Raw genomic sequence first — 144,179 nt, 5'->3', positions numbered from 1 at the left:
GTCACCAGGATAATCGCTATTGAAGTAAGCTCATAGCCTAATAGCATGTAGTACCTTATTTCTAGATGTGCCTTTGTTCCAGCAATAGATGTTTTCTATCTTCTGAAAATCCAGTTTATTTGGTATGCAAATGAGGCAGTAAGGTGACCAGAGGGGCGTCAGTCTTGCAGGAAGGAGCCCAGGCACGCCTCCTGCCACAATATGTCCACGCACCCCTCATACATCACATTCAAGCCATAACTCTGCCCCCCTTTTCCCTGCTCCCAGCATGAGGGCGGGCTTGGGCTCTAGCAGGAGGCGTGCCTGGGCTCCTTCCTGCAAGACTGACGCCCCTCTGGACACCTTACTGGCTCATTTGCATACCAAATAAACTGGATTTTCAGAACATAGCAAACATCTATTGCTGGAACAAAGGCACATCTAGAAATAAGGTACTAAGTGCTATTAGGCTATGGCTTTACTTCAATAGCGATTATCCTGGTGACAGATTTCCTTTATAGTAAAAATCATATACAGATACCCCCTGCTCCAGGGTACTGCACAGGCAAAGCATTGTGGACAAGCCCTCCAGCAAGTGCCCATCCCAGGGTCATGTGATCCTCCACCATAAAAGTTCATATTTTTTTTTTGCCAGTGGTCTTTACTACAACACATAATGAAAGGTACGTTTGATCTTTTATCATACCAAAATATAATTTAGTATATTAACCACTTCAACCCCGCTAGCTAAAACCCCCTTCATGACCAGGCCACTTTTTACACTTCTGCACTACACTACTTTCACCGTTTATCGCTCGGTCATGCAACTTACCACCCAAATGAATTTAACCTCCTTTTCTTCTCACTAATAGAGCTTTCATTTGGTGGTATTTTATTGCTGCTGACATTTTTACTTTTTTTGTTATTAATCAAAATTGAACGATTTGTTTGCAAAAAAATGACATTTTTCACTTTCAGCGTTAAAATTTAGCAAAAAAACGACATCCATATATAAATTTTTCGCTAAATTTATAGTTCTACATGTCTTTGATAAAAAAAAAATGTTTGGGCAAAAAAAAATGGTTTGGGTAAAAGTTATAGTGTTTACAAACTATGGTACAAAAATGTGAATTTCCGCTTTTTGAAGCAGCTCTGACTTTCTGAGCACCTGTCATGTTTCCTGAGGTTCTACAATGCCCAAACAGTAGAAAACCCCCACAAATGACCCCATTTCGGAAAGTAGGCACCCTAAGGTATTCGCCGATGGGCATAGTGAGTTCATAGAACTTTTTATTTTTTGTCACAAGTTAGCGGAAAATGATGATTTTTTTTATTTTTATTTTTTTTCTTACAAAGTCTCATATTCCACTAACTTGCGACAAAAAATAAAAAATTCTAGGAACTCGCCATGCCCCTCACGGAATACCTTGGGGTGTCTTCTTTCCAAAATGGGGTCACTTGTGGCGTAGTTATACTGCCCTGGCAATTTAGGGGCCCAAATGTGTGAGAAGTACTTTGCAATCAAAATGTGTAAAAAATGGCTTGCGAAATCCGAAAGGTGCACTTTGGAATGTGGGTCCCTTTGCCCACCTTGGCTGCAAAAAAGTGTCACACATCTGGTATCGCCGTACTCAGGAGAAGTTGGGGAATGTGTTTTGGGGTGGTATTTTACATATACCAATGCTGGGTGAGAGAAATATCTTGGCAAAAGATAACTTTTCCCTTTTTTTTTTATACAAAGTTGGCATTTGACCAAGATATTTTTCTCACCCAGCATGGGTATATGTAAAATGACACCCCAAAACACATTCCCCAACTTCTCCTGAGTACGGCGATACCAGATGTGTGACACTTTTTTGCAGCCTAGATGCGCAAAGGTGCCCAAATTCCTTTTAGGAGGGCATTTTTAGACATTTGGATCCCAGACTTCTTCTCACGCTTTAGGGCCCCTAAAATGCCAGGGCAGTATAAATACCCCACATGTGACCCCACTTTGGAAAGAAGACACCCCAAGGTATTCAATGAGGGGCCTGGCGAGTTCATAGAATTTTTTATTTTATTTTTGCATAAGTTAGCGGAAATTGATTTTTTTTATTTTTTTCTCACAAAGTCTCACTTTCCGCTAACTTAGGACAAAAATGTAAATCTTTCATGGACTCAATATGCCCCTCACGGAATACCTTGGGGTGTCTTCTTTCCGAAATAGGGTCACATGAGGGGTATTTATACTGCCCTGGCTTTTTAGGGGCCCTAAAGCGTGAGAAGAAGTCTGGAATATAAATGTCTAAAAATGTTTACGCATTTGGATTCCGTGAGGGGTATGGTGAGTTCATGTGAGATTTTATTTTTTGACACAAGTTAGTGGAATATGAGACTTTGTAAGAAAAAACAAACAAACAAAAAAATATATATTTCCGCTAACTTGGGCCAAAAAAAATGTCTGAATGGAGCCTTACAGGGAGGGTGATCAATGACAGGGGGGTGATCACCCATATAGACTCCCTGATCACCCCCCTGTCATTGATAACTCCCCTTGTAAGGCCACCAGAGGACACAGGTAGGTCAGTAAAGTCGTACTAAACACTACACTACACCCCCCCGTCACTTATTAACCCCTTATGAACCCATGATCACCCCATATAAACTCCCTGATCACCCCCCTGTCAGGCTCCGTTCAGACGTCCGTATGATTTTTACGGATCCATGGATACATGGATCGGATCCGCAAAACACATGCGGACGTCTGAATGGAGCCTTACAGGGGGGTGATCAATGACAGGGGGTGATCAGGGAGTGTATATGGGTGATCACCCCCTGTCATTGATCACCCCCCTGTAAGGCTCCATTCAGACGTCCGTATGATTTTTATGGATACATGGATCGGATCCGCAAAACACATGCGGACGTCTGATTGGAGCCTTACAGGGGGGTGATCAATGACAGGGGGGTGATCAGGGAATCTATATGGGTGATCACCCGCCTGTCATTGATCACCCCCCTGTAAGGCTCCATTCAGACGTCCGTATGTGTTTTGCGGATCCGATCCATGTATCTGTAAAAATCATACGGACGTCTGAACGGAGCCTGACAGGGGGGGTGATCAATGACAGGGGGGTGATCAGGGAGTTTATATGGGGTGATCATGGGTTGATAAGGGGTTAATAAGTGACAGGGGGGGTGTAGTGTAGTGTTTGGTGCGACTTTACTGACCTACCTGTGTCCTCTGGTGGTCGATCCTAACAAAAGGGACCACCAGAGGACCAGGTAGCAGGTATATTAGACGCTGTTATCAAAACAGCGTCTAATATACCTGTTAGGGGTTAAAAAAATCAGATCTCCAGCCTGCCAGCGAGCGATCGCCGCTGGCAGGCTGGAGATCCACTCGCTTACCTTCTGTTCCTGTGAGCGCGCGCGCCTGTGTGCGCGCGTTCACAGGAAATCTCGGCCCTCGCGAGATGACGCGTATATGCGTCACTGTGCGCAGGGCTGCCGCCTCCGGACCGCACATCTGCGTTAGGCGGTCCGGAGGCGGTTAAGTATAGCTAAAATTCCATATTCAGCTCTTATGGCAGTTTGGAGTAGTTTTTGATGAAGTCATTTAAACAAAGCTAGGATTGAATTAAAAATAAAAATAAATTATACATGAAGGACTGATATGTTCCCCTTTCTGCTGGATTCAGTTTACATTCCTTAAAAAGAACTGCAACTAAAGCTACTTCATCAAAAACTGCACGTGGTTACTGACAACACTGTTAAAAGTTAACGACAACCCCTAAAATTAAGAGTATTTGTTTTCTATATGTCACACACAGAATACTTAGCTGGTCCCCAACACCTGTGTTCTTCCGGATCCCTTCACGGCTGTCACTGGATCTCTCTATTATTCAGATCACAACATCTCGAAATGAGGGGGGGGGCAATTGCAGGCTGCACCGTTGACCTGCTCCCCTTGCAAACCTCCCCCCTCCCCATCGCCAGATGTTGCGATCGGCACGATGGGAAAAAGCAGCAATGGCCGTGGAGTGAAGTAGTCGGACACGGATGTCAGGGACCATGTACGGGCATTGTGGGGAGGAAAACGTAGGAAATACGTTGTAAAGGAAATATTGTTTAATTCAATTTTTTATGTCAAAATATAGATTTTTAAGAATTTATGGTGGTTTTAAATTTTGCATGTAGCCATCTATATTTAAAAAAAAAAAAATCTAAAATCTTGCAGTTTACCCACTGGACACTAAGCCTAATAATATATTGAGATTTCCTGTTTGTACAGATCACTTTCAGCTGCCATCTCATTATAATCCCAGGCAGGAATACAATGATAGTTATCATCTGTATCTAGAAAATAGAGGATCCACTATTCACATTAGGTGTCATAGCTTATCTACTCCTTCCTTGTACAGTGACCTCTGCACAGGTCACAGACCAGTAGCTCAGGCAAGATGGCAGCTCACATAATCATTTATAGAAACTTGAAAAAAATTACATCTATAATGAAAAATAAAGCATACTATTTGGGTTTCATTGGCAGTAAACAAATGATAGGTGACACATTCTCTTTCAGTAAATAAAAGTTATTTTTGTTTTTGCACTATTGCAACCCTGACTTTACTATGGGACTTTTGGAAGCAGTGCAGGTGTACCTCTGTGTAACTTTGCTTTTCAGTAGCACAGCACATTCAAACAACAGTATGAGTTTCATTTTCGTGGTTTAACTTTTCTTTAATTGCAGCGCTACTTTTTTCATGCGTGACTGTTGTGTAATTCAGAATTCCTAGGCAGGAGTATATTTTAATTGACCATTACATAAGCACCGTATGTAGCCCTTCGCAGGAACTTTGGCTTGAATTATCTGGGTACTGTAGATAAATATCTAATATTATGTGGCCAATTTGGCTGTTTGATAAAGTATATGCACCAACGCAGGCACTCTTATAGCCCATGGTTGATATTGTGTGGTTTTTCTGATAATCTGCATTATGACTATATTTTTCATGCACTACAGCTGGTCCTATTATATAGCAATTGTTACAGTTATTATTATTATTATTATATGTGGACTATGGCTCACATGCCTACATAAATTATTTGACTGTATTATACAAAACTTAAATAAATTATAGTAATTAAATTATTTTACTAATACTGTAGAAATGAGAAATCATAATCTATGGACACCATAGCTAGTAGTATTATTTGGAATTAATATAATGTATCTACTAATGTGACTGACACTATTTGCTACCTCTTTAACAGATGGCACTGCCTATGAAATAAAATCTGTAATACTGTATAATTCGGGACCTATAGGGAGGTTTTATATGGATGCTATGCTGCACAATTTGTATGTAGTATTATAAAAGAAGCGTTCCAAAGAGAAAGTTTTAGAAAATTGCTAACCCATTCTGTTAACTAAAGCAGATCTCAAACATCCATCTAAATTTATAGGATGGAATTGCTCATCCAAAGATGCATATCAAACATGAATAACCATGACCAGTTTAAACATGCAATTTTCATAGTTGTTAATGTACCAGTCATGGTTAGACTTCCTTCCTCCAGCCCATACATAAGGGAGTTCTCTTCCTGCTGGGATAGTACTAAATATTCATGAAGAGCTATCTGCCCAGAACTGTAAAAGTGGCCTGATAAAATATATCTGTATTTAGCAGACTTACACCAATGATATTAAAATTGGACTGAATCTCATGTTGTTCTGCAGCATGCTCTTCTAACAGGTGCTGAGAATTTCATCTGTTGAACAGCTGATTTCAACATCTTATAAAATATCCACATATTCATTTTACTTTAGAAGCAAAAAAAAGGCATAAAAGCACAATTAATTTCATATACACGTGGACAAAACTGTTGGTACCCTACTGTTAAAGAAAAATCACTAAAATAAAGTGGCCTTAATGGGAGGAAATGCTCAAAAACCCCAAACACTGTAGCGTGTTTATAACCAGGGGAGCAATTCCCTCTGCATGTGATCCGTTGCTAGCGGCATTCCACAGCAAAAAATGCATACAATAGAGGATGTCGGCAGCGGACCAACATGCACCACAAAGGCATCCTACATAAAGTTGTAAAAAAATAGAAAAAAAAAAGAAAAAGAGAAACAGACATATTTGAAATCTACATATCCATAATGACTGGCTTTAAAAAAATATCACATAATTTTTTTTATAAAAACTGCCAAAAGAAGCCATTTTTGGGTCACCTTACATCACAAAAAGTATAATACCAAGTGATCAAAAAGTTGCATATACCCCAAAATAGTGTACATCAAACCTTCATTTCATCTTGCAAAAAAAAAGCCCCTACATAAGACAATCACCCAAAAATACAGGTTTCAGAAAAAGGAGACACAAAACCATGATTTTTGTCATTCGAAAATGCTTTTATTGTGTAAAAAGTAGACATATTAGGTATCACAACATCTGTAACGACCTGCTATATAAAACAATCAAATGACCTTCTCCCTCAGGTGAATGCTGTAAAAAAATAAAATAAAAAACTGTGCCAAAAAAGCTATTTTTGTCACCTTGAATCAAAAAAGTGTAATACCAAGTGATCAAAAAGCCGTATGTACCCCAAAATAGTACCATCCAAACTGTCATCTCATCCTGCAAAATATTATCCCTTACATAAGACAATCACCTGAAATTTTTTTTAAAAAAATTGGCTTTCACAACATGGAGACACAAAAATATGATTTTTTTTTCTCTCAAAAATGCTTTTATTGTGTAAAACTGAAATACATTTTAAAAAGTTAAAATATTAGGTATTGCCACATCGCCACCTGTTCTATAAAAATATCACACGATCTACCCCTTAAGGTGAATGGCGTAAAAAAATAAATAAAAAAACTGTTACAAAACAATTCATTTTTGGGGCAACTTTTCCCATAAAGTGTAATATTGAATGATCAAAAAATCATATTTACCCAAAAACGGTACCAATAAGAACATCAACTATTCCTGCAAAAAACAACTTTCAGAAAATGGAGACACAAAAACATGATATTTTTTGTTTCAAAAATGCTTTATTATGTAAAACTGAAACAAAAAATAAAAGTATTTGATATTGTCGAGTCCGTAACAACTTGCTCCATAAATATACCACATGATCTAACCTGTCAAGTCAACACTGTAGAAAAAAAAATGTACCTGAACAGCAATTTTTCCGTTACCTTGCCTCACAAAAAGCGTGATATTGAGTGATCAAAAATCATATGCACCCCAAAACTGTCACCTTATCCTGTACTTTCCAAAATAGGGCCACTGTTTGGGAGTTTCTCCTGTAGGGGTGCATCAGGGGGGATTCAAATGGGACATGGTGTCTAAAAACCAGTCCAGCAAAATTCGCCCTCTAAAAACCATATGGCGCTCCTTTCCTTTTGAACCTTGCTGTGTGTCTATACAGCAGTTTACTACATCATATGGAGTGTTTCTTTAAACAGCAGAATCGGGCTAATAGATATTGGGCCAGATTTATCATTACTCTGACAGCTCACTCCACTTTTACATATGGCTAAAGTCAGTTTTAGCGAAGTCAGATTTATGATCGTGCACACGACCGTTTTTTTTTAAGGTCCGCAAAAATGGGGTCCGTAGGTCCGTGATCCGTGACCGTTTTTTCGTCCGTGGGTCTTCCTTGTTTTTTGGAGGATCCACGGACATGAAAAATGAAAAAAAAATCTAAGTCAAGTTTGCCATTGAAATGATAGGAAAAAACGTACACGGATCACGGAAACGGATCACGGACACGGATGTAAATCTTGTGTGCATCCGTGATTTTTCACGGACCCATTGACTTGAATGGGTCCGTGAACCGTTGGCCGTGAAAAAAATAGGACAGGTCATATTTTTTTCACGGCCAGGAAACACGGATCACGGATGCGCACAACGGTCGTGTGCATGAGGCCTAAGACTGTGGTTTGACGATAGCAGTTTATCTGTCAGTAAGCGGCTTTAAAAAATATTGCACGTCTTTACAAAAAAGTTGCATGTTCTTTTAAAAAGCCGCATAAGATAAACATGGTCCACAGGGAGAGATTTTGCGAATTTTTTCCTGACTTTTTAGCGAATTTTTAAATAGTTGCAATAGTAAATCTGTCTAGAGATTCATTTACATAAGAAAACACGCCCACTTTCAGAAAACTGGCGAGCATAGTGCAGAGCCAATAAAAGTCGCAAATTTATGCGCAGTTTAAGCGATTGCGCAAAATTTGCGACTTTTTCACTCCATTATTCTGACTTGAGCTAATGATAAATCTGGCACATTGAGTTTTGTTTGGCTGTTAACCCTTGATGTGTTACAGGAAAACATGGATTAAAATGGAAAATTTGCCAATAAAAGGGAAATTTTGACATTTTATCTTCATTTTCCTTTAATTCTTGTGGAATACATAAAGGGTTGACAAAATTTGTAAAAGTTTTAAAAAACTTGAGGGGTGTAGTTTATAAAACAAGGTCATTTATTGGTCGTTTCTATTATGTAAGCACCAACAAAGTGACTTCACAACTGAACTTTCTAATGTCTAAAAATAAATAAAATGATACTTACAAAATTATGCCAACATAAAGTTGACATATGGGAAATTTAAAGTAATAACTATAGAATTTTGCTAATATTTAAGAATTTGGGGCAAATTTGGGATTTTTTTTATACAGAAAGGTGAAATTTACCAATATCATGTACATCAAGTACAATGTGCCAGGAGAGAACAATCTCAGAATGGCTTGGATAAGTAAAAGCATTCCAAAGCTATTACCACTTAAAGTGAAACATGTCAGATTTGCAAAAAAAAATGGCCTGGTTCTTAAGGTGCAAAATGCCTGCATCCTCAAGGGGTTAAACAGTAGGTCATTTTCTGATGACACAATTTGCACAACCCCTTTAAATCTGCCTTGGAGATAAGAGGTGTCTATAGTAGCAACTTACTCTCCTTTTCTCCTCTGAGGACGCATGCAAGAATCAGTGGTATCAAAAAATTAATGAATATGGAATTCCCCTAAAAAAACTAGCTTTACTTTTGATGGAGTGACGCTTTATTTCAGCATTCTCCAGCTGGTGGCTAAGAAAATACTTGAATAGATAGATAGACAGACAACAGATAGACAACATATAGATTGACAGCACTAACAGCATTTATGGTCAGGGCTAGGACAACGCCGGCGCACGCAGAGAAACCTGCCCTGAACATAGTGGCTGAATTGTGCCGGGAGCCACGGGCGCGGGTACACCAGTGAAAAAGGGGGCATACCTGAAGGGAGCTTTGAGAAAAAGGGCGGGAGGGAGGGGCGTGAGGCTCTGGGCGCCTGGCTGAGCGGCAGGTAGGGGGATAAATAGCCAGACACCCCTCCCACAAATGCAGGCTGTTAACAGCCTTACTATTTATGGTCAGGGCTAGGACAACGCCGGCGCACGCAGAGAAACCTGCCCTGAACATAGTGGCTGAATTGTGCCGGGAGCCACGGGCGCGGGTACACCAGTGAAAAAAGGGGGCAAAAAACATCAGTTAGGTACAACACTTAATTGCAAACTACAAAGCCAGTGATCGAAAGGCACGAGATATCTCTACTTGAGGATTGGGTATATCCCTAGTAAAGCAGGAGGACCGCCACCGCCCCATGGACCGGATGACATGAGCTGGCACCTGATGCCGAGAAGCAGCGGAGGCTGCCCCTAGCGACATGAGTGGCCCGAAATTACCTTGGGGTCATAGCCTAGACCCTGGGCGAGGGCACGGATGAAAGATATAAACTGAGGGTGCTGAGGCTTGCCTGCGTGTGGCAGGAGCGGGCTATCTGGTGATGAACCTTGGTTGAGGGCTAGCAGTTGATGCAGCACCTGAACTGGGCACCAATCATTCAACGTGGGATAGAATTTAACCTCGGAAGGGGGTCCCGTCTGAATGGTTTTGGTGGAAGGTAGCAGGGGAGTGTAATGGCCCTGGCCCCATAACTGATGCTGCTTCAGAGGATGGTTATGGCGATTTGGACCCGCCAGAACCTCACCAGGCCGGAGGAATCCATAAAAGGTGAGATACATGGCCGCTTTCAAAATCAGGCTAGTGAAGGGCCCAAAAGGATTACCATCCAATGACGAAGAAAGATCCCTGAACAATTTACCGGACACAGGTTGCCTATGGCTCACGGATCCCTTCCCCTCCTTTTGAATACCCCGAAGGGTGGCTTTAGAAAACGAAGACAGAACCTGGGCGATCCAGGGACGCTGACCACCTGGGCGATCCGGGGACGCTGACCACCTGGGCGATCCGGGGACGCTGACCACCTGGGCGATCCGGGGACGCTGACCACCTGGGCGATCCGGGGACGCTGACCACCTGGGCGATCCGGGGACGCTGACCACCTGGGCGATCCAGGGACGCTGACCACCTGGGCGATCCAGGGACGCTGACCACCTGGGCGATCCAGGGACGCTGACCACCTGGGCGATCCAGGGACCCTGACAACCTGGGCGATCCAGGGACCCTGACAACCTGGGCGATCCAGGGACCCTGACAACCTGGGCGATCCAGGGACCCTGACAACCTGGGCGATCCAGGGACCCTGACAACCTGGGCGATCCAGGGACCCTGACAACCTGGGCGATCCAGGGACCCTGACAACCTGGGCGATCCAGGGACCCTGACAACCTGGGCGATCCAGGGACCCTGACAACCTGGGCGATCCAGGGACCCTGACAACCTGGGCGATCCAGGGACACTGACAACCTGGGCGATCCAGGGACACTGACAACCTGGGCGATCCAGGGACACTGACAACCTGGGCGATCCAGGGACACTGACAACGTGGGCGATCCAGGGACACTGACAACCTGGGCGATCCAGGGACACTGACAACCTGGGCGATCCAGGGACACTGACAACCTGGGCGATCCAGGAACATTGACAACCTGGGTGATCCAGGGACCCAGAAAAACGGAAAGACCAGGAGACAGAAGCAAATTGAGACAGAAAACGAAAACCCGCTGTCTTAAAACAGTAAAGTGAAATCATCCCCTGCACCTAAACCGCAAATTTTGGTATTATGATGCTGTAAAACTTTAATTCTGGTATATATATATATATTTTTTTTTTTTTAACAGCCTATGTATAGCTGCTCTGGGTATAAACGGGCACCTGCATTGAGGGCCGGTGTTTCTAGCCCGCAGGTAATCTGCTGGAGGGGTTGGGGAGCACAATGAAGCTGCGCCCCCCCCTAAAAAACAGGAGTATTACCTGCATCATAAAACCAGAATTGCCCACACCTCCTGTGCTGGAAGCCCTAGGAGCATAATTGGTTTCCAGATTGATTTAGGAATCGGTGGCAGTATAACTAAATGAGCATTTAAATCATTCCTTGACACACATCCTGAGCCGGCATGTGACCGGTAGGACATGAAGCTAGGATGCCGCTCCCCCAACCCAGCCGCCTGTGATTCCGTGGGCGGAACATACTGGGGGAGAGCGGCATCTCCACCCGGCACTCCAGGGGCTAGAGACCCGGCCGGGCGTGAGACACAGCTGGAGCGGGGCCAGCTGAGCCCCGACTACCTGGCAGGCTGGCATGTGGCGATGCGGACGTCGGCGGCACGTGATCACAGTATACCGGAAGTAGAGACACTGGTCGGAAGAGGGAGCGCGATACTGCAGTAATGCGTGAGGCTCGGGCGCCTGGCTGAGCGGCAGGTAGGGGGATAAATAGCCAGACGCCCCTCCCACAAATGCAGGCTGTTAACAGCCTTACTATTAAATGCACAAATCTCAGCTCATGTTGTGTCCTCCTCTGAAAAACACTTATCTCATTATTTTAATTGTCTTTCTGTTTTACAGTGTTGACACATGATGCTTATTTCAACATAGATGAAAGCATTGACATGTTCATGCAAAATGTTTTTTGTATAAGGAACATTATTTCATCATTTTAAGCACCAGGCACTGAGTAATAGAAAATTACTTGATCGCCTATTAATAAGGTTTGAACATTGCTAATAAACAAAATGAACACATGGGACAAAAGGCTTGGCATGGTATATCATACTGACTTACAGTTTAGATTTTTTTTGTCTCCATCAGACCAATAGATACTGACCCATTTGCCTTATGCACTGGAAGTATGTCCCGACACAGCACATTACCAACTCAGGGCTCATGCACACGAACGTAAGGGCTTATATTGCAGACCCTAAACGGTGGGTCCACAATACGTGTACTGGCTGTGTGCACTTTGTGCTGCGAATGCGGACCTATTGACTTGAATGGGTCTGCAATCAGCAAAATACGACCAAAGATAGGACTTTTGTGGAGTGGAAGAATGGATTCATAGTTAATCTGTTGCATTACTGACACAGTTACTTTACACTATGGCTAACAAACAGTTGCCTGGGCCCTCCAAAGGAATGGGCAGTGGCTAAAATGTTGTTGTAGCGGGAACAAGTAACAACAGAAGAAGGGGGTGGTAGAAGCAGCCGCAGCCACAAACCAGAGCTGCAAATGTCATCCAGCGGTCGTGTTTTGACCAACAATCCAACTGTACTGGGATGGTTGACTTGCTCTTCAACATTATCGCAAGTGAAAACAGATACACAATTTCTTCTTGTGGCACTCTGGCACTTTCTGCTTTCTATGACCATGTTATTTTGTTATTTTGTCTGTACATGCATGCCTGGAGGTGTGGCAACTCCAGGTTTGAATGTGCCTTGATTTAATGGTAACATTCAGGTGCATCTATGTGGCCTGCATCACATGAACCGGTGATAAGTGGGACTCACAGCCTCATCCCTCTTCCCATTATATGAGATTTCACACTGGAGGCAACTGGGAGTTGTTGGCTGTGTGTCAGACTCTATGCCCCTATCCGGTTCGGGTTCGGTGTTCGGTGCTTTCTTGGCGCTTTTTGAAAGGCTGCAGAGCAGCCGATCAACAAGCGGTTAACTGTCTGACCTTAGAAGCCATCACAGCCATGCCTACTAATGGCATGGCTGTGATTGGCCAGTGTAGCATGTGACCCAGCCTCTATATAAGCTGGAGTCACGTAGCGCTGCACGTCACTCTGCTGTTACAAGTGTAGGGAGAGGATGCTGCTGGTGATTTAAGGGAGAGAATAGGAAAGAATCTTTGCTCAGAATGTGACTCTAACTCAGAGATCTACATACACTGTGTTGTGTGGGTGCAGGGCCCAATTTTTTTTATCCTGCCCTGAGCCCAGTGACCAAAAAAATAATAATTTTAAAAGTCAGTTAGATGGGCGGCTGCGGCCATTTTATGCAAGCTCAGTGCACCAGCACTGCATCTGTGCTTTTGGGGCATTGAAATCCAAGCTTTAAAAACAGCACAAATAATCTGTTTGTAAAAAATCACAATTTTTTGGGCAATTTACAACATCTTTTGCATTTTCAGGCTTAGTGAGTGTGCAATTTAAGCTAGAAATACAGCCATAATTTTCTGGGTTTTAAAAAACACACTTTTTTTGCCAACAAACACTATTTTCCAGATCTGCAAGTGTTAAATTCAAGTTTAATATATGCAGCTTTCATATTCTGTTACCAAAAAAACCCCCACTTTTTGGGCAATATACAACATCTGGATTAGTGAGTGTGCAATTTAAGCTAGAAATACAGCCATCATTTTCTGGGTTTTTAAAAACACACTTTTTTGCCCCAAAAAACTATTTTCCAGATCTGCAAGTGTTAAATTCAAGTTTAATATATACAGCTTTCATATTTTTTTTACCAAAAAAACACTTTTTTGGCAATATACAACATCTGGATTAGTGAGTGTGCAATTTAAGCTAGAAATACAGCCATCATTTTCTTGATTTTTAAAAACATACTTTTTTGCCAGATTCCACAATTTTTCTGGCCTTGCAGCATCAGCACGTGTGAAATTCTAGAGTTATATACTGCTGTCAAATTCAGTTATTAAACAAACACCCGTTTTGGCAAAAAAAAAATTGTTGGCAGCCTTTGCTGCAGATGTCATTGTGAGATACCGCCTTTACATACTGTCTTTCTATTAAGTTATTTGAAATAAAGCCATTTTGGGCACAATTCTTTGATAGCGTCCTAGTTTGGATCAGGGCGTGTGAGATACACCCTGTATATACAGGGGTTCTATTCAGGTATTTGAAATACAGCCATTTTGGGCGAACAAAATTAAAATAAGGCCTAGTCTGGTTCAGGGCGTGTGAGATACACCCTTTAAATACAGGGGTTTGATTATTTTATTAATAAAACACCTTTTTTGTGCAAAATACACAATTTTTCAGGCCTTGCAGCATCAGAACGTTTGAAATTCCAAGGTTATATACTGCTGTCATATTCAGTTAATAAACAAACACCCGTTTGGGGGAAAAAAAGTTTATTTTGCAGCCTTTAGTCATTGTGAGATACAGCCTTTACATAGTCTGTTCAGGTATTCTATTACATAGTGTGTTCAGGTAGTCTATTCAGGTATTTGAAATCCCGCCATTTGGTGCACAAATCTTTAATTGATGCCTAGTATGGGTCAGGCCGTGTGAGATACATCCTGTATATATTTAAAATACTGTCATTTGGTGGACAAATCTTTAATTGAGGCCTAGTGTGGGTCAGGCCGTGTGAGATACACCTTGTATATACAGGGCTTATATTCTTCTATTAATAAAACACCCTTTTTGGGGCAAAATACGCAATTTTCAGGCCTTGCAGCATCAGCACGTTTGAAATTCCAGGGTTATATACTGCTGTGATATTCAGTTATTAAACTAACACCCGTTTGGGGAAAAAAAAGTTTATTTTGCAGCCTTTGCTGCATATGTCATTGTGAGATTCAGCCTTTACATGGTATTTCAAATACCTGAATAGAACCACACTATGTAAATACTGTATCTCACAATGACATATGCAGCAAAAGCTGCAAAATAACCTTTTTTTCCCCCCAAACGGGTGTTAGTTTAATAACTGAATATGACAGCAGTATATAACCCTGGAATTTCAAACGTGCTGATGCTGCAAGGCCTGAAAAATTGTGTATTTTGCCCCAAAAAGGATGTTTTATTAATAGAAAAATATAAGCCCTGTATATACAGGGTGTATCTCACACAGCCTGACCCACACTAGGCCTCAATTAAAGATTTGTGCACCAAAGGCGGTATTTCAAATACCTGAATAGAACCATACTGCCATTTGGTGCACAAATCTTTAATTGAGGCCTAGTGTGGGTCAGGCCGTATGAGATACACTCTGTATATACAGGGCTTATATTCTTCTATTAATAAAACACCCTTTTTGGGGCAAAATACACAATTGTTGCGCCCTTACATCATCAAGATGTTTGAAATTCCCTTTAAATTCAGTGATTTTATTCAGGTATTTGAAATACAGCCATTTTTGGCAAACAAATTTAATTGAGGCCTAGTCTGGTTCAGGGCCTGTGAGATACACCCTGTACATACTGTCGTTCTATTCTACTATTAATTAAACACCCATTTAGGGCAAGATCCTAAATTAAATATGAGGAGAGCGTCAAATAAGGGACGTGGCCCAGGTCGTGGTGCTGCTGGTGGAGCTCCTGTTGCAGGGAGAGGACGTGGTCGATCTGTGCCAGCTACACGCACAAGTGAAACCCCTTCCTTAGGTGCGAGTAGGCGACAGAACCTGCAGCGGTATTTGGTCTGGCCTAATGCGGCTCTACGAATGGTGAGGCCTGAACAAGTACAGGCGATAGTAGATTGGGTTGCAGACAGTGGCTCCAGTTCCTTCACATTGTCTCCCACCCAGTCTCATGCTGAAAGACCACAATTGGCACCTGCAGCCGATGTCCATCAGTCTTTCACCTCACCCCCTTGCAAATCAGCCAAGCAGTCTGAGCTCCAAGTCATGCAGCAGTCTCTTCTGCTTTTTGATGACTCTGTTAGCAGGGTTTGCCAGGGCCATACACCTATCCCTGCCCCAGAAGTGGAAGAGATTGAGTGCACCGATGCCCAACCACTTATGTTTCAGGATGAGTACATAGGAGGACTATCGCAGCATGTCTCGGATGATGACGAAACACAGGTACCAACTGCTGCAGCTTTCGAAAGTGTGCAGACTGACAAGGAGGGCAGGGGTGAAGACTGGGTGGAAGATGATGTGGAGGACGATGAGGTCCTCGATCCCACATGGAATCAAGATCATGCGAGTGACCTATGTATTTGGGAGGAAGAGGCAGTGGTCGCACAGAGCCACCAGCACAGCAGAAGAGGGAGCAGGGTGAAAAAGTGGAGCGGCCGTCCTCTAGACAGTACGCCTGCTACTGCCCACCGCAGAAAGGGACCGAGCACACCAAAGCCAGCTCCAAGGAGTTCCCTGGCGTGGCAGTTCTTCAGACAATGCGCTGACGACAAGACACGAGTGGTTTGCACGCTGTGCAATCAGAGCCTGAAGCGAGGCATAAACGTTCTCAACCTGAGCACAACATGCATGACCAGGCATTTAAGTGCAAAGCACGAGCTGCAGTGGAGTAGACACCTCAAAAACCAAGAAAGGTCTCTGGCTCCTCTTGCTTCCTCTTCTGCTGCAGTCTCTGCCTCTTCATCCACCTCTGGAGTGATAGTGACACCTGCCACCCTGCAAACAGAGGATCCTTTAGCAACACCACCACCTAGGTCACCAAGCATCTCCACAATGTTCCACGGAAGCGTTCAGCTCTCCATCTCCCAAACGCTGGAGAGGAAGAGGAAGTACCCCCCTACCTACCCGCAATCACTAGCGTTGAATGCCAGCATTTCGAAATTACTGGCCTTTGAAATGCTAAATGCTATCATTTCGTCTGCTGGAGACGGATAGTTTTAAAGGTCTTATGGCGGTGGCTGTCCCACAGTACGTCGTACCCAGCCGCCACTACTTTTCCAGGCGAGCCATCCCTTTCCTGCACAACCAAGTAGGGGACAAAATCAGGTGTGCACTGCGCAACGCCATCTGTGGCAAGGTGCACCTCACTACGGATACGTGGACCAGTAAGCACGGTCAGGGACGTTATATCTCCATAACAGCACACTGGGTAAATGCAGTGGCGGCTGGGCCTGAGGCGGATAGAAGTTTGGCGCATGACCTTCCACCACCGAGAATTGCAAGGCGTTTCAGTTTGCCTCCTGTTGCTTCCTCCTCCTACTCTGCTTCCTCATCCTCTACTAGCTCCTCATCCAGTCAGCGTAACACCTTCACCACCAACTTCAGCACAGCCAGAGGTAAATGACATCAGGCAGTTTTAAAACTTATCTGTTTGGGGGACAAACCCCATACCGTGCAGGAGCTGTGGACGGGCCTTGAACAACAGACCGATGAGTGGTTGGTGCCAGTGAGCCTCAAGCCCGGCCTGGTAGTGTGCGATAATGGGCAAAATCTCGTAGCAGCTCTCGGACTAGCCGGTTTGACGGCACATCCATTGCCTGGCGCATGTGCTGAATTTGGTGGTGCAGAAATTTCCCCGATATGTCAGAGCTGCTGCATAAAGTGCGGGCCGTCTGTGCGCACTTTCTGCGTTTTCACCCTGCTGCTGCTCGCCTGTCAGTGCTGCAGCGTAACTTCAGCCTTCCCGCTCACTGCCTCATATGCGACGTGCCCACAAGGTGGAACTCCACCTTGCACATGCTGGCCAGACTGTGCGAGCAGCAGCAGGCGATAGTGGAGTTTCAGCTGCAGCACGCACGGGTGAGTCGCTCGGCGGAACAGCACCACTTCACCACCAATGACTGGGCCTCCATGCGAGACCTGTGTTCTTTGTTGCGCTGTTTTGAGTACTCCACCAACATGGCCAGTGCCGAGAACGCTGTTCTCAGCGTAACTATTCGACTTCTATGCCTCCTTGAAAAAACGCTGCTGGCGATGATGGAAGAGGGTGTGGCACAGGAGGAGGGGGAGGAAGAGGGATCAGCCAGTCATTCCCAAGTGGCTCCGAGGGTGGGTTCCTGCACCCACAAACGCGAGGTACACAATTGTCCAGCCAGGGCACAGTTCTGGAGGATGACGAGGTAGAGGATGAGGAGGAGATTGAGGAGGAGGAGGAACCATGTTCACAGCAGGGTGGCACCCAGACCAGCTCATGGCCATCACTGGTGCGTGGCTGGGGGGATACAGAGGACAGAGACGATACACCTCCCACAGAGGACAGCTTTTCGTTGCCTATGGGCAGCCTGGCACATCACTGGAGCGTGATTGTAAGATGCGCAAGTACAAGCGCACACTGGTAAACGCGCTACTGGTGGCATTTCCACCTGACAGCGGGGGCACAGTGGAAGCACAAGGCGAAGGCAGAGGACGAGGAAGAGGTCGCCAACGCAGCTGCGGCACCGCCAGCACCTCAGAAGGCAGGGTTAGCATGGCCGAAATGTGGAAAAGCTTTGTCAGCATGCCACACAACCAGCACCACCAGCTGATATGGAACATCTTAGCAGGAGGCAGTATTTCACCAACATGGTGGAGCAGTATGTGTGCACACGCCTACCTTTACTGAATAATGGGTCTGCCCCCTTTAACTTCTGGGTCTCCAAATTGGGCACATGGCCTGAGCTTGCCCTTTACGCCTTGGAGGTGCTGGCCTGCCCTGCAGCCAGTGTATTATATGAATGTGTGTCTAGCACGGCAGGGGGCGTCATCACAGACAAGCGCAGCCATCTGTCCACAGCCAATGTGGACAAGCTCACGTTCGTTAAAATGAACCAGGAATGGATCCCACAGGACATGTCCGTACCTTGTGCAGAATAGACATGTATACCGCCACTGACCAGCCATTGTTATACTGCAGCACAATTGCTCATTGTTGTATTTTTGATACTTCACACTCTTTTGGAGTGTACCCTAATTTAAAAAAATAAAATTAAAACCAAAAACCTGTGTTGGCTACCACGTCCTCAACCACCGCTTCCACCTACACCGCTACATCCACCGCCTCCTCAAACTCCTACTCCATATGGAACTCCACCTCATAAATCAATTTTTTTTTTATTTGTATGTATTTTATTTTATGTCATTTCACTATTTCACTAGTTTGTCAGTTACATTTTCGGGTGAAATTCACCAATTTGTGTATGTCATTTACCACTGCGATACCTAGTAGACAGGTAAAAAAAAAAATTTGTCTGTTACATTTTTTGGTGCAATTCACCAATTTTTGGGTGTAATATACCCCTCCTCTACCTAGTTGACAGCTTAAAAAAATTTAAATAATTTTTCTTTAAAATTTTCAGGTGACAATAAACAATTTTTGTTCTGTCATAGACCCCTGCTCTACCAAGTAGACAGGTTAATAAATTTCACAAATTTTTCTGTTACATTCTTGGGTTGACATTATGCAATTTTAGATGTGAATAAACCCCTGCTCTGCATAGGTGACAGGGAATACAATTTCAGAAATTCTTCTTTAATTGATGCGCACCAGCTCCTTTGATTCAATGCTTAAACTTTAACAAGTTGTACCACATTTGCGCTTCAATAATTTGTCCCACATTTCCGCTTTACTCTTTTGGCCAACATTTGCGCTTCAATACTTTGTTCCACATTTCCGCTTTACTCTTTTGGCCCACATTTGGGCTTCTGTAATTTGTACCACATTTGTGCTTTAACAGCCTTTGCCACATTTCCACTTTACTCTTTAGGCCCACATTGGGCTTCTGTAATTTGTACCAAATTTGCTCTTTAGCAGCTTTTCCCACATTTCCGCTTTGCTCTTTTGGTCCACATTTGGGCTTCTGTAATTCGTCCCAAATTTTCGCCTCAATAATTTTTCCCATAATTCCGCTTTAGTCTTCTGGCCACCATTTGGGCTTCTGTAATTTGTCCAAAATTTTCGCCTCAATAATTTTTCCCATAATTCGCTTTACTCTTCTGGCTCACATTTGGGTTTCTGTAATTTGTCCAAAATTTTCACCTCAATAATTTTTCCCATAATTCCGCTTTACTCTTCTGGCCCACATTTGGGCTTCTGTAATTTGTCCCACATTTTCAATTTAACAGCTTTTACCACATTTCCGCTCGATCCCAATTTTTTTTTATAAATTTATCTCACTTAAATTTGGTCTCTTTTTTCTCACTCTCCCTCTCCGGTGTGGAACCCTGATTCACCAATAACCGTGATCAACATGGTAGGCTCAGAAGAGAACATCGAAAGTTGATAGAGATGATATCCAAATGGATGGTGAATGTCACTGGGCACCTCTACATAGGTGACAGGAACATAAATTAAAAAAAATCATCAATTACATTGTCAGGTGACATTTTTGCCATATAGAAACCCCTGCTCTGCATAGTTGACAGGGAATAAAGTTTAATAAATTCTTCAGTATTTAATGCGCGCCACATACTGTCATTCAATGCTTAAACTTTTAAAAGTTGTCACACTTATATGCTTCAATAATTTGTCCCAAAATTCAACTCTATAATTTTAAATTTGAAAAAATTAATCCTCCCTTGGATGTGGTCTCTCTTTCTCACGCGCCCTCTCCGGCGTGGAACATTTATTTGCAGAGCACTTGCCATGCTCTTAACCACATGTTGATGCCATTTGAAGCCCTCTAGCGCTTTTCATGACATTTTCATAGCCATTTTAGTGCTCAAAATTTCGGGTCCCCATTTGACTTCAATGGGGTTCAGTTTCAGGGTCAACTTTTTTCTGAAGTTCAGCCGAACCCGTCCACAACCCGAGCATCCAGGTGTCCGCTCAACTCTAGTAGCAAGCTCTTGAAGCTTCTGTAGAGACTGCAGTAAAGGTTGATAGGCTGGTAGAAGAATGTTTGCTTACTTATTGTTATAATTTGAGCAAATGTTGGATCAGTCTTGCAGAAGACAAATAAGCCTGGCGTAAAATTAATCTCGCTTTCTCCTTCCACAAAGTTCACAAATCAGTAAATAAAATGTATAGGGATTCAAACTGAGTAATCTTGAAAAAAATAAAAGCTATGGCTTAATATAGCTCCTATCAGTTCCCCCCCTTGTGCAAAGCTCCTTTTCCAGGCAGTTTTACTTTGTAATCTTGTTCTCTGGCACTATGTAGATAAATTATCATAAACACTGGCAAAACAATTCCTGCAGATTTAGGAGCCACGATTGTTAAATGGTTTAAGTAATTGATTGGCATGATTCCTGGACAAATGATAGCACAGGGTTATTTGTAAGATATGTAAGATTAAATCTGATGATTTAAAATTTTTATTTATTTATCTTTTTATTTTTAGTTATTTATTTATTTATCTATCCAAATATTTATTATTTTTTTCAGTTTTTTTTCCACAACAGACATGTCAGGATTGGGGGCACTGGAGACGGTAGGCGGTTAGAGTGATATTGTTTCTTCTCTAATCATTTGTAACAGTTTTTTGGCCTGTAAGATTCAATGTTTATTTATTTTTTGTTTTATATATTTTTGTCTTTCACAAACCTTGACAAAAGAGACCGGTTTCTTCTGGCTACCTGCCTCAGCTACCATTTTGATGCTGCCACCCACCTGATGCCACACATCTTATGCCAAGTGCTCCTTCTTATACCCACCATCGTCAGCGGGAACTGTTATTACCACCCAACTCCCCACTCTGACACCGGGTCACTTTGTTGTCTCCTGATGCTGCAGCCACCTCACCTCTCAGGTCTCCTCATGCTGCTGCCGCCACCTCCACGATCTGTCATTGTGCCACTCTGTGGCCTCCTCATGCTGCTGCTGCCACGTCCACACTATGTCACCTTGCTACTCTGTGGCCTCCTCATGCTGCTGCTAACTCAACACTATGTCACTAGGCTGCTCTGTGTCCTCCTCATGCTGCTGCTGCCACCTCCATACTATGTCATCTTGCCACTCAGTGGACTCCTTGTGCTGCTGCTAAATCATCACTATGTTAATGGGCCAATCTGTGACCTCCTTATGCTGCTGCTAAATCAACACTATGTCACTTGGCCACTCTGTAGCCTCCTCATGCTGTTGCTAACTCAACACTATGTCACTGGGCCACTCTGTGGTCTCCTCATGCTGCTACTGCCACCTCCACACTATGTCACCTTGCCAGTCTATGGCCTCCTCATGCTGATGCTAACTCAACACTTTGTCACTAGGCCACTCTGTGGCTTACTTATGCTGCTGACACCTCAACACTATGTAAATTCTCAAGCTGTTCTCCCACCCTCCCCACTCCATGACCGGGCCACTATTTTGCCTTTGTGGCCTTGTGGCCATCATAATTTATTTGACCCTTCTTCTGATCTGTCAGAAGGAAAAATTAGTCGCACAACAGATCCTGTCTGTGTAGCAGCTGTAAGGACTGTATGGTCCCCTCCAAATTGGCTTATGATTTGGTAGCCAAATGCAGGAGTGGGTACAAAACACAGAGACATGCAAATATTCCATTCACATGTCATCTCTGTTTTGGATCCACTCCTGTTTTTTTTGGGCTTTAGCGATACTGATGGATTACTGACCAAATGCTGACCGAGTGAAGGCGGATGCCTAAGAGACAGGATCCATTTTTTGGGGGGTTATTGTACTGACGGATCAGAGGAAGGGCAAAATAATCAGTGATGTCAACACAAACGTATTGCTGACACCCTCTCCACTCTGTCAGGGGGGCTCTACTTGTATAAGTGTTTAATAGAACAGGTTCTGTAGACATCTATGTGGAATTAGCTGACGACAATGTAAAAGGAGTGCACTCTTTCACGCAACAGTAGTATCTTGGGCCTCTGCACGGTTCTTTATACCTGGCGCTAACATCGACCTGTAAGGCTGAGTTCACACTTGAGTCTTTGGCCAGTTTTGGCCCCGTGGCTGCCCAAATAGGTGAAGTGTGCAGTGATTCTAAGAGCAATGCCTGTCATGTGCGTGTCATACTGACTCACAGTATTGTTTGACTACCACAGCAGACTCACTATGCGTGTTACTGCAAGGCACAGTATTCTACCATTCAGGCTCAATGCAGCCAGGAAATAGGTGTTTTTTAATGCAATTCAGCGAGAATAAATTAGGATCGAACCGGCCGAATTGAATTGTTGAGAAATTCGCTCACCTCTAGTGATGACACATTCCCTTTTAGGCAGAAAAAATGAGTGTCTGTTAAAGGTAGTAAGAAACTCCAGCTTAGGTGCTTTTTGGACAGATTACATGTCCTTAGTAATAACTGACATACTTGTTATGACTAAGGACGTATAATTTGTCTCAAACATAGTGCCGCGTGCTGTCTCCCCATATGTGTGTAATTGTATTGGTGTGAGTATTAAATAAAGATATATCTGGATTTTCATTTCAATACGTTTTTGGTCTATTGCAATGCGATTTGTGGTTACTAGTGTTGGGCGAGCATGCGTGTGCTCGAGCGCGATGCTCGAGTCTCCTCCCCGCAGTGCCCGCGCGATTTTTGGCTGCTACGGACTCAATAAACGTGCAGGTAAGTATTGCCATTCACTGCAATGCCGTAGCCTAAAAATATCTGTGACATAAAGTGTACTTTTTCCGTAGACGGTGTCCGCTGCGGACAGTTACATTACCTGCGCTTCATCTTCTGTATAACGTTTGCGTATCCGAAATATCAGTGACATTCAGTCAAATTTTTTTGCTGCTGGTGGCAGCGACATTACCTGCGCTACATGTCCAGTATAACATTAGCACATCCGAAATATCAGTGACATTCAGTGTCATTTTTTCGCCGCTAGTGATGGCAAAATTGTCTGCGCTACATCTCTTGTGTAATGTGTGTGCAGCCTAAAATTATCTGTGACACCCAGTGCACTTTTTCTGTAGATGGTGTCCGCTGAGGAAAGTTACATTACCTGCGCTACATCTCCTGTATGACGTTTGCGTATCTGAAATATCAGTTACATTTAGTCAAATTTTTTTTGCTGCTGGTGGCAGCGACATTACCTGCGCTACATCTTCTGTATAATGTTAGCGCATCCAAAATATCAGTGACATTCATTCAGTGTAATTTTTTATTAGGCGGTGGTGACAGCAACATTACTTGCGCTATACCTCCTGTTTAACGTGTGTGCATCCTAAATATCAGTGACATTCATTCAGTGTAATTTTTTATTACACGGTGGTGGTAGCGACATTACTTGCGTTATACCTCGTGTTTAATGTGTGCGCATCCTAAATATCAGTGACATTCATTCAGTGTAATTTTTTATTAGGCGGTGGTGACAGCGACATTACTTGCGCTATACAGTACCTCATTTTTAACATGTGCGCATCCTAAAAATATCTGTGACATTCTATGTACTTTATTTGCGCATGCACTTACAAAACCTGTGCTACTGTACGTGTGACATACTTGCAAGCATATGTACCATGTAATATGCGCAAGGCGAGCAATAAGGGACGGGGAAGTGGCCGTGCTGCTGATGGTGCACGCAGAGGCCGTGGCCCTGGGCATGGTGAAACTGTGCCTGCGGCCAGAGCACAATAAACACACTCATCCACGATACCTAGCTTCATGTCCCAGTTTGCAGGGTGGCACAGAACACCACTCTCGAAGTCAGACTAGTGCGACCAGGTTGTAGGTTGGATTGCAGCAGATAATGCTTCCAGTTGGTTAAGCACCACCCTGTCTTCCACAAAGTCCTGTCTCAGTAGCCAAGAGACTGGTCAACAGAATCCTCACCCTGATACTCTTTCCACCCACCATGGAGAGTCTTGGCAAACAAGTGATCCCACACTGTTTTCATCACCATTCCTTAAGTTGGGCCTCTCACCACAGTCAGAAGAAGATGACAGTGGGGAACAGCAATTAGTGTTTCACGAGGTGGATGATGATGATGAGAAACAGTTGCCAATAAGTCAACCGCAATTAGTGTCTCAAGAGGTTCATGATGTGGATAAGACACAGTTGTTAATAACTGAGGTTGTTGTTAGGTCAGCAATTCAGGGGGATGACCAGAGTTAGTAAGTGGAAAAGGAGGTGCTGGACAATGAAGTCACTGACCCAATCTAGGAAGGTCACAAGCAAAAGGGAGAAGGCGGACTACACCAAACAGACCCACAACTGTTCCCTGGAGCACCTGGGTAGGTGATGCGCAGTTTGGCGCTTTTTTTAGGAAAGTGCGGACAATAAAAGAATTGTCATTTGCAACCTGTGCGGTACCAAAATGAGCGGGGGCGAGAACACTAGAAAAACTTACCACCACCAGCCTGATCTGCCACATGGCATCAAAACACCCTAATAGGTGGGCCAAACGCCTGGGTCCTCAACCAGTGTCAGCGGGTCACACCACTGCCTCCTCTTCTCCCATGTTACGTGCTGGCCAATCACCTGTCCAATAGTGATGAGCGGAAGGTGCCATATTTGATTTCGCGATATTTCACAAATGTTCTATTGAATATTCTTCTTATATTCGTCAAAATCGAATATTCGTCATTATTCTATTTATCGCAAATAAAATACGATTTAATTATTCGCGTATTGCGATTTTTCTTTTGACAGTATAAGGCAACGCTCCTATGACTATGTCTAGGCTAATATGTGTACTTTACGATTCTTTATATAGCTATAACTTTGTCTTTTAGAATATTTGTAATATTCTAAAAGACAAAGTTAGAGCAATATTGTGAATATTCGTAAAATACACATATAGACTGTAATTTGGCTAATATAGTGCTATAATCTTTTTTTTTTTGTCAAATTTTTTTCCTCTTCTAAACTTCAGTTTTGGAAAATATGTACACTATTAAAAAAATACTATAGCACTAAATTAGCTAAATTGCAGTCTATATGTGTATTTTACGAATATTCGTAATATTGCTCTAACTTCGTCTTTTAGAATAGTAAGAATATTCTAAAAGACGAAGTTAGAGCAATATTACGAATATTCGTAAAATACACATATAGGCCCCATGCACACGGCCGTGTTTCACGGCCGTGTGCGGGCCGTGGAACCGCAGCCTGGATCCCTCCTGAGAGCAGGAGCGCACGGCGTCACTGGTTGCCATGATGCCGTGCGCTCCCTTCTGCCGCCGCAATACAGTGATACACTGGTATGATCTATACCAGTGTATTACTGTACTGTGCCGGCAGCAGGGAGCGCACGGCGTCATAGCAACCAGTGACGCCGTGTGCTCCTGCTCTCAGGAGGGATCCAGGCCGCGGTTCCACGGCCCGCACACGGCCGTGAAACACGGCCGTGTGCATGGGGCCATAGACTGTAATTTAGCTAATATAGTGCTATAATCTTTTTTTATTTTTTGTCAAATTTTTTTTGCCTCTTCTGAACTTCAGTTTTGGAAAATATACAGGTCCTTCTCAAAAAATTAGCATATTGTGATAAAGTTCATTATTTTCTGTAATGTACTGATAAACATTAAACTTTCATATATTTTAGATTCATTACACACAACTGAAGTAGTTCAAGCCTTTTATTGTTTTAATATTGATGATTTTGGCATACAGCTCATGAAAACCCAAAATTCCTATCTAAAAAAATTAGCATATCATGAAAAGGTTCTCTAAACGAGCTATTAACATAATCATCTGAATTAACTAATTAACTCTAAACACCTGCAAAAGATTCCTGAGGCTTTTAAAAACTCCCAGCCTGGTTCATTACTCAAAACCGCAATCATGGGTAAGACTGCCGACCTGACTGCTGTCCAGAAGGCCATCATTGACACCCTCAAGCAAGAGGGTAAGACACAGAATGAAATTTCTGAACGAATAGGCTGTTCCCAGAGTGCTGTATCAAGGCACCTCAGTCGGAAGTCTGTGGGAAGGAAAAAGTGTGGCAGAAAACGCTGCACAACGAGAAGAGGTGACCGGACCCTGAGGAAGATTGTGGAGAAGGACCGATTCCAGACCTTGGGGGACCTGCGGATGCAGTGGACTGAGTCTGGAGTAGAAACATCCAGAGCCACCGTGTACAGGTGCCGCATTCCCCAGGTCAAGCCACTTTTGAACCAGAAACAGCGGCAGAAGCACCTGACCTGGGCTACAGAGAAGCAGCACTGGACTGTTGCTCAGTGGTCCAAAGTACTTTTTTCGGATGAAAGCAAATTTTGCATGTCATTCGGAAATCAAGGTGTCAGAGTCTGGAGGAAGACTGGGGAGAGGGAAATGCCAAAATGCCTGAAGTCCAGTGTCAAGTACCCACAGTCAGTGATGGTCTGGGGTGCCATGTCAGCTGCTGGTGTTGGTCCACTGTGTTTTATCAAGGGCAGGGTCAATGCAGCTAGCTAACAGGAGATTTTGGAGCACTTCATGCTTCCATCTGCTGAAAAGCTTTATGGAGATGAAGATTTCATTTTTCAGCACGACCTGGCACCTGCTCACAGTGCCAAAACCACTGGTAAATGGTTTACTGACCATGGTATTACTGTGCTCAATTGGCCTGCCAACTCTCCTGACCTGAACCCCATAGAGAATCTGTGGGATATTGGGAAGAGAAAGTTGAGAGACGCAAGACCCAACACTCTGGATGAGCTTAAGGCTGCTATCGAAGCATCCTGGGCCTCCATAACACCTCAGCAGTGCCACAGGCTGATTGCCTCCATGCCACGCCGCATTGAAGCAGTCATTTCTGCAAAAGGATTCCCGACCAAGTATTGAGTGCATAACTGAACATAATTATTTGAAGGTTGACTTTTTTTGTATTAAAAAAATATTTCTTTTATTGGTCGGATGAAATATGCTAATTTTTTTAGATAGGAATTTTGGGTTTTCATGAGCTGTATGCCAAAATCATCAATATTAAAACAATAAAAGGCTTGAACTACTTCAGTTGTGTGTAATGAATCTAAAATATATGAAAGTCTAATGTTTATCAGTACATTACAGAAAATAATGAACTTTATCACAATATGCTAATTTTTTTTGAAGGACCTGTATACACTATTAAAGAAATTACTATAGCACTATATTAGCTAAAGTGCAGTCTATATGTGTATTTTATGTATATTCGCTATATTGCTATAACTTTGTTATTTAGAATATTTGTAGTATTCTAAAAGACGAAGTTATAGCAATAGAGCGAATAAATTCGTTATTTAGAATATTCGTCTTTTTTTCCCCCAATGTGTACTGTTATTCCACTTTGGCATACTGCTCCCCGACAAGCGTCCCCGTCACCATGGGAATGCCTGTGGGTTAGAATATACCATCGGATCTGAGTTTTCACGAAAACTCAGATGCAATGGTATTTTCTAACCCACAGGCGTTCCCATGGTGACGGGGACGCTTGTCGGGGAGGAGTATGCAAACAACTGTACAGATAGGAAAAAAATAATGCCAAAATTCTAAATAACTAATATATTCACTATATTGCTATGTATTCTTTTTTTTAGAATATTGGTCATTTTATTTTCCATATGAAAACATGATTCCCCCCTGCTTAAGTTGCTTGTGGGCCAATGGCTTATTGACCCACAAGTAAGAAGCAGGGAGGAATCATGTTTTCAGATGTAAAAAAATGACGAATATTCGATATAACGAATATACAGTATAGCACTATATTCGAAATATTAGCAAATTTACGAAGTTACGATATTCGCGATTAATATTCGCTATTCGAATATTCGAGCTCAACTCTACTGTCAAAGATGCAGGCCCGGATGCCTCCCGCCATGCACTTGGACCTTCGCAAGCACCATTAGCTAGCACATCCACTTCTGTGTTACAGCGCAGTGTACAGATGTCTATACACCAGGCCTTTGAATGAAAGGGCAAATATCCAGCCACCCACCCACAGACCATAGCTGTCATGACCGGCGTGCCGATCACATACGTGACACAAAGGGAGGGAAAAGGGAAGGCCCTGTCCAAGGGAGAGGGAAAGGTGGTGACCCCTAACTCACCTTGAGGCTGGCACCTGACTGCCCTGACGTCCCTAGACGGGTTCCTCACCCATAAGCCGATCACGTGCCTAAAACCCTGGTTTTCCCTAAGATGAGCCATAGGTAGTGAATAGGGTGGTGGGAGCACTAGTCCGCACCACTAACACTAAAGGAAAACACCAAGGAGAGGACAGACAATACAGACAAAACATATAATCCCAGGTGGGCGACCACAGTGGACAACAAAAGCCCAACAGGGATCCGGAGGGTAACACTCAGGAACAACAACCAGTGATCACAGCTCCAGTGGGTCAGTATAGAAGTCCAGGCAGGAAGCTCTATATCTGGCAACCAGAGAAGTGGGAGAGGAGAATATAAGGAGGTTGGGAGTGACAGACAAGAAACAGCTGAGGAGAAGAAGCTACGGATCTCTGAGTGAGACAAAAAGGATTGCAAGGCAAACACAGAAAACTATCATTAAGAAACAGCATGATCTTTAGACATAGAGCGCACAGCCACCCGCTGCGACTTCCTGACCCCGGGCTCTTGACATCCTCGTGACAATAGCACAAAATGCTGGCCCTGGAAATGTTGCTATTTAAGCTTGTGGACACTGATGGCAGCGGCTGTCCTGCGGTACTCTGTCCCCAGCCTCCAATATTTGGTTTCTCAAAACCTACCCCAATTTACCTGAGCTACTGGCGAAGGTGCGCTGCGCTTGTTCCCATTTCCGCAAGTCATCGACAGTTTCCGCCGGAACTCCACATTCCACATGTTGGGCAGGCTTTGTGAGCAGCAGAGGGCAGTAGTGAAATACCAGCTGCAACATGGTCATTGCCTTTCCAGTCAGCTTCCGCTTTTTACAAGCGACAAGTGGACATGGATGTCTGACCTCTGTGAGGTTTTACGCAACTTTGAGGATTCAACACAGATGGTGAGGGGCGATGCCGCTATTATCAGCGTAACCATTCCACTTCTGCGTCTACTGAAACCCTCACTGCTCACAATTAAGGTGGATGCTTTGCATGTGGAAGAGGTGGAAATGGGAGAAGACATTATACAGGGCATATTGGATAATGAGGAGGAGGAGGAGCAGGAGACGGTTGCCTCCGCTACATAGGGTAGTACCCATGGAAGTTTTATTCCATCTGTTCAGCATGTATGGGTAGAAGAGGATGAGAAGATTAAGAGTAGCAAAATCTTGTCTGTTGTGACTCTGGCACACATGGCTGACTTTATGTTAGGCTGCATTTCCCACGACCCTTGCGTTGTTCCTTTTTTTGGCCAACACCGATTACTAGTTGTTTACCCGTCTCAAACCACGCTACAAAGAGAACTTCTCATCTCTTATTCCTGTGGTGGAGAGGACGAGCAAAATGGTGCAATACCAAAAGGACCTTGTGGAAAAATTGCTCCAAAAATTTCCAACTGACAACGCTGGCTGCAGAGTACATTGTTTCTTGGCCAACCGAGGAGGGGAGATGAGGGTAACACACAGCAGTTCCAACAGAGGCAGAGCAACACTCTCCAAGGCCTGGGACAGTTTTATGATACCTCGCCAGCACCCTCAACCTGATGCGTGGCCTAGTGTCACAAGGAGGGAAACATTTTGTAAGATGGGGAAGGAGTACGTAGCAGATCGTGTCAGCATCCTCAGTGATCCCTCTGTGCCTTACAACTATTGGGTGTCAAAGCTGGACACGTGGCACAAACTGGCAATCCACGCTTTGGAGGTGCTGGCCTGCCCAGCCGCCAGCATTTTGTCAGAGCATGTATTTAGAGCAGCCGGGGACATAATAACTGATAAGCACATCCGCCTGTTAACTGAAAATGCTGACCGGTTGACTCTTATAAAAATGAACAAGGCCGGGATTGCCACTGACTTCTCTACTCCACCAGAGGAAAGCGGCTGAACATAAAGGCACTCTAAATGTGGCTTTTATGGTGTATTTAATGCACTGTATTCCCATGCACCCCTTCCATAGTGTTGAGCACGAATATTCGAATAGCGAATATTAATAACGAATATCGCAATTTCGCTAATTCGCAAATTTTACAAATATAGTGCTATATATTTGCTATATCAAATATTCGTCATTTTTTAACATCTGAAAACATAATTCCTCCCTGCTTCTTTTTTATCGGTCAATAAGAAATTGGCCCACAAGCAACTTAAGCAGGAAGGAATCATGTTTTCATATGGAAAAATAAATTACGAATATTCTAAAAAACAAATATATAGCAATCTAGGGAATATATATTTTTATTTTTTTTCCAATTTGTACAGTTGTTCACATACTCCTCTCCGACAAGCATCCCTGTCACCATGGGAATGCTTGTGGGTTAGAAAATACCATCGGATCTGAGTTTTCCCTGAGATCGTGAAAACTCCGATCCGATGGTATATTCTAACCCACAGGCGATCCCATGGTGACAGGGACGCATGTCGGGAAGGAGTATGCCAAAGTGGAATAACAGTACAGATTGAAAAAATAAGACGAATATTCTAAATAACGAATATATTTGGCTATATTGCTATAACTTTTTTTTAGAATATTCGTCATATTAAAAAAATCTATATATAGTGAATATTTGTAAAATACACATATAGACTGCAATTTAGCTAATATAGTGCTATAGTATTTTTTTAATAGTGTAATTTTTTTCCAAATCTGAAGTTCAGATAAGAAAAAAAAAATTGACTTAAAAAAAAAAAAAGATTATAGCACTATATTAGCTAAATTACAGTCTATATGTGTATTTAACGAATATTCGCTATATTGCTATAACTTTGTTTTTTTAGAATATTTAAGTTTCACCTATACATACCATTAGTGTTGAGCACAAATATCCGAATAGCAAATTTTTATCACGAATATCGCCACTTCGAGAATTCGCGAATATTTAGAATATAGTGCTATATATTCGTTATATTGAATATTCAGCTTTTTTTTTTCATCTGAACACCTGATTCCTCTCTGCTTCTTGCTTGTGGGCCAATGAGAAGGAAGCAATGTCAAGTTCACAACAATACTTAGTGCACCAATCAGTAATCTGTAGTGAGACCTGCTAAAATGCAAAGTAGTGCGAAAAAATATTCTAATCACTGCCGATTAGCGCAATCGCGAATATATTGGAGCACTAGACTCTATCTGCATATATAGCTATTCTAATGTTCTGCCGTGCCAACCATTTTCTCCAGTGTCAGGGAACTTATACCAGCTTGAAAAATTTTGCCAAAGTGACACACGCCTGTATGTCACGTTACAAATTCGCTTTACGCAATTATTACATTGCCGATTTTTCACATTCAATAAAATAATCTCAAATTCTCAAAATTCGCGAATATATGACAAATATTCTACAAAATATTTGTGAAATATGGCGAATTTGAATATAACCCCTGCCGCTCATCACTACATACCATACAGATAGCTCATGCATCTCCTATGATAGCTATAGAGAGAGGGGCCCCAGCCCATTCTTCTTAACCCCTTAGGGACGCATGGCATACCGGTACAGCATGTTTACTGAGTCCTTAAGGACCCATGACGTACCGGTATGTCATGAGTTTAAAACAGGATTGCTGAAATGCGGGGGTTAATCGGAACAGGATGCCCCCTGAAATCATTCAGCGGGCATCCTGTCACAACGCCGGGGAAGGTCATATGACCCCCAGTATCGGCGATCGCAGCAAACCGCAGGTCAATTCAGACCTGCGGTTTGCAGTGCTTTCTGCAGTTTCTGATCCCCGCGGTTCCTGACCGCGGGGATCAGAAACTTTAAAATGCACCCCTGAATGAATTTATGCTGCTGGGTGCTGCGGGGGGGGTTGCAGGCGGTGCGGGCGGTGTGGGAGGTGGGCGGTGCGGCAGGCGGGATTGTGATCCCCCGTCCGCCTCCTCTTGAAATATTCATTGTTGTCTAGTGGGTATACCAGAGTGTCAGCACATTGCTGACACTCTGGTATAAACGGCTGACATCTGTGCTGTGATGTCAGCCGTTTAACCCTTTCCATACCGCAGTCTGCATGGACCGCTGTATGGAGAGGGTTAACAGTCAGGGAGCTCCCTCTCCCATCGGGGGGCTGCTGTGCCTTTGCAGCCCCCAGACAGGATGGGGGCTGCCTTACCCTTCCCCATCTGCTCAGCTGTGGCAGACAGGGAAGGTTCCCATGGCAACAGGACGCCTTCTCATGTTATAGATCTGTATAGGCATAGATCTGTTCAGACAACGTGTAAGTAAAATACAGTACAATACACTATATAGTGTACTGTACTGTATTATACAGACATCAGACCCACTGGATCTTCGAGAACCAATTGGGTCTGGGTAAAAAAAAAGTGAAAAAAGTAAAGATAAAAAACAAACCACATTTATCACTGAATAAAAATAAATAAAATAAAATAAAATACACTACACATATTAGGTATTGCCGCGTCCGCAACAACCTGATCTATAAAACGGTCATGTTACTTTCCCCTCACGGTGAACGCCATGAAAATATTAAAATTAAAACTATGAGGAAATTGAAATTTTGCCCACCTTACTCCCCCAAAAAGGTAATAAAAGTGATCAAAAAAGTTGCATGTACGCCAAAATAGTACCAATCAAACCGTCATCTTATCCCGCAAAAATCATACCCTACCCAAGATAATCGCAAAAAAAATTAAAAAACTATGGCTCTTAGACTATGGAAATACTAAAAACATGATTTTTTTTGTTTAAAAAATGAAATCATTGTGTAAAAATCACATGACCTAACCCCTCAGGTGAACACCGTAAAAATATTAAAAAAAAAACGGTGTAAAAAAAGCAATTTTTGTTATCTTACGTCACAAAAAGTGTACTAGCAAGCGATCAAAAAGTCATATGCACCCCAAAATAGTGCCAATCAAACCATCATCTCATTGCACAAAAAATGAGACCCTACCTAAGATAATCGCCCAAAAACTGAAAAAACTATGGCTCTCAGACTATGGAGACACTAAAACATGATTTTTTTTGTTTCAAAAATTAAATCATTGTGTAAAACTTACATAAATAAAAAAATTGTATACATATTAGGTATCGCCGCGTCCGTGACAACCTGCTCTATAAAAAATACCACATGATCTAACCTGTCAGATGAATGTTGTAAATAACACAAAAAGCTATTTCTTGTTACCTTGCCTCACAAAAAGTGTAATATAGAGCAACCAAAAATCATATGTACCCTAAACTAGTACCAACAAAACTTCCACCCTATCCCATAGTTTCTAAAATGGGGTCACTTTTTTGGAGTTTCTACTCTAGGTAGGGGTGCATCAGGGGGGCTTCAAATGGGACATGGTGTCCAAAAAAACAGTCTAGCAAAATCTGTCTTCCAGAAACCGTATGGCATTCCTTTCCTTCTGCGCCCTGCCGTGTGCCCGTACAGCAGTTTACGACCACATATGGGGTGTTTCTGTAAACTACAGAATCAGGTCCATAAATATTGAGTTTTGTTTGGCTGTTAACCCTTGCTTTGTAACTGGAAAAAAAATATTAAAATGGAAAATTTGCCAAAAAAGTGAAATTTTGAAATTGTATCTCTATTTTCCATTAAATCTTGTGCAACACCTAAAGGATTAACAAAGTTTGTAAAATCAGTTTTGAATACCTTCAGGGGTGTAGTTTCTTAGATGGGGTCACTTTTATGGAGTTTCTACTCTAGGGGTGCATCAGGGGTGCTTTAAATGGGACATGGTGTAAAAAAAAAAACAGTCCAACAAAATCTGCCTTCCAAAAACCATATGGCGCACCTTTCCCTCTACGCCCTGCTGTGTGCCCGAACAGTAGTTTATGGCCACATATGGAGTGTTTCTGCAAACTACAGAATCGGGGCAATAAATATAGCATTTTGTTTGGCTGTTAACCCTTGCTTTGTTACCGGAAAAAATTTATTAAAATGGAAAATTTGGCAAAAAATCTAAATTCTGAAATTTTATCACCATTTGCCAATTAACTCTTGTGGAACACCTAAAGGGTAAACAACGTTTGCAAAATCAGTTTTTAATACCTTGAGCAGTGTAGTTACTAGAATTGGGTCATTTTTGGGTGGTTTCTATTATATTAGCCTCACAAAGTGACTTCAGACCTGAACTGGTCCCTAAAAAGTGGGTTTTTGAAAATTTCTGAAAAATTTCAAGATTTTCTTCTAAACTTCTAAGCCTTGTAACATCCCCCAAAATAAAATATCATTCCCAAATTGATCAAAACATGAAGTAGACATATGGGGAATGTAAAGTAATAACTATTTTTGTAGTTATTACTATGTATTATAGAAGTAGAGAAATTGAAACTTGGGAATTTGCAATTTTTTTACAAATCTTTGGTAAATTTGGTATTTTTATATAAATTAAAATGATTTTTTTTACTTCATTTTACCAGTGCCATGAAGTACAATATGTGACGAAAAAACAATCTTAGAATAGCCTGGGTAAGTCAAAGCGGTTTAAAGTTATCAGCACTTAAAGTGACACTGGTCAGATTTGCAAAAAATGGCCAAGTCCTTAAGGTGAAATAGGGCCGAGCCCTTAAAGGGGTTAAGGTGCTTATACACATAAAGGTCCCTTTACACAGGGCAATTCAGCAGGTGATTGTCGGGAGGGAAGCGTTCCAAGAGCCTGCTCATTAGTGGAGAAGACCACTGCATTTACATCCTCCGTATTATGGAAAGGAGTGATCGCCAATGCCATTGCTTGTCTTCATACAAAGGCTGTTTAGAAGGCACAATCTGCTGACAGCAAAAGATGATTTTGTTGTCCATATGAAAGATGAGATTACCTTGTTAGCATTATCAGGCTGAGAATCTGCCAGTGTAAAGTGGTCTTAAAGGGGTTCTCCAGGAATTAAAAAAATGAAAATACTTAAATATTACTTTATAATAAATATATTCCCAAATATCTTTTATTAGTTACAGTGGCTAGTTTTGTCTACGGAGCAATCACTAGGAGAAATAAAATGGCCGCCGTCCTACCAGTACACCCAAAACTTAATCACACAGGAGGACAAGTTACTTCACAACACTGAGCTTAAGAGCTGCCTCATCCTCCTCTCTGCTCTGTGGGAATGGAAGGATGAGGAGACATTAAGTACAGAGAGGAGTGTGGGAGTAATGAGCAGCAGCACTTGTATGCAGCCTCCATTACCACAGTCCCACATCACCACAGTCTGTCCTGTCCGTCCTCTCTGTACTTCATGTCTTCTCTGAACTAAATTCCCCAGAGATTCAGCTAAAGTTCTTATGAGCTGTATTCAGGATCATAACCCCTGACAAGCAGAGCAGAAAGGAGGATGAGGTGGCTCTTTACCTCAGTGCTGTGAAGTAAGTTGTCCTCCTGTGTGATTAGGACAGGTTCTGTATGTACTGGCAGGACAGCAGCCAATTTGTTTCCTCTGATGATTGCTCCTCTGACAAAACGAGACATAATATATCATGAAAGGTATTTAGAAATATATTTATTATAAAGTAACATTTAAGTATTTTTATTTTCTTAATTCCCGGAGAACCCCTTTAAAGGAAACCTGTCACCTCTACTATGCTACCCTCACTGAGAGTTTCTAAATGTTAATTGTGTTACCCTGAACATATAAATGACACTTTTAATTTCATTTGCAGACAAATTCAATAAGTATTATGCATTTTTGTACTTCCCGCCTTTTATGCAAATTAACATAAAAGAGTCAGATCTTACTTGTGTGAGCAGAGAAGAGTCATATTTTCAAGCTCTGACTCATCTCAGGTTAATTTCGCATAGGTTACACAATAAAAGCACACAGAGCTATGGGGTCTGGGTATTGCGGATGTGCTAGCGGTCATCTAGCAACCCAATCAGATTTATTGTGATTTTATGATGTATTAAATATCCATGTTAAATAGATAAGATTTGGGTCATGAGCAGAGCACAGATATGCACTAGATGGAAACCTAAATAATATATATTTATGCAGGGGCGGACTGACCATAGACCGTAAAGGGAAATTTCCTGGTGGGCCAATGCCCTGGGGGCCACCGGATACCTTCTTACTGCTGCTGGCCGGGTACATAATGATCTAACGCTCTTTGTGTTAATTAATGCTGAGAGCATCAGGTACTTATGTACCTGGCTGCTGTGTGCTCTACTGAATTAACTTTTATCTCTGTCTTCAGTATTTTGATGTAATTAAATACTGCAGTGGGGCTCCCTGCTGTTCACCCTTATAGGGCACAGGCCACTATATGATGCAGTGTGCAATGGCACAAGGGCATAGGCATCTCAGGTTGCAGGCTCAAAGAGGCCTGTGGCCTACACTGGAGATGGCGACTTGAAATGGCATTTATGTATTTTATCTTTCCTTGGCTGAAGGTAGGGCTAGCTTGGTGCTTTGGCCCACATCTCACCTCCTACGCCCACTGCTCCATATCTTAATTAGAGACAGTTGGGGGAAGAGTACAGAACAAATGTCAGCTATTGATGGCCAACATAGAAAGGCAGCTCTCGGTGAGGAATTTCGTGCTGCACTGCGGAATTTTGTTCTGATGGAAATTGTAATGATATTTTGTGCTCCACTATGGTATTGCTGACCTCATCTACTTGTGTTGACCTGCCTTCTGTCAATTTGGACCCACCGACAACATGGGGGCCTCTTTTAGCTTTTTTGTTCCAGGGTCACGTTAAAATTCCCAATCCGCCCCTCTACTTATGAAAATGGTTAATTGTTAAATTCAATACCGGATCTCAGCACTGCCAAAAGTTCAGGTCTGTGTGACATAGTACATTTTTTCAAGCATGAAATGTGTTGTCTTCTTCATCCATTTGTCCTTTATTAGGTTTGAAACACTGGCAGCTCTGAGATTTTTTGAACTCACCAATTGTGCATTGATGCCATACGCCTTACACTTATGGGTGTTGTGCCTGAAAAAGTGGGTTTGATTGCAATATTTGTTCACTTTATCTCTCTTCAGCAATCCTACTGATTAAGTGCTGTCGGTTCTTTTTTTTACAGTAAGGGTCCAATCAAACGTCAGTATTTTTCTATATCCCGAATTTTGGTCCGTTTTTATGCGGATCCATTGTTCCTGAAAATGTTTCCGTATGTCATCCGTTTTTTTCGGATCCATTGACTTTGTATTGTACCAGGAACCGATAATAATAGGACAAGTTTTATATTTTATCGGACACGTGGAATGGAACAACGGAAACGGACAGCACGCATTGTGCTGTCTGATTTTTTTCAGGACCCATTGAAAATGAATGGGTATGCAACTGGTCCGCATCCGTTCCGCAAAAAACGGAACGGATCCGGAAAGAAACAACGGACGTGTGAATGGACCCTAATACTTATGGAAATAACAGGGGTTAGGTATTGCTATGAGCTTGGGGGCCGTTCACATCAGTGTATACTACTGCTTTATATAGCTAGAGTAATTAACAAGGTCATGAAATGCTCTAAACAAAAATTAAATCTACAGAAAACGGATATAATATTTGAAGTCATATTTTTATGTAGCAGCAGAACTGTAAAATATTATGATGCCCCTTTTAATACGTGGTGCACATACCAGGTAGCAAAGCCAAACCTAGTTAGTGACCATAAATAATAACTGTGTTATTCCCTTTGTCTTGCCCTTTGCACACACTAATCTGCTCTGACAGCTAGCTTTGCTCTTTTATTAGCTCCACATCAGCTGTGATCACTGATGGTGAAGTCAGGCAGCAACATTTACAAGTGCCACCCCTTACCAGCACCTTTTCAAATGATGCTGTCTTAATTCTCTGAAGGAGAAGGAACTAGGTGTTTGGTTTGGTGCTTATTTTCTCTGATTTACACAAACAATGCTCAGATTTCGGAAATTATTTCACCTACATCTGACGTCCATTCATTGCACAAATTATTTAGTAGAAATCATATACTTTGATTACTGTATATAAGCTTATGCAGATAGTACTGTAGCTTTTCTACTATAAATTTTAAAAACTCATTATTTCCAACATTTCAAAAACCTATATGAAATTACATATACAGCCACCTCTGTTACTTGTGGTCATACTGTAGGAGGCTCTATTCACCTTTGTCCTCCAGGAGGGATCTGCAAGTACTACATTTAGAACATGAACTACAGCAGTCTCATGAGAGGTTCCCTTCAAAGGGTGTGTATATTTGGATACCACTCCCAGCACTCCTAGCAAAATGGTGATTTAGTCATTGTGATATTGGTCTGGCTTGACAATGTCATGGCCATACTGTATGTAGGATCACATGGCGACCATTCAGTTGCCAAACTTTACTGTACTCCAAATCAGCATTCTGTTCTGGCTCATAGATAAGGGGTCCTCAGTGGGGGACCCTCTGCCTCATGTCATCCATTTGCCCTAGTAGGTCATATAGAAAGGAGTTATGTCCATGAGATTGTTCATGACAAAACTTCCTTGATTATGACCGCCCTATTTCAAAAACAAATATTGAAACCAAGTGAGCATCATAAAAAGATGACAGTGTAGATGGACAGATATATTGACGTGTCCCTAGTAAATTCAGTAAACATATACACAACACATACAAGTATATATTTTTTCAGCCTTACATCCTTAACTACGCAAAGTCATCTTTCAGATCCAATAATTCTCCTTGAAATGTACAATGCAGGGCATGCTCATCATTAGCATTTTGTCTCTTAAAACAGAAATCCTAGAAGTTAATGGAACATGAGGTGGATAATACGTGGAATTATATTTGGACATAAAGTGATAATGTATTCTAATACTCACACCATTTAAAAATTTTTTTGCTTGACACTTAATTCTGTTCATGAGAATTGAACAGTTCCATCAACAGAACCTGTCATGGTATTCTAATTAAAACCCTGGGCTTACCTACTATTTTTTAGACAACAGAAAGGAACAGCTCTGATGTTATGCTGATTCGTTGTGAGATTGCATTAGCATAAATTGTAATAAAACTGTTTCCAATCTATTAGCACTTGTCTAGGGTAATTAACTGAACTTTGTGGAAAGCTGATATTTTTTTCCCCCTATATTTCCCATTGATTCTTTCTTTGTATATGCTGTAACTTTGGATTATTTACATGGTATATATAGATCATGATCTATCTATCTATCTATCTATCTATGTCCATATGTGCTATAGTCTAGCGTCCAAATTTGTATACAGATTACCACTAATGGTTGGAGTGCACTTGTACGTACTTCTCATTGATTTGAAGAGCATCTATCAGCATCACTAACCCTATTAAACCAGGCATACAGCCTGGTTGGGTTGCTCATACTGATAAAAACGATACCCGTATCATGACTCTCCATGGCCCCATTACTGAGAAAACGTCATTTTTATTTATATGCAAATTACCTAACTGGTGCACTGAGGGGTTGGCTAGAGTCCACGGTGCACCAGTTCGTTACGCCCCCTTCAGCTTAGAGCACAGCAGGAGAAACACTGAGCAAGTGCCGAGACTTGAAGCTACCATGCAGGCAGTAAAATACAGGTCTTTTGGTGGTCTCAGCTCTACTCTGAGATTTTAAGTGTCATGTCCCAGTATGAAGCTGAAGGCAAGTATTGAGATTTCTGGGAAATTTATACCTCAGTTGAGTCTGGTTTGCTTCAGGACCTTTAAAGCGACCCCTTTCCATAAAAATGTTCCATATATGGTGGCTCAGTGGTTAGCAACAAGTTGCAATAGGTTGGCCCACCCTGAAAAAGAGAAGGCAAAGGCATGCCAGGAATGTATCAAGTCCTTAAAATTGGAAATTAATAGAATTAAGTTTGTTTGGGTTGTTAGGAAGGAGAAAACCTATGTATTTAATGGAGGCATGAGACCATTTGATGGCGATATATAATGGGCCCAGGACGAAGGGGTAGGACCTCTAAAAAGTAAAGCTTCTGATTTGTTTAGATTAATTGTAAATCTTTAGTTATCAGCTGTAATGTGGGGCGTAGTGTTTGGCGGGGGTTAGAGAGGAACAGCAGGACATTGTCGGTGAATGCCGATACTCGTAGCTCCTGAGGGTCTACCTGGATTCCCTGAACACTTCAGTCCAAGTGTATGAGACACAGGAGCAGGTTAAACAATAGGGGAGATAATGGGCAACCCTGCCTGGCTACGAGATATAGATTAATTATCAGAGAATTCAAGGCATTAATGGAATTCAAAGTCTCTGTATGCATCTGGATAAATTATAGGAAGTTAGTAAACGTAGGGCCAAATTTGCGATGTGCAAGGGAGGTGTTTAAGAATGTCCATGATACCAGGTCGAGTGCTGAGGAGTATTGAAGGGAGCTAGTTTGTGATTGAGCTGCCACCATAGCAGCTATTGCTTATCTGATGCCTTTGTGGTGGTTTTCTAGGAATCCTAATTGAGATGAGGTAAGGATAGTAGGAAAAAGGGTCTGCAATTGATTGGCTAGTATCTTATTAAGGATTTTGTAATCTTGGTCAAGTAGCTAAATATTCTCCCTGTAGTCCATTTGGCCCTGGTGATTCGTGATTGGGTAAATAAGAGATAACCTGTTCAATTTCCTCACCAGAGATAGGCAGAGAAAGTTGGGTCTGCTGTGTCTCGGAAAGTTTTAGTAATGTATTGATATTGAGTAAGCTCCATGTCTGCTGAGCATCGTGAGCAGGAGCTTCAAAGAGTGTGCTATAAAAGTGATACATTCTTGCCAAATCAGCAAAGAGTTTGTAGTATAATCCCAAGTCGCAGCTAACTTTTAGAATCCACAGGTCCTTTTGATGATTTGATCAAGGAGGCCAGCAATTTGCAGTGCTGGTTGCCCCAGCGACATTGATTCTTAGTTGAGTTATGGGCCCATTGTGCTTGATCCAGGAGGAACGTATCTAAAAATTTCTGGCCCTTCAGGTAATGTCACCATTGGGGCTAGGATATGTTGGGTTCGTGCATCCATTAGGGCGCAATAGTGATAGTTATACTTAATTGGAGTCGGGAAGGAATTTTTTATTCCCCTAAAGTGAGGAAAATTAGCTTCTACCTCACAGTTTTTTTTTTTTTTGCCTTCCTCTGGATCAACTTGCAGGATGAGAGGTTGAACTGGATGGAAAAATGTATTTTTTCGGCCTTATGTACTATGTTACTATACTTGGAGGATCATGTGCAGTTTCTACAGTAAGGTCCATAAATATTGGGACATCGACACAATTGTAACATTTTTGGCTCTATACACCACCACAATGGATTTAAAATGAAACAAACAAAATGTGCTTTGGCCAGGTGTGTGTTATTCCCTTATTATCCCAATTACAATAAGCAGATAAAAGGTCCAGAGTTCATTTCAAGTGTGCTATTTGCATTTGGAATTTGTTGCTGTCAACTCTCAAGATGACATCCAAAGAGCTGTCACTATCAGTGAAGCAAGCCATCATTAGGCTGAAAAACAAAACAAACGCATCAGAGAGCTAGCAAAAACATTATGCGTGGCCAAAACAACTTTTTGGAACATTCTTAAAAAGTAGGAACGCACCGGTGAGCTCAGCAACACCAAAAGACCCGGAAGACCACGGAAAACAACTGTGGTGGATGATCGAAGAATTATTTCCCTGGTGAAGAAAGCACCCTTCACAGCAGTTGGCCAGATCAAGCACTCTCCAGGAGGTAGGTGTGTGTGTGTTAAAGTCAACAATCAAGAGAAGACTTCAACAGAGTGAATACAGAGTGTTCACCACAAGATGTAAACCATTGGTGAGCTTCAAAAACAGGAAGGCCAGATTAGAGTTTGCCAAACGACATCTAAAAAGCCTTCACAGTTCTGGTACAGCATCTTTTGGACATATGAGACCAAGATCAACTTGTATCAGAGTGATGGGAAGAGAAGAGTATGGAGAAGGAAAGGAACTGCTCATGATCCTAAGCATACCACCTCATCAGTGAAGCATGGTGGTGGTAGTGTCATGGTGTGGGCATGTATGGCGGCCAATGGAACTGGTTCTCTTGTATTTATTGATGATGTGACTGCTGATAAAAGCAGCAGGATGAATTCTGAAGTGTTTAGGGCAATATTATCTTCTCATATTCAGCCAAATGCTTCAGAACTCATTGGACGGCGCTTCACAGTGCAGAGGAAAAATAACACAAAGCATACTGCAAAGGCAACCAAAGAGTTTTTTAAGGGAAAGAAGTGGAATGTTATGCAATGACCAAGTCAATCACCTGACCTGAATCCGATTGAGCATGCATTTCACTTGCTGAAGACAAAACTAAAGGGAAAATGCCCCAATAACAAGCAGGAACTAACGACAGTTGCAGTAAAGGCCTGGCAGAGCATCGCCAGGGATAAAAACCAGTGTCTGGTGATGTCTATGCTTTCCAGACTTCAGGCTGTAATTGACTGCAAATGATTTGCAACCAAGTATTAAAAAGTGAAAGTTTGAGAAAGTTTTCTTGAGACCAAGAAATTGTCTATCCTTGAGAAGGAATCATAAACTTTAGAATAAAAGGTGTAATCCCATGTGGTTGGATTCAGCAAATGCCATGGGTCGCAGAGCTATTTATCAGTCATTATCGAGGCACTAATCTGTGAGGGGATCGATCTGTCCAAAGATGGGTCGATGGTGGCATGATTATCACCCCCCCCCAAAAAAAAATTATTATGTGTAGAGTAGTGTTGGTCGAGCACCCGAGCACAATGGAAATCGATTAGAGAACTTGAGCATTAAACCAGGCACCTCCTGCTCCGAAGAGGGGAGGGTGTCTGGTTCATAGTAAAAGGACAGAAATTTATGGAAACACCACTGAAATGGTTCAGGAACAGCATGGGGAGGATGTCTGGATGCATCTAGGACTCTCATGTCGCTGCTGGGAACGATGTTGTTCGAGTAGCACGCAACTTTTACAGACTGACAATACTACACACCAAACCGAAGATAAAATCGATTTTAGAGAAAAATTGTTAGGAAACATTCTTACCTGTATATTTACTTGTATATAAAGTGCAAGTGCTGTCAAAAATTACAAGGAACAGGCACTCCGATACAACCTGTATATCACATAAAGGAGGGCCTCATTCACATTGTGGTACAATTGTTCAGGTAGTGGGAGTCCTATACTCATAAAACCTATGCACTAAGAGAAAGGGCTGCCAAAAATTACAAGGAACCGGCACTCCAATACACCGTTTATTACACATAAAGGAGGGCATCATACACACTCTTGAAAAATTATGATTGCTGGCGTGCTGATGACCCTCAAAATCATTAGGAGCAAGGGCCTGCTGCTGATCTGACCATCTAAAACATTAGGGGTAAGGGCCTGCTGCCGAGCTGACCATCTAAAAAAATCTTGTGGGCAGGGCCTTCTGCCAAGCTGACCATCTAAAAAAGTTTTGTAGGCGATTGCCTGCAGCCGAGCTGACCATCTAAACAGTTTTGAGGGCGAGGGCCTGCTGCCGAGCTGGCCATCTAAAAAATGTTGTGGACGAGGGCTTGCTGCTGAGCTGACCATCTAAAAATTTAGGGGTGAGGGTCTGCTGCTGAGCTGACCCTCTAAAATATTATGGTTGAGGGCCTGCTGGTGACCCTCAAACTAAGCATGTTGATATGATGGAGGAGGAGGATGTGAAAAGGGAGATGCATGGGGACATGAAGGGGTGCATGGGAATACAGTGCATTAAATACACAATAAAAGCCACATTTAGAGTGCCTTCATGTTTAGCCGCTTTCCTCTGGTGGAGTAGAGAAGTCAGGGGCAATCCAGGCTTTGTTCATTTTTATAAGAGTAAACCGGTCAGCATTTTCAGTTGACAGGCGGATGCACTTATCAGTTATTATTCTCCAGCAGCACTAAATACACCCTCTGACAAAACTCTGGCGACGGGGCAGGCCAGCCCCTCCAAGGTGTAGCGCGCCAGGTCATGCCACGTGTCCATCTTGGACACCCAATAGTTGTAAGGCACAGAGGGATCACTGAGGATGCTGACACGGTCTGCTACGTACTCCTTCACCATCTTCCAAAATTTTTCCCTCTTTGTGACACTAGGCCACGAATCAGGTTGAGGGTGCTGGCGGGGTGTCATTAAACTGTCCCAGGCCTTGGAGAGTGTTGCCCTGCCTCTGTTGGAACTGCTGTGTGTTACCCTCGTCTCTCCTCCCCGGTTGGCCAAGGAACTATGTACTCTGCAGCGTTGTCAGCTGGAAATTTTTGGAGCAATTTTTCCACAAGGATCTTCTGGTATTGCACCATTTTACTGGTCCTCTCCACCACAGGAATGAGAGATGAGAAGTTCTCTTTGTAGTGGGAATCGAGAAGGGTGAACAACCAATAATCGGTGTTGGCCAAAATGCGTACAGCGCGAGGGTCATGGGAAAGGCAGCCTAACATAAAGTCAGCCATGTGTGCCAGAGTCCCAACAGACAAAACTTTGCTCTTCTCATTAAGAGGATGACTCTCAATCTCCTCATCCTCTCCCTCCTCTTCCTCCCATCCATGCTGAACAGATGGAATAAAACTTCCATGGGTACTACCCTCTGTAGTGGAGGCAACCGTCTCCTGCTCCTCCTACTCCTCATCATCATCCAATTTGCGCTGAGAAGACGAATTGAGGCTGGTCTGGCTATCACCCTGTCTACTTTCTTTCCTTATTTCCACCTCTTCCACAAGCAATGCGTCCGCCTTAATTGTGAGCAGCGAGTGTTTGAGTAGACACAGAAGTAGGATGGTTACTCTGATAATAGCTTTCATTCCTCAAAGTTGCATAAAACCTCACAGAGGTCAGACATCAATGCCTACTTGCCGCTTGTGAAGAGCGGAAGCTGACTGGAAAGGCAACTACCATGTTGCAGCTGGTATTCCACTACTGCCCTCTGCTGCTCACAAAGCCTGGCTAACATGTGGAATGTGGAGTTCCAACACGTGCTTAAGTCGGTGAGCTTGCAATTGCAAGCGCTGCTGCAGCATTGCCAGACCAGTGGCAGCTGTTGATGACTTGTGGAAATGGGCACACTTCACCAGTAGCTCAGGCATATTGGGGTAGGTTTTGGGAACCACTGAACCACTAGGTTGAACACGTGAGCTAGGCATGGTATGTGTGTGAGCTTGCCGAGCTCCAAAGCCACCACCAAGTTACAGCCTTTATCAGACACAACCATGCCTGGTTGTAGGTTGAGTGGTGAGGGCCACACCTCAGTCTGGTCCCTTATCCCTTGCCACAGCTCTGTGGCAGTGTGCTATTTGTCACCTAAGTAGATCAGTTTAAGCATGGCCTGTTGCCGCTTTCCCAGCTACTGACTGATGTCTGACTGGTGCTGCAAGATGATAATTCAGAGGTGGAAGTGGAGGCGGAGGAGGAGAAGGAGAGGGGGGGTTACAGTCACTAACGTAGGTGGCGGCGGAAACCCTAAAGGAAGTAGGGCCCACAATCCTTGGCGGTGATAGCACCTGTGCCATCCTAGGCCTCCACAACGTTAACCCAGTGTTTTGTCAAGAAAATGTAGCATCCCTGGCCAAAAGCACTTGTCCATGTGTCAGTCGTTAAGTGGACCTTTCCAATAACTGTGTTGGTCAGGGCAAGGGTGATGTTACGTGACACATGCTGGTGTGAGGCTGGGATTGAACACTGTGAAAAATATTGGCAGCTGGGAACAGAGTACCGCGGGACAGCCGCCGCCATTAGGCGGCGTAAAGCCTCAGTGTCCACAAGCCTAAATGGCAACATTTCCAGGGCCAGCAATTTGGAAAGGTGCGCATTTAGTGCTATGATCTGTGGGTGGGTGGCTGGATATTTGTGTGGATGAGTGTGTTTCTTGTGCTCTGGCAGCAGACACAGATTTGCTGTGCCCAGGGCCACGGCCTCTGCTTGCCCCATCAGCAGCATGGCTACTTCCCCATACCTTACTGCTTGCCTTGCGCATATTAAATGGTATATGTGATTGCAAGTATGTCACACGTACAGTACTGCAGGTTTTGTAAGTGTATAAAGTACACAGAATGTTACAGCTATTTTTAGGATGCGCACACGTTAAACAGGAGATGTAGCTCAGATAATGTCGCAGTCACCAGCGGCAAAAAAAAATTACACTAACTGTCACTGATATTTCGGATGCGCTAACGTTATACTGGAGATGTAGTGCAGGTAATGTAACTGTCCACAGCGGACACCGTCTACGGAAAAAATACACTGGATGTCACACATATTTTTTGACTGCGCACACGTTAGACAGGAGATGTAGCGCAGATAATGTCTCTGTCTGCAGCAGCCAAACAATTGAAAGCTATTTAGCGTGGGTTGCACTAAAAATATATATTGCTGCCAGATACAGCTATAGTCCTTAAAAGGACTTTTGGGTCTCTAACAAGTTTTAGCAATTTAGTGCAGGTTGTACTAAAAATATATATTGCTGCCACACACAATAGTCCTCAAAAGGACCTTTGCGTCTATAAAAAGTATAAAAAATAAAATATTGCTATTTCAATCCCTACACTCTCTCTCTTCTGCTCTCCAGCTCTCCCTCACTAATACTGAGCCGAACACGTGTCATCGGGTGCTATATAGCACCTGATGACGTGTTCCGGCCAGCCAATCACTGTAATGCCAGCAGCCAACATGGCTACGGCATTAAAGTGAATGGCAGTACTTACCTATAAGTTTATTGGCTGCGTAGCAGCCAGCAAATATGCAGGGAGGAGACTCGAGCATCACGCTTGAGCACACGCGGTATTCGGCCGCCCAACACTAGTGTAGAGTTTTAGTAAGTAGAAATTAGTAAAAGGTTGAAAAGAAATTCACATTAGGTGTATTTAGAGCATACGTGTTAATTATGGAGCAACAATGGTTATCAATAGTGATATCTAAATAAAGGAACCTAGCTTCAGGGTCACTGTAAGAGTCAGGAATGTGGTCATCTATGGATTTATTGAGTAAAATGGCTACCCCTAAGATTTCATGTGGTATGTGGCAAAAAGGCATTCAGCTACCCATGGTGTCTGTAATGTACAGGGATCTCCTTTCTTCCAGTGAGTCTCCTGTAGGAGGACTAAATGTGGTTTGAAGATGTGAAAGAACTCTATTGCTCTTTATGGGGTCATTAAGTCCAGAAATGTTCCAAGATAAAATTTTCAGAGATAGATTTGAGGTGGTAATGAGTAGGGTTGTGTGGTGTAATCATCCTATACCTGCCAGACGATCAGAAGGCAGAGCTAATTAGTGGTAACAGGCCCAGGGTGCCTGTCCCAGTCAGCTAGCCCCCCAGGCCCAAGAGAAATAAAAGAAGGTCTATGCAGTTCATTAGTGAAACAAACAAAGGAGTCAAGATATGCAAAACAACAACTGAAAACAGTGAACAAGAGCCTTATGGGCCCTACTGACAAATATTAGTAACAATATGTCCATTGTTTAAGGGCAGAAAGGTGGTGTCTACTCCATGGCTGGATGTTTTGTAGTCTTCGGGTCTTCAAAGAAATGGGTGCGGACTCCCACAGTCACTCTGAGGCTTGTTGGATATAGCAGTTGGAACATAATGTTATTTTCAACAAGGTGCTTGAACACTTCCGTAAACGCCAAGAAAGGCTTATGACCCAAATGTGTCTAATGATTGAATGGCTGACACAGGGTACTCCTCTGGAGAGAGTGTGGTGGAGAGAGCAACTGTGGCAACAGCAGCATGCGGATTTTAGGCTCAAGGCCTCTGGACTCTAGGGAAGAATGTGGGAGGGAGCTCTTAGAGTGTTCTGAGTCCCACGGTGGTGAGTGAGAGACACCGTGTATCCCTAATTGCTGTTCCTAACTACGGAGCTATGCAAAAAATCCTTACAGCTCTTCCTATTGAAATATGCTCTATGTTGTCTTTCTGCTGTTTTTTTACTCTGTTCATATCAATGAACAAAGAAAATAACTACTTGGCACTGTAAAAATGTTTCACATAGATGTATGGGGGGGGGGGGGGTTGCAAGACAATTTAAGCAGGTTCTCTGGGAATTAAGAAAATTATTTAAATATTACTTTACTATAAATATATTCCTAAATAACTTTCATTAGCTATAATGGCTTGTTTTGTCTGGGGAGCAATCATTAGGAGAAATAAAATGCTTTCCTATTAGTACACACAAAACCTGTGCTAATCACACAGCAGGACAAGTTACTTCACAACACTGAGCCAAACATATGCCTCATCCTCCTCTCTGCTCTGCTTGTCAGGGATTATGATCCTGAATACAGCTGATATGTTCTTCAGCTGAATCTCAATCGGAATAGAGTTCATGAGACGACTCTCCAGATTACTCTCCAGATAAAATCTCTCCAGACAAAATCTTGCATGGTGACATGATATTCATGTCATCATGCTGGCCAGACACGGTGGCGTCACCACTGATGACGTCACCGTGCCCAGTCAGCACACTGGCATGGTGACATCACACGTCACCATGCTTGAGATTCCACATGGTACATTCAATGAAGATGGTCAGAAGTGGTGTTCCTGAAGGAATTGCAGCCAAAAGCCAGACCTTCAACATGGAATAAGGCCAATGGCATCTACTATGCACAGAAACATTGGAGTCTGGGTGCAGAAAAATGGCAGCAGGTGATCTGGACTGATGACTCAAAATTTGAAATATTTGGCTGTAGCAGAAGGCCGTTTAATCACTGAAGGTCTGGGAAGCAGTTCAATAATGAGTGCAGACAAATGTGAAGCATGGTGGAGGTTCCTTGAAAGTTTGGGACAACATTTCAGCAAATGCAGTTGGAGATCTGGTCAGGATTAATGGTGTTCTCAATACAGGCAGATACTTACCCATTTTGTAGTATCATGAGGGAGTATTTGATTGGCTTCAAATTTATTCTGCAGCAGGACAATGACCTAAACCTACCGCCAGTGTCATTAAGAACTATTTCAGTGTTAAGAAGAACAAAATGTAGTTCCTGTGCTTTATCAACTGATGAAGCAAAGTAATTCAACACTTCAGGAAATATTCAACTCACTACCTGTGGATTACTGTATTAACAAAACACGTTTTTATTTTTAAACATGCTTAATATAAATGCACAGCATATTTACATATGGTAATTATTTTATGAATTATGAATTTCATGTAGCGTTAGGCCAAAAAGATACAATCTGTTATTTTTAAGGCTTTGGTTCTATAGAATACAAACAACTATATAAGCAGATAGACGAGAAAACATTTTTATGTAAAAGTCCTATCTGGCAGTAAGTATGACCAAGCAAATGTGCAACCTCACTGTCCATGTAAGTGTCATTTTGGGTAAGGCAGACCATCAATTCTGTAGTATGGGAGCATTTGGTGTGCAAAGAGGTAGAAAAGTGGCTGGAGTTAGTTTAAAAGAATTGCCCAACATGCCCATTATTTTACCAATGCACTATAATAACAAAACAGAATACAAATATACAAGGAAGAGGGAGCAGAAGAAAATCTAAAAACCCTTTTGGTCTTGGTGAATTAGAGGCTGACAGGAATAAATACTGATATTTAAAGGGAGTCTGACAGCTGCTCTCTCAGAGAAGAGGGGTGGTGCTATAAAGCTGCTCAATGCAGGGTTCAGAAAGCAAGGCATAGTGAAGCCCCAACTCTTGGGCACTCGGGGGAGCAAAAAATGGCACAATAAAGCTTCAAATTCGCACAACTCCCGACAGGGGTGGATTGGGAACTTAAAGTGGTTCTGGAAACGAAACTAAAAGTAGCACCATGTTGTAGATGGTTTCAAACTGACAGAAGATGGGCCAAAACAAGTAGATGGGGACAACCAAAGTAGACAGGGCCTTCAATACTGTAGTGCAGTCAGAATACCGCCTCAGCAGAACCAGGACAGCACAAAATACTGCCAACCTCACCACAGTATTCAACTGTATCACCATCATGAGGACAGTAATACAGTTGAGTTCCGGACGGCACCTGCAGCCGTTGAGCATCAGATCATTATGTACCTGGCCTGCGGCCATCAAGAGGTCTTGAGTGGTCCCCTAGGCATCGACCCACCGAGAAATTTCCCTGTAGGGTCTATGGCCAGTCCGCCTCTGATTAAACCAGCTCCAGAAAAGCTATGCTTCTGCTGCTCTCAACAGATACCTAGAGCAAATTCATACATTATATTTGAGGTAACAATTGCATATGTATGTGCATTTGTGGTTTTCTGTGTGCAGACAGATGTACTGCTGCGTACAAATAGCAGAACCCCTGCTCTAAAATTCTGCCCTTTTTATTGAACCTCTCTGGCCACTAATTTTAGATGCAGTCAGCTAGTTGCCTTGTCATTGGACTTCAGTGACTTATATTTTATACAAGAGGTTAAACGATTTTAAATACCATTTTAAGGAAAAAGAAAATATACTTTCTGATTCATTATGTTATGCAATATTTTCAGTTCAGATGGGTTTAAAAGATTTCATTGTCTTGATTAAAACCCTTATGATAACAAGCTTAATTTCTGTATTTCAGACGGTATGCATTGATGACTAACATGCTTATAACTTTTTAACAGTTTTTGTTCTCTGAGTATGACTAGAGTTGCAAAGCAGTAAAGAAAAGCAGTAGGTAGAGAAAAGGGAAATGACGGTCAGTGAGTATAGCAGATTAGTCATTCTATACACACCAAGAGAATTTCAGATATCAGATGAAGCATGACTGCTATGATCACAGTGTAGTGTTTGTATATACTCTAGAACAATGAAGTGACCTGCCAATTACTGGAAGAACATTCCTCAATCTTTCAGGCAATGCCAAGCTTAAGCCGCGTGGTCGCCTCCTGAGAGAGAAACCAGATCAACTTGTATTTCCATGCAGCAGGTGTAACACAGTTATATATATATCTTCTGGTCGCTAATGTGGTTAGACTACGGACAACAGCTTAAAACTATGTATCAAAGTGTAATATCAGATCTTTTTCCATTTTCCCTAAGCTCGAGGGATTTAAAAAAAATGTTTTTATTTTTGTTGCTGAGCAGGTAGCTGTTCCCAGGTAGTCATTTTTACATGTGTCATTACTGACTCATCGTTGTTTTTTTGGGATTGCTAAAATGTTCTGCTTATGTTATTTCTAAGGTATTATGATATTATATACAACTTGTGAATTAGGCTAAGCTATGTAAAAGTAAAGGGTTACATCAGGGACAAATCTTCTATGTTTTGCCCTGGGCACCTCATAAATGTGTTAAAGGAGGAATGTCATGCTGTACATGAAGTCTTACCTGTGGGCAGTAAGTTTATACGCATTTTAGATAACACGGATTACTGGGTGTTCACCATTCTCGACCCCCGCTACAAAGAGAACTTCTCATCTCTCATTTCTGTGGTGGTGGGGACGAGTAAAACGGTGCAATACCAGAAGGTACTTGTTGAGAGATTGCTCCAAAATTTTCCATCTGAAAACGCTGGCAGCAGAGTCCATACTTCCTTAGGCAACCGATACAACTTTATACAAGGGGAACACACAGCAGTTCCAACAAAGGCAGGGCAACACTCTCCAAGGCATTTGACACTTTCATGACACCCCGCCAGCAACCTTACCCTGAAGCACGGCCTAGTGGTACAAGGAGGAAAAAGTTTTGGAAGATGGTGAAGTAATACATAGCCGACCATGTCAGCATCCTAAATGATCCCTCAGTGCCCTACAACTACTGGGTGTCCAAGTTGGACACGTGGCACGAACTTGCGCTCTACGCCTTGGAGGTGCTGGCCTGTAAAAAAGGTGTAAAAAAAAAAAGCAATTTTTTGTCACCTTATATTACAAAAAGTGTAATAGCAAGCGATCAAAAAGTCATACACACCCCAAAATAGTGCCAACCAAACCGTCATCTTATCCCAAAAAAAACACAGCCTACCTAAGACAAACGCCCAAAAACTGAAAAAGCTATGGCTCTCAAACTATGCAGACACAAAAAGATATTTTTTTTTGTTAAAAAAATGAAATCATTGTGTAAAATTTACATAAATAAAAAAGTAGACATATTAGGTATCGCCCCGTCCGTAATAACCTGCTCTATAAAAATATCACATGACTTAACCCCTCAGGTGAATACCGTAAAAAATAGACGGTGTCAAAAAAGCCATTTTTTGCCACCTTACATCACAAAAAGTGTAATAGCAAGCGATCAAAAAGTCATATACACCCTATAATAGTACCAATCAAACCGTCATCTCATCCCGAAATAAATGAGCCCCTACACAAGACAGTTGCCTAAAAAATAAATAAAACTACGGCTTTCAGAATGTGGAGACACCCAAAATTTTTTTTTTCAAAAATGCTTTGTTATGTAAAACTGAAACAAACAACCCAAAAAAATTTCATATTTGGTATCGTCGCGTCCGCAACAATGGACTCTATAAAAATACCACATGATCTAACCTGTCAGATAAATGTTGTAAATAACAAAAAATAAAAACGGTGCCAAAACAGCTATTTATTGTTACCTTGCCTCACAAAAAGTGTAATATAGAACAGAAAATCATATGTACCCTAAAATAGTACCAACAAAACTGCCACCTTATCCCTTAGTTTCCAAAATGGGGTCACTTTTTTGGAGTTTCTACTCTAGGGTTGCATCAGGGGGGCTTCAAATGAGACATGGTGTCAAAAAGCCAGTCCAGCTAAATCTTCTTTCCAAAAACCACATAGCGTTCCTTTCCTTCTAGGCAATGCTGTGTGCCTGTACAGCAGTTTACGACCACATATGGGGTGTTTCTGTAAACTACAGAATTAGGGCCATAAATATTGAGTTTTGTTTGGTTGTTAACCCTTGCTTTGTAACTGGAAAAAAAAATTTAAATGGAAAATCTGCCAAAAATGTGAAATTCTGACATTTCATCTCTATTCTCCATTAATTCTTGTCAAACACCTAAAGGGCTAACAAAGTTTATAAAATCAATTTTGTATACCTTGAGGGGTGTAATTTCTAAATTGGGGTCACTTTTTTGGAGTTTCTACTCTAGGGGTGCATCAGGGGATGTACAGCTTAAAATGGCAGCTTAAAATTATCCCGGTGAAATCTGCTTTCCAAAAACCACATGGAGTTCCTTTCCTTCTGTGCAATGCCGTGTGCCCGTACAGCAGTTTATGACCACATATGGGGTGTTTCTGTAAACTACAGAATTAGGGCAATAAATATTGAGTTTTGTTTGGCTGTTAACCCTTGCTATTTCATCTCCATTTCCATTCATTCTTGTGGAACACCTAAAGGGTTAACAAAGTTTGTAAAATCAGTTTTGAATACCTTGAGGGGTGCAGTTTCTAAAATGGGGTATTTTTGGCTGGCTTCTATTAAGTAAGCCTCACAAAGTGACTTCAGACCTGAACTGATCCTTAAAAAGTGGGTTTGGGAAATTTTTGGGAAAATTTCAAGATTTGCTTCTAAACTTCTAAGCCTTCTAGCGTCCTAAAAAAAAAAAAAGATCCAAACATGAAGTAGACATATGGGGAATATAAAGTAATAACTATTTTTGGAGGTATTACTATCTATTATAAAAGTAGAGAAATTAAAATTTGTAAATTTGCAAATTTTTCCATTTTTTTTGTAAATTTGGCATTTTTTCGGCCTGGATAAGTAAAAGCGTTTTAAAGTTATCACCACATAAAGTGACACATGTCAGATTTGCAAAAATTGGCCTGGTCCTTAAGGTGAAAAATGGCAGGGTACTGAAGGGGTTAATTATGTGCTATTAATTATGTACTAACTATGTTTTATCAATTATGTGTTATTAACTGTGTGCACTAATCTATTTTTAGCCAGTTCTGATATAAACGTTTTTTTTAAATAAATTTGTATAGTAATTTTTTGCTACATTTTCGTCATCCTTTTATTCCATACTATATCCAGATATTTTGAGTGCCCTTTCAGTCTGTTTTTCTATAAAAGTGCGTACATTTGGCTATTTTTGAAACTCCCTTAGCGATGAATGGAGAGCACACCATGCATGTGTAGTGTGTAGAGATGAGCGAATTTCATATTTAGAAATTCGTTCACGCTTCGTTTACTGGTAAAGAAAAATTGTGTTATAGATTCTGTTACCACGGACCATAACGCAATTCTATGATGGAATGCATAACGGAATGCCTTTAGAGGCAATCTGTTATTTATTCCTTCATAATAGAAGTCTATGGGCTGCAAAATTGATCCGTCCCATTTCTGTTATGCAGGGGAGTCTATAGACTTCTATTATGATGGAATGAATAACAAAATGCCACTGAAGGAATTCCGTTATGCATTTCGTCATAGAATTGCGTTATGATCTGTGGTAACAGAATCCATAACGCAATTCACCTTTTACCAGTAAACGAAGCGTTAACAAATTTCATAACCTGAACTTCCCTCATCTCTAGTAGTGTGCTCTCCTTCACTTCGGGGGCCATTTTCTGGAGAGAGCCAAGAATGTTTGAGTTGGGAATACCCCTTTAACCTCCTCAGGACCACCGCACGCAGGATTGCGTCCTGGCGGTGGCCCTGTTGTTCCTCCTGGACGCACTGATGCGTCCTCTCGCGAGACGCGAGATTTCGACCAGAGCCGGCCCGCACATGCGCAGTGCAGGCCGGGAATCGTTACATCAGAAGTTCGTCACCAGCCTGCCAGCCAATGATCTTCGCTGGCAGGTTGGTGACTTTTAAAAAATCGAATCAGAAGCCATTTAACACCTTATATTTATAAATATGAGGTGTTAAATGGCTTCTGTGCTCCTCTGCTGGTCCTTTTCGTCGGTTGGTCCCAGCACTACACTACACTTAGCCCCAGATCACCCCCTATCACCCCAATTAACCACTTGATCACCCCTGTCAATCACTAGTGAAAGGGAAAAAAGTGATCAGTGTAAACTGTCACTTTTTTTTTCCACTAGTATTGACGGTTAGGTTTTAGGTTAGTTTAGGCCCCTTTGTTAGGTAGTTAGCGCCCAGCCCACCGCACCGCAGTGACTGATTCGCTGATTAGCGCATCGCTAATCAGCATTGGTACTTTTATAGTATCTGTAAGTGATCAGAACTGATCACAGTCAGATCTATAATATTATTAGTGTTACCTTAGTTCGCCCTCCACCCAAAACGCAGTGTTTGCCCAATCAGGCCTGATCGGTCGCCCACACGTGCGTTCACCCACGCCCGTCCCGCCGCAGTGACAAATTTATTTTTACTTTTTTATCACTTCACAAGCGCTGCGGCGATAAAAAAAAACTGTTTTTGTCAATCGCAGCGGCTTGTGGTACTTCGCTGCCACCGCACTGCCGCCGCACAGACAGGCCCGTAGAGCCCCTAGAGTCCCTGAGGTGCTGGCAAACCCTGATTGGCAGCCCCCAACTTCAGCCTCACCAGTAGTTCCCCCTTTCACCGCCCAGTCTGGAGTTCGGGTTGAGACAGCTCAGATCGGATCGGCACTGGGGTTTTTTGAGCTGTTCTTGACTGCGGAGCTCTTGGACTTAGTCGTGGCAGAAACAAACCGGTATGCCACTCAATTTATAGCTGCCAACCCGGGAAGCTTTTATGCCCAGTCTTTCCGGTGGAAACCCGTCCAAGTTTCCGAATTTAAAACTTTTCTGGGCCTTCTCCTCAACATGGGCCTGACAAAAAAGCATGCGGTCATATTGGTCCACGAACCCAATTCATCACATGCCCATGTTCCCTGCTGCCATGTTCAGGACACAATTTGAGATCATACTGCGTTTCCTGAACTTTAGTGACAACAGCACCTCTCGTCCCAGAGGCCACCCAGCTGTTGACCAGCTCCACAAAATTCGGCCCCTCATAGACCACTTTAAAACCAAATTTGCAGATTTGTATACCCCTGAGCAAAACATCTGCATAGACGAGTCCCTTATACATTTTACCGGACGCCTTGGCTTCAAACAATACATCCCAAGCAAGCGCGCCTGGTATGGGGTCAAATTGTATAAGCTCTGTGAAAGGGCCACAGGCTATACCCACAAATTTCTAGTCTATGAGGGTAAAGATCAGACCCTGCAGCCGGTCGGTTGCCCTGACTACCTGGGGAGCAGTGGGAAGACAGTCTGGGACTTGGTGTCACCCTTATTTGGCAAGGGTTACCATCTTTATGTGGACAATTTTTACACAAGTGTGCCCCTCTTCACGCATTTATTTTTAGAACAGATTGGCTGCTGTGGCACCGCGCGACCTAGTCGCCGGGGCTTTCCCCAATGGCTCGTTACCACCCGTCTTGCATTCACGCAGACACGACAATCGAAATTGAACGAGCAACTGGAATCATTAAAAAGCCCCTCTGTGTCCACAACTATAATTCGCTCATGGGAGGGGTGGACTTCAATGACCAGATGTTGGCTCCTTATTTACTTTCCTGCAGGACCAGATGCTGGTATAAGAAGGTGTCTGTATATTTAATTCAATTGGCGATGTACAATAGTTTTGTTCTCTACAGTAAGGCTGGGAGAACAAGATCCTTCCTAAAATTTCAGGAAGAGATCATCGAGAACTTCCTGTATCCAGGAAGTTACGTGGCCCCAACCACCAGTGTAGTGAGCCGTCTACACAAGCGACATTTCCCCAATGTTGTTGCTGGTACCTCAACCCAAGCGCCACACCGAAAAAAATGTTGCGTCTGTAGCAGGAGTGGAATAAGGCGTGACACCCGCTATTTCTGTCCTGACTGCCCTGACCACCCTGCCCTATGCTTAGGGGAGTGTTTCCGGAAGTACCACACACAGGTACACTATTAGCATAGGGATTGCGCCACACAGGACAGGCACACAGGGCTCTTAGGGCCCTTTCACTCAGAGCTGCTGCAAACCTCTCCTTTTACCTAGGACAAAGTGCATAATGAACTTCACCACATCTCTGGGCGCTTTGCGCTTTGCACATTGTTCCATGGGGAAGGAGAGGTTTGTCCTATAAAAGGTAAAAAATAAAAATAAAAAATCACAGGTAAGAAAAAAAGTTAATGTTCCAAAAGTTCAATAAAGTTTTTCAAAGATAATGTTCTGTTTCAAATGTTATCTAAAGTTAATGTTAATAAATTTATTGCGTTGCGGCCTGTATTTTTTTAATTTTTTTTTTACCTTCAATGCATTCTGACAGAAGCATTGCGCTGCTGTCAGATTACACAAAAGTTGGTGTATGCGGCACTGCAAGACGAGATTTCTCCTCTGCAGTAAAAAAGATACGTTTGCCGAAGCTTATGAGCTGAGGGGCGGTGTTTATATGCTTTGGCAAACACTTTGTATATAAAAAAAATAAATAAAAGAATTCCGGCAATGATTTATTCATCCACATCGTTTGATGTGAATAGAGAAATTGGGTTTGCCAGGGCATACGAGCTGAGTGGGTTTGGATGTTGGGCGGAGCTCCTATGTCCTGGCAGACGCCTTTCCTCTCCCAGCATGGGTATATGTAAAAAGACACCCCCAAAACACATTGCCCTACTTCTCCTGAGTACGGCGATACCACATGTGTGCAGGGGTCAAGTCCTGGGAAAAAAAGTGTGGGAACTCACCCAAGATCCACTGCAACTCCCCCCCCCTCCAAAAAAAAAAAAAAAGCACAGAAAATCTAGCACGCTGTAATTTGTGTAGCTGCGGACTGAGCCAAATGTACACATTGTGATCAAAACACAATATCATAGTGCCATCCTCTCCCCCTGTCCCCTAATGTGCCAGTATCAAGTTCCTCTCTCCTACCCCCTTCATGTGCCAGTATCATGGCGCCAATAGCCCGCCTCCCCCGTGGCAGTAAAGTAACAGTCCGGTATTTAAAAAAAAAAAAAAAAACACTTTTAGAAAAGTTTGTCATGGGATTCGAACTCATGACCCCTACACATCAGAGGCAAGGCATATGCCCTCACAGCTATGAAAGCTGTCTAGCTAATAACTTTAAAAAAAAAATATATAAGACTACTGTAGGTAACTTTGCCCACTGTGTATGGATGTAGCAGAGCTGGGTGTGTTGGGGCAGCTGTCATGTGTATGGTTGTACACTAGGTATCAGTACACTAGGTATCAGTAGGAGTCTTAAAAAAAAAAAAAAACACTTTTAGAAAAGTTTGTCCTGGGATTCGAACTCATGACCTCTACACATCAGAGGTAAGGCATTTACCCCCACAGCCATGAAAGCTGTCTAAGTAGTTGCTTAAAAAAAAAAAATAAGACTTCTACTTATACCTAGTGTACTGATACCTAGTGTACAACCATACACATGACAGCTGCCCCAACACACCCAGCTCTGCTACATCCATACACAGTGGGCAGCTGTCATGTGTATGGTTGTACACTAGGTATCAGTACACTAGGTATAAGTAGAAGTCTTATATTTTTTTTTTTAAGCAACTACCTAGACAGTATTCATGGCTGTGAGGGTAAATGCCTTGCCTCTGATGTGTAGAGGTCGTGAGTTCAAATCCCAGGGACAAACTTTTCTTAAAGACATTCTAAATGATCTCCTATGTGTCAGCTGCGAAGTGACGCGTATTAGGCCGACAGAAGAAGTGAAGGAGATGATGTCAGTAGGGGGCGGGGCGCCATGAGAGGAGTCACAGACAGCAGCAGCACCGCACAGACAGCTGTGAAGCCGCTTAGCCTGCCCTGCACAGTGCGCTTCACCCCCTGATTTCAGCCGCGTTCTCCTGGCTTGAGGCTTGAAAGGGAACGGCGTTCCTGCCATGAAAAAAGTGCAGGAACGCCGTTCCCCCTCCACTCGACCCCTGCATGTGTGACACTTTTTTGCAGCCAAGATGCGCAAAGGGGCCCAATTTCCAATGAGTACTTTCAGGATTTCACAGGGCATTATTACGCATTTGGATTCCAAACTACTTCTCACGCTTTAGGGCCCCTAAAATGCCAGGGCAGTATAAATACCCCACATGTGACCCCATTTTGGAAAGAAGACACCCTAAAGTATTCCGTGAGGGGTATGGTTAGTTCATGTAAAATTTAATTTTTTGTTATAAGTTAGTAGAATATGAGACTTTCTTTTTTTATTTTTTATTTTTTTTCTTAAAATCATTTTCCGCTAACTTGTGACAAAAAATAAAAGCTTCCATGAACTCACTATGCCCATCAGCGAATACCTTAGGGTGTCTACTTTTCGAAATGGGGTCATTTGTGGGGTCTTTCTACTGTCTGGGCATTATAGAACCTCAGGAAACATGACAGGTTCTCAGAAAGTCAGAGCTGCTTCAAAATGCGGAAATTCACATTTTTGTACCATAGATTGTAAACACTATAACTTTTGCGCAAACCAATAAATATACACTTATAGCATTTTTTTTTATCAAAGACATGTAGAACAATAAATTTAGAGAAAAATTTATATAGAAATGTAGTTTTATTTGAAAAATTTTACAACTGAAAATGAAAAATAACATTTTTTTGCAAAAATTTCGGTCAATTTTGATTAATATCAAAAACAGTAAAAATGTCAGCAGCAATGAAATACCACCAAATGAAAGCTCTATTAGTGAGAATAAAAGTAGGTAAAATTCATTTGGGTGGTAAGTTGTATGACCGAGCAATAAACCATGAAAGTAGTGGTCTGGTCATTAAGGGGGTTTAAGCTAGGGGAGCTGAGGTGGTTAAGTGACAAACAGATGTGGTCTTTAAGGGGTTAAAAAGGACCTGTCATGTCCACACAGAAATACAACTGGATGCATAACTTTGCAACCATATCTTCAATTTCAATGTTTGTTTTCCTCCTAGTCTATCCCACTCAGCTGCTATTGGTGCCATTAGTTTTGGAACAGATAACAATGAATTTTCAGGTGCGGGTCCCCACCTCTCAGTGCCAATGGCTGACTATGGGCGATGCCCACCTGACAATTCACTGTCTTTATACTTTTTTTTTTTTGTATTTATAAATGTTATACTTTATAACTCTTTTATGATCCACTCCTGATTTTGGCTTCCAAAACTGCATCAGGAAGCCTGACAGTGTGGCTGTACCCTTATTGTAACTTTGTCTTTGCCTGGAATGTTTCCTCAAAATCTTTGCTCATCTTAATGTCACCAAAATACTTTTTGTTGTTAGGGTTCTTTCACACTAGCCTTTTGACTTTCCGTTTGTGAGATCCGCTCAGGGCTCTAAAAAGCGGTCCAAAACGGATCAGTTTTGCCCTAATGCATTCTGAATGGAAAAGGATCAGTTCAGAATGCATCAGTTTGCCTCTGTTCCATCTCCATTCCGCTCTGGAGGCGGACACCAAAACGCTGCTTGCAGCGTTTTGATGTCCGCCTGCCGATGCGGAGCCAAACAGATCCGTCCTGATTTACAATGTAAGGCCTCATGCACACGACCATTGTTGTGTTCCGTTCCGCAAAATGGGGTTCCGTTGTTCCGTGATCCGTTTCCGTTGTTGTTTCTGTGTGTCTTCCTTTTTTTTGGAGAACCACCAGACATAGGCCTCATGCACACGACCATTGTTGTGTTCCGTGTCCGTTGTGCCGTTTTTCATGATTTTCTGCGGACCCATTGATTCTCAATGGGTCTTTTGAAAACTTGGCTAATGCATCGTTTGCCATCCGCGTCTGTGATCCGTGGTTCCAGTCCGTCAAAAAAACGCTAAAAAAAACGAAAGCACATCCGATTGTCATCCGCGTCCGTTTTATTTTAATCATTTGCCATGGCAAAACTCTCTGCCAGAACTTGTGCCAATAAAATGAAAAAAATAAATATATATATATACAGGAAATTCAAGGTCACCGGTTACGCTAATTGTTAGGCACTTTTGGTGTAAATCAATAGTGTGGTGTGGCAGTGACTGGCTTGTGGTAGTATATTGTTTGCTATTAAAATGCTGCGCTGGAATGTCGAAAAATGTATTACTTGCAGGAGAGGCCCGAACTATGGGACACCCGGTCCTATCTTTATCAGGACGAGTTTGCAAGGAGTCGGCTTGGGAGCAAGTGGCCCGTAGCATGAGGAGGGCCGAATGGTCCAAAGCAGATGGCTGAGGCCATGCAGATTTAGGTAAGTGCCAGCAATGTCGTTGTACTGTCCTTGCCCTGTGATGTCCCTAAATGATGTAGCTATAAATTCCGTGTGGTCAGACTACTGTATATTTTGTGGGCCAGCTTCATTTTGCATAAACCTGTATTTGGTTCTTGGGAAAGTCGTGCACTAAATACCATATAACTTTTTTTGAAACATTAAATGGCTGACCCTCCCTTTGCTCCAGCAAACAGTATTCATGTCTAAAACCTGTATGTGCACTTTTTATTTTGTGACACGTGTCCCTTTTGTAATTGAGCATCCTATAGTTGTCACCATGTCATAAAATAAAGGCTTTTAGTCCAAATGGCTTGCATGACCAATCTCCTCCTTCATGAACTTATTGTACATTAGTATCCCCATACCTGCAGTACTGTACCATGTGCTGTATAATCCGGCCAATTCATACCTTTATCAGACTTGTCAACTTGATTTTGCTTATATGTTTCCCTTTACTATTTGTACTAATATAAAAATAAAATTGGGTGATGAAATTTATTAACAGTAATTTGGTATATTTCATTTCTTTACAGTCAAACAGACTAAAACAAGGTGGAACAGCTGCCGGGACCAATTCCGCCGTGATCTGACGAGTAAAGGCCGGAGTGGCAAAGGCAGCTCAAGAAAGAGGCCATATATTTATACTGCCCAACTGCAGTTTTTACGTCCGGTCTTGGATTTGAGGCCGTAAGTATTTTAGTTGTGTGAAAACCTTTTTTTATGGTTATTATTAGTTCCTAATTGTGGATTTCCCAATAGTGGTAAAGAATGTAAGGGCTTGTGTGACGTTGTACAATTGTTGTCCTATCCTTTGTGTCCGTGACCCAAATGATTTTTGGGGGGTAGTAACACCGGCCACCACCGATGATGAGCTGTATGATGAGACTACACGTGCAGAGCACACATGCCACCTCCTGTATCTCTTGTTTTCCTGTGTGGCACTATTTTCTAGAACAGGTCACATAGATGTCAGCCATTAGAGCAGGAATTGAGACGGGAGATGGCCCATTCGCACTGCATGTATTGTCTCCTCATACAGTTGTTCGTCATGGTGGGCGTCTGTTCTTCCCCTGCCAATATGATCTTGTGTACTTATCCTGTGAATAGGTCAAAAATATGAAAATCTAGAAAAAAGGCTGTTGCCTTTTTGTAGCCCTAAATAGTGTAGCCATTTGGGTATGTTTAGTTATGTTCATAATTTGTGCAACGTACACGCTAATTTTATTATGGTGGTTTTAGGATTTGGTACCTGTTCTGTACTGTAATTGTCATTTACATATGTTTAAAATGCTGGCTTATAAACCTCAACATGGAGTCTTCAAAGTTCAACTTATATCAAATATCACATTAGCTACTACTACCACCATGGCCTTGTGATGCGTGGTCCATCTAGTTTTTTAGGACATTATGTTTTTTGGGGGTTGACAGTACATATGGATGGTAGGATGGGGGAAGCAGGCCACATACAGAAGAGACGGACAGAATATCAGCACTGCTTTTGGTCCTTGAATATGTATACCTCGTTTTGTGCTGGACTGATTTAAACACCATTACATTTTTAACTAATACTTTCACATTTGGCGTTGTGAGCTAATTCCCAATACAAATGTTTATTGTTTTTTTTTAAGAATTGCTAAAATCAAATTGAAGGTCATAATCCAGAATTATGTTAAATTCTGTGATGTATGCATGCTCAACGTATAAAAATAAAAGTTGCTTTTATTTTGCAAACATTAACTGCTTTTGAAATATAGTAGGCAAATGATGTAATAGATGTTTTCATGTTATTTTTCTAAACAGTACTGTGGACAGTCTGGATGACCCAGAGGATTCTGAGACGGGACAAAGTGATACTCCGGCAGTGTTTTCGCCGGCAACTAGTCCTGCCCCAATGCCTGCTGAGGAGCCGGACCAGCCATCACAGGCCGAGCCCTCCGGATCTCCGCGGAGCCCATCCCCATTACTGCTGCTGCAGCCCAGGCGTCGCCGCAATGTCTCTCACTCTTCCTCTGGGCAACAGGCTTGGGAGATGATTGATGCCTGAGTCATAGAATTCCTTGCCCAGAGGAGGAGTGATGGCATTGAGGAGTTAATGCTGAGGGGCCTGGCTCCATTAATGAAACAAGTGCCCATTGACAGCCCATTGACAGTGTTGCTTCAATGGCCCTCGTTCTAAAAATGTATGCCCCCCCTTACCAGGGAGACATACACTCCAAAATCAATGATCTCCGTAAGGAAATCTTGAATATTCCCATACAACAGCATGGACGCAGCTACCAACAGCCTCCACACCCAGCTCAAGGGCAATCCCCCCCCCAACCAACGTATCCACGCTCACAAGACCCTACAGCACCTAGGAACACACACACTTTTGCAAGTGGGTCCACTGATCCTGGCCATGTTCGGCCACAAGCATCCTTTGGTCATGTCTCCTTTACCCAAGACCTTTTTGATATGTAATGAAATGCTGATCATAAATGTTATATGTTGTTTTACGCTTTTGTTTGGCTATCATTTCTTTCATTACATGTTTCTTAATGAAAATTTTGATTGAAAACTTTAAAAAGGCTTGTGTTATTTGTTTTTTTACACCAAACATTTACAGTTCTTCAACACATGTCCTAAACACATATACACGCACACCAGTTCAGAATGAAATCAAATTTTATTTTTGAGGGACATAATCTGTATTTTGGTAATGTGAACATGAGGTATTAGAAGATTTTTTGGACCATTACGCTATGTACTAACGATGTTAATGTCGATAACATTTTGTCAAAAACATCTTTAGTATTGATATTTACTTTTAACTATCTGATGGCCAAAAAACCTCAGCCCGCAAGCCCACGTCAAGGGTCCTCAATCTCTTGTGAGTCCCTACATTCAACTACAACAATAAATTTTGATAATCTACCTGCAAAATAATAACCAACTAACAAGCCCAGAAGATTTCAAAATCTGCCATGAATAGCATCCCTCTGCCATGGCAAGGACCCCTCTGGACTGTAAAAGTAGTCTGCATAGAGTTCCCGAACTGCAATGCCTGCAGTCCCAGGTCGTCTATGCAGGGTCCTTTCCAAACCCAAACCTGATGACGTAGGAAAATCTTCCATGTCAACATAAGAGGAAGCCTTGTGAATCCTGGTGAAGTTGTGTAGAACAACACAAGCTTGAATCACCAGGGTAGCATTCTCCGTATCCATCTGTATGGATGACAAAAACACCCTCCACTTGCTAGAGAGTATTTCAAAAGCGCACTAAACATACCAACGGGCACGAGTCAACCAGTAATTGAAAATACGCCTTCTGACATCCAAGCCACTCTTTGGGAAGGGCCGCATAACATGGTTAGTCAATGCAAACCCTTCATCCGCCACGATGCAGGGCAGGGCAAGCTGGTTGGCACGAAGCCGCTCACCCATTCTAGAAGCACTAAAGATGCATTCATCTGCTGTGTTTCCATAGGCCCCAATATCTACCATTATAAACCGGTAGTTACTGTCAGCAACAGCCATCAGCACTACCGAAAAATATTGCTTATAATTGAAGAATCGGGACCCTGAGTGAGGAGGCTTCTTCACACGGATGTGCTTGCCATCCATTGCCCCAATGCAGTTGGGAAACTGCGCTGAAAGATTGAATCCCTCTGCGATCCGAACCCAATCGTCCGTCTTGGGCTGTGGCATCGCCGTCTCTCGGAGTTGATGCCAGATGACATGGCATGGCAAGTGTGACGCACGATCCGAGAAATTGTAGAGGTTCCCAAAAGAAACTCAAAATGCAGGGATGCAAAAGAGTTCCCAGCTGCAAGGAATCTGTAGGGAAAAAAATTAAAAATATCAGGGAACATCCCATACATGATTCGCCTACAATGTTGTATACAAGACATGTCTTTAAACAATCTATGTCCATTCACGTATTTATATAAATATAGCACGCAAATATGTCTCTACTAAACCAAATGTAGCAGCAATTGGGGTGTGGCCAGTACTCCCACAACTAAGTTCCAACAACTGTGTTTACACCATTTCCATGCAGAAGGTATGGGCGACTTACAGGATGATGTGAACACTCTGCATGATGTCAACAAATTTGAAACCTGATTAATAAAAAACTACTGCCTTGAATCTTGCCAGGTTATGTGTCACAAATTTAAGCTAAAACAAATAGCTTATATTTATCACAAAACTTTAAGGAAAAAGAAAAGGTTACTTCAGCAAATACTAGCACATTTCCAGAAACATGTTCCTGCTGCAAGAAGCAGTGCACATTACTGTTTAAACTATAAGTAAGGTATTGCTTACCTCAACGTGACAATGAGCCTTTCCTCCGGAGAAATGCTGCGCCTCATATTGGTGTCCATGAAGGGAAGGACAGTACGTATAGACGACAGCAAGTGATCAAATGTAGACACTGACATCCGACAGATGGAAATAAACTTCTCTGGATGCTGCCGAAGATCTTGGTAGAGGGTATGAAAGTGTCCTTTCCGGTAACGTTGGGAAACAATGGGATAGACCCAAAAACAGCCTTCTAGTCGGTTCCTCGTCCAACAAAACCAATCTCTGTCCCCATTGCCGAGAAACAAGCCAGTGCAATACGACCTCTTCCTCTGAGTCATCCGCCATGGTAAAACAGCAAACACAAGCAACCAAACGAACCTCTGTACCCTGTAAAGACTACAGAGAATGGCCACCAAACCACTGGTATATATGTGACCAGCATATATACCAGTACCCTGGGTGGAGATATTAAAATTAGACTTTTTTCCCCCTTCCTTTGTTTCTGACTGTCCGCCCCAAAAAACCAAAGACACACGGAAACACAGCGGAACCAAAAACGAAAACGGATCAGGGAACAACGGAACCCTATTTTGCGGAACGGAACACAACAACGGTCGTGTGCATGAGGCCATAAAGGAATGTAAAAAAAAGTCTAAGACAGGTTTGCCATGCAAATGATAGGAAAAAAACGGACGCAGACACGCGGACACGGATGACAATCTTGTGTGCCTCCGCGTTTTTTAGCGGTCCCATTGACTTGAATGGGTACGCGAACCGTTTTCCGCAAAAATAATAGGACAGGTTATATTTTTTTGACAGACTGGAACCACGGATCACGGACGCGGATGGTAAGCGGTGCATTAGCCGAGTTTTCAATGGACCCATTGAAAATCAATGTGTCCACAAAAAATCACGAAAAACGGCGCAACGGACACGGAATAAAACAACGGTCGCGTGCATGAGGCCTAGGTCAATGGGGACGGATCTGTTTTCACTGACACAATATGGTGCAATTGAAAACGGATCCGCCTCCCATTGACTTTCAATGTAAGTCAAAACGGATCAGTTTGCATTATCATGAAAAAAAAAAATGGCAATGCAAACGGATCTGTTCTGAACGGATGCAAGCGTTTGCATTATAGGTGCGGATCCGTCTGTGCAGATACCAGACGGATCCGCACCTAACGCAGGTGTTAAAGTAGCCTTATTTGTAGGGGCTGCCTCTAGGAAAAGTATTACAGTTTCCTTTCTCCCTTCAAAAACATACTGGCTTCTTATAATATTGTGTGTGCCCTGTGGTAAAGAAGGTAACTGTCTGGTAACAGGGAGTGATTGGAGCAATATAATCAGTGGGTACTAAATAAATACTATAATAATAAAATTGACCAGTTCCATTACTGATATACATTTTAGAAGCACCTATTTTAAGGACATCACTATGACTCAATATATATCTGTGATAGGGAATCTAAGAACTCAAGCAAATAGAATACAGAAAATATATAAGCCAATTTATAATCAATATTTGGTACCACAAACATTAAGCATGATTAATGTATTTGTTGTATTGCAAGTCTGAGATTTCTTTTGATTGTAAACTCAGGAAGGTGTGGGTTGTAAAATCTGTGGAAGGTTAGGGTTGTAATTAGCATGACATAACTATTCCCCAGAATGTATGTATAACCATGCAAAGTAAAGAATGTTTGGAATTTGTCTTAACTAAGCACCCTTTATGGAAAATACTGCGTGCTTGTTTCTTGATGAGCCACCCATATACATACAGAACATAATGCTGGAATACTGGGAGATTTCAGTGATGAACAAATCATAATGGTTCTGTCAGGGTAACGACAACCATCACACACAAACAGGGATAGTGCAGTCCGAAAATTGCCCAGACCTACTATCCCTACCTACTTGCACAGTAAACCTAGGCAGTGACCCCACAACTGTACGACAGTCCCTATAATGCAATTCGTGAAGGAACAGCACACAAACAGGGACAAACAAATGACATGAGTCATAGTACGGAAAAAAGGGTCAAATGCCAGTTGGACAATGCAGGACAAGTAACTCAAGAGGCAAATTAGTAAAGCCAGAACACGCCAAAAAGTCATAATCAGGAGATCAATACAATACCAAAATGCCAGAAGCCAAAAACGTAGTCACAATGCTAAATCCAGAAATCCAAAGCCAGACGAGCCATCAATAATGCAAGGAACCAGTAGAGGGAGCCAAAGGACACAAAAATTCACCATGTGCAGATGCTGGCCTTTTATACCATGAGAAGGTAACTCACATCGCTGTGCCTCCATACCGGATAGAGCTGTTGCCTGCACTCCCAGATGTTTCTGAGCCTAGCGCACCTCCTCATTGGCCAGGGGCTCTGATGTCAGCAGAGGCTGCCCTGCAGAGACAGCAACGGCCAGGGGAACAAAGGCCTCTGTCAGCAGAATTTTACCTATGAAACTGGCTGACCTGTTGCATGTACACTTGGCAGATGAAGGCATCTGTGTTGGTCCCATTGTTATGCAAGCGGATGTGGACCCAATGTACCACTGACTGGCTATACTCTAAAGAGGTGTGACTAAGCAATTACCTGATCTTCACTAGAGCCTCTGATGGTGATGATAGGCTTGGGCCGTTAGGGTAGTTGCCAGGTGAGGCTCCAGAGCAGTCCCTGAGTCAGTGGCAGCTGACCAGGGTTTCAGAGATACCAGTGCAAGCACCAAGGAGAAATACGTGATCAGGAAGTCCGAAGTCAGGGCAGGCAGTGATCAAGCAAAGTCTGTAAACGAAGTCCAAGGTCAGAGGCAGGGGGCAAACAAGCAAAATCAGATAAATCCAAAAGCAGGGTGCGGTACACAGAAAAGCAGAAACTCCAAAAACACCTTCACACAAGGAACTAGACAAGCTAGTGATCATGAGTTGCTCAGGCACCTTACTGCGGCAGGAAGCACCTTTAAATACTTTCTGCAATCCAGTCATAGGCTAGGGAGACAGTGAGTGTGTATGTGCTGCCTCACATGGGAGGAGAGACACCCATGCAAGCCCTAACAACAGTACAAGACTAAAGGAGGAAGTAAGCTCTGGCATGGACACATACAACAGTTACTAGCTACTTGCTACCCACACTTGTCAGCCTGGTGCATGGCACCAGAAGGGAAAGAGAGAACTCGGCACCCGTGCCCTTAGGTAGGGGCAGCAGCGACGGCAAAGACTGCTGGGTTAACACCTATGTTCATAGATGTCTGCATTGCTGAGGGAAATTAAGATTTAATGTATGCAAATGAGTACCTAGGAGCAACAGGGAAGTTGCTGTTATACCTAGAGACTCTTTTCTCTCTGCATCTGCTGCGGGCTCTCCATTTTGAATGACAGGGCCAGGCGTGATGACGTTTACACCATTAATCAAAATGCAGAGGACGAGGCAGTTGCAGAGAGAGCAAAGCCTCTAGGTGTAATGGTAAAGCCCCATTGCTCCAAGAGGCTCATTTGCATATACTAAAACATAATTTTTCTCAGTAAGGGGGCAAATATGAACATGGGACCGACCGAGATGCCTTCAGCTGCCAAGCACACATGCACCAGGTCAGTAAGTTTCATAGGTACAAATCTGTTGACAGATACCCTTTAAATGTATTTTTCATCAACTTAACAGTACATTACACTAATAAGGAGGAAAAAAAATCACATTTGGTTTGCTTGGATCAGATTCAAACCTATAAGCCAATGCATTTAAAGAAGTACCGTATCTGGGCTTCACATAAAAACCTGTAGTACTCTGACCCTGTGAAGAAAAGAGAGTTTTGTTACTTACTTCTCTGTCAGTCTACCGATGCTGCCACCTTCACAGCACTCAGATGGACTGCAGGTTATTCTGCTCAGGTCCCAACTGGATGTGTTCCCGAGTCTTTCTGTTCAGCTATATATAATGTCTATGCAGCTTAACCACCTCAGCCCCCCTAGCTTAAACACCCTTAATGACCAGACCACTTTTTACAATTCTGCACTACACTACTTTCACCGTTTATTGCTCGGTCATGCAACTTACCACCCAAATGAATTTTACCTCCTTTTCTTCTCACTAATAGAGCTTTCATTTGGTGGTATTTCATTGCTGCTGACATTTTAACTTTTTTTGTTATTAATCAAAAGTTACTGAAATTTTTGCCAAAAAATGACATTTTTCACTTTCAGTATTTTTTCAAAAATAATACATTTCTATATACATTTTTCTCTAAATTTATTGTTCTACATGTCTTTGATAAAAAAAATCAATAAGTGTATATTTATTGGTTTGCACAAAAGTTATAGCGTTTACAAACTATGGTACAAAAATGTAAATTTCCAAATTTTGAAGCAGCTTTGACTTTCTGAGCACCTGTCATGTTTCCTGAGGTTCTACAATGGCTAGACAGTAGAAACCCCCACAAATGACCCTATTTCGGAAAGTAGACACCCTAAGGTATTCGCTGATGGGCATAGTGAGTTCATAGAAGTTTTTATTTTTTATCACAAGTTAGCAGAAAATTATGATTTTTTTTTCTTACAAAGTCTCATATTCCACTAATTGTGACAAAAAATAAAAACTTCCATAAACTCACTATGCCCATCACAAAATACCTTGGGGTGTCTTCTTTCCAAAATGGGGTCACTTGTGGGGTAGTTATACTGCCCTGGCATTTTAGGGGCCCTAATGCGTGAGAAGTAATTTGAAATCCAAATGTGTAAAAAATGCCCTGTGAAATCCTAAAGGTGCTCTTTAGAATTTGGGCCCCTTTGCCCACCTAGGCTGCAAAAAAGTGTCACACATGTGGTATCACCGTACTCAGGAGAAGTAGGGCAATGTGTTTTGGGGTGTCTTTTTACATATACCCATGCTGGGTGAGAGAAATATCTCTCTAAAAGACAACTTTTCCCATTTTTTTATACAAAGTTGTAATTTGACAGAGATATTTCTCTCACCCAGCATGGGTATATGTAAAAAGACACCCCAAAACACATTGCCCTACTTCTCCTAAGTACGGCGATACCACATGTGTGACACTTTTTTGCAGCCTAGGTGCGCAAAGGGGCCCAAATTCCTTTTAGGAGGGCATTTTTAGACATTTGGATTCCAGACTTCTTCTCACGCTTTAGGGCCCCTAAAATGCCAGGGCAGTATAAATACCCCACATGTGACCCCATTTTGGAAAGAAGACACCCCAAGGTTTTCCGTGAGGGGCATGGCGAGTTCATAGAAGTTTTTTTTTTTTTTGCACAAGTTAGCGGAAATTGATTTTTTTTTTTCTCACAAAATCTCCCTTTCCACTAACTTGGGACAAAAAGTTCAATCTTTCATGGACTCAATATGCCCCTCAGCGAATACCTTGGGGTGTCTTCTTTCCGAAATGGGGTCACATGTGGGGTATTTATACTGCCCTGGCATTTTAGGGGCCCTAAAGCGTGAGAAGAAGCCTGGAATATAAATGTCTAAAAAAATTTATGCATTTGGATTCCGTGAGGAGTATGGTGAGTTTATGTCAGATATTATTTTTTGTCACAAGTTAGTGGAATATGAGACTTTGTAAGAAAAAAAAAAACTATTTTCGCTAACTTGTGCTCCCCCCAAAAAAATCTTCTATGAACTCGCCATGCCCCTCAAAAGTGATCTTTATAGCGCCGCAGCGATTTTTGCAGTGATCAGAAAAAAAAAATTCTGTCACTGCGGTGGGGCGGACTGAACGCAAGTGTGCGCACAAGATCAGGCCTGATCCGGCGAACACTGCGTTTTTTGTAGAGCCTATAGAACATGTCCTACTCTTGTCCGCAATTGCGGACAATAAAAGGCATTTTCTATATAGTTCTGGCAACGTGCAGATCCACAAAATGCGGAAAGCACATTGCTGGTGTCCGTGTTTTGCGGATCCATGGTGTCCGTGTTTTGCGGATCCGCAAAACACTTACGGACGTCTGGATGGAGCCTTACAGGGGGGTGATCAATGACAGGGGGGTGATCAGGGAGTCTATATGGGGTGATCACCCCCCTGTAAGGCTCCATTCAGACGTCCGTATGTGTTTAGTGGATCCGCGGATCCGTGGAGCCACGGATCCGTGGAGCCATGGATCCGCAAAACACATACGGACGTCTGACTGGAGCCTTACAGGGGGGTGATCAATGACAGGGGGGGTGATCAGGGAGTCTATATGGGGTGATCACTCCCCTGTAAGGCTCCATTCAGACGTCCATATGTGTTTTGCAGATCCGTGGATCTGTAAAACATATACGGACGTCTGAATGGGGCCTTACAGGGGGGTGATCAATGACAGGGGTGTGATCAGGGAGTCTATATGGGGTGATCACCCCCCTGTCATTGATCACCCCCCTGTAAGGCTCCATTCAGACGTCCGTATGTGTTTTGCGGATCCGCAAAACACTTATGGACGTCTGAATGGAGCCTTACAGGGGGGTGATCAATGACAGGGGGGTGATCAGGGAGTCTATATGGGGTGATCAGGGGTTAATATGGGGTTAATAAGTGACAGGGGGGTGTAGTGTAGTGGTGTTTGGTGCTACTTTACAGAGCTGCCTGCGTCCTCTGGTGGTCGATCCTAGCAAAAAGGACCACCAGAGGACCAGGTAGCAGGTATATTAGACGCTGTTATCAAAACAGCGTCTAATATACCTTTTTGGGGTTCAAAAAAGCGCATCTACAGGCTGACAGCGAATGATTGCCGCTGGCAGGCTGTAAATCCACTCGTTTACCTGCGATCCTGTGAACGCGCGCGCCTGTGTGCACGCATTCACAAGAAATCTCGTGTCTCGCGTGATGACGTGAGGAATAACAGGGCCGCCGCCAGGACGCAATCCTGCGTACGGCGGTCCTGTAGTGGTTAACAGGAGGACTCAGGAACACTTCTGTCACGGGGCGCCGGCGATGCGCTTATCTATGCAGCGCCGATGGCTCCCTTGTACAGGAGCGAGGACATGTGCAGCGTCCTCGTATCCTAGGTGATGGGGGGCGGGGCGGATCCCTGCCGCACACGTCTCCTCAGCGTGGCCGGCGTCCTCGGTTCTCAAGCAACCAGATTAAGCCTGAGCACCGAGTTGGGCACTCGGTGCTCAGCCATTCTGCCTGCTCCTTGTGTACTTTGCTGCTCTTCTGGTATTCTGACCTCGGCTTCCTTCTGACGATCCTCTGCTGACTCCTTTGGTACTTCACGACTCTCTTGGTATTTATGACCCCTGCTTCTCCTGATTATTCTCTGCTTGCTCTATTTGTACTTCGTTGCTCTACTGGTATAGACTTGGTCTGTTCACGTTCTGTTGTTTGTCTGGTCTGTCCTCCCTGCACTTATTCCAAGCTAGGGATTGCCGTCCAGTTGTCCCCTGTTATTAGGACTTGTGAGACAAGTAGGCAGGGCCAGGGGTGAGGGTGGAGCGCAGTGGTCACTTCCCTCCCCCTGTGTGTGTGTGTGTACATGACCGTTACAGCATCTGGTTATGGCCTGAACAGAAGAGTTTGCAGCCAATCTGAGCACAGAAGAGAAAGCATCATTAACTCAGATGGAGTCATAACTAATGATGAAACTTCCTTTTCTCCACAGGGTCAGAACACTCTAGGTTTTTCTGAATCCTTTTAAGGTTCATACAACGAAAAACAGAATAGTCAATAACCATATACATATGGTAATGAGTTCTTACATGGTTTATGCTATTTAAAGGCTATGTTCAAGACAAAAGTGAAAATTGCTATAGTGGAAACTATATATGACTTAGTAATGTTCATTAAGGACCAGAAAGTGAGTCAGACATGAAATCCTGTCTGGTCTCCCCATTTCAAATTATTATTCTGGTACACTAAATTCCCATGTTCACTGGACTCTCCAACCATTATTCTTCTCCCCCTATGTTGTTAATGTAGTTATCAGTTAATGTAGTTGCCTTCCTATTTCACACCCCTGCAGCTTAGCTCCTATTCAAGTGAATGGGAACTGAGCTGCAATACACCAAAATGGCCACTGCACAGTAGTTGGAGGCTTCTGCTGTAGGTTCCAACCAATGTTTATTTTTTTGTTTTGGCAGCTGTCAAACACAACTAATTTGCAATTGAAGACCTATCCTGAGGATAGGCCAGGAATATTGCCATGCTGGAAAACCCTTTAAGTGCACCAAAACTTACATTTACAGAGGAAGAGGCAAACAATGTCTGCATTATGCAATGATTATTTCCATGCAAACCAATACATGTTTTGTGATGATGTAACACAGGAGGAACATCCAGGCATATTTCTGTTTGAAACGTAGTCACATAAAAGACTTACAAGACACAGGTCTGCTATAATTTGTTTTTCAAGAGCTGTTTTGGTTATTCCACGTATTCTTTATGTTTTTTGGTGCGCTGAATATGAAAATGACCTCCGTTTTGTCATAGGACATCACGTTTCCTGACAATTTAGGTAACTGTTAAATAAGGCAATACCTCAAAATAAATGGAAATAGACTTATAAAATTAAAATTTAATAAATTTTTTTTCATGAAAATCCTTTTTTTGAACTGAAATGAGCTTACCTACACACACTAAACTCAATTCTTCTTCCCTGTGAGGATCCTCTTCGTGCATTTACTCTTGTGAGTAGCATCTGGAATGTTTCTCTGAAGCATCCAATTGTAGTCTGCCATAATTGTAATGCTCCATTTTCCCTGGTATCTCCTTTCCATCTCTTTAATGTCTTGGTGGAATCGTTCACCTTGCTCCTCACTCACAGCTCCCAAATTTTCAGGAAAGTAGTCAAGGTGGGACTGGAGGAAATGCACTTTCAAACTCATCAGGGAACATAAAGCTTGAAATGCTTTGAGCATTTGTCAGACAATCTTTTTTTAGTTAGGATCTTTGTTATAGCCTAAAAATTTCTGTACGACTTCTTTAAATGCAACCCACCCTTCTTTTTGAGGATCCGTCATGGTATAGACAAATTCTTGATCAACTATAAGCCTTCAAATATCTGGTCCGACAAACACACCTTCCTTTTAATTTTGCCTCCGACAGGCCTGGAAACTTGGTGACCAAGTATTTGAAGCATTCTCCATCTCTTGGAAGTAATTTTACGAATTGCTTCATCAATCTCATTTTTTTGTGGAGAGGTGGTATTAGAACTTTATGGGAAGGTACCAAAGTTTCTCGGAGGACATTTTTTTCACTGACTGTTAGCACCCTCGGCTGCCAACTCTTCTTGGTCCAGTGATTTTGTCTCGACTGTCCCATAGACTGTCCCATGCACAAGACCTTTAAATTGACCCATTAGACCTTCGACATCGATGCAATAAACCAACTTGTCTTCCTGGGCGAAGTAAGGAACAAACTTCTTTTCACAATGTCTGAACCATGAAGATGACACTTTTGGCAACAATAAATTCCTGCTTTTCAGCCTTGATCCGAGTAACTCAGCGGCATCTTTGGGAAGATTCAAGTCTCTTATGAAATCATTAATCTCCTCCTGAGAAAACAATTTTGGTCTTGTATCATCTTCAAAGTCAGAACTTGATTCGTCATCTGGTTCAGGTATGACTTCACCTTCATCGGAGCTAGGTATCTCTTCCAAGGTAGCAGGGGGCTTGGGCACTGGTATATCTGTGCCATGGGGATGGGACGAATTGCTGAGTGAAGATTGGGGTATGAAATGGAATGCTTCCATCTGGAATTAAACCCTTTCACATCGCATGAACAAAAGTAACAGTCGTCACTATGGTTCTTTTGCTCTCGCCATACCATAGGAATCCCATAATCAAAATATTTTTTCTTACCCTTGAACCAGTTTCGGAGGTCCTCAACACACCGTTTGCACACTTTAAGAGGCACCCAAACTTTATCTTGATCTCCAATTTTTAGTCCAAAGTATGCAAAGTATACTTTTTTCACAAAGTCTGTAATATTCTGCTGTTGCTTCATCACTGTATATTCACCACAGATGAAAACGAAACTGTCTGGTGAATTAATATACTTTTGCAGAGCCATAACATAACCGTTGAAGAATGATGAGCTAACACAAACTGCGATAAAAAAGTGTGAACAGCCTAGAACCAAGAACCTGATGATGATTTGTGCGCAAGTGTGGACTATAGGAGAGAGCAGCCTGTGTCTGTACACAAGACATCACAGTGCTGGCCACGCCCCCTGCACTGACTGGAGCTGCTGCTATCTGCCCTGTGTTTCCCTCCCACTGGATTCTTCAGGAAAGATTAACCCCTTCTACCAATAGAAGCACAGACTCAGGGCTGAGGCTTACACATACAGCATGCTGCTGAGTATCCCAGTAGTCAGACATGTCACTCAAAGAAGCACTTGTATTCACCCCCTTTGTAAGGGGGGAGGGGTAGAGATTGTTTACCTGCAAATAACAACAAAGGGCCAAGAAGAGAACTAGAGAAATTAGGAAATAGATTTTTTTTCAGTGCACTGTACATATAACAAGGGTTTAGGCACAAGACAATAAGACAATTAAAAACAATATAACACATTAAATGAACTAAATGAGTGACAAAGTGATTCAGAGGGAGATAGGACTTAGTCCATTAGGATTTGCAATCTACAATGACAAGAGACCATAGGTGAGGGTAAAATATGCTAAATGCTAGTTTAGTGGCAGCAGGGTTTGTTGTAGATCGTAGGTTGAGCTGTTTTTAATGTAGGTTGGGTTCTTAGGCTGCTTGTCAGGGTTTCTGTAGCAAGTTCCAGAGGATGCGGGTTATATGGGAGATGTCTTGTAGACAGTTGTATGAACAGCAAACCAGTGGAGAGCATAGAAGATCTTGTGCGAACAGAAGTTACGTGTGGGTTGATATCGGGAGATTAGGTCACCGATGTATGAAATGTATTGGTTATAAATTATGCCTCTGTACAATTCAATACAAACTCTTGTAGAAAGGCTTAACTTGAATTTTCTTTGTGCAGTAATATGTGTTGAAGATCATTGTTATTATTTTCCAGATCTCTTTGTTGCTGTTCGTTTGCAGATGATTACAAATGCATTCTGTATGTTTATGACTTGCCAGTATATTCTGCACAATTTCAGTTTAGATCTCCTTTGTTGTAGTTTATGTGAGTAAATAATCTCCAAGAGAACTTTCTGAAAATCAAAACAAGCTCATGCATGACAAATTATAAAAGAACTTCTTTGAACAATCTAAAGGTTATAGTTCATGCCCAAGTCTTTGAAACTTAAAACACAGGTGTCACACCTCTGGAATTTTCAAAAAGGTTTTGTTTGATAAATATGCGGTAATCCATATCACAACTATACATACCTATTATCAGATTTTTGTTTGGTGTAGTTTATTCTAAGAAATTGAACATTTTAAAACAAGATTCACTAAGCTAAATGTATTCTTTCCATTTACATTGTACAGTTTGCCCTAACATTAAAATACCACGATTAAAAAGCTTAGGGCAAAGGTATCAATTGTTAAAAGACACAGAAATAGAATATTGGGAATTGGCTTGTAGTACATATATATTGACATATTGCTCTTTTTTAAAATATACCCATAACCCCAAAATTAAAATGGTGTGGCTAAGCAGCAGTATATATATTTTTGACATACAAATATTTTCACAGTAGTTTACTCAACAAACCAACAGCATACTGGTACCACTGTCTAGCACTACCCTAATGACTACCATCTAGGTTGTTAAATGAATACAAATACAGTCATGAGAAAAAGACCCCCAGTGAATTGGAGGTTTTAATTTTTATACATAATAAAAACATCTGGTTCTTAGAAGGTCTTAAAATTAGGTAAAAAGGATCTCATATGAACAAAACATGACAAATTACACCATGTCATTAGTCACTCAACAAAAACTAGGCCAAAAGCGAAAAGCTGTGTGTGAAAAACTAAGCGCAGTGCATCCATCAATAGCTTGTAGAACCACTTTTCACAGAAATAATTTGAAGAAATCATTTTCTGTATGACATTGAAATGCTGTGGCAAAACTGTAAGAAAGCTGTTCGGAATCGAATGCCCATAACCTTCAATGAACTGGAGCAACATTGTAAAGAAGAGTGGTCCAAAATTCCTCCAGAATAATGTGAGAGACTTCACATCATTCTGGAGGAATTTTGGACCACTCTTCTTTACAATGTTGCTCCAGTTCATTGAAGGTTATGGGCATTCGATTCCGAACAGCTTTCTTACAGTTTTGCCACAGCATTTCAATTGAGTTGAGGTATGGACTTTGAGTGGAACATTGTAGCTAGAGATGAGCGAATCTAAGCTGACAAAGTGGAATTCATTCCAAATTTCAGGAAAAATTTGATTCACACTGAAGGCGAATTTCCTCACGCTTCATGTTAACGAATCAAATTTTTTCCTAAAATGGGTGCTGCACGTGTGATGACATGGAGAAAGGAACTCTGGGAAGGTGGGATCACCCATAATAACATGCATGCAGCTAATAAGCAGCCAGCCAGCCCTGTGATGTCACAGCCCTATAAATAGCATCAGCCATCTTAGATTCTGCCATTTACCAGTGTACTTAGTGCAGGGAGAGATGTCAGCAGGCACTAGGGACCGTGTTAAAAAAAAAACTATATTTGTGCTAAGAAAATGATTTACAAGTGCAGGGAAAGATTATTCAAGGTGTAGGGAAAGGATAGGGAGGAATTATTCAAAAGCATTTATATAGAACAGGGTTCAGTAGGGGAGGTTACAGCCTGGGTAATAGGAACATTCCAATTACACCTTGCAGCACTGACTGGGGATCCAAATTGCCATTATACAGCACTGTAATTCCAGCAAACCGTTCTTATTAGGGTGCAAGTGCTGTTTTATACAGTCATTATCAGGGTTTATTACAAGGAAATATTTCTACGTCGTATTTGCCCTTATGCGGTGCAGTTATATGTTGTAAAGCCTTTTGTGTGGTGTTTTAGCGTAAAAAGAAAAAATATGTTTGCCGCTCAGCGGTGCAGTCATTTCTTGTAAAGCCTTTTTTTGACGTGTATTAGCGCTAAACGAAAAAATATTTTTGCAGCTCAGCGGTGCAGTGAGGAGGAGCTACTAGAGGGCAGTAAGCAGCTACTGCCCAGCCAAGATCTGGCGGAGACATCTGCCGCTTCCTCCGCTAGGCGGGCAAGTAGTGATGAGGAAAGTGGCATTGGAGAGACGGTTGAGGAAGACATCAGTGACGTGAAGACAGCACTCGATGATGATGATGTTGTAGCTGATCACACTTGGGAGCCAAGTGACGAAGGGGCTTCATCATCATCTGGAAAAGAGGGTGGCAGCTTGCCCGTGAGCAAGCAGCGGAGCCAGCAAGTCGCTGGCATGGCTGGGAATCAGCAGGGTGGCAGCAGTGGAAGTTCAAGCAGTGGGAGCCAAATGTGCCCGGGGTACACCACCCACTTTGTGGGAGCCTACCTGCCATGGAAGCAGCGGTGGTAGCAGTCAGTCAGTGTTGAGTTTTAGGGGTAAAATGAACTACTCGGCGGTGTGGCAGTTTTTTTTAAAGGTGCCGGAGGAGGTGAACATGTCGAATCTGTGGGCAGAAGGTGAAGCGTGGCCAGGGTGCCAATGTTGGAACTACGGCCCTGCGTTAACATATGCAGCATCGCCATAAAGTGGCCTGGGAGAACCGTGGCTTCCAATGTGGTGGTCCAGTCTGACGCAGCAACCGCTGCATCACCCAGTGGCATGCACCTGGTTTCAGGCAGTCAAGGCTCCACCACCTCAGCCGAAGGGAGCTGTCTGTCCTTCCCATCATCTGCTGGTCCTGATGCTCCTGCTCTTCCTACTCCTCGTCACTCATTCCGTCAGCAATCGATCACTGAAGCAATTGCCAAGAGACAACAGTATGCGTGCACTCATCCAACAGCACAGAAGCTAAATGTGCTCCTATCCAAGTTGCTGGTTCTGCAGTCCCTCCCTTTCCAAGTGGTGGACTCTGCACCTTTCAGAGAACCGAGGTGTGCCGAGCCGAGGTGGAGAGACCCAAGCCATCATTTCTTTGTCAAAAAGGCAGTAACAGCCCTGCACACATATGGTGGGCCAGTCCTTGAGCCTGTCGGTGTCTGCCAAAGTGCACAGAAGTGCCGACGTGTAGAGCTGTAACTACGGTCCTTTACGGCCCACTGGGTGAATGTGGTTCCAACACAGCCACACCAGCAACTAGGCCAGATGACACCGCTTCCGGCTCCACATTTTCACGCAGTTGGCCCCGCGTCAATGTCCGCCTCTGTGTCCTCATCCTCCACCGTGTCTTCAGCCTCCACTGCAGGGACAGCATACCACACTGCAGGGCATGGCGGTGTCACGCGGTTCTGTACCTCGCTTGCTGGGTGAACGGAGTCACACAGGGGAGGAACTGCTCTGTGTCCTTCAGAAAGAAATTGAATCCTGGCTTTCTCTGCGACAACTAAAAATCGGAACCATGGTGACTGACAACTTGAAGAACATTGTGTCAACGCTGCTTCATGGAGGGCTGAACCATGCGCCCTGCATGGCACACGTGTTCAATCTGGTTGTCAAGCAGTTCCTGAAGTCTTCCACCCATCTGCAAGATATCCTAAAAATGACCAGAAAACTTTGCATGCACTTCAGCCACTCGTACACCGTAAAGCACACCCTCCTTGAGCTGCAGCAGCAGAATGGCATCCCCCAACATAGGCTGATATGCGATGTTTCCACTAGTTGGAATTCCACCCTCCATATGTTGGACCCACTGTACAAACAGAGAAAGGCCATAAACAATTTCCTGATGATCCAAGCAGACAGGAGTACTCCCCTGTGTAAATTTGATGCCAGCCAGTGGCAGCTCATGCATGACACTTGCCGTTTGCTCAGGCACTTTGAGGAGGCCACGTTATTTGTCAGTCGGCAGGACTACAGGGTGAATGATGTCATTCCACTGCTTCCTGTCCTGGAACAAATGCTGGTAAATCTGTCTGTTCAGGGGACTGGAGATGTGGCGCCTAGATCTCATGGACACATGAGCCCAGTGGGGGCTGAACTGGAGGAGGAAGTGGACATTAAAGCACAAGCAATGTGTAGCGAAATGGGTGTTTTATTTTTTTACACAGGTGACAGGAGAGGAGGAGCAGGAGCAGCCAGAGGAGCAAGAGGTAGATGAGGAAGACAGGTCAGATGACCCCGTGGCAGTATGCAGTGGAGATGAAGGCAGGGAGTCCCTCCGAGGACTTTCGCAAATGGCCCACTGCATGCTCATTTGCTTGGGTATTGATAGACGAATTGTCACCATTCGGCGGAGGGATGACTTCTGGCTTTCCACCTTGTTGGACTTTTGCTACCGGTCCAAAATGGGGGCCTTTTTTACACCCGCTGAGAGGGAGGACAAACTAAACTACTATAGAGACATTCTATGTAGTCAATTGCCCGCTGCCTATCTGCGCCATCGTCCTTCCTCTCGCAGGTCTGACCGGGGGGCTTCTGCGCTCACGTTCCACTGCCTTGGCTGCTGTGGAGGGGTGGGGTGGCAGGAGCAGTACCAGCCCCATCAGCAGCAGCCTGAGTCTAAAGTCGCTGATGAGCAGCTTTCTTCACCTGCATAGTGAAGAAACTACTCACCAGCAGCTAGACGTAGAGCCATACCTGAACCAGCAGGTGGTGGCATACTTGGAGTGCACCCTGCCAGCCGTCATTGAAGATTGGCTGGACTACTGGGCAGCCAAACTGGATTTGTGGCCGCAACAGCCCGAGTTTGCCCTGGAAAAGCTGTCCTGCCCGGTCAGTAGTGTGGCATCAGAGCGGGTGTTTAGTGCGGCGAAGGACATAGTTACCCCAAGGGGAACTCACTTGTCCACCCAAAATGTGGAGAGACTGACCTTTGTCAAGACGAATTAGGCGTGGATCAGCCAGGATTTCCACCCAAACCTTGACAAAAGAGATCGGTTTCTTCTGGCTACCTGCCTCAGCTACTATTTTGATGCTGCCACCCGCCTGATGCCACACATCTGATGCAAGTTCTCCTTCTTACACCCACCATCATCAGTGGGTACTGTTATTGCCACCCACCTCCACACACTGTTTTCATGCCACTATGTGGCCTCCTCCTGATTCTGCTGCCAACTCCACACTCTGTCATTGTGCCACTCTGTGACCTGATGCTGCTGCCACCTCCAGACACTGTCATTGTGCCACTCTAAGACCTCCTGATGCTGCTGCCACCTCCACACTCTGTGATTGTGCCACCCTGTGGCCTGCTCTTGATGCTGCTGCTGCCGCCACCTTAACACTCTGTTATAGTGCCCCTCTGTGGCCTTCTGATGATGCTTCTGCCACCTCCACACTCTGTGATTGTTCTGGCTACCTGCCTCAGATACTATTCTGATGCTGCCACCTTTCTAATGTCACACATCTGATGCCAAGTGCTCCTTCTTTCACCCACCTTCAGCAGGTACTGGTATTGCCACCCACCTCACCACTATGTCATAGGGCCACTCTGTGGTCTCCTCATGCTGCTGCCACCTCCACACTATGTCATCTTGCCACTTTGTGGTCTGCTCATGCTGCTGCCACCTCCACACTATGTCACCTTCCCACTCTGTGGTCTTCTGATGCTGCTGCTACCTCCACACTCTGTCATTTTGCCACTCTATGGCCTCCTGATGCTGCCGCCACCTCCAGACTCTGTGTCATGGTCTCTCTAGTGACAGAGGCTAGAAAATCTAAGAGACTGGCTGCACGTTAGGTCATCTGACAGCCTATCTGTTTTTATTTGTTGCAGTGTTGTTGTTGGTAAAGGCTACATCTCTTGTCTCAGGTATAGCTTGTGGTCATTACTGCTCCTCTATTTAATCTGGACTCACACTTTATACCATGTGGTTGATATTCTCTGCCTGGAGCTGGAAGAGCTGGTGTGTGGTCCTCATCTGAGTTCCTGCTCATCCATTTTCTATTGAAGATAAGTGTACTTCTCTTGGTATTTTTTGCTCCCATTTGCTCGTTGTTTACTAGACTTCAGGGGGATGCTGGTTTGTTCATCTGGGAAGAATCCAGTAGTCTCAGACCCTGTCACTAATCCTAGCACTTTTCAGGGTTACTAGGGCTTGGGTTTATGGTGTATGAATATTCCCATCTTCAGGGTCTATTCATACTGACAGTAGTCAGGGCTAGGTTTAGGGTTTCCTTAGGTGGTCACCATTTCCATTTCCCTAGCCTTGAGGCCTAGTTCCTGTTTTTTTTCCTACTGTTATCATTCTGGTGTTCCTCCCCTCCCCCTACACTGTGACATTATCAACCGATTAAAAACTGCCATTTTGTTTGTGTCAGTGCAGCAATGGATACAATTTCTGCACTGGTCTGAAAACTACAGGGTAGCTGACCTCTGCACGATTGTCTTTTTTACATTTTAATTTTTTTAAAATTTTATATTATTTTACATTTTTTATGTGTGCGAATAAATTGTATATCAACTTTTAATCCATGCGACACCAGATATTAGTGTGCCATCTGTCATTTCTATCTCTATTGTCTACCAAAAACACATAAGCGATGGATACACCTAAGATTGTTGATAAGCTCAGACAAAGACATTGCAACCTTCTCATTGGCACACAAGCAAGAAGCAGGGAGGGATCATGGGTTCAGATGAAAAAAAATCGAGAATATTTGTAACGGGGTGCCAAAGGCGCAGGTCCCATCAGCCGCAGACCTGCTGCTTAGCTTCGGGAGTGAGGATCTGTGTTTGACCTAGTTCCCAGGGTGGCTTTGCTAGCTGGGTGGCTCCCTGATCCTAGGTCTGCCTTGAGCACCGAGCTGATCACTCGGTGCTCGACTGGTCGGTCTGTCGGTCATGTGATGCTGGCCACGTCACATGGTCCTCACTCCCCACTATAAATACAGGCAGCCTGCTGGCCACAGGTTGCCTGTTAATTTAGGTTCCTGGAGTTTGTTGGATACCTGTATACTTACCTGATCCTGTTCCCTGAAAGAGTTGAGCGAACACCTGGATGTTCGGGTTCGAGAAGTTCGGCCTAACATCCCGGAAATGTTCGGGTTCGGGATCCGAACCCGATCCGAACTTCGTCCCGAACCCCATTGAAGTCAATGGGGACCCGAACTTTTCGGCACTAAAAAGGCTGTAAAACAGCCCAGGAAAGAGCTAGAGGGCTGCAAAAGGCAGCAACATGTAGGTAAATCCCCTGCAAACAAATGTGGATAGGGAAATGAATTAAAATAAAAATTAAATAAATAAAAATTAACCAAAATCAATTGGAGAGAGGTCCCATAGCAGAGAATCTGGCTTCACGTCACCCACCACTGTAAGAGTCCATTTTCATAAATTTAGGCCCAGCACACACACAGGCAGAGGAGAGAGATCCCGTAACAGAGAATCTGTCTTCATGTCAGCAGAGAATTAGTCTGCATGTCATAGCAGAGAATGAGGCTTCACGTCAGCCACCACTGCAACAGTCCATTGGCATATATTTAGGCCCAGCACCCAGGCAGAGGAAGGAGGTCCCGTAACAGAGAATCTGTCTTCATGTCAGCAGAGAATTAGTCTGCATGTCATAGCAGAGAATGAGGCTTCACGTCAGCCACCACTGCAACAGTCCATTGGCATATATTTAGGCCCAGCACCCAGGCAGAGGAGAGAGGTCCCGTAACAGAGAATCTGGCTTCATGTCAGCAGAGAATCAGTCTGCATGTCATAGCAGAGAATGAGGCTTCACATCAGCCACCACTGCAACAGTCCATTGGCATATATTTAGGCCCAGCACCCAGGCAGAGGAGGGAGGTCCCGTAACAGAGAATCTGGCTTCATGTCAGCAGAGAATCAGTCTGCATGTCATAGCAGAGAATGAGGCTTCACGTCAGCCACCACTGCAACAGTCCATTGGCATATATTTAGGCCCAGCACCCAGGCAGAGGAGGAAGGTCCCGTAACAGAGAATCTGTCTTCATGTCAGCAGAGAATTAGTCTGCATGTCATAGCAGAGAATGAGGCTTCACGTTAGCCACCACTGCAACAGTCCATTGGCTTATATTTAGGCCCAGCACACACACAGGCAGAGGAGAGAGGTCCCGTAACAGACAATCTGGCTTCATGTCAGCAGAGAATCAGTCTGCATGTCATAGCAGAGAATGAGGCTTCACGTCAGCCACCACTGCAACAGTCCATTGGCATATATTTAGGCCCAGCACACACACAGGCAGAGGAGAGAGGTCCCGTAACAGAGAATCTGTCTTCATGTCAGCAGAGAATTAGTCTGCATGTCATAGCAGAGAATGAGGCTTCACGTCAGCCACCACTGCAACAGTCCATTGGCATATATTTAGGCCCAGCACCCAGGCAGAGGAGGAAGGTCCCGTAACAGAGAATCTGTCTTCATGTCAGCAGAGAATTAGTCTGCATGTCATAGCAGAGAATGAGGCTTCACGTTAGCCACCACTGCAACAGTCCATTGGCATATATTTAGGCCCAGCACACACACAGGCAGAGGAGAGAGGTCCCGTAACAGAGAATCTGTCTTCATGTCAGCAGAGAATTAGTCTGCATGTCATAGCAGAGAATGAGGCTTCACGTCAGCCACCACTGCAACAGTCCATTGGCATATATTTAGGCCCAGCACCCAGGCAGAGGAGGGAGGTCCCGTAACAGAGAATCTGTCTTCATGTCAGCAGAGAATCAGTCTGCATGTCATAGCAGAGAATGAGGCTTCACGTCAGCCACCACTGCAACAGTCCATTGGCATATATTTAGGCCCAGCACACACACAGGCAGAGGAGAGAGGTCCCGTAACAGAGAATCTGTCTTCATGTCAGCAGAGAATTAGTCTGCATGTCATAGCAGAGAATGAGGCTTCACGTCAGCCACCACTGCAACAGTCCATTGGCATATATTTAGGCCCAGCACACACACAGGCAGAGGAGAGAGGTCCCGTAACAGACAATCTGGCTTCATGTCAGCAGAGAATCAGTCTGCATGTCATAGCAGAGAATGAGGCTTCACGTCAGCCACCACTGCAACAGTCCATTGGCATATATTTAGGCCCAGCACACACACATGCAGAGGAGAGAGGTCCCGTAACAGAGAATCTGTCTTCATGTCAGCAGAGAATTAGTCTGCATGTCATAGCAGAGAATGAGGCTTCACGTCAGCCACCACTGCAACAGTCCATTGGCATATATTTAGGCCCAGCACACAGGCAGAGGAGAGAGGTCCCGTAACAGACAATCTGGCTTCATGTCAGCAGAGAATCATTCTGCATGTCATAGCAGAGAATCAGGCTTCACGTCACCCAACATTGGAACAGTCCATTGTCAGATATTTAGGCCCAGCACCCAGGCAGAGGAGAGAGGTCCCTGTAACAGAGGATCTGGCTTCATGTCAGCAGAGAATCAGTCTGCATGTCATAGCAGAAAATCAGGCTTCACGTCAGCCACCACTGCAACAGTCCATTGTCAGATATTTAGGCCCAGCACCCAGGCAGAGGAGAGAGGTCCCGTAACAGAGGATCTGGGTTCATGTCAGCAGAGAATTAGTCTGCATGTCATAGCAGAGAAACAGGCTTCACGTCACCCAACATTGGAACAGTCCATTGGCATATGTTTAGGCCCCGGCACCCAGACAGAGGAGAGGTTCATTCAACTTTGGGTAGCCTCGCAATATAATGGTAAAATGAAAATAAAAATAGGATTGAATGAGGAAGTGCCCTGGAGTCCAATAATATATGGTTAAGGGGAGGTAGTTAATGTCTAATCTGGACAAGGGATGGACAGGTCCTGTGGGATCCATGCCTGGTTCATTTTTATGAACGTCAGCTTGTCCACATTGGCTGTAGACAGGCGGCTGCGTTTGTCTGTAATGACGCCCCCTGCCGTGCTGAATACACGTTCAGACAAAACGCTGGCCGCCGGGCAGGCCAGCACCTCCAAGGCATAAAAGGCTAGCTCTGGCCACGTGGACAATTTAGAGACCCAGAAGTTGAATGGGGCCGAACCATCAGTCAGTACGTGGAGGGGTGTGCACATGTACTGTTCCACCATGTTAGTGAAATGTTGCCTCCTGCTAACACGTTGCATATCAGGTGGTGGTGCAGTTAGCTGTGGCGTGTTGACAAAAGTTTTCCACATCTCTGCCATGCTAACCCTGCCCTCAAAGGAGCTGGCATTGACACAGCTGCCTTGGCGACCTCTTGCTCCTCCTCTGCCTTGGCCTTGGGCTTCCACTTGTTCCCCTGTGACATTTGGGAATGCTCTAAGTAGCGCGTCTACCAACGTGCGCTTGTACTCGCGCATCTTCCTATCACGCTCCAGTGCAGGAAGTAAGGTGGGCACATTGTCTTTGTAGCGTGGATCCAGCAGGGTGGCAACCCAGTAGTCCGCATAGGTTAAAATGTGGGCAACTCTGCTGTCGTTGCGCAGGCACTGCAGCATGTAGTCGCTCATGTGTGCCAGGCTGCCCAGGGGTAAGGACAAGCTGTCCTCTGTGGGAGGCGTATCGTCATCGTCCTGCCTTTCCCCCCAGCCACGCACCAGTGATGGACCCGAGCTGCGTTGGGTGCCACCCCGCTGTGACCATGCTTCATCCTCATCCTCCTCCACCTCCTCCTCATCCTCGTCCTCCTCGTCCTCCAGTAGTGGGCCCTGTCTGGCCACATTTGTACCTGGCCTCTGCTGTTGCCAAAAACCTCCCTCTGAGTCACTTCGAAGAGACTGGCCTGAAAGTGCTAAAAATGACCCCTCTTCCTCCTCCTCCTCCTCCTCCTCCTCCTGGGCCACCTCCTCTTCCATCATCGCCCTAAGTGTTTTCTCAAGGAGACATAGAAGTGGTATTGTAACGCTGATAACGGTGTCATCGCCACTGGCCATGTTGGTGGAGTACTCGAAACAGCGCAACAGGGCACACAGGTCTCGCATGGAGGCCCAGTCATTGGTGGTGAAGTGGTGCTGTTCTGTAGTGCGACTGACCCGTGCGTGCTGCAGCTGAAACTCCACTATGGCCTGCTGCTGCTCGCACAGTCTGTCCAGCATGTGCAAGGTGGAGTTCCACCTGGTGGGCACGTCGCATATGAGGCGGTGAGCGGGAAGGCCGAAGTTACGCTGTAGCGCAGACAGGCGAGCAGCAGCAGGATGTGAACGCCGGAAGAGCGAACAGACGGCCCGCACTTTATGCAGCAGCTCTGACATGTCGGGGTAGTTGTGGATGAACTTCTGCACCACCAAATTCAGCACATGCGCCAAGCAAGGGATGTGCGTCAAATTGGCTAGTCCCAGAGCTGCAACGAGATTTCGCCCATTATCGCACACCACCAGGCCGGGCTTGAGGCTCACCGGCAGCAATATAGAGAGATATAGCGTCCCTGGCCGTGCTTACTGGTCCACGTATCTGTGGTTAGGTGGACCTTGCCACAGATGGCGTTGCGCAGTGCACACTTGATTTTATCGGATACTTAGTTGTGCAGGGAAGGCACGGCTCTCTTGGAGAAGTAGTGGCGGCTGGGAACAACATACTGTGGGACAGCAAGCGACATGAGCTGTTTGAAGCCGTCTGTGTCCACCAGCCTAAATGACAGCATTTCATAGGCCAGTAGTTTAGAAATGCTGGCATTCAGAGCCAGGGATCGAGGGTGGCTAGGTGGGAATTTACGCTTTCTCTCAAATGTTTGGGATATGGAGAGCTGAACGCTGCCGTGTGACATGGTTGAGACGCTTGGTGACGGAGGTGGTGGTGGTGGTGTTGGTGGTACATCCCCTGTTTGCTGGGTGGCAGGTGCCAACGTTCCTCCAGAGGCGGAGGAAGAGGCCGAGGCGGCAGCAGCAGAAGAGGCCGAGGCGGCAGCAGCAGAAGAGGTAGCAGGGGGAGCCTGAGTGACTTCCTTGGTTTTAAGGTGTTTACTCCACTGCAGTTCATGCTTTGCATGCAGGTGCCTGGTCATGCAGGTTGTGCTCAGGTTCAGAACGTTAATGCCTCGCTTAAGGCTCTGATGGCACAGCGTGCAAACCACTCGGGTCTTGTCGTCAGCACATTGTTTGAAGAAGTGCCATGCTAGGGAACTCCTTGAAGCTGCCTTTGGGGTGCTCGGTCCCAGATGGCGGCGGGCAGTAGCAGGCGGAGTCTCTTCGCGGCGGGTGTTCTGCTTTTGCCCACTGCTCCCTCTTTTGCTACGCTGTTGGCTCGGTCTCACCACTGCCTCTTCCTCCGAACTGTGAAAGTCAGTGGCACGACCTTCATTCCATGTGGGGTCTAGGACCTCATCATCCCCTGCATCGTCTTCCACCCAGTCTTGATCCCTGACCTCCTGTTCAGTCTGCACACTGCAGAAAGACGCAGCAGTTGGCACCTGTGTTTCGTCATCATCAGAGACATGCTGAGGTGGTATTCCCATGTCCTCATCATCAGGAAACATAAGTGGTTGTGCGTCAGTGCATTCTATATCTTTCACCGCTGGGGAAGGGCTAGGTGGATGCCCTTGGGAAACCCTGCCAGCGGAGTCTTCAAACAGCATAAGAGACTGCTGCATAACTTGAGGCTGAGACAGTTTCCCTGGTATGCATGGGGGTGATGTGACAGACTGATGGGGTTGGTTTTCAGGCGCCATCTGTGCGCTTTCTGCAGAAGACTGGGTGGGAGATAATGTGAACGTGCTGGTTCCACTGTCGGCCACCCAATTGACTAATGCCTGTACCTGCTCAGGCCTTACCATCCTTAGAATGGCATTGGGCCCCACCATATATCGCTGTAAATTCTGGCGGCTACTGGGACCTGAGGTAGTTGGTACACTAGGACGTGTGGATGTGGCAGAACGGCCACGTCCTCTCCCAGCACCAGAGGGTCCACTAACACCACCACGACCATGTCCACGTCCGCGTCCCTTACTAGATGTTTTTCTCATTGTTATGGTTCACCACAACAACAAAAATATTATTTGGCCCAATGTATTGTATTCAAATTCAGCGGGATATAAATTTAAGGCCTAGTATTTAGGCGCTGGGTGACCGGTATGGATTTACTGACAGAATTAGACTTGGAAATGCACAGTAGCGTGTGTGTGAAGTTATTCTGAATGACCCTATGTGCACCTTGAATATTATATACCCTTTTAGGGATAGATTTCAAATAGCTCTGATATAGCAGGAACCACTAAATTATGAAATTGATAAATTGGGAATTGTACTTCAACCCAGAACAAAAAATGTGCTTTGACGGACACTAAATAACTTTCCCAGCCACAACAGGACAGCGGTAACGAGAGATTTAGAGGGATATAAATTTGAGGCCTAGTATTTAGGCGCTGGGTGACCGGTATGGATTTAGCGACAGAATTAGACTTGGAAATGCACAGTAGCGTGTGTGTGAAGTTATTCTGAATGACCCTATGTGCACCTTGAATATTATATACCCTTTTAGGGATAGATTTCAAATAGCTCTGATATAGCAGGAACCACTAAATTATGAAATTGCTAAATTGGGAATTGTACTTCAACCCAGAACAAAAAATGTGCTTTGACGGACACTAAATAACTTTCCCAGCCACAACAGGACAGCGGTAACGAGAGATTTAGCGGGATATAAATTTGAGGCCTAGTATTTAGGCGCTGGGTGACCGGTATGGATTTAGCGACAGAATTAGACTTGGAAATGCACAGTAGCGTGTGTGTGAAGTTATTCTGAATGACCCTATGTGCACCTTGAATATTATATACCCTTTTAGGGATAGATTTCAAATAGCTCTGATATAGCAGGAACCACTAAATTATGAAATTGCTAAATTGGGAATTGTACTTCAACCCAGAACAAAAAATGTGCTTTGACGGACACTAAATAACTTTCCCAGCCACAACAGGACAGCGGTAACGAGAGATTTAGCGGGATATAAATTTGAGGCCTAGTATTTAGGCGCTGGGTGACCGGTATGGATTTAGCGACAGAATTAGACTTGGAAATGCACAGTAGCGTGTGTGTGAAGTTATTCTGAATGACCCTATGTGCACCTTGAATATTATATACCCTTTTAGGGATAGATTTCAAATAGCTCTGATATAGCAGGAACCACTAAATTATGAAATTGCTAAATTGGGAATTGTACTTCAACCCAGAACAAAAAATGTGCTTTGACGGACACTAAATAACTTTCCCAGCCACAACAAGACAGCGGTAACGAGAGATTTAGCGGGATATAAATTTGAGGCCTAGTATTTAGGCGCTGGGTGACTGGTATGGATTTAGCGACAGAATTAGACTTGGAAATGCACAGTAGCGTGTGTGTGAAGTTATTCTGAATGACCCTATGTGCACCTTGAATATTATATACCCTTTTAGGGATAGATTTCAAATAGCTCTGATATAGCAGGAACCACTAAATTATGAAATTGCTAAATTGGGAATTGTACTTCAACCCAGAACAAAAAATGTGCTTTGACGGACACTAAATAACTTTCCCAGCCACAACAGGACAGCGGTAACGAGAGATTTAGCGGGATATAAATTTGAGGCCTAGTATTTAGGCGCTGGGTGACCGGTATGGATTTAGCGACAGAATTAGACTTGGAAATGCACAGTAGCGTGTGTGTGAAGTTATTCTGAATGACCCTATGTGCACCTTGTATATTATATACCCTTTTAGGGATAGATTTCAAATAGCTCTGATATAGCAGGAACCACTAAATTATGAAATTGCTAAATTGGGAATTGTACTTCAACCCAGAACAAAAAATGTGCTTTAACGGACACTAAATAACTTTCCCAGCCACAACAGGACAGCGGTAACGAGAGATTTAGCGGGATATAAATTTGAGGCCTAGTATTTAGGCGCTGGGTGACCGGTATGGATTTAGCGACAGAATTAGACTTGGAAATGCACAGTAGCATGTGTGTGAAGTTATTCTGAATGACCCTATGTGCACCTTGAATATTATATACCCTTTTAGGGATAGATTTCAAATAGCTCTGATATAGCAGAAACCACTAAATTATGAAATTGCTAAATTGGGAATTGTATTTCAACCCAGAACAAAAAATGTGCTTTGACGGACACTAAATAACTTTCCCAGCCACAACAGGACAGCGGTAACGAGAGATTTAGCGGGATATAAATTTGAGGCCTAGTATTTAGGCGCTGGGTGACCGGTATGGATTTAGCGACAGAATTAGACTTGGAAATGCACAGTAGCGTGTGTGTGAAGTTATTCTGAATGACCCTATGTGCACCTTGAATATTATATACCCTTTTAGGGATAGATTTCAAATAGCTCTGATATAGCAGGAACCACTAAATTATGAAATTGCTAAATTGGGAATTGTACTTCAACCCAGAACAAAAAATGTGCTTTGACGGACACTAAATAACTTTCCCAGCCACAACAAGACAGCGGTAACGAGAGATTTAGCGGGATATAAATTTGAGGCCTAGTATTTAGGCGCTGGGTGACTGGTATGGATTTAGCGACAGAATTAGACTTGGAAATGCACAGTAGCGTGTGTGTGAAGTTATTCTGAATGACCCTATGTGCACCTTGAATATTATATACCCTTTTAGGGATAGATTTCAAATAGCTCTGATATAGCAGGAACCACTAAATTATGAAATTGCTAAATTGGGAATTGTACTTCAACCCAGAACAAAAAATGTGCTTTGACGGACACTAAATAACTTTCCCAGCCACAACAGGACAGCGGTAACGAGAGATTTAGCGGGATATAAATTTGAGGCCTAGTATTTAGGCGCTGGGTGACCGGTATGGATTTAGCGACAGAATTAGACTTGGAAATGCACAGTAGCGTGTGTGTGAAGTTATTCTGAATGACCCTATGTGCACCTTGTATATTATATACCCTTTTAGGGATAGATTTCAAATAGCTCTGATATAGCAGGAACCACTAAATTATGAAATTGCTAAATTGGGAATTGTACTTCAACCCAGAACAAAAAATGTGCTTTAACGGACACTAAATAACTTTCCCAGCCACAACAGGACAGCGGTAACGAGAGATTTAGCGGGATATAAATTTGAGGCCTAGTATTTAGGCGCTGGGTGACCGGTATGGATTTAGCGACAGAATTAGACTTGGAAATGCACAGTAGCATGTGTGTGAAGTTATTCTGAATGACCCTATGTGCACCTTGAATATTATATACCCTTTTAGGGATAGATTTCAAATAGCTCTGATATAGCAGAAACCACTAAATTATGAAATTGCTAAATTGGGAATTGTATTTCAACCCAGAACAAAAAATGTGCTTTGACGGACACTAAATAACTTTCCCAGCCACAACAGGACAGCGGTAACGAGAGATTTAGCGGGATATAAATTTGAGGCCTAGTATTTAGGCGCTGGGTGACCGGTATGGATTTAGTGACAGAATTAGACTTGGAAATGCACAGTAGCGTGTGTGTGAAGTTATTCTGAATGACCCTATGTGCACCTTGAATATTATATACCCTTTTAGGGATAGATTTCAAATAGCTCTGATATAGCAGGAACCACTAAATTATGAAATTGCTAAATTGGGAATTGTACTTCAACCCAGAACAAAAAATGTGCTTTGACGGACACTAAATAACTTTCCCAGCCACAACAGGACAGCGGTAACGAGAGATTTAGCGGGATATAAATTTGAGGCCTAGTATTTAGGCGCTGGGTGACCGGTATGGATTTAGTGACAGAATTAGATTGGGATATGGCCAAAAAATAACCACACTATTGCTGGTTAAATGCACTTGGTGTGACAGCTTGACGAACCACACTACTGAGGGTTAAATGCACTTGGTGACGGGCGCAGCTTGCCCCTGATGTAGTATATGGCCAAAAAATGAACAGACTATTGCTGGTTAAATGCACTTGGTGTCACAGCTTGACAAACCACACTACTGAGGGTTAAATGCACTTGGTGACGGGCGCAGCTTGCCCCTGATGTAGTATATGGCCAAAAAATGAACAGACTATTGCTGGTTAAATGCACTTGGTGACGGGCGCAGCTTGCCCCTGATTTAGTATATGGCCAAAAAATGAACAGACTATTGCTGGTTAAATGCACTTGGTGTGATAGCTTGACCAACCACACTACTGAGGGTTAAATGCACTTGGTGACGGGCGCAGCTTGCCCCTGATGTAGTATATGGCCAAAAAATGAACAGACTATTGCTGGTTAAATGCACTTGGTGACGGGCGCAGCTTGCCCCTGATTTAGTATATGGCCAAAAAATGAACAGACTATTGCTGGTTAAATGCACTTGGTGTGATAGCTTGACCAACCACACTACTGAGGGTTAAATGCACTTGGTGACGGGCGCAGCTTGCCCCTGATGTAGTATATGGCCAAAAAATGAACAGACTATTGCTGGTTAAATGCACTTGGTGTCACAGCTTGACGAACCACACTACTGAGGGTTAAATGCACTTGGTGACGGGCGCAGCTTGCCCCTGATGTAGTATATGGCCAAAAAATAAACAGACTATTGCTGGTTAAATGCACTTGGTGTGACAGCTTCACCCTGATGTAGGCTTTAGCCAAAAAACAACCACACCATTGAGGGTTAAATGCACTTGGTGACAGGCGCAGCTTGCCCCTGATTTAGTATATGGCCAAAAAATGAACAGACTATTGCTGGTTAAATGCACTTGGTGACAGGCGCAGCTTGCCCCTGATTTAGTATATGGCCAAAAAATGAACAGACTATTGCTGGTTAAATGCACTTGGTGTGACAGCTTCACCCTGATGTAGGCTTTAGCCAAAAAACAACCACACCATTGAGGGTTAAATGCACTTGGTCGCAGCTTGGATGCACTTGGTCGCAGCACCGCACAAGACACAAAATGGCCGCCGATCACCCCAGAAAAAAGTGACTGACAAACGGTCTGGGCAGCCTAAAAACAGTGAGTGAGCATTTGAATTTCAGCAGCTCAATGATGCACAGCTGCAGATCGATCGATTAATCAAGTGAAGTCCTTTGGAGGAGTTAATCTGCCTAATCTCGCCCTACTGTCGCATCCGCAACCTCTCCCTACGCTAATCAGAGCAGAGTGACGGGCGGCGCTATGTGACTCTAGCTTAAATAGAGGCTGGGTCACATGGTGCTCTGGCCAATCACAGCCATGCCAATAGTAGGCATGGCTGTGACGGCCTCTTGGGGCAAGTAGTATGACGCTTGTTGATTGGCTGCTTTGCAGCCTTTCAAAAAGCGCCAAGAAAGCGTCACAAAAGCGCGAAGAAAGCGACGAACACCGAACCCGAACCCGGACTTTTACGAAAATGTCCGGGTTCGGGTCCGTGTCACGGACACCCCAAAATTCGGTACGAACCCGAACTATACAGTTCGAGTTCGCTCATCCCTATTCCCTGACAATCCTTTGCCTGCTCCTCCTGTACTGCGCATCCCTCCTGGTATTTTGACCTCGGCTTCCACCTGACTATTATTTGCGGACTCCTTGACTCTCCTGGTATTTATGACCCCGACTTCTCCTGACCATTCTTTGCTTATCCCTCTGTACTGCGTTGTCCTCTTGGTTTTGACCCGGTCCGTTCACTATCCGTTATTTGTCTTGTCTGTCCTTCCCACACGTATCCTAAGTTAACCACTTCAGCCCCGCTAGGTGAAACCCCCTTCATGACCAGGCCACTTTTTACACTTCGGCACTACACTAATTTCACCGTTTATCGCTCGGTCATGCAACTTACCACCCAAATGAATTTTACCTCCTTTTCTTCTCACTAATGGAGCTTTCATTTGGTGGTATTTTATTGCTGCTGACATTTTTACTTTTTTTGTTATTAATCAAAATGTAACGATTTTTTTGCAAAAAAATGACATTTTTCACTTTCAGCTGTGAAATTTTGCAAAAAAAACGACATCCATATATAAATTTTTCGCTAAATTTATAGTTCTACATGTCTTTGATAAAAAAAAAATGTTTGGGCAAAAAAAAAATGGTTTGGGTAAAAGTTATAGCATTTACAAACTATGGTACAAAAATGTGAATTTCCGCTTTTTGAAACGGCTCTGATTTTCTGAGCACCTGTCATGTTTCCTGAGGTTCTACAATGCCCAAACAGTAGAAAAACCCCACAAATGACCCCATTTCGGAAAGTAGACACCCTAAGGTATTCGCTGATGGGCATAGTGAGTTCATAGAACTTTTTATTTTTTGTCACAAGTTAGCGGAAAATGATGATGATTCTTTTTTTTTTTTTTTTCTTACAAAGTCTCATATTCCACTAACTTGCGACAAAAAATAAAAAATTCTAGGAACTCACCATGCCCCTCACAGAATACCTTGGGGTGTCTTCTTTCCAAAATGGGATCACTTGTGGGGTAGTTATACTGCCCTGGCAATTTAGGGGCCCAAATGTGTGAGAAGAACTTTGCAATCAAAATGTGTAAGAAATGACCGGTGAAATCCGAAAGGTGCACTTTGGAATATGCGCCCCTTTGCCCACCTTGGCAGCAAAAAAGTGTCACACATGTGGTATCGCCGTACTCAGGAGAAGTTGGGGAATGTGTTTTGGGGTGTCATTTTACATATACCCATGCTGGGTGAGAGAAATATCTTGGCAAAAGACAACTTTTCCCATTTTTTTATACAAAGTTGGCATTTGACCAAGATATTTTTCTCACCCAGCATGGGTATATGTAAAATGACACCCCAAAACACATTGCCCAACTTCTCCTGAGTACGGCGATACCAGATGTGTCACACTTTTTTGCTGCCAAGGTGGGCAAAGGGGCACATATTCCAAAGTGCACCTTTCGGATTTTGCAGGGCATTTTTTACACATTTTGATTGCAAAGTTCTTCTCACACATTTGGGCCCCTAAATTGCCAGGGCAGTATAACTACGCCACAAGTGACCCCATTTTGGAAAGAAGACACCCTAAGGTATTCCGTGAGGGGCACTGCGAGTTCCTAGAATTTTTTATTTTTTGTCACAAGTTAGCGGAAAATGATGATTTTTTTTTTTTCTCTTTTTTCCTTACAAAGTCTCATATTCCACTAACTTGCGACAAAAAATAAAAAATTCTAGGAACTCGCCATGCCCCTCACGGAATACCTTGGGGTGTCTTCTTTCCAAAATGGGGTCACTTGTGGCGTAGTTATACTGCCCTGGCAATTTAGGGGCCCAAATGTGTGAGAAGTACTTTGCAATCAAAATCTGTAAAAAATGACCGGTGAAATCCGAAAGGTGCACTTTGGAATATGTGCCCCTTTGCCCACCTTGGCATCAAAAAAGTGTCACACATCTGGTATCGCCGTACTCAGGAGAAGTTGGGGAATGTGTTTTGGGCTGTCATTTTACATATACCCATGCTGGGTGAGAGAAATATCTTGGCAAAAGACAACTTTTCCAATTTTTTTATACAAAGTTGGCATTTGACCAAGATATTTTTCTCACCCAGCATGGGTATATGTAAAATGACACCCCAAAACACATTGCCCAACTTCTCCTGAGTACGGCGATACCAGAGGTGTCACACTTTTTTGCTGCCAAGGTGGGCAAAGGGGCACATATTCCAAAGTGCACCTTTCGGATTTTGCAGGGCATTTTTTACACATTTTGATTGCAAAGTTCTTCTCACACATTTGGGCCCCTAAATTGCCAGGGCAGTATAACTACCCCACAAGTGACCCCATTTTGGAAAGAAGACACCCCAAGGTATTCCGTGAGGGGCATGGCGAGTTCCTAGAATTTTTTATTTTTTGTCGCAAGTTAGTGGAATATGAGACTTTGTAAGGAAAAAAGAAAAAAAAAAGAAAAATCAGCATTTTCCGCTAAATTGTGACAAAAAATAAAAAATTCTAGGAACTCGCCGTGCCCCCCACGGAATACCTTGGGGTGTCTTCTTTCCAAAATGGGGTCACTTGTGGCATAGTTATACTGCCCTGGCAATTTAGGGGCCCAAATGTGTAAGAAGTACCTTGAAATCAAAATGTGTAAAAAATGGCCTGCGAAATCTGAAAGGTGCCCCTTTGCCCACCTTGGCTGCAAAAAAGTGTGACACATCTGGTATCGCCGTACTCAGGAGAAGTTGGGGAATGTGTTTTGGGGGGTCATTTTACATATAACCATGCTGGGTGAGAGAAATATCTTGGCAAAAGACAACTTTTCCAATTTTTTTATACAAAGTTGGCATTTGACCAAGATATTTTTCTCACCCAGCATGGATATATGTAAAATGACACCCCAAAACACATTCCCCAACTTCTCCTGAGTACGGCAATACCAGATGTGTCACACTTTTTTGCAGCCTAGATGCGCAAAGGGGCCCAAATTCCTTTTAGGAGGGCATTTTTAGACATTTGGATCCCAGACTTCTTCTCATGCTTTAGGGCCCCTAAAAATCCAGGGCAGTATAAATACCCCACATGTGACCCCACTTTGGAAAGAAGACACCCCGAGGTATTCAATGAGGGGCATGGCGAGTTCCTAGAATTTTTTTTTTTTTTGCATAAGTTAGCGGATATTGATTTTTTTTTGTTTTTTTTCTCACAAAGTCTCACTTTCCGCTAACTTAGGACAAAAATTTCAATCTTTCATGGACTCAATATGCCCCTCACGGAATACCTTGGGGTGTCTTCTTTCCGAAATGGGGTCACATGTGGGGTATTTATACTGCCCTGGCTTTTTAGGGGCCCTAAAGCGTGAGAAGAAGTCTGGAATATAAATGTCTAAAAATGTTTACGCATTTGGATTCCGTGAGGGGTATGGTGCGTCCATGTGAGATTTTATTTTTTGACACAAGTTAGTGGAATATGAGACTTTGTAAGAAAAAACGAAAACAAAAACAGACAAAAAATTTCCACTAACTTGTGCCAAAAAAAATGGCTGAATGGAGCCTTACCAGGGGGGGAGTGATCAATGACAGGGGGGTGATCAATGACAGGGGGGTGATCACCCATATAGACTCCCTGATCACCCCCCTGTCATTGATCACCCCCCCTGTAAGGCTCCATTCAGACATCCGCATGATTTTTTACGGATCCATGGATACATGTATCGGATCCACAGAACGCATGCGGACGTCTGAATGGAGCCTTACAGGGGGGTTATCAATGACAGGGGGTGATCAGGGTAATCAGGGTGATCACCCCCCTGTCACTGATCACCCCCCCTGTAAGGCTCCATTCAGACATCCGCATGATTTTTTACGGATCCATGGATACATGTATCGGATCCACAGAACGCATGCGGACGTCTGAATGGAGCCTTACAGGGGGGTTATCAATGACAGGGGGTGATCAGGGTAATCAGGGTGATCACCCCCCTGTCACTGATCACCCCCCCTGTAAGGCTCCATTCAGACATCCGCATGATTTTTTACGGATCCATGGATACATGGATCGGATCCACAGAACGCATGCGGACGTCTGAATGGAGCCTTACAGGGGGGTTATCAATGACAGGCGGGTGATCAGGGTAATCAGGGTGATCACCCCCCTGTCACTGATCACCCCCCCTGTAAGGCTCCATTCAGACATCCGCATGATTTTTTACGGATCCATGGATACATGGATCGGATCCACAGAACGCATGCGGACGTCTGAATGGAGCCTTACAGGGGGGTTATCAATGACAGGGGGTGATCAGGGTAATCAGGGTGATCACCCCCCTGTCACTGATCACCCCCCCTGTAAGGCTCCATTCAGACATCCGCATGATTTTTTACGGATCCATGGATACATGGATCGGATCCACAGAACGCATGCGGACGTCTGAATGGAGCCTTACAGGGGGGTTATCAATGACAGGGGGTAATCAGGGTGATCACCCCCCTGTCACTGATCACCCCCCCCTGTAAGGCTCCATTCAGACGTCCGCATGATTTTTACGGATCCATGGATACATGGATCGGATCCGTAAAAATCATGCGGACGTCTGAATGGAGCCTGACAGGGGGGTTATCAATGACAGGGGGTGATCAGGGTAATCGGGGTGATCACCCCCCTGTCACTGATCACCCCCCCTGTAAGGCTCCATTCAGACGTCCGCATGATTTTTACGGATCCATGGATACATGGATCGGATCCGTAAAAATCATGCGGACGTCTGAATGGAGCCTTACAGGGGGGGTGATCAGTGACAGGGGGGTGATCAATGACAGGGGGTGATCAGGGAGTGTATATGGGTGATCACCCGCCTGTCATTGATCACCCCCCTGTAAGGCTCCATTCAGACTTCCGCATGATTTTTACGGATCCATGGATACATGGATCGGATCCGTAAAAATCATGCGGACGTCTGAACGGAGCCTGACAGGGGGGTGATCAATGACAGGGCGGTGATCAATGACAGGGGGGTGATCAGGGAGTTTATATGGGGTGATCATGGGTGATCAGGGGTTTATAAGGGGTTAATAAGTGACGGGGGGGTGGGGTGTAGTGTAGTGTGGTGTTTGGTGCGACTGTACTGACCTACCTGAGTCCTCTGGTGGTCGATCCAAACAAAAGGGACCACCAGAGGACCAGGTAGGAGGTATATTAGACGCTGTTATGAAAACAGCGTCTAATATACCTGTTAGGGGTTAAAAAATTCGGATCTCCAGCCTGCCAGCGAGCGATCGCCGCTGGCAGGCTGGAGATCCACTCGCTTACCTTCAGTTCCTGTGAGCGCGCGCGCCTGTGTGCGCGCGTTCACAGGAAATCTCGCGTATCGCGAGATGACGCGTATATGCGTGACTGTGCGCAGCCCTGCCACCTCCGGAACGCACATGTGCGTTAGGCGGTCCGGAGGTGGTTAAGGACTGCCGTCCAGTTGTCACCTGTCATCAGGACTTGTGAGGAAAGTAGGCAGGGCCAGGGGTGAGGGTGGATCGCAGTGGTCACTATCCTCCCCCTTGTGTGTGTGTGTGTGTGTGTGTGTACGTGACCGTTACAGATTAACAGGCTCAATAACCACTGTATAATGAATCCTATGATGACCCTGACTGACCATGTCTCTAATCTGACGCAGATGGTGCAGGAGCTAGGGGAAAAACTCAGTTCTTTTGAGTTAGGGCAAGGTTCTTCCACTCCTCAGGCCTCCAGTCCGCATTTTAAGCCCCAGATTAAGCTCCCAGAACCCTTTTCTGGAGACCGGAAGAAGTTTCTCTTTTAAGGAGAGTTGCAGACTTTACTTCCATTTGCACCCCGTGTCCTCTGGCCCCGAGAGTCAACGCGTGGGCATTATCATTTCCCGACTACAGGGTGATCCCCAGGACTGGGCATTCTCTTTACCTGCTGGTGCCAGTTGTTTAACTTCTGTTGAGGGGTTCTTTCAGGCCCTGGGTACCCTCTATAATGAACCAGACAGGGCTCTGGTAGCCGATACGGCTCTAAAGGCACTAGTTCAGGGCAATCTACCTGCAGAGGATTATTGCACCAAATTCAGAAGGTGGTGTGTCCCCTCAGGATGGAACGAACCAGCCCTGAAGAGTCAGTTCAGGTCAGGTCTGTCTGATAATTTAAAGGATCTTCTGGTCAGTTATCAACTTCCAGAGACCTTAGAGGAGATGATGACCCTTGTTGTCCGACTTGACCAAGGGGTTAGAGAAAGACGACAGGAACAACAGTTCTCTTCCCAGATGGTGGTCCAGCCAGAGGCCTATCCCAGAGAAAACGCTGAGGTCTCCACCGAGAAACCCATGCAGGTTGGCATGACCCGAGAGAATATTCGCCGCAGACGTGGAGAATGTTTTTACTGTGGACATTCTGACCATTGAATCAACCAGTGTCCTAAGGAGGTCCTCTCTGTCAAGTCTCCTAAGGCAAGGCAACCTAAAGACCAGGTACACCCTGATTTTTCTAAATGTAAGCTTTTGGTACCCATTACGATTTCTCTTGGGGTAGATAAATGGCCGGGTAAGGCCTTTATTGATTCTGGCTCAGCGGCCAGCTTTATTGACTCTGAGTACGCTGTAAGAAGGGGTATTCCAATGTTTGCTTTCCCAACTCCTATCCATGTCATAGCTATTGATGCTACTCCTCTTATTGGTGGTACGGTGAGCTCATGTACCTCAGAGATTTCTCTAACGTGGGAGATGTTCCCTTTTAGTCCTGGAGAACCTACTGGTTGAGGTGGTACTAGCGTTGCCTTGGCTCCGACTACATAACGCCACTATAGATTGGTCCAAGGGGGAGTTGGTGATATGGGGGCCTAAGTGTGACTCGTGCTTGTCAGTGGTACAGGCTGGGGTCTCAGTAAAGTCTGATACTTTACCCACTGTTGTTAGGGAATATTCTGATGTATTCTTATGACCAACCCCGGAGGTTCTACCCCCCCCCCCCCATAGACCTTATGATTGTACTATAGAGCTAGTAGAGGGGGCCAAGTTTCCTAAGGGGCAAATTTATAATCTTTCTAAGCCAGAACGCAAGGCCATGGAAGATTATATTAAGGAGAGCCTTGGTAAAGGGCATATTAGACCTTCTGTCTCTCCAATGGGGGCGGGGTTTTTCTTTGTTAAGAAAAAAGATGGTGGTCTTAGGCCATGTATCGATTACCGGAGATTAAATAAAGTCACTGTCCAGAATAGATACTCCCTCCCCTTGATTCCGGATTTATTTAACCAGGTTCTGGGGGCAACCTGGTTTTCCAAGATTGACCTGAAAGGGGCATACAATCTAATCAGAATCAAGGAGGGAGACAAATGTAAGACGGCGTTCAATACTCCGGCAGGACACTTTGAAAATCAGGTGATGCCTTTTGTACTCAGCAATGCCCCAGCTGTGTTCCAAAACTTTATGAATGACATTCTTAGGGAGCTCTTAGGTAAATTTGTTATTGTCTATCTTGACGACATTTTGATATTCTCTCCTGACTTCGAATCCCATTTGTCTCATGTTAGACAAGTATTAGAGGTGTTGAGGGAGAATCAGCTATCCGCTAAGCAAGAGAAATTCTGTTTCTAGGGCAGGAGATTCTGTTTCTGGGGCATGTTCTGACTCCTCACGCCTTCAAGATGGATCCTGGTAAGGTAGTAGCAATTAAGGAATGGGTAAGACCTTCATCCTTAAAGGCCTTACAACAGTTCTTAGGTTTCGCCAATTACTATCATAAATTTATTATGATTTTTTCTGTAATTGCTAACCGTTGTCCGACCTTACTAAGAAAGCGGCGGATTTGGAGAATTGGTCTACTGAGGACATTTCTTCATTTGAAAAATTAAAAAAGGCATTCAGTAGCACTCCCATTCTGATCCAGCCTGATCAGGAGAGACCTTTTATTGTGGAGGTGGATGCGTACGAGGACGGTGCAGTAGCAGTCCTTTCACAAGGTCCTGCTAGCCTCACTAACCTGAGACCATGTGCCTTCTTCTCCAGGAAAGTCTCTCCCATGGAGAAAAACTACGACATAGGGAACAGGGAGCTGCTGGCCAATAAATGGGCATTTGAGGAGTGGAGGCATTTTCTGGAGGGGGCAAGGCATTGTGTAACTGTTGTCACTGACCATAAAAACCTTATGTTTCTCGAGTCTGCTAAGAGGTTGAATCCCCGTCAAGCCAGATGGGCTCTGTTTTTTACTCACTTTGATTTTTCCATTACGTTCAGGCCGGGAAGTAAAAATGTGAAGGCGGACACATTATCTCAGAGCTTCCATGCTTCTCAACCTACTGAGGTACCACCTGAATCCATCCTACCAGCAAAAATTTCATAGCAGCTCTAACCCAGGATATCTCGGCTCGCATTAGGACTGAACAACATCTGGCACCGGTATCCACCCCAACAGATAAGTTGTTTGTTCCCGTACAATTTCTTCTCAAGCTGTTGGGTGAGTGTCACAATTCTTCCTTTTGTGGACATCTGGTTGTTGAGGGCACTAAGGATCTGGTTTCTAGATCTTATTGGTGGCCCACTCTAACTAGGGATGTCAAGTCCTACGTGTCAGCCTGTGAGGTTTGTGCCAGGTCCAAGACACCTAGGACTCGCCCTACTCGTAACCTACGACCCCTACCCATTCCCAGTAGACCCTGGTCCCATATCTCGATGGACTTCATAACTGACCTACCGCCGGCGGAGGGTAAGACTGTGGTTTGGGTAGTTGTCGATAGGTATAGCAATATGGTCCATTTAATTCCCCTGTCTAAACTCCTGAATGCCAAAACCCTGGCGTCTATTTTTGTGAAAGAAATTGTTTGATTGCATGGTATCCCGGAAAATATTGTTTCTGACTGGGGTGTGCAGTTTGTGTCCAAATTCTGAAGGGCCTTCTGTCAAAAATGTCAAATTTCATTGTCTTTTTCCTCTGCCTACCACCCTGAGAGTAATGGGCAGACTGAACGCCTTAATCAGTCTGTGGAACAATTCTTGAGGTTGTATGTTGCTGATGACCAGCAATTATGGGTTACATTTCTTCCATTGGCTGAATTTCCTTTGAATAACCGTGTCAATTCTTCTGCTGGGGTTTCACCTTTCTTTTTTAACCATGTTTTCCATCCCCGTTTTCATTCTGGGTCATCCGTCTCCTCCTCTAACACATACTCGGCCTTCAGGATCTCCACTTCCGTTGTTCATCCAGTCCCGACCTTGGACTCGTTTTTTGATGGACTTTATCAAAGATTTGCCTAATTCCTCAGGAAAAATTATGATTCTGGTGGTTGTTTATCATTTCAGCAAGATGTCCCACTTTATAGCATTATTAGGTCTACCTAATGCTAAAACTTTCGCACAAGTGTTTGTTGATAACATTGTGAAGCTACATGGTATTCTCTCTGATGTGGTGTCTGATAGGGGGACTCAGTTTGTTTCCAGATTCCAAAAGGCGTTCTGTACTTGCCTGGGGGCACAGTTGTCCTGCTCTTCGGCCATTAATCCTTAGTCGAACGGACAGACTGAACGCACTAACCAAAATCTGTAAACTTATTTGAGATGTTTTGTCTCAGAGAACCAGGAGGAGTCTTTCATTTTTGTCTTTGGCCGAGTTTGCCATAAATAACCGTAGGCAGGAGTCCACTGATAAGTCGCCATTTTGGGGGGCACATGGGTTGCATCCGCAGTTTGGCACATTTTCTGGCACTGAGACTTCTGGTATACCTGAAGAGGGAAGATTTTCCTCTTCTTTGTCATCTATTTGGAGGAAAAAACAAAACAAAAAAAAAAACGGATGGCTGACAAGAGACGTATGAGTGATCCAGACCTGAGAGTGGGTGATTCTGTGTGGCTGTCCACAAGAAACATTAAGTTGAAGGTACCTTCTTGGAAGTTGGGTCCAAGGTTTATTAAGATATTTGCCATTATTAAGGCTACTTTCACACTTGCGTTCAGAGCGGATCCGTCTGGTGTCGGCACAGACGGATCCGCTCCTATAATGCAGACGATGGGATCCGTTCAGAACGGATCTGTCTGCATTATATTTCATAAAAAATTCTAAGTGTGAAAGTTAGTCAGACGGATCCGTCCAGACTTTACATTGAAAGTCAATGGGGGGACGGATCCGTTTGAAATTGAGCCATATTGTGTCAACTTCAAACGGATCCGTCCCCATTGACTTACATTGTAAGTCTGGACGGATCCGTTTGCCTCCACATGGCCAGGCGGACACCCGATCGCTGCAAGCAGCTTTCGGGTGTCCGCCTGCTGAGCGGAGCAGAGGACAAACGGTGCCAGACTGATGCATTCTGAGCGGATCCGCATCCACTCAGAATGCATTAGGGCAGTACGGATGCGTTCGGTTCCGATTGTGAGAGCCTTCAAACGGAACTCACAAGCGGAGCCCCAAAAGCTAGTGTGAAAGTAGCCTAACCCGGTAGCCTTTCGTCTTGAACTTCCACGGGCTTTAAAAATTCATAATGTTTTCCACAAATCATTGCTGAAGAGATATGTAGAACTTGCTAAACCATCCTCCTTGCCTCCCGCTCCTGTCATAGTGGACAGTAATCTTGAATTTCAGATCGCCAGGATAGTGGACTCTTCTCTTCTCTGATTCTCTGTAGATCCCTTCAGTACCTTATTCACTGGAAGGGTTACGGTCGAGAGGAGAGAATGTGGGTTCCAGCTGCCGACGTTAATGCTAGTCGCCTTGTTAAATCCTTTCACAGAATCTGGATAAGGTCGGTACTGGGTGTCCGGAGGTCATCCGTAGAAGGGGGGGGGGGGGTACTGTCATGGTTCCTCGTTGCACGTTAGGTCATCTGACAGCCTGCAACAAGTAAAAAAATCTGTTTTTACTTGTTGCAGTGTTGTTGGTAAAGACCACACCTCTTGTCTCAGGTGTAGCTTGTGGTCATTACTGCTCCTCTATTTAGTCTGGACTCACACTTCATACCATGCGGTTGATATTCTCTGTCTGGAGTTGGAAGAGCTGGTGTGTGGTCCTCATCCTCATGAGTTCCTGCTCATCCATTTTCTATTTAAGATAAGTGTACTTCTCTTGGTATTTTGTTTGTCCCATTTGCTCATTGTTTACTAGGCCTCAGGGAGAAGCTGGTTCGTTCATCTGGGAATGAACCAGTAGTCTCAGACCCTGTCACTAATCCTAGGGATTTTCAGGGTTACTAGGGCCTAGGTTTACGATGTATAAATATTCCTACCTTCAGGGCCGTCTTTACCAAGGGGCAAAAGGGGCAGCTGCCCCGGGCCCAGTTGCTCCTGGGGGGCCCAAGGCAGCTGCCTCTTGAGCCCTGCTAGCCACTGCCCCGAGTGTCAGGCTGTCAGCTACACAGGGGGTGCTGCCATGCCAAGCCTGCCGGCACTAAGTCCAGGCATCGTACTGTGTTAGAGCTGTGAATGTGATCTAGGACCTTAGATGACATCTTCACCATGTGACCAGTAACCTAGCAATATTACTGGTCACATGGCTATGAGGTCATCACAGGTCCTACCAGGACTGTTGCAGAAGTTAACTGTGGAGCTTTTTTGTGTGAAGATTACATCAGAAAAAGGTGACAGGGGCTGTTATGTTAATGTACTGTAAACTACTGTATAGTGGGGTGCTGTATACTGTGTGGGGGCCTGTATACTGTGTGGGACTGTATACTGTTGGGAGCCAGTATATTGTGGGGGGGCTGTATACTGTGTGGGGGGCCTGTATACTGTGGGTGCTGTATATTGTGGAGTGCTATACTGTTGTACTGTATACTGTGGGGGTCTGTATACTGTGGGTGCTGTATAGTGTGGAGTGCTATACTGCTGTACTGTATAGTGTGGGGGGCTGTATCGTGTATAGTTTGGGGTGCTGTATACGGTGAGGTTCTATACTGTGGGGTGTTGTATACTGTGGGCTGCTATACTGCTCTACTATATACTGTGGGGTACTGTATAGTGTGAGGTGCTATACTGCTGTACTGTATAGTGTGGGGGGCTGTATCGTGTATAGTTTGGGGTGCGGTATACGGTGAGGTGCTATTCTGTGGGGTGCTTTATACTGTGGGCTGCTATACTGCTCTACAATATACTGTGGGGTACTGTATAGTGTGGGATGCTATACTGCATACTGTGTGGTGCTGTATACTATAGGGTGCTATACTGCATACTGTGTGGTGCTGGGGTGCACTGTAACACTAGTGTGAGCCGAACCCTGGTCTCCTTCCTGCAGAGCGGTGCCCACTTCCAGCCTGAGCCCAGCTGCCCAGAGCACTGATCCTGAGCCGCTGGAGTCTTCAGAACTGGAAGTATTTACAGTCATTCACTGTACTCTACCAGATGTGTGGATTTTTTGTGTGTGTGTTGTGGTGGAAGGCTTGATTGCCTGCTAAGGTGTGGGAAGGCGGGATCCAGGGGGCCCAAGTAAATATTTGCCCAGGGTCCAATCAATATTAAAGATGGCCCTGCCTACCTTGAGGGTTTATTCATACTGACAGGAGTCAGGGCTAGGTTTAGGATTTCCTTAGGTGTCACCATTTCCCTTTCCATAGCCTTGAGGCCTAGTTCCTGGTCTTTTTCCTTCTGTTGTCATTCTGGTGTTCCTCCCCACTCCATACACTGTGACACTCTGTCATCGGGCCACTCTGTGGCTTTCTAATGCAGCCTCCACCTCCAGACTCTGTCAAATGATTATTTCAGCCAAGCCAAAAAGGCTAAATAGTGGCCCAGTCATGAAATGGGGAGGGTGGGAACAGCATGAGGAGACCATAGAGTCTCAATCACAGAATCTGGAGGTAGCAGCAGCATCAGGAGGCCACAGAGTGGCACACTCTGTGGCCTCCTGATGCTGCTGCTACCTCCAGATTCTGTGATTGAGACTCTATGGTCTCCTCATGCTGTTCCCACCCTCCCCATTTCATGACTGGGCCACTATTTAGCCTTTTTGGCTTGGCTGAAATAATCATTTATTTGACCCTTCTTCTGATCTGTCAGAAGGAAGGTAAAATGAGACACACAACAGATCCTCCCTGTGTAGCAGCTGTCAGGCCTTTATCGTGCCATCAGAATTGGCTTCTTATTTGGTAACCAAAAGCAGGAGTGGGTACAAAACACAGAAGACTTGCATATATTCCGTTCACGTGTCATCTCTGTTTTGAATCAACTCCTGTTTTTTGGGCATATAGCAATACTGATGGATTACTGACCAAATGCTGACCGAGTGAAGGTGGATGCTCCACAGACAGGATCCGTTTTTTGGGGGTTATTGTACTGACGGATCAGAGGAAGGGCAAAATAATCAGTGACATAAACACAAACTTACTGCTGACACCCTCTCCACTCTGTCGGGGGGGGGGGCTCTACTTGCGTAAGAGTTTAATAGAACTGGTTCTGTAGACATCTATGTGGAATCAGCTGACGACGGTGTAAAAGGAGTGTACTTCTTCCTGATGCTAACATCGACCTGTAAGACTGAGTTCACACTGGAGTTATTTGGTCAGTTTTGGCCTGTGACTGCCAAAATAAGTGAAGTGTGCAGTGATTCTAAGAGCGACGCCTGTCATCTGCATGTCATACGGACTCACAGTATTATTTCAATACCAAAGCAGACTCCCTATGCGTGTTACTGCAAGGCACAGTGTTCTACACCACTATAAAGGCTCTCTGCAGCCAGGAAAAAGCCGTTTTTAATGAAATTCGCCGTGGACAAAAATTCAGCAAATAAGCGAATCTAATTTTTGAAAAATTCGCTCATCTCTATTTGTAACACCTTAATTCTTTTACTTTTCAGCCATTTGGTTGAAGAGTCGCTGGTGTGCTTAGGATCATTGTCCTGTTGCATGACCGAGTTTTGGCCAAGCTTTAGTGTTGGATAGATGTCTTCACATTTGACTCTAGACTACTTTGGTATACTGAGGAGTTCATAGTAGACTCAATTACTGCAAGGTGCCTAGGTCATGCTCATGAACATGAATATTTCACATGCTAACTGAAGCCTATAGCATCTTAGATATACTGTAGTTCTTGGGTTTGTTACAATTTTTCTGAGCATTGCACGGTCTGATCTTGCAGTGGATTTAATTGTCAACTTGTTAAAAATCTTTCCCACTGTAGAATGATGGACTTCAAATTGTTTAGAAATGGCCTTATAAACTTTTCCTGATTGATGAGTAGCAACAATTGCTTCTCTAAGATTATTGCTGAGGTATTTCCTTCTTGTATAATAGAAATGCCCTTTCCATTCTTGGCATAAAATCAGACCTTGAATACTGTGCAGTGACAGAACCTCTCTCAGCCCAACCAACATCAAAACAAACCAAAATAATCACCTAAGGTGATGTGTGTAGGTTGAAGATTACTCATTAAGCTCAATGTGAGATTGTTCTGAGCATGCTCTGTAATCTGTGTTGTTGTGATGTAAATGTTGTTCCTGTTTCCCAGAAATGAATGGCAGTTTTTTGGGGGGTTACTGGTGATAATGTTATTAAAGGGCATCTGACAGCAGATTTGTACCTATGAAATTGGCTGACCTGTTGCATGGGCGCTTGGCAGCTGAAGACATCTGTGTCGGTCTCATGACCATATGTGCCTGCATTGCTGAGAAAAATGATGCTTTAATATATCCAAATAAGCCTCTAGGAGCAGTGGGGGTGTTGCTGTTACACCTTAAGGCTCCACTTTCCCTGCACCTGCCGCCCCCTTTGCACTTTGACAGGGCTAGGTGTTATGAGGTTTTCACTGCCTGTCCATGTCAAAGTGCAGAGAGAGCGGCAGTTGCAGAGAAAGCCTGTAGGTGTAATGACAACGCCCTCATTGCTCCTAGAGGCTCATTTACATACATTAAAACATCATTTTTCTCAGCAATGCAGGCACGTATGAACATGGGACCAACACAGATGCCTTCAGCTACCAAGTGCACATGTAACAGTCGAGTCAGGTTCGTAGGTACAAATCGGCTGACAGATGCCCTTTTATTATACAGCAATAAAAATAATTAGCAATATGTATATACAAAATAGTCTTTAGTTATTTTGTGATGTCTAAGGAACCTAGCTCCCAAAACATGCTAATTTATATAATTAAAATGTTTACTCAAAAAAGAAAAGGTCAACAAGATTTATATATTTTTTTAAAGCAAACAGAACAATAAAAAAAGCGTTGTAATATAAGGAACTGGCAAGCCAATGTTTAAACTCTCTCTCCATAAGCATAGAAACAATCGCCATGCACGATATCAAAAATGTGTTAAATCAACTAACATTGATATAACTTCAAGCAATTAGGAGCATGCTGATAATGATATGAGTCTTCAGCTGTAAATAATTACGTTGCCTCAAGGCTACACTTTAATTCTTGGCTTGCTGTATCTATAAACAATAATCAAACTGCAAAACCAGTTGTGTTGTTTTTGTTCACAGTTTGTGAAATTATTTCAGTGCCCTGTAGTGATGCTGATGGCTATTTTGACCTTCGAATCCGAGGCCTGTAAGGTTAGGTGCTAATATGCACTTTCATCGATCTAAGTTAGAAGGCTCAGCATGTTCCGTTGCCTGGTATAAATAAGTATAAAAGCTGCTATGCTTAGTCAGTGCGTGTTGTGAAAAAAAGGGCTTGCTGCTGAGACTCAATAAATGAGACATTAGGAGCAAATGTTATAATTGATGCTACCCACATCTTGTTAATGAGTAATGTACAGTTAGACGCCATGCAATTGAAGCGAAAATGTTTATACAATTATTCTTGTGTTGCAACTAACATTTTACCGTAATGAAGTATCATAATTGAAGCCATTAAAACAGGGTTAAGATTTGTTTAATTAGAAACAGGAAAATGTAAAATGAGAAGTCACTTTAAGATGTATATCAGACCCATAGAACAGAAGACACGGAGAGCATATGTCTAGCTTTGCTGGATCAAATTATAATTTTTATTAACTTGTTGTGCAATGTGAAGGAAAATAATCAATGTATGTAGCTGATGAATGTGAGTGCTCTCTGTGATGGAGTGAATCATAGTTCATTTAAAACCACAGGATTTCTCAGGCTAGAACATCAAAAAAGCTGGTAACATTTGAAATAGTTGTCAACCCTGCTCTAGAGTAGCTTGGTGGACTTCAATGTGTCAACTGATGATGTAGATGATATTATTACATCAATTATAAATGCAATAATTTTATTAACAGATTTTTCATCTGTTTGAGATTAGTAGACTTGTGTTCAGAAAAATTGTTAGGAAGAAAAATCTTTTTAACAACTTAAAGTTGTATATTGAAAAATAAAATTTTTCTAATGTTTTTATTTTTTAGATTTTATTTACTACACCTTACTTTAACCTCTTTAGGACACATGACGTACCGGTATGGCATGTTGTCCCGGTACTTAAGGACACATGATGTACCGGTACGTCATGTGTATTTCCGATCAACGCCGCCCGGCGGGCGGTGATCAGAACAAGGTGCCTGCTCAAATCGTTGAGCGGGCACCGTGACTAAATGCGCAGGGGGGTCCTGTGACCCCCCCCCGTGTCGGCGATCGCCAGAAACCGCAGGTTTTTGTGGCTTTTTATGGTGCGGCAGCGGGCGGTGATGCCATCGGGTCCCCATGTGGCTGTAGGGGGGACCCGATGGCATGGAAGGCAGCGCGATGCCTTCCTGAGGCATCGCCACTGCCTTCCTGTGATGTGCCTGTGAGATCCAGCCCCCTGGATCTCACAAGCCGGAAGCTGTATAAGTAATACACACAGTATTACTCATACAGCCAATGCATTCCAATACAGAAGTATTGGATTGCATTGTAGAGGATTAGACACCCAAAGTGGGACAAAAAATTAAGTGAACAAAAGTTTAAAAAATTAAGTTTTCCACCCAAAAATGAAAAGTTTCAAGTAAAAATAAACCAAAACTTAATTTTCCCCTTATAAAGTTAAAAAAAAAAGGTAAAAAATAGGGGGTGGGGAAAGTAGACAGATATATTAGGTATCGCCGCGTCCATATCGACCGGCTCTATAAACATATCACATGACCTAACCCCTCAGATGAACACCATAAAAAAAAAAATCTGATCTAAATAAACCATTTTTTTGTCACCTTACATACATCACAAACAGTAAAACAGCAAGTGATCTAAAAGGCATATGCCCACCAAAATAGTTCCAATCTAACCGTCACCTCATCCCGCAAAAAATTAGCCCCTACCTGAGACAATCGCCCAAAAAAAAAAAAAAAAAAAAAATCTGGCTCAGAATATGGAGACACTAAAACATAATTTTTTTTGGTTTTAAAAAAACTGTTATTGTGTAAATCTTACATTAAAAAAAGTATACATATTAGGTATCTCCGCGTCCGTATCGACCGGCTCTATAAAAATATCACATGATCTAAACCCTCAGATGAACACCGTAAAAAAAAAAAAATGTGCTAAATAAACCATTTTTTTAATCACCTTACCTCACAAAAAGTGTAATAGCAAGCGATCAAAAAGTCATATGCACCCCACAATAGAGCTATCCGTCATATCATCCCACAAAAAAAACGTCATATCATCCCGCAAAAAATGAGACCCTATCCAAGATAATTGCCCAAAAACTTAAAACACTATGGGTCTCAGAATATGGAGACACTAAAACATGCCTTTTTTTGTTTCAAAAATGATATTATTGTGCAAAACTTACATAAATACTTGCATCTCTGGATCCGATGAAAGCTGTAATGGCACCGGACGGGGTTAAAAGCAGAGTGTGCTTGGCGTGCATGCTGTACCTGTCCTCCCTGGACTTTGCGTGGCTGTCGTTGCCCATAACAGGTAGGAACTAGTGTTAGAGACCACTCATGAAGGCGACCTTGACGTGGTGAGTGGCTTATTACGCTTTGGCCAAAATGTACACCAATGCCTTATTCAACATCCAGCATAAAGGCAGGGCAGAGTGCTGGTTTGCAGAGTGCGATTGCATTTGTGTTTTTGTGTTTGTATCTGTATTTCGCCATAGCAATGTGCACCTGCATAGGGTTGTGCGGGCTGAACCCCCTATAAATAAAAAAAAGTATACATATTAGGTATCGCCGCGTCCGTATCGACCGGCTATATAAAAATATCATATGACCTAACCCCTCAGATGAACACCGTAAAAAATAAAAACTGCTAAACAAACCATTTTTTGTCACCTTACATCACAAAAAGTGTAATAGCAAGCGATCAAAAAGTCACACGCACCCCAAAATAGAGCCAATCAAACAGTCATCTCATCCCGCAAAAATCATACCCTACCCAAGATAATCGCCCAAAAACTGAAAAAACTATGGCTCTCAGACAATGGAAACACTAAAACATGATTCTTTTTGTTTCAAAAATGAAATCATTGTGTAAAACTTACATAAATAAAAAAAATGTATGCATATTAGGTATCGCCGCATCCGTAATAGCTCTATAAAAATATCACATGACCTAACCCCTCAGGTGAATACCATAAAAAAATAAAAATAAAAACGGTGAAATAAAAGCCATTTTTTGTCACCTTACATCACAAAAAGTGTAATAGCAAGCGATCAAAAAGTCACACGCACCCAAAAATAGTGCCAATCAAACCATCATCTCATGCCGCAAAAATCAAACTCTACCCAAGATAATCGCCCAAAAACTGAAAAAACTATGGCTCTCAGACTATGGAAACACTAAAACATTATTTTTTTGTTTCAAAAATGAAATCATTATGTAAAACTCACATTAAAAAAGTATACATATTAGATATTTCCGCGTCCGTGACAACCTGGTCTATAAAAATACCACATGATCTAACCTGTCAGATGAATGTTGTAAATAGCAAAAAATAAAAACAGTGCCAAAACACCTATTTCTTGATACCTTGCCTCACAAAAAGTGTAATATAGAGCAACCAAAAATCATATGTACCCTAAAATAGTACCAACAAAACTGCCACCCTATCCCGTAGTCAGGTCTGGCACTGCTGTACTATCCTGAAGACTATAAGACATAGGAACTTTTTAGCAATACCTTTTCTTGCTAAAAAAGTGCATCTTATAGTACAAAAATATGGTATTTTTTTGATCACTTTACTTCAAATAATTATTAGACTTTATTCTAATTTGTCAAATGCTTATTTGACATGTGAACAGCAGTTTTAGAGATTTTTATTAAAAAACTTTGACATAGTACATGACCTAATTTCTATTGGAAACTGTTATGGGCATGATCTGTGCAGAGGTGACTGTGTAGGAAAGAATGTGAAAGAAAGATAAATAGCATCTGTTTTTGCATTGTTATTTTTTAAATAACTTTATCCTCCAAATAACCATTGTACTGAAATGTAGTAATATATCTAATACAATAAAATCCCTGTGTGAGTGTGCTGTGTCCGTGTGTGTGTCACCAGTTTTGCACTGGGCATTCGCGGCGCAGCGTCCAATCAGGACACAATGCTCCACATGGACACAGCGCTCCACACAAGTTTCCCTGCAGCCTGACTGAGCAGCACCTCCCCCTTTCAGGATGGGAGAGTGACAGCGGGGACAGTGTTATCTGTAATGTCCAGCTAACACTCTGCTTGAAACGGCCGACATCGGTGCTGGCACCGATGTTAGTCGTTTAACCCCTTCCATTAAAAAAGAGATACTTAATCACCAGTCCGCAAAAAATCTGCTGAAGGTCGGAGGAGTGTTGTGGGGTCGATCACACTTTCATGGAATGTACATATAGGGTTCGGACCGCGCGTATCATAAATAGACGGTATAAAACAGCTTTTTTCTCCTTCTCCCTTCAAAAAAGTACCAAGGTCTGCAGATGTCCTATTTGCGGATATCCTGCAACTTGTAAAAGAATACAATAGTGTAAATCCGTATGGTTGTGCTGCCCTGTAATGCACAGATTGTACTTACACGGCACTCCACCAACAACAGGCGTATCAAAGGTATCCTCCGCAGCTTGTTTAATTCTTCGTGGCGAAGGTCCACGTTCACACGCCAGCACACAGGGCTCAACCACGGACTTGAAGGGTAAACTGACGGAGGGAGCTCCCTCCCCCATCGGGCCGCTGAGCGCTGATGCCTTCACAGGCATCCGGCTTGCTGTGGTATATCTAAGCCTGATCAGGCTCCTGCTAAAGGCAGGAGCCTGATCAGGCTTAGTGTGAGTTCAATACACAGCAGTACACTATATTATTTTTTTTAAGTAAAAGAATAAGAAAAAATCTTTCCACACATAATTGATTAAAAATGTAAAAAATTAAAAACACTAAAAATGTTTGGTATCGCTGCATCCGTAAGGACCTGATCTATAAAAGGATTAGGTTACCACATGGTGAACACTATAATAAAAAATAAAAATAAATATGATGGAATTGCAATTTTGCCCACTGCACTTCCCAAAAAATTGTATAAAAAGTGATCAAAAAAGTCATATGTATCCAAAATTAGCACCAATTAAACCGTGACCTCATTCCACAAAAAATTAGTCCCTACATAAGCGAATCACCTAAAAAATAAAAAAAATATGGCTTTCAGAAAATGGAGACACAAAAGCATTTTTTTTTTTTCAAACATGCTTTTATTGAATAAAATAAAGTTTAAAAAAATACACATAATAGGTATTGTCATGTCCGTAATGACCTGCTCTATAAAAATAGCATGTTATCCAACCTATATGGTGAACACCATAAAAAATAAAAATATGTGCCAAAAAAAATCAATTTATTATCACCTTACATCACAAAAAGTGTAATACCAAGCAATCAAAAAGTCATATGTGCCCCATAATGGTATCAATCAAACCGTCATTTCATTCCCCAAAAAATATGGCTTTCATAGAATAGAAACACAAAACCAACCCGTCTGGTGAGCTTCGTAAAAAAAAAAAAAAAAAAATATTTGCCAAAAAGCCATTTTTTAGCACCTTACATCACAAAAACAGTGACCAGTCTTGGCAACCAGCCACAGCCACCAGTCAGTGCCACCAGCACCAGTCTTAGTCACCAGTCAGTGGGGTCAAGTTCCCTTGCCATTTAATATAGACTGTTCCTAATAATGTTTATGCACTACTGTTCTAGCGCCCGTTATTGTAACAGGCTTAATGTCTAGTCTGTCCATAAAAGCATATCATGCCTCTACAAAGTTACCATTGAGGCTTTTACTATGAGAAAATCCTTTCACAGACAACATTGCAGCCTGTGGCTCACTGCTAGTGTTTCTTCCCCCCATTTTGAACATCCTTATTTTGAGACCTTGGAGAGATGAGAGAAAGAGAGAGAGAGAGAGAGAAATTAAGATATGTGATTTTGCATAAATTGTTCCTAGAAACCAAGAGTACTGTCACCTGGCATACAATACCTATTATATATATTTGTCGTTCTTGCTAATAATAAAGAGCACCTGAAAGGTCTTATTGAGAGAAATGAAATCCTGGGTGGGATATTCTAGCTCTCTTTTTTCACTTGCAGTTGAATATTACTTTTAGGGTCTCTCTGTGGTTCATCTGAAATGAATCCCAAAATGGTAAAATGGATTTGCTCACTATTAATTCTAACAAGCCAAAATATTGAGCTTGAAATATTCATTTCAACAAATAAAGAGACATTTGCACATGAACAGAGGTGTAGCTAGACTTTCCAGCACCCAGGCAAGTATTCATCACCCCCCTGCAGTTGGCACTCAAATTTACATACAGATGGAAAAATTCAATGTTGCATGTAGCACGCGGCTGCAAGTTTTTTTAGTTACAAGTCCCACTTACCTAATAAAATGTATCATAGGGTAAACAGCGGTACCAATTCACCTTGCACTAAATTAAAGAACCAACTGGTCCTACCACATCCAGGGTATCGCTGGCATGTCAGTGTGATGTCCGCCGAAACAAGGTTGCTGGAATGATAGAGCAAAAAGAACTTGATCACTTAAGCAGGGCCGGCGTTAGGGGGGGGGGGGGGAGCAAACAAGGCAATTGCCCAGGGCCCCCTTTTCTAAAAAGGGGCTCCCTGCTGTTTGAAAGTTAAGTGGGTCGATGGTGGGAGTCTTTTTTCCTCCACATGCTACCTGTGACTGGCACTCTAACATGCTGCAGCGGTCTGCTGCTGTCCACCCCGCACAGTCTTCCCGTGCTACCAGACCTAGGTCACTGCATAGCATTAGAATCCTGCTGCCACAGACATTGGACATTATCTGTGCTATGTTAGCTCTGCCCCAATCCTTTGCCTGCATTTGCTCAAGACTGCAAGGCCCAAACATCAGACTGGGATGACTGGGCCTTCTGCTGGCTCTGACCTCAGGTGCTAGACTGCAGGAGATCCCAAGATTCTGTCTTATGAAAGCACCTGGTAAGTCCATCCAAGCATGCAACAGTGCCTTGGAGGAAGGTGCAGGGCTGTTACAATGAGAGTGACTACCAGCAGCCCTGCACCCTCCTCCACAGACACTGTTGCATGCTTGGATGGACTTACCAGGTCAAGTATTGAAGGTCACTGATCTGTGAGTTCCCTTTCTGAGCTCCCTGTGCCCCCTCTGGGAGCGCCATGTGCCCCCTGTGTATGCTCCCTGTGCCCCGTGTGCTCTCTCTGTGCCCCCTGTGTGTGCTCTTTGCGACCCCTGTGTGCAATCCTTGCGTACGTTCCCTGCGCCCCCTGTGTGCGCTCCATGCGACCCCTGTATGCGATTCCTTTACGATCCCCCATAACAGTGTCATCCACAGATTCCCCATAACAGTGTGTCATCCGCAGATCCCCGGTAACGGTGTGTCATCCACGGATTCCCTAAAACAGTGTCATCTACAGATCACTCATACAGTGTCATGCACAGATTCGGCATAACAGTTTCACCTGCAGATCCCCCATAACAGTGTGCATGCTCAGCATTATGTCCATTCACTGATATGGAATTGCCAGTGATCAGCTATTTTCAGAACACTCATAGCATAATGGAGGATGACCATGCATGCACACTGTGCTCTCCCTTCACTTCAGGGGCCCGAATGGGACAACCCCTTTTTTCTGCTTATAAACTGAACCATGAAAAAACAGAAGTGCCCTGGCCATTCTTCATGCGGGTTCCATGTCCAGAATTCCCCTTAAAAATGGGCATTAATGAAAATCCACAGCAAAACTGCATCAAAAAGTGTGTTATGAAATGCTTTAGAAAAAAACACATCCAAACAACCTGATGCAGATTCTGCATTCGGTTTTTTTTAAGCACAGAAAATACTCTGTGTGAACATACCCAAAGAGGCTGCAGGATCAGACGCTTACAGTGGAAAGGCTAGAGAGAGATGATGTGGCATTCTGCAATCAGCTGATGTGGTTGCAATCGCTGTCTGTGCCTACAAAGTCCTGCCAGACTTCTGGTTCAATATTTCAGGATTTGGGGCCCCACTTTAAAATTTACCCAGAGCCACCCTTTGTCTAAAACCGGCCCTGCACTTAAGGAAGGGATGATGACTGCCTTTGTGAAATTCACAGTAGGGGGCGCTGTGCTGCCCTGTATATAACAGGGTAATCTAGGCCATTTCACAGTAATAATGCCCAAATTGTGCCCCCTCACAGTAGGTATGCCCACATTGTGCCTCCTTGACAGTATTTATGTCCCCATTGTGCCTCTACACTGCAGTTGTGCCCATATTATGCCCCTTCACAGTTATTATGTCCTCCTTGTGGTCCCTTCAGAGTAGTTATGTGATTGGCTGGCCGGAACGCGCAATCGGGTGCTATATATATGTACACGTGGTTCGGCTCCGTCTTAGTCAAGGAGAGTTGCAGCAGAAGGGACAGATAGTGTAGGGACAGGAATAGTTTTTTTTTTTTAGGCAGGGTTTAGTCTTGAAAGGTATTAGAGACCCAAAAGTCCTTTTAAGGACTATTGTTTTAGCTGGCTGCAATATATATATATATATATATATATATATTATTGTTTGGCCTATGCTGACAGTGACACGACCTCTGCTAAATCTGTTGTGTTACATTTGTACATCCTAAATATCTGTGACATTCAGCGCAATTGTTTGGCCCTGTGTAACGTTTGCACATCCTAAATATCTGTGAAATTCAGTTAAATTTTTTCGCCGCTGGTGACAGCGAAATTACCTGCGCTACATCTCCTGTGTAATGTTTGCGCATCCTAAATATCTGTGACATTCAGTTAAATTTTTTTGCTGCTGGTAACAGTGAAATTACCTGTGCTACATCTCCTGTGTAACGCTTGCACATCATAAATATCTGTGACATTCAGTTACATTTTTTTCGCTGCTGCTGACAGAAACATTACCTGCGCTACATCTCCTGTGTAACGCTTGCGTATCCTACACATACACATACTAGGTGTTCTACGTGATGAGAAAGAGTACCGCCTAGACAATGTATGTATAGTGCCAAATCAGAAAAAATTTCAGGTTCATTAGTATCCGAAATATTTGAGATGGATTCCGAACTAGTAGTATTGATTCACTCATCCTTACCCTAGATAGAGATATTGCTATAATTAATACTCCATTTTTCTATTTGAACACTGAATGTTACTGTTAACTGGCTCTGTAAGGTTCTCCTATGTGGGTCTTATAAGGGTACGTTCACACTAGCCTTTACATTTTCCTGTATTAAGTTCCATCATATGGGGCTCAATACCGGGAAAAAAAGCTTCCGTTTTGTCCTCATTCATTGTCAATGGGGACAAAACATAACTGAACAGAACGTAATGCTCCAAAACACATTCCGTTCCATTTTATTGTGTTCCCATACCGGAGAGCAAACCGCAACATGTTGTATTTTGCTTTCCGTCCTGGAATGCGGAGCAAGACAGATCTGGCATTACCCCCAATGCAAGTCAATGGGGACAGATCCGTTTTCTCTGCCACGATAGAAAATGGATCCGTCCCCCATTGACTTTCAATGGAGGTAATGACGGATCCGTCTCGGCAATGTTAAAGATAATACAACTGGATCCATTCATAACGGATGCACACGGTTGTATTATAAGTAACGGAAGCGTTTTTTCTGTACCCTGCCGGATCCAGCAAAAACGCTAGTGTGAAAGTACCCTAAGGCAGTATTATTTAGTCAATATGTGTCAATATAATTAGGCACTATGTAGCACTATTGTTTTGGTATTTAACTAAGTATTCAATGACAGTTATTTTGCCATTGAAACTTATATTACTTGAGCAACTGTAAAGCATTGCTGTTTGGAGAATTCTGCTCTACTATTGTTTTATATGCCAGTGTTATTTAAATACTTTATAGCATTTTTATTTGTGCAACGTTAAAAGGTGATATGTAGCACCATTATGATATGATTTATTGTGTACTACATGGTAGCATTATTTGAACAATACATGGGACATCAACAACAGGAAGCAGAGGGCAATCACTTGTTGACAGCTTCCTTCTACAACCACTCATTGCCATGCTTCTAACACTGCATGAAGGAGTGCTCTACACCAGTAGACATCAATGCAGATGACCATGTACCAATGCTGACACTTTTCAAAGTATACCGTATGTAGAATGTGGCATCCTAGAATCAGAGAAGGAAGTTATAAGACCCCCTGATCTCTCAATAGGCAAGATTCCCAAAGGTTAGACCTGCACCTATCAGTCATGTTGATGGTATGGTGCCAAAGGACACCATCTAATCTAATGCTGGCTAGTTTATAGAGAATTTAAATGGTCAAATATGCTCACAGAATAAAAATTCTGTAATCGCTTCTCGACCTCTGGCATTGTAACCAGTGGATGCCTGCTGTTTTACACAGCAGTCACCTGGTAGCAGAGTCTGTAGTTAGAGATAGCACCCATCACAGACTTTTAACCAATCAGATGCGACAGGAAAATGCGATCACGGCATCTGAACAGTTATTTACCAGGAGCTGGGCACTCTGGGACACCAAATGTTCCCTCAACAACGAAATTGCAGGAACCGTTCACTTGTTTGTTGATCGCGCTGCCTTCTGAGTGCAAAAGTTCCAAACCCAGACCCTCTTTTTTCTCCAATGCTCAGGTTGTTTCACTTTGTAGCCACACAAACGGTTGCCAGAGGCTAGGTGCACTCACGTACACCTGCACCCTAGAGGGAAGTATTAGTACAAATAGTGAAGTTCCACCAGGTATTTATCGCAATCAGCAGGTTTTATTCTACTTTAAAAAAAGTCTAAAATCTCAGACATAAAAACAAGTCTATTTCATCACAGATCCAACCGACACGGGTTTCGCCAGTCCAGCTTTGTCAGGGGCGTGACTACAATACTAAACCATTGCAGTCTATGGTATAAGCAATCTAATGATTGCATTTAGAAGTTCCCTAGGGGGTGAAAAATAAAGGCTAAAAAAAGTTCTAAACATAAAAAACTTAAAAAAAGCAAATTCAAAAAACCTACTTTCCCCCTTTTATAAATAAAAATAAACAATAGAAAAAAATCATTAGTATTGTTGTGTCCCAAAATGCCTGAACTATTAAAATATAAAATTATTTACCCCATATGGTGGGTGGCTTAATGAAAAAAAAAGTATTTTTTTTTTTGCTTTGCCTTCCAAAAAGTAAAAAGTAAAAATTCATACATACTAAAAATGGTATCAATAAAAGCCACAGATTTACTCTGAGCTATTACAGAGCTTCTTAGGTGTAAATATGTACACATATAAAAATGTTAACATATGGTGATGTAAAACAATTTCACATTTTTTAAATATTAAAATATAAGAAAATTAAAATTTTGTAATCTTGCAATCATACTGACCAAAAGAATGAAGTTACCATATTGTCTTGTTGCATAGGGGATGCCTTAAAAACAAAACCTAGGAAACAATGGGGGTATTGTGCTTATCTTTTTTTAAATTCCACCCATTTAGAACTTTTGCTAGCTTCCCACTACATCATATGGAATACTACGTGGTGCCATTAGAAAGTACAACTTAAAGAAAGTCCCATAAAGAAACAAGCACTGATTGTAAAAAAAAAAAAAAGAGGAAAATAAATGCATTAGTAAAGTGTTAAACATCTCTGACACTGAACCTCTGGGTTAAAAAAGTGAACAAATTTTTTTTTTTCAGTCAGTTTAAAAGAAGAATATAAACCAATGGCATAAAAAACTTGATTCTATTTTTTTTACTAGAAAAATAAAAAAATTTGGGTAAAATTGCTAAATTATAAACTATATTTTAAAATGTATCTATATTTTTAGAATAAAAATTCAATATATTATAAGAAGTGTTGAATGAATTGTAGCATCAAAAGCGAAAAATTTGATTTGCTGCGAAGCCGAATTACCTCGCACTTTGTGGTAGCAAATTGGATTTTTTTCTAAAATGGCTGCTGAATGTGTTACAAAGTGAAAGTAAAAAGCCTGGGAAAGCAATATGACCCATAATGTCGTACAGTTAGCCAATCAGCAGGTAGCCATCCCCTGTGATATCACAGCCCTATAAAAGCCTCATTCAGCACAGTCTCTGTCATTTCATTGTGAGCTGAGCTTAGGGAAAGACGTGACAAGTGCTTATGCGTGAGGGACAGTGTTTCAGAAAGCTTTTAATTGTAGAATATTTGATAGGGAGAGTGCAGGGATGGTGTAAGGAGATTGTAATGGATCTCCTGGCACCCGACTGGGTACCTCCATTAATGGATGCTCCTAGTGCTTCCCGAGGACTCCAAGCACTCCACTCGACACCGTAACCAGCACAGGAACCAGGAACAGGAACAGCTCTTACAAGAGCTAGGGGTTATAGCCAGGGGAGTATATAGCGCATAGCTTTCCCCAGTGCCGATCAGTTACCCAAACACCAGCCTCAACATGAAGAAGGGTAAAACAGGAACTCTTTATTGAACACACAAGCATTGACTTATATACACATTTTCCAACAAGGTTACCACCTCCGTGGACCTGGTTGTGAACTGAGGACATAACATAGCAGCCATTTCTTTACAGTTTTACAGTTTAAACACTAAACTATACATTCAACAAACACAATGGCATTGTCTGTGACGCAATTAACAAACACAATGGCATTGCCTGTGACACACTCAATAACAGAATAGGCATTGTAGTTGACGTAATCAACAAAATACAATTACCAAAACACAATGGGCTCTGCCTGTGATACAATTACCAAACATAATGGACTAACTTAATCACAGGCAGAAAACACACATTTTTCCCCAAAACACAGAAAACACCTCAAAACCCTGCATATCCCTATAATCTATACATAGATAGCTCTGATCTGGGTGAACAACATATCCAAAAATCGCCCAGGTCCGAGCAGGGGTTCCCGAATTCCATGGAAGTCACATTTGGCCGACAGCAAGCATTGCTTTCCTGCCCAAAACAGTTCCACAGATTTAGCCTTCAAAGTTAGTATATGGGCCATAATCCTGAGGCAAGAGGCTGGCAAACAGGCCCCTCCAAAATCCAGTGGCGAGGTTAGTTTCGCCACAGAGATCATAGGGACAGTTTTTCAAAACTGTAAGAAGAACATAGGGATAGTGCAGAGACAGTGCATGTTGAGTGTAATCACTGTGTGAATCTTGTTCAACTGCTGCCACAATCCCAGTAAGGGTCCAATCACACATCAGTAGTAGAGATGTCCCGAACTATTCGCCGGCGAACAGTTCCCGGCAAACATTGCTTGTTCGCGTTCGCCGTGGCGGGCGAACATATGTGATGTTCGATCCGACCGCAGTGAGTGTCAGGCCCACAGACTGTACTGTGCCCACTGCCCACCACTCATATAGGGTGGTACAGCACCTTGCAGATAAAAAAGTTATTACATTTTTCCTCTGTAATATAATTGCAGTTGCCTGCCAGTGAGTGTCAGGCCCACAGACTGTACTGTGCCCACTGCCCACCACTCATATAGGGTGGCACAGCACATTGCAGATAAAAAAGTAATAATTTTTTTCTCTGTAATATAATTGCAGTTTCCTGCCAGTGTGTGTCAGGCCCACAGACTGTACTGTGCCCACTGCCCACCACTCATATAGGGTGGTACAGCACCTTGCAGATAAAAAAGTAATTAAATTTTTTCTCTGTAATATAATTGCAGTTGCCTGCCAGTGTGTGTCAGGCCCACAGACTGTACTGTGCCCACTGCCCACCACTCATATAGGGTGGCACAGCACATTGCAGATAAAAAAGTCATAATTTTTTTTCTCTGTAATATAATTTCAGTTTCCTGCCAGTGTGTGTCAGGCCCACAGACTGTACTGTGCCCACCGCCCACCACTCATATAGGGTGGCACAGCACCTTGCAGATAAAAAAAGTCATTTAATTTTTCCTCTGTAATATAATTGCAGTTGCCTGCCAGTGAGTGTCAGGCCCACAGACTGTACTGTGCTCACTGCCCACCACTCATATAGGGTGGCACAATGCATTGCACGGCACGCGCAGTGCCCCAAATTGGAAGTAAGAGGACCGACCAACCATCTTTTTCCATCTCCCGGTTCCTAAAATCTATTCCATACACCGGCCCCTGATAGGGGACAAAACAGAGCTTAAACTGGTAAGAACAGATTTTTTTATTAAAAAAAAAAGAGGACAGCCTCTGCGGAGCTGAGTGTTACTGAACGCTCATGCACAATGGCTGTAGGCTCATGCGTCCTTTTGCAGAGGTGACAAACCTGGTCAGTCAAACCCAAGGCAACATTATCGACCTCATCCCATATGCGTTTTTTCTGGAGCGTGCCCTGCAAAGAGTGCTGGATCAGGCCGTAGATGAGCATGAAGAGGAAGAGTTGTGGTCACCATCAAGACCAGAAGCAGCCTTGTCGTTGTCGATTTCTGGACCTGCGGCAACGCTGGAAGAGGAGTCTGAAGAAGAGGAGTCAGAGGAGGAAGGTGGCTTTGAGGAGGTGGAAGACCAACCACAGCAGGCCTCCCAGGGGGCTTGTTGTCACCTTTCGGGGACCCTTGGTGTTGTTCATGGCTGGGTGGAGCAAGAGACCTTCAATGACGTCAGTGAGGACAAGGAACGGGACATGGTTAGTTTGGTATCCAACCTTGTGCAAATGGGGAGTTTGCGGTTGTGCAAATGGACTGTTTGCGGTTGTTTGCGGTGCATTAAATGGGGAGTTTGATCTGTCAGAGTTTGGTCTGTCACTGTGAAGCGGGCGTAACCCTTACACTACCTGATCGATACAACATCATACCTGATCGTATACACACACTGGATGTTTTAAAGCACATTATTCCAAACAATTTAGGAATGTTAGGTTATTTATGCCCTTTATGGATTAAAACCTGACTCTGCGTCAACTACTTAATTTTCCATGGGAGTTTTGCCATGGATCCCCCTCCGGCATGCCACAGTCCAGGTGTTAGTCCCCTTGAAACAACTTTTCCATCACTATTGTGGCCAGAAAGAGTCCCTGTGGGTTTTAAATTTGAAGTCTATGGCGGTTCGCCCGTTCGTGAACATTTGCGGAAATTCGCCATTTGCAAACGGAAAATTTTATGTTAGCGACATCTCTAATCACTAGTGTACTGCGGATCCGCAAAACACCTGGCTGGCACCCCTATAGAACTGCCGATTCTTGTCTGCAATTGCGGACAAGAATAGAACATGTTCTATTTTTTTCGGCAGCCGCGGAACAGAAGATCGGGGCCGTGCTCCGGAAATGTGGATGCGGACAGCACACTGTGTGCTGTCCGTATCTCATCCTGCCCCATAGAGAATGAATGGGTCCAGATTTGTTCCACAACGTTGCAGAACAGATCCAGACCTATTCTACGGACATATGAATGGACCATTAATCTGTTAGTTTATACTAGGGCTGCAGTAAACGATTATTTCAGTAATCGAGCATTCTATCGATTATTTTTTACAATTAATCGAGTAATCTAATAAGAAAAAATGAATTAATAGACAGTTTTCCTTTATAAAAACTCATCAGACCCCCTGCCATCAGTCCCCAACACTCTTCGTTCCCTCCTGTGCAATCAGCCTATGTTAATCAGTTCCCCCAGTGCCATCAGCTCCGTTCCCCCAGTGCCTTCAGCTCTCCCCCACCCCAGTGCCATCAGCCCCTCCATGTCATCCATTGCCATATTCCCCACTCCCCCAGTGCCATCAGATCAGCCCCTCCATGTCCCCCAGTGTCATCAGATCCGCCCCTCCATATCCCCCAGTGTCATCAGATCCGCCCCTCCATGTCCCCCAGTGCCCTCAGTTCAGCCCCCCCATGTCCCCCAGTGCCATGAGATCAGCCCCTCCATGTCCCCCACTCCCCTAGTGCCATCAGATTAGCCCCTCCATGTCCCCCACTCCCCCAGTGCCATAAGATCAGCCCCTCCATGTCCCCCCACTCCCCCAGTGCGATCAGATCAGCCCCTCCATGTCCCCCACTCCCCCAGTGCCATCAGATCAGCCCCTCCATATCCCCCACTTCCCTAGTGCCACCAGATCAGCCCCTCCATGTACCCCACTTTCCCAGTGCCACCTGATTAGCCCCTCCATGGCCATCACTCCTCCAGGGATATCAGATCAGCCCCTCCATTTCCCCCAGTGCCATCAGATCAGCCCCTCCATGTCTCCTAGTGCCATCAGATCCGCCCCTCCATGTCCCCCAGTGCCATCAGTTCAACTCCCCCATGTCCCCGAGTGCCATCAGATCAGCCCCTCCATGTACCACAGTGCCATCAGATCAGCTCCTCCATTTCCCCCAGTGCCATCAGATCAGCCCCTCCGTGTCCCCACTCGCCCAGTGCCATCAGATCAGCCCCTCCATGTCCCCCACTGCAATCAGTCAGCTTTTCCATGTCCCCCACTCCCATCTGCCCCTCCATACCATCCATTGCCGGCTGTTGCCCTTCACTGCCATGTCCCCAGCGACAGTGAAATAAAATACTTACCTTTCCTGTAGGGTTGCCGCTCCACAGCTCCTTCCTCTTTTTCTCTGCGCGCTGCACTGGATCCTGACGTCACTATGACCTGACGATGTGTCAGGATCCAGTGCAGCACGGTACGGGCCGGTGGGTGACCACGGAGCGGTAAGTAAAAGCAAGCGCTTCACTCCTGCTCCGTGGTCACATCGAATATTTCTTTGAGTCTAATTACTCTATTCAATCGAGTAATCGTTTCAGCCTTAGTTTATACATAGAATTACTGTGCTTCAGTATTAAAAAGCGGTTTAATATATCTCCATGTGCATCTTGTTGAACTGCTGCCACAATCCCAGTTACTCTGTTAGTTGTTTCATAGAATGACTGTGCCTCAGTATTAAAGGACGGTCTACTACATTGCCGCATTAATCTTGCTGAACAGCTGCCGCAATCCCTATTGATCTGATGACTTTGCCTCAGTATTAAAGGGCGGGCTAATATATTGCCGTCTGCATCTTGTTCAACTGCTGACACATTTGCAGTTAATCTATTTTATAGATAGAATTATTGTGCCTCAATATTAAAGGGTAGTGATGAGAGAGCATGCTCGGCCAAATACTTATTCGGCTCGAGCATCACTATCCTCGGCACATGGCGGTACTTGGCCAAGTACCACATGTGCTCGAGCGCAATGCTCGAGTCTCCTCCCCGCACGTTTCACGGCTGCTAAGTACTGCCATCACTGTAATGTCAGTAGCTATGTTGGCTACTGGCATTACAGTTATTGGCTGTCCGGAATGCGTCATCGGGTGCTATATAGCACCCGATGACGCGGGTTCGCCTCATTGCGAGTCAGGGAGAGCTGCGCTTAGGAAGGGACAGATAGTGTAGGCAGTTTGTGATCACATTTTATTCAAGTGAATAACGTTTCAAAGACCCAAAAGTCCTTTTAAGGACTATTGTGTGTGGTTGCCATCAATTTATTTTAGCAAAGTAGTACTAAATTTTTTTTTTACATACTTTGCATAATAGCAATTATTTTTCTATATAGAGGGTGTCTGCAGTGACTTGTGACATCTGTGCAATACCTTCTGTGTGTCAGGAGCAGAGATAGGAAGAATATTAGTGAAAACAATAATTTTTTTACCATAATCTATCCACATGTTTGCTGTGAACTGTGTCATCCGTGAGTTTTCAGATCTGCGCTGCAATACCTTGTGTGGTTGTCAGGCCTAGATATAGGGGGAAAAAAAAAATACAGAAAACAATTTTTCCCCATAATCTATACACATTTTTGCTGTCAATAGTGTAATCCGTGAATTGTGTGATCTACGCTTCAAACATTGTGTGGTTGTCAGGGCCAGATATAGGGAAAGAATTATAATACAGAAAACACTATTTTTTTCCCATAATCTATCCACATTTTTGCTGTCAACAGCGCAATCTGTGAATTGTGTGATCTGCGCTTTAATACATTGTGTGGTTGTCAGGCCTAGATAGAAGGGAAACAATTTTAATACAGAAAACAATTTTTCTCCCATAATCTATCCAGATTTTTTCTGTCAACGGTGAAATCCGTGAATTGTGTGATCTGCACTTCAATACATTGTGTGGTTGTCAGGGTCAGATATAGGGACAAAATTATAATACAGAAAACACAATTTTTTTTCCCATAATCTATCCACATTTTTGCTGTCAACGGTAAAATCCATGAATTGTGTGATCTGCGCTTCAATACATTGTGTGGTTGGGCCAGATATAGGGAAAGAATTATAATACAGAAAACACTATTTTTTTCCCCTATAATCTATCTAAATTTTTGCTGTCAACGGTCCAATCCGTGAATTGTGTGATCTGCGCTTCAATACATTGTGTGGTTGTCAGGGCCAGATATAGGGAAAAAAATATAATACAGAAAACACTATTTATTTCTCCATAATCTATACACATTTTTGCTGTCAACGGTGTAATCCGTGAATTGTGTGATCTGCGCTTCAATAAATTGTGTGGTTGTCAGGGCCAGATATAGTGAAAAATATAAATATAAACTACATCAGAAAAAAGTGTCTGTACCGCAGATTCCAATAATCTGGGCCTAAAATAGTGTCCATATTCTGTGTGTTTCTGTGTCATATACTGTCCTGCATTCAAAAACTGTTTCTTTAGGGAAAATTACAAAAATCTGGGCCTAATCTAGTGTCCATATTCTCTGTGTTTCTGTGACATATACTGTCCTGCATCCAAAAACTGTTTCTTTAGGACAAATTCCAAAAAATCTGGGCCTAATCTAGTGTCCATATTCTGTGTGTTTCTGTGACATATACTGTACTGCATCCAAAAACTCTTTCTTTAGGGCAAATTTCAATAATCTGGGCCTAATCTAGTGTCCATATTCTGTGTGTTTCCGTGAACTATACTGTCCTGCATCCAAAAACTGTTTCTTTAGGGCAAATTCCAATAATCTGGGCCTAATCTAGTGTCAATATTATGTGTGTTTCTGTGACATATTGTCACGGCTGAGGATGGGGAAAACCCTCAGCCGTGCGATGACGGAAGATGTTAGTGGCTGCTCGGCCAGGACGACAGAATTAGGGAGCAGGTAACCTCCTAACGCATCCCTAATCCGACCCTAACTCTTAGCTGCATGAGCCGACCTTGAAGGTAGGAGGGCCCATGCTCAGGAACCTCGGATCCCTACTCACCCTCCGCCGATCCCTGAACTAGGAGCTGGGTAGACCACCTGTTCCTCCTGGATGCGGAGAGACAGGAGTCTAAAACTGGCCGAGCTGCAATGGGATGTAACCATAAACAGACTATGGATATGGCAGGAGAGTGAAAGACTTCCACCTCTACCTGCCACAGACACACTGACTGGATCCCTGGACACAAGTGCTGACTGTCCACACACAAACATAAAAGGACACAGCACACATAAACACACAGGGACCCAGAACCATAGCTGCAATAATAACAGACACCACATAGACATAAACTTAACATCACATAAACATATAGTATCACAATTTATGACCACCAGGGTGGCCCTCACTGACAGATGGTATATGGGACCAGGAGAGTGCCTCCAGCTTACTACAAGGCTGGAGTACCCCTCAGAACTCAAGTCTCAACTGAGGTTAAATAGCCCATGTAGCCACAAACACACAGACACACCCAGTGCACACACACTAGGAAGGGAATTAACCCATCACACACCAGGGAAGGGAAGACAGCAACTAAAAGGGGAATACACACAAAAAAAAACGTGCACACCAGACAAGGAAAGTGCACACATAAACACACGTTGCCAAAGACAACCGCATGCATGGACAGCGAGCCGCCCAGCAACCAGCTCAGGCTGCTCCACTGCCCAACAACCACTAGTTGCCAGCGGCAACCACACATGAGGCAAGATACTAGCCCTCACCTGTGGTTGACAACAATACCAGACCGCGGGCAAATGCATGCGGATCCCAAGGAGTCATGACCATGGTCGTGACACATATACTGTCCTGCATCCAAAAACTGTTTCCTTAGGGCAAATCCCCCAAATCTGGGCCTAATCTAGTGTTCATATTCCGTGTGTTTCTGTGACATATACTGTTCTGCATCCCAAAACAGTTTCTTTAGGGCAAATTCCCAAAATATGGACCTAATCTAGTGTCCATATTCTGTGTGTTTCTGTGACATATACTGTCCTGCATCCAAAAACTGTTTCTTTAGGGCAGATTCCAGAAATCTGGGCCTAATCTAGTGTCCATATTCTGTGTGTTTCTGTGAAATATACTGTCCTGCATCAAAAAACTGTGTCTTTAGGGGACTGTTAAACAATCTGCGCCACATCTAGTGACAAAACCATTAATATGAAGAAGGCGAGCACTAAGGGTCGGGAAGTGGGCGTGATGCTGATGGTGCATGCAGAGGCCGGGACCCTGGGCGCAATGAAACTGTGCCTTTTGCCAATGAACCAGAAAAAAAAAAGCATCCACTGTACCCAGCTAAATGTCCAACTTAGCTGGGTGGTGCAGGACAACACTGTCCTAGTCGGACCAGTGCAAACAGTTGGTCGGTTGGATTGCTGAAGATAATGCTTTCAGTCGGTTAAGCACCACCCTCTCTTCCACCAAGTCCAGTCTCTGTAGCCAAGAGTCTGGTCAACCGAATCCTCTCTCTGATCATCCTTCGTCCCACCATGGAGAGGCTTGTCAAACGAGTTATCCCACACTCGGATATTCCGAGGAGCTCTATCCCTCGACACTATTACATTTGGCTCTCGTGCCCAGCATGCTTGAAGAGGGACCTGAGATATTGTGCCCTGATTCCCAACCTCTTGAGCCTTTACAGTCTCAAAAGGATGATGGTGGTGAATGGCAATCATTTGTTCACGAGGTGGATGATGATGAGACACAGTTACCAATCACTGAGGTTGTGGTTAGGTCAAGTCAGGAGGATGAGCAGAGTCAGGAAGTGGAAGAGGAGATGGTTGATGATGAGGTCACTGACCCAAAATGGGAAAGTGAAAAGCCAAGCGAGGACAGCAGTACAGAGGTGCAGGGATCTGTAGCACCGCAACAGGCTTGAAGAGGCAGTGGGGTTGCAAAAGGGGAGAAGTCGTCCGACACCAAATAGGCCCGCAACTGTTACACCGAGCACCTCCATGCGTACATCTACCTTGCCAAGGGGTAGGGGATCCGCAGTATGGCGCTTTTTGAGGAAAGTGCAGACCACAAAAGAGTGGTAGTTTGCAACCTGTGCCGTACCAAAATGAATCGGGGCGTGAACACTAGCAACCTCACCACCACCAGCATGATCCACCACATGGCATACAAGCACCCTAACAAGTGGGACAAACTCCTGGATCTACAATCTGGGTCTGTGGGTCACACCACTGCCTCCTCTTCCCGTGTGTTACACAATTCTGGCCAATCCCCTGTCAAAGGGCGCAGGCCCGGATGCCCCTCACCCTGCACTTGGACCTTCGCATGAACCATCAGCAACAACATCCACCTCCCTGTCCCAGCGTAACATCCAAATGTCCATAACAGAGTCATGTCAATGCAAGCGCAAATATTCACCCACCCACCCACAGGCAATAGCACTAAAAGCGCAACTTTAGAATTTACTGGCTCTAGAAATGTTGCCATTTAGGCTTGTGGACATTGAGGCCTTCCACAGCCTGATGTCGGCGGCCATCTCTCGGTACGCAGTCCCCCGCCATTATTTTGCATGGTGTGCCGTGCCCACCTTACACCAGAACATCACCTGTGCCCTCACCAACGCAGTTACTGGGAAGGTCCACTTAACCACGGACACATGGACAAGTGCTGGTGGCCAGGGACGCTACATTTTCCTGACCGCACACTGGGTGAATGTTGTGGAGGCCGGGAGTGAGTCATAACCTGGGATGGCACAGGTGCTACCCACGCCCAGGATTGCGGGCCCTACGTCCATCAGGGTCTCCGCCAGCAGCTATATTACTGTCTCCAGCCCCCACTTCTCCTCCTCCGCCACCTCCTCCTCCACTTCGTCCTCCAGCAGCAGTCAGCCATCAGTCGCTAGCTGGAAGCAGTGTAACACTGCTGTGGGTAAGCGTCAACAGGCCGTGCTGATGTTAATCCGTTTAGGGGACAAACAGCACACCGCTGCAGAGCTGTGGCAGGGTATAATCTCATCTCTCATTCCTGTGGTGGAGAGGACGAGCAAATACCAGAAGATCCTTGTTGGAAAATTGCTCCCAAATTTTCCACCTGACAATGCTGGTGGCAGAGTCCATACTTCCTTAGGCAACCGAGGAAGGGAGACAAGGGGAACACACAGCAGTTCCAACAAAGGCAGGGCAACACTCTCCAAGGCGTGGGACACTTTCATGACACCCCGCCAGCAATCTCACCCTGAAGCGCGGCCTACTGGTAGAAGCAGGGAAAAGTTTTGGTAGATGGTGAAGGAATACATAGCAGACCGTGTCAGCGTCCTAAACGATCCCTCAGTGCCTTACAACTACTGGGTGTCCAAGCTAGACACGTGGCACGAACTTGCACTCTACGCCTTGGAGGTGCTGGCCTGCCCTGCCGCCAGCGTTTTGTCTGAGCGTGTATTTAGTGCTGCTGGTGGCATTATAACAGATAAGCGTATCTGCTTATCCACTAGCAATGCTGACAGATTGACTCAGATAAAAATGAACAAGGCCTGGATTGCCCCTGACTTCTTAACTCCCCCAGAGGAGAGCTGAGCTGATGATGAACATAAAGGAAATTTCAATCTATCATTTATAATGTACTCAATCTACTGTAGTGTATTCCAATGCACCTTTTCCACCACAAAAAAAGAGTATATGGTTGAATCTTGTTTTCTTCTCCTCCTCATCCAGATTCTCTATATTCCCTCCACTCAATTTTTTTTAAAAGGGTCAGCTCAACTGCAGGCCCTCAACTCCTATTGTTTTAGAGGGTCAGTTTAGCAGCAGGCTCTTGCCCCTAATGTTTGAGGGTCAGTTCAGCAGCAGACTCTTGCCCCTAATGTTTTAGAGGGTCAACTCAGCAGTAGGCCCTCGCATATAATGTTTTAGAGCGTCAGCTCAGAAGCAGTCCCTCACCCCTAATGTTTTAGAGAGTCAGTTCAGCAGCAGGTCCTCGCCCCTAATGTTTTAGAGGGTCAGTTTAGCAGCAGGCGCTCGCCCCTAATGTTTTAGAGGGTCAGTTCAGCAGCAGGCCCTCGCCCCTAATGTTTTAGAGGGTCAGCTCAGCAGCAGAGCCTCGCATATAGTGTTTTAGAGCGTCAGCTCAGCAGCAGACCCTCGCCACTAATATTTTAGAGGGTCAGCTCAGCAGCAGGCTCTCGGATATAATGTTTTACAGGGTCAGCTCACAAGCAGGCCCGCACCTAAAATCTTTTACTTGGTCAGCTCACCTGCAAGCCCGCAACTCAATATGAATGAGGCCCTTCTTTATGTGATATATAGGTTGTATCGGAATGCCTCTTCATTGTAATTTTTGGCAGGACTTGCACTTTATATACAATTAAATATACAGGAAAAAATGTTTTCAATCAATTTTTCCTATAAAATCGATATTTTACTTTGGATTTGTGCGCAAACCTTAATTAGATTGTGAGCCTGGTGATCACTTTAAGCCCTTTTATGCTGCATCAGCAGCAGCATGGTAATAAAAATGAGTGGCAAGGTGACATGGCGTGGAGATGGCAGCATGAGGAGGCCACATAGTGGCACAATGACTGAGTCTGGATAAAAGACTGAGGCCACAGTTGCTTAGAAAGATGCAGATTGAAACAATCTGTGAAGCTGTATCACGGTCACCTGCAGATTGATGCAGACCAGGGCCATAGCTATAGGGGAAGAAGGGAAAGCTGCAGCTTTAGGGCCCTGACCCAGAAGGGGCCCATTCAGGAGGAGGAGGACTAAAGGATTTTGGCAGGGCCCCTCAACAGTATTACAAAATGAAATTTGATATAGTGACAGTATAGACAGTGTATAAAACTGATGGAACAGCTGCTGGCCCTGGTCTGAGAGAGCGATCTTTACTAACCACAGGAATGGGGGCGGCATGAAAGGAAGGGGTCGCTAAAAAATTACTGTGGGATGCATCCAAATTCAAAAATTTGCTGTATCGATTACAAAACCTTACTTAAATTGTGGGCCTGGTGATCAGTTTAAGGCCTTTTAAGCAGCATCATCATCAGCAGCATGGTGATGAAAATGAGTTGCAAGGTGACATGGTGTGGAGATGGCAGCATGAGGAGGCCACATAGTGGCACATTGACTGAGTCTGGATAAAAGACTAAAGCCACAGATTGCTTAGAAAGATGCAGATGGAAACAATCTGTGGGGGGCTGTATCACATTCACCTGCAGATTAATGCAGCCATCAAAATCAAGTTGGGTTTGTTGGTTCCACCTCAGCTCACCATCAGGCCCACACCTAAAATCTTTTACTAGTTCAGCTCACATGCAGGCCCACGACTTAAATCTTTCACAGGGTCAGCTCACATGCAGGCCTGCAACTCATGCTGCCTTGCTTTGAAGAAGTAGTAGCTGTAGCCGTTTCAGGCTCCCTCTCCGAAATCAAACAATAATTCCCCGTTATCGGTAATCACCATGGTAGGCGCATAAAAGAACATTGAAAGTTGATAGGGAAGATATCCAATTGGATCATGGATGTCACGGGGACGTGCAATCAGGCAGAAGTTATCTAGAGTCAGCAGCAGGGCCTCTCCTGTATAATGTTTCCTCATCCAAAATACCGCAGTGACATTTCCTGTAATTTTTTATTACTCATTCCAATAACAGTGCATCTTAAGAGTCCTGTATTGTTATTTATTGTCACTACCTAATTTTTCAAGGGTGTGTATGATGCCTTCCTTTATGTGTAACAAAGGGTGTTTTGGAGTGTTGCTTCCTTGTAATTTTTGGCAGCTCTTTAACTTAGTGCATAGGCTTTATGAATGTAGGAGTCCCACTACCTAAACAATTGTACCAGAATGTGAATGAGGCCCTCCTTTATGTGATATACAGGCTGTTTCGGAGTGCCTCTTGCTTGTAATTTTATTGCAGCACTTGCACTTTATATACAATTGAATATACAGGAAAGAATGTTTTCTAACATTTTTTCCTGTAAAATTGATTTTTTGGGGGGAGTTTTGTGCGTATTTTTGTCAGTCTGTAAAAGTGGCGCACAACTCAGACAACATGGTTCCCAGCAGCAACCTGTGAGTCCAAGCTGCATCCAGACATCGTCCCCATGGTGGTCCCGATCCATTTTGGTGGTTTTTCTGTCACTTTCTGACCTTTTCCAATGGACCAGGCACCCTCCCCTTTTCAGAGCAGGGGCTACCTGATTGTCTCCCATTGTCGCACCTCCAGCACCCTGCCGATTACACCATATGCCACACAGATAAAATAATTTATGACCACTGAGGGAGGTCCTTTTGAGACCGAAACGTCCGGTCAGCTTTTTCTATTTTCTGATTTCGGCATAAATTGGGCAATTGGAATATGAAAATAATGCATGAATAAAAAATTCTTAAACGCAACAAGAATCTGAGTGCCTCAATTTCTACTACATGAATGTGGCTATTTTAGCCTTTGATTGGCATCGGAACTTTCAGAGTGCAGTTATCACGATCGGCGTAACTGTCACATACGTGACACGGAGGGAGGAACAGAGGGAGGCCCTGCCCTAGTGAGAGGGAAGGTGGTGACCCCTGACTCACCTTGCGTCTGGCACCTGGCTGCCCTGTCGTCCCTAGACGGGTTCCTCACCCGTACGCCGATCACGTGCCTAAAACCCTGGCTTTCCCTAGGATGAGCCCTAGATAGTGAACAGGGCGGTGGGAACACTAGTCCGCACCACTAGCTCTAGAGGAAAACACCAAGGGGAGGACAGACAATACAAACTAAACATATAATCCCAGGTGGGCAACAACAGGAGACAACAAAAGCCCAACAGGGATCCGGAGGGTAGCACTCTGGAACAACAACCAGGATTCACAGCTCCAGTGGGTCAGTATAGATGTCCAGGCAGGAAGCTCTATAACTGGCAACAAGAGAAGTGTGAGAGGAGAATATAAGGAGTTTGGGAGTGGCAGACAAGAAACAGCTGAGGAGGAGAAGCTACGGATCCCTGAGTGAGACAAAAAGGATAGCAAGGCAAACACAGAAAACAAACACTAAGAAACACCGTGATCTTTAGGCATAGAGCGCGCAGCCACCCGCTGCGACTTCCTGACCCCGGGTATAACGGAGTCAGACGTGGCTCTTGACACCCTCGTGACAGTACCCCCCCTTTCACGAGGGGCCTCCGGACACTCAGGACCAGGTCTCTCCGGATGAGAGACATGGAAAGCCTGAATCAACCTGTTGGCGTTTACCTCTGACGCTGGAACCCACATTCTTTCCTCGGGACCGTAACCCCTCCAATGCACCAGATACTGAAGAGAGCGGCGGACCCGACGAGAATCAACAATTCTGGATATTTGAAACTCCAGATTACCATCCACAACAACAGGAGGAGGTGGCAGCGGTGATGGTTCTAGAGGTGGAACATACTTCTTGAGCAACGACTTATGGAAGACGTTATGGATCTTAAAAGTCTGAGGTAGCTCCAGTGGGTCAGTATAGATGTCCAGGCAGGAAGCTCTATAACTGGCAACAAGAGAAGTGTGAGAGGAGAATATAAGGAGTTTGGGAGTGGCAGACAAGAAACAGCTGAGGAGGAGAAGCTACGGATCCCTGAGTGAGACAAAAAGGATAGCAAGGCAAACACAGAAAACAAACACTAAGAAACACCGTGATCTTTAGGCATAGAGCGCGCAGCCACCCGCTGCGACTTCCTGACCCCGGGTATAACGGAGTCAGACGTGGCTCTTGACACCCTCGTGACAGCAGTACTCCATTTTCTCTCAGTTGACTTCCATTATACTATTGAAGGGCAGTCTAATATATCGCCATCTGCATCTTGTTGAACTGCTCACAAATTCACAGTTAATCTCTTATTTTTTTTCATCTAATTATTGTGACTAGAGATGAGCAAATTTTATATTTCTAAATTCGTTCACACTTTGTTTGATGGTAAAAGGTGAATTGCGTTATGGATTCCGTCACCACTGTTCAGTAAGAACACATGAAACACGGGGTGGATGCCCAAGGATGCGGGCAACTGTAGCTTAGCAGCAACCTCATTGATCATGTCCATGATGGGAAAAGGGCCAAGGTAGCGGGGACCCAGTTTCTTGGAGGGGCAGGAGAGCCGAGGGTGCTGTGTGGATAACCACACTTTGTCCCCTTTCTTATACTGTAGGGACACCACCCCCCGGCGGTCGGCTTGTATCTTCTGGCGCCGCTGGGCAACTTGGAGCTGCCGCAGGAGTGTCCACCGTAGTTCTCGGAGGTGTCGGAGCCGCTGGGTCACCTCAGGTACTGGGGCGTTAACAGGTAGGTCCGGAAGGGTTAAGGGGTGATAGCGGTAGTTGGCAAAGAATGGAGAGAGACCATTGGATGAATGATGGTGGTTGTTGTACGTGAATTCAGCCAGGGGGAGATGGCTCACCCAATCATCCTGCAGATATGAGGAGTAACACCTGAGATATTGCTCCAGTGTTTGATTGATCCTTTCTGTTTGCCCGGTTTGTGGATGATATGCGGAAGTTAGGCTGCGAGTGATGTGGAGACTTTGGCAGAAGTGGGTCCAGAATCGGGACATGAATTGGGAGCCTCTGTCAGAGACAATGTTATCCGGGAGGCCATGGAGCCGGAACACATGTTGTAGGAAGAGGTTAGAGGTCTCCTGGGCAGTAGGAAGTTAGAAGTTGGAATGAAGTGGGCCATCTTGGTCCACCAGTCCACCACCACCATGATGTTAGTACAGGATTGTGAAGAAGGTAGTAGGCCGACCGGTGCAATCCCGATGGTATTGGCAGAGGTTGTAGTAGGCCGACCGGTCGGGATTGCACAAATAGAACAGGTCTCTACGAAGGAGCATACATTAGCCACCAGGGAAGGGCACCAGAAGTGGCATATGACATACTCCTGAGTGTTACTCCAGCCCCTGTGGCATGCTGTAGGGTGGTCGTGGCAATGTTGCATTACAGGTACCCGTTGGGAGGCAGGAACGTAGATCCTTTGCAGGTGGTTACGTAGATCCATTATAGGTGGGCAGCCTCCTCTGGAACCGGTGAACTGGCCTTTCTGATTCCTTTGACTAGGGAGTAATGGGTAGCTAGCAAGAAAGCTGATGGCAGGATAGGTTCTGGAGGCGCAGGCCCGATATCGGAACAATGCATTCTGGATAAGGCGTCAGCCTTCCCGTTCTTGCCCTGTAGGTGATCTGTAGAGGGAAGCAAGAGAAAAAGGGTCTCGATCGCTTAGCGTTACGGAGATATTCGAGATTCCGGTGATCTGTATAGACCACCACCAGATTTTCAGCTCCCTCGAGTAAGTAGAGCAACTCTTCCAGGGCATTCTTGATGGTGATTAATTCCCACTTGCCGACGTCATAATTACGTTCAGCCCCGGTGAGTTTGCGGGAGTAGAAGGCCACGGGGTGTAACAATTGCTTCTCCCCTCGGCACTGGGAGAGCACTTCTCCGATCGCCCCCTCCGAGGCGTCTATCTCCAAATAGAATGGGTGAGCGGCATCTGGCTGTGCCAAGACAGGAGCTTGTGTAAACATGCGTTTAAGGTGCTGGAATGCCTGGTGGGCCTCCGGGGTCCACGTAAACATGGTGCCGCTCTTTGTTAGTGTGGTGATGGGGGCACAGATGGCTCAAAGTCCCCGAATGAACCGCCTGTAGAAATTGGCAAAGCCAATGAATTGCTGGACCATCCGGCGGTTGTGGGGGACAGGCCACTCCAGGACGGCCTGGATCTTCCTGGGGCCCATCTCCACCCATCCTAGGGATTAAATGTAGCCAAGTAACTCAATGAATGTTGCCTCAAAGGTGCTTTTTTCCAGTTTCGAGTAAAGCTGATGTGTCCGGAGGTGGTGGAGGAACAACTTGACGTGTCTCTCGTGTTGCGGCAATGTCTGGGAGAAGACAAGTATGTAATTTAGATATACCACCACATATGAATCGAGAAGGTCACTGAACACATCATTAATGAAGTGCTGAAACGTGGCTGGGGCATTACAGAGCCCAAAGGGCATTACGAGATACTCGTAGTGCCCGAATCGTGAGCGAAAGGCTGTCTTCCATTTGTCGCCTTGCCGAATGCAGACAAGATTGTAGGCCCCCGGAGGTCGATTTTGGTGAAGAACCTAGCGTCCTTCACCCTATCCATTAAATCCGGAATGAGGGGAAGCGGATACTGGTTCTTTTTAGTGATATCGTTGAGAGCCCTGTAATCCACACAGGAGCGGAGGCCGCCATCCCACAAAAAGATGTCGACTCCGATGGGAGAAGTAGAAGGGCGGATAAACCACTTTGCCAGATTCTCATCTATATATTCCTTTAGGGTCTTGGATTCTGATTCCGAGAGATTATACAGGCGACAGTATGGCAACAGGGCCCCAGGGAGTAGGTCTATGGGGCAATCATACTGCATGTGGGGCGGCAAGGTATCGGCACCCTTTTTCTCAAACACATCTGCGAACTTCTGGTATTTGTCTGGCAGGGTGTAATCTAGGGTACCCAGGTATGAAGGAGGTTTGTTGATGGAAAGAACGTTCTCCACGAAGCTGAGAGGGAAGCGAAAGGTGACAGATCCAGTGGTCCAGTCAATCAGAGGATTGTATTTCCGGAGCCAGGTGATACCCATGATGACAGGGAACAATGAAGAAGGCACAATGTCCCACATGACTATTGCGGAGTGATGGTTGCCGATGCGGAGGAGCAAGGGATGGGATTCCATGGCAATGGGACCGGTCTGGAGGGTGCTGCCGTCCACCATGTGCAGCTAGGATGGATTACTCTTCTGACGCAATGGAATTCCCAACTGAAGAGCCAGTTCCTCATTCATGAAACAGCTGCTGGCACCCGAGTCTATAATGCCATTCTTTTCCAACTGTAGGAAAACAGGAATAGTAAGGTGAGATGACTGGTTGTACATTGGAGGGGTAACACAAGGTGAAGATAAATCCGGCCTACCTGCTGGAGGTTTTATGGAGCAGTCCTTCAAAAAGTGGCTTGGTTTGGCGCAGTATAGGCACAGGCACAGTGCCCGCCATCTGGTCCTTTCGACCGCAGGAAAGGGGTCCACGAACAACCCTGATCGCATGAGTTCTTCTGGGGTGACATCTCTGAGCGCGGGAGTGGAAACTGACCCTGAGAGAGTCAGAGGGTCTGGTCTTAATGCCCGTGGTTGTTGTGTGTCAGCTGCCTCTCCTGACGCCTATTGCCAAAGTGTCAGTGTCAGGGCCTCTAGGGTATCGGGTACTCCCACGCGGGCGAGCTCATCCTTTAAGGCCTCCGACAGTCCAATCCGGAACTGGTCTATGAGAGCGATCTCGTTTAGTCCGATTTCCGGGGCGACCTCACGGAACTCAGTGATATAGTCTTCCACCGGACCTTTGCTTTGGCGGGGGTTACGCAGAGTACTTCTGGCGGTGGAACCCATAGTGGATCATCATAGAGTCTCTGCATAGCAGTGACAAAGGACTTCCAAGTAGAGAGCACGGGATTAACGGCCTGAAGAAACTGGTGTGCCCAGGTCTGGGGAGGCCTTGTAAGGAGAGAGATAGCCGTACTTACTTTGATATAATCAGTGGGATATGTGCGTGGCTTGAGGGCGAAGAGGAGCTCACAGAAGAAAATGAATGAGCGCTAATTTTTCCGATTGCCTGTGAAGCGCTAAAGGAGGCCAATCGATGGTTCACTGACGATTATTTAGACGACATGCGCCAGAGTGAGTGGAGGTGAGGGTGGCAGCGCTGTAGCTTCTGCGCTACTTCGCTCATGTGCGACCACCCTTTGGAAGAGATGCTCGTGACTCGTCTGGATCTCCTGAAAGCTGTAATGGCGTCTGCTGTTCCTGTGGGTTCCATGGAGGGCTGAGTTATTATGTCAAGCTCTGACACGCGAGCTTAAGGAAAACAGCGAGGAGGAAAACCTATTGGCAGGTAGCAGCCGGGAATGAGGTACCCAAGTACAATACCAGAGTAGTCAGGCAAAATCCAAGATTAAGGCGGAATGGACAGGGTTAGAAGCAGAGGTTGGTCAAAGTTGGTACACGGAAAGTCAGCAGGGAACAGTGAATAAAATGCCTAGGAAGCCTTGCATATCTCACCATAAGGTCCCTTTCACACAAACGATTTTTCCGCGCGGGTGCAATGCGTGAAGTGAACGCATAGCACCCGCACTGAATCCTGATCCATTCATTTCAATGGGTCTGTGTACATAAGCGTTGTTTTTCACGCATCAGTTCTGCGTTGCGTGAAAATCGTAGCATGTTCTATATTCTGCGTTTTTCACGCAGCCCTGGCCCCATAGAAGTGAATAGGGGTGCGTGAAAAACGCATTGCATCTGCAAGCAAGTGCAGGTGCAATGCGTTTTTCACTGATGGTTGCTAAGAGATGTTGTTTGTAAACCTTCAGTTTTTTATCACGCGCGTGAAAAACGCATCAAAACGCATTGCACCCGCACGGAAAAAACTGAACAACTGAACGCAATCGCAGACAAAACTGACTGAACTTGCTTGCAAAATAGTATGAGTTTCACTGAACGCACCCTGAACACATCCGGACCTAATCCGTCACGCTCGTGTGAAAGGGGCCCGTGTGAAAGGGGCCTAAGGTGGAATAACTCAGCATTGAGCCAGGATCTAATCAGGTCTTTATAGCCAGAGGGTGTGGGTGTGGACCGGGAACCTCCCCCCAGCAAGGCCACAGCTATTATCTAAATATGCGCAGTAGCTGCTGGGGCGCCCATGGTTCTGCCAGGCCAAAGGGAGGCCCATATTCCATGCCACACCCTCTGACCCCGGGGGGAGATGCAATCCATGGCTTCCTGACATCTTTCAACAGTTTGTTGAATTTAACTGCTGGTCACCTGCTATGCCGCAAAGTACTCTTCATATGTAGTTTCAGGATGCAAGGGTTAAAAGTAACTATCACTTTAATTATTAGTGAAAATGTATATAGTGATTAACTATTGGTCCTATGTGGCCTTTATGTAATTCTCATACAAAAGGGGCATTTTCAGGAGATTGCAGGCTACAACAGCAATTATTGGGTTATTGTGCCACGCATGTAACCAGCCAAGCCTCATACCAGCAACAGCCCCTGTTTGGCCAACATATTATATGGCAGATACTAGTTTTCAGGCTCCTGTTCATTTGAGAGCTTATTTTTTGGGGCATAAGTTGTACTATTTAAGAGCACCATTCAATTTACCATGTTTATTATTGGAAAATGGTGAAAAAAAATATTTGTGGGGTTATATTGAAAAAGAAATGTAAATTCCGCCAAGATTTTCTGAATTTTTACATCATGATTAGAGATGAGCGAATTTTTCAAAAATTCTGGAAAAATTTGGTTAGATCCGAATATATTTGCGGCAAATTACGTAAAAAAAAAAGGCTATTTACTGTTTGCTAAGACCCTTTATAGTGGTGTAGAACACTGTGCCTTGTAGTAACATGCTCAGGGAGTCTGCTTTGGTAGTGAAATAATACTGTGAGTCCGTATGACATGCAGATGACAGGCGTCGCTCTTAGAATCACTGCATACTTCACTTATTTGGGCGGCCACTGGGCCAAAACTGACCAAATAACTCAAGTATCAACTCAGCCTTACAGGTAGATGTTAGCGTCAAGAAAAAGTACACTCCTTTTACACCGTTGTCAGCTGATTCCACATTGATGTCTACAGAACCTGTTCTATTAAACGTTTATACAAGTAGAGCCTCCCGACAGAGTGGAGAGGGTGTCAGCAGTAAGTTTGTGTTGACGAAAATGATTTATTTGCCCTTCCTCTGATCTGTCAGAACAATAACCCATAAAAAACAGATCCTGTCTGTGGAGCATATGCCTTCACTCGGTCAGTATTTGCTCAATATTCCATCAGTATTGCTAATTCCCCCCAAAAAACGGAGTGGATCCAAAACAGAGATGACACATGAATGGAATATTTGCATTTCCTTTGTGTTTTCTACCCACTGCTACTTTTGGCTACCAAATCATAAGCCAATTCTGATGCGACCATACAGGCCTTAAAGCTGCTACACAGACAGGATCCGTTGTCCATCTCATTTTTCCTTCCTTCTAACAGATCAGAAGTGTCAAATAAATGATGAAGTCAGCCAGGCCGAAAGCCAAAATAGTAAACCAGTCATGAAGTGGAAAGGGTGGGAACAGCATGAGAAGTCCACAGAGTGGACCTAGTGGTGAGGGGAAAGCAGCATGAGGAGACCACAGAGAGGCCCAATGACAGGGTCTGGAGATGGAAGCAGTATAAGGAGGCCACCGAGTGGCACAATGACAGAATCTGTAGATGGCGGCAGCAGCAGCATTAGCAGAAGGCCACAGAGTGGCACAATGACAGAGTCTGGAGGTCGCGGCAGTATGAGGAGGCCATCAAGTGGCACAATGACCGAGTCTGGAGGTGGCGGCAGCATGAAGAGACCATAGAGCTGCACAATGACAGAGTCTGGAGGTGGCGGCAGCATTAGTAGGCCACAGAGTGGCACAATGACAGAGTCCAGAGTTGGCAGCAACAGCAGCAGGATCAGGAGGAGGCAACAGAGTGGCACAATGATAGAGTGTGGAGCTAGCATCAGCATGAGTAGGCCACAGAGTGGCAC

This window comes from Bufo gargarizans, chromosome 5, assembly GCF_014858855.1.
Source record: "Bufo gargarizans isolate SCDJY-AF-19 chromosome 5, ASM1485885v1, whole genome shotgun sequence".
NCBI lineage: Eukaryota > Metazoa > Chordata > Amphibia > Anura > Bufonidae > Bufo > Bufo gargarizans.
Note: the sequence above shows the minus strand (reverse complement) of the source record.